Source organism: Bemisia tabaci, chromosome 6, assembly GCF_918797505.1.
Source record: "Bemisia tabaci chromosome 6, PGI_BMITA_v3".
NCBI lineage: Eukaryota > Metazoa > Arthropoda > Insecta > Hemiptera > Aleyrodidae > Bemisia > Bemisia tabaci.
In genome coordinates this window covers 21,653,569-21,797,747 of record NC_092798.1, presented here as the reverse complement: position 1 = coordinate 21,797,747, position 144,179 = coordinate 21,653,569, and the positions used below count along the sequence as shown (strand labels likewise).

At 39.8% G+C, this 144,179-nt stretch overlaps 1 protein-coding gene and 1 long non-coding RNA gene across 2 annotated transcripts; both read left to right on the top strand.

The window, feature by feature from the left end:
* The first annotated feature begins 14,727 nt into the window (after positions 1-14,727).
* LOC140224790 (uncharacterized) lies at positions 14,728-20,106 on the top strand. Its single transcript, XR_011900035.1, has 2 exons — positions 14,728-15,455; positions 19,698-20,106. It is a non-coding gene; the product is annotated as an uncharacterized lncRNA (long non-coding RNA).
* Positions 20,107-31,604: 11,498 nt separating this feature from the next.
* LOC109043123 (uncharacterized) lies at positions 31,605-143,605 on the top strand. Its single transcript, XM_019060212.2, is given in 3 exon segments — positions 31,605-32,381; positions 32,383-34,086; positions 139,479-143,605. Coding segments are annotated over 2 exon segments (2,016 nt in total). The 5' UTR covers positions 31,605-32,054; the 3' UTR covers positions 34,072-34,086; positions 139,479-143,605.
* Positions 143,606-144,179: the final 574 nt, after the last annotated feature.

Genomic DNA, 144,179 nt, shown 5'->3' with positions numbered 1-144,179 from the left:
TCAACAAAAATCGGGAGTTTTTCCTGCTTTCAAAGATTTTGTAGCCAAAAGTGAGGCTCATTTTAATTCAAAATTCGTTACTCTCTACTCAGATAATGGTGGCGAATATTTCTCCACTGAGATGAAACAGTTTTGTATAGATAAGGGAATAACATATCATCCGACCATTCCACGAACGCCTCAGTTGAATGGGGTGGCTGAAAGAATGGTAAGAAGTATCACAGAACGGGCACGTGCAATGCTTCATGGAGCTAAGTTAGATCTTGCATTTTGGGGTGAAGCTGTCCTAACAGCTACGTATCTGATAAACTTGACTCCTACCAAAGCTTTATCAGCATGCATGACTCCGTATGAAGCATGGCATGGAAAAAAGCCCAAAATAGAATTTTTGAGAGTTTTTGGTTCTACGGTCTATGTCCACAACAAAACCAGGAAACGAAAATTTGATGAAAAATCCTGGAAAGCCATTCTAGTTGGTTATGAACCAAATGGATATAAAGTGTGGGACGTAGAAAACGAAAAATTTGTCAAAGTTAGAGATGTAATTGTTGATGAGACAAATTACCTGGTTTCGAGGCCTGTGCTGAATTTGAATAATATTCTAGAAAATCGAGATAAATATGGTGAAACCTATGGTGATAGGAATAGTGCAAACCATAAACTCGATAATGGTCAAGTATCAGTTTCACAGCAACGAGCTGGAGTAAATGAAAAATCAAACACGTGTGAGAAAACATGTGAGCCTTTTAAACCTGAAAACTCTAACAAGGACAAAATGGATGATAAGGATGTGAATGTTAATTTACCTACAGCAAACTGTGACTCAAAGCCCCATGAACTGAGAAGGAGTGAACGAATTAAGGGATTGCCACATGTTAGTTATGATGAAACCGATGATTTAACTCGGTACATTTTAAGTGCTCAATCACTCGAATGTGACATTCCCTCTTCCATTAAAGAGATCGAGAAAAGCCCCGACAAATTAAAATGGAAAAAAGCTATTCAGGAAGAAATTGATTCTTTATTAATCAATAAAACCTGGAATATTGTGCCAGAGCCCATAGGAAGAAACATTGTTGCATGCAAGTGGGTATTTGCAATTAAAAACAATGAATTTGGGGAAAAAGTAAAGTATAAAGCTAGACTTGTAGCCTGCGGCTATAGTCAGAAATTTGCGGAGGACTACGACCAAACATTTGCGCCAGTTGCTCGAATCGCTAGTCTTAGAATCTTAACAGCTTTTGCAAACCAATTTGACCTGTTAATTCACCAAATGGACGTCAAAACTGCATTCTTAAATGGAGTTCTAAAAGAGGAAATTTACATGAGAATACCAGAAGGGATGGAGAGTAAAGAAAATCACGTTTGCAAACTAAATAAGGCACTATACGGTCTTAAACAAGGAGCACGATGCTGGTTTGAAACTTTTGAAATAAAACTCCTTAAGGTAGATTTCAAAACTTCACCTGCGGACCGTTGCATTTACTTTTTGGATAGGGGTGATATTTCCAAAAATATTTACGTTATTCTTTACGTCGATGACGTGGTAATAATTTGCAAAGATCTTAAAACAATGATGAGTTTCAAACGCTATTTAATGAGTGAATTTAGCATGGTAGATTTAGGCAGCATTCGATTATTCTTGGGAATTAAATTCGAAAGAGGTAATGAAGAGATAACCATGAGTCAATGCGCTTACATTGACGCAGTCCTTAAAAAATTCAACATGAGTGATTGCAATCCTATTAGCAACCCTCTTCCGAGCAAATTAAACTTCGAAGCTCTCAATTCAGACGAAAGGTGCGACGCGCCTTGTCAAAGCCTTATTGGATGTCTCATGTATATAATGCTGAGTACTCGACCCGATTTAAGCACTGCAGTAAATATTTTGAGTCGATTCGCTAGTAAAAATAACAAGGAGCTATGGCAGTGTTTAAAACGAGTCCTGAGATATTTGAAAGGATCTCGTGCTTTGAAACTTACGTATAAACGAAATAATGATCATGAGCATATTCTAAGTGGATTTGTTGATTCTGATTGGGCAGGAGATTCAACGGACAGGAAAAGTACCACTGGGTTTTTCTTCAAACTGTTTGGTGTGTGCACCGTTAGTTGGAATACAAAGAAACAGAAATCTGTTGCTGCCTCGTCTACAGAGGCAGAATACATGGCCCTATTTGAAGGGGTTAGGGAAGCTCTCTGGTTGAAGTCATTACTGCATAGCGTAAATTTGGCAATACAACGACCAATCCCTATCTATGAGGATAATAACGGTTGTATTAGCATTGCTAACAACCCGTCTAGTCATAAAAGATCGAAACACATCGATATTAAATATCACTTTTCCCGAGAGCAAGTTGAAGAAAATACTATTATCCTTCATCATTTGTCCACAGGTGATCAGCCAGCAGACCTGCTCACGAAGCCTCTACCAACTCCGACCTTCTTGAAATTCAGAGCTGAATTTGGGCTCCAATCAGCCAGTACCGAGTGAGAGATTTGATGAGGTTTTCATCTGGGTTTCCCTCATCCTTGCAACAAATGTTGAATCTATTTTCTTTTCTTCCCAGATATTAGATAAAGTTAATTTTTTTTGACGTTTTAAACCCCCCCCCCCCCAAAAAAAAAAAAAAAAAAAAAAAAAAAAAAAAAAAAAAAAAGTCAAATTTACATTTCAAATTTACACTTCATTTTTTCAATGTCAAAATTTAATCCCCAAGTTAAATTTTGAGGGGGCGTGTTGGCGAAAAGCGTCAGCTGTTTTGTAAAGTTTTGATTCCTCCAGTTTTTCATTTCTCAGTTTCAGTTCGGTATGATACCTTGCCCATAAAGGTGATCTAAAAGCGTCCTCCGAGTGTTATTTCTTTCCATACCACCTTTAGCTTTTACCTTTAGCCTTTAAATTAGTTTGACCCGAAGGTGAATTTGTCTTACCACAGCGCTAATTTTACAGCTAGTGCTGTTTTCCAATTCTGGTTCGCGCTCTAGTAAAGTGAAGTCAGCGTATGAAGCGAATTGATTGGTGCTTCAGTACAATAAATTAGTTCTGAAGCCTAATTTTGATTCTACTTGGCGAGAACTTACCAAATTAGTTCTCAACGCTAACTACTTTTTTTTCAGTGTAGTTGTTAGAAAGTGTACAAGGAGTAAAGAGGTGTTTAGTAAGCTTTCAAAGCTAGCTTACATCTCCTTTAATGGTGATTTAATTCCATTCATCGCGTGCGTCTCGAAGACAGTTTGTCCTCTCCATATGGAGGTATTCATGTTAAAAAGAACTATGTGCATAGGAATGGCGTGTGACATAGTTCCTTTCAGCATAAATACGTCCATATGTTCTGAATGAAGGTTAAGTTAGGGAAGAGAAATGGGCCGGAAAGCAAGCGGGAAGACACTCAGCCACCCCGAAAATAGGATGCTGATGGATGTCTGGATGGAAAGGACGAGAGGGCGAAACGTTTATGGGGGCCGTCTTATGGCGGCGTGGTTCGACGATGCGACGGTCATAAATGTATTCTCAGGGTAGCGATAATGTTATTTTGTCGCTCCTCTATCTCTCGCCCCAACCTGTTGCATGCTCCGGCTGTCCTGGATGTGTGGCGCAGATCAAAGTCAAAAGACTAGGGAGTAAAAACTCTCCGACGACAAAGTTTATGTACAGGAATAATTCCAGAGTGACGAAAGGACGTCTTCATTGTCCTTTTATGAGGAGATCTTCTTTTTACGGGTGCCATTTGAGTTTTACAACGTGACTTAAATCAATCACATCGCACTGTTGTACCTACGTCAAGTGTCAACAAGCAAAGTGATCGGAGAATACTTGAATCGTATTTAGCAAAAAGGAACCAGCACTATTTCAGCATTGTAAAGACGTTGCCTCTTCATAGCTATCCAAAAATCTCCCAGAATAGTAAATAGTTTTTGCTTCCCATCACAAAGTTGTTAATTTTGAAGGAAAATAATTCATTGTTTAAAGTTGAATACTGTGCATATAGTAAGTATTTTTAAAAAGAAAAACAAGCGGGAAAATTCTAATACTGTCGTATTAGAAAAGCGCTCAGGTGTTAGTCAATGTATATAGTGAAGAAAGGAAGTATAAACTCCGTCGACTTGGGTGGGTAATGGAAATAAAACATCATGCTGATAGCAAACAAAGGTTACCAAGGAAACCGTAAACGCGGTTTTTCGTTTCCCGAAAATGATAGTCACCGTTGAGCTCATCAGGCGCGTTTTTTTTTAGGCCTCATTTGAGTTCAACGATCAATTTCGATAAGAATTACTCTACTGCTAAGAAATTTTCTTACAGACAAACGATCGAAACTACCTGCGCATTACGTTAAAAGCGTAAAATACGGTTTTCACAGCTTTATTTATTTTAAAACTGGACCCCCCCCCCCCCCAAAAAAAAAGCCTACACATCGATGAGCTGGTGCGCCATTTAAACGAATTAGCACTAGTATACTAGTACTCTAGAGGCAAGTCGAAATCAAAAAGCGCTGCCTATCGGCTGAGCGCTTAAAAAGTTGCACGATTTTGAATACACTACGATCTCGCTGGTTCCTTTTTGCTAAATGCGACCCAGTTTATTTTGCGTCACTTAACCTTGTGTTTTTTATTCAATATTCCCTAAGTACCCAGTGAAAAGATTACGCGGTGATGTATCGCGTATATTAGGATAGCAAAAATCTTAGATAATCCCGCTTTTAAAAAGTCTAAAGACTCGAAGAAACTTCAAACGCGCCGAAATGGCGGGAATATGATTGGACGTGATGCTTCCTTCTGTCGGCGTCAAACCACCGGAGCGTTTTAAATTCGCGGAAAAGTTGGGCTTTTTGAACTGCATTTCTCGGTTTCAGTGGGCCTTTTCCGCGTTTTTAATGTGCGCATCGTGGTCTATGCGTCATTTACCTTTGGAGAATTATATTCGCGAGTCCAAATTCGTCGATGGTTTAGTGACCGATTCAGTGGTTTGGCGTGAATTGCGATATATCGATTGTCATGCCATTTAAACCTATGGTAAATAATCGATTAATAAGGTAATCGCTGCCAACACCCTGTTTATCGATACTTTTCCATAAGTGTAAATGACCGATCAATCAGTATATCGCAAAGCACGCCACGCTACTGGACCCATTACTTTGAAAGCGTGTCATTTGCAAACCTTTGATGGTTCAGATCAGCATCATGCATTCAGGACCTATTTTTTAATGATTTTCAAATCCTCCTTGATCGAGTTTGGTATGATAATTTTTGGCGGACTGGAGCATAAGTGATTTCAGCATTTTTTGAATAACGTTTCGAACTCGAGAAAATATATAAATTAATCAGTCACGTTTTAATTAGCTGTTTTAAGATCCACCCCAAGGGGGCTCTCAAGCTTTCTTAATCTATCATGCATTATTTTCAATTCCGTTCATAATAGAAGTGTTTTCTTTTTTTGTTTCAGGTGAGTTCATCAAGATAAACTTGAGTTTCTAGCGTAGTTTTCTCAAAATTCTCAAGGTAAAGATAGACCAATTTTTATTTTGTAGCTTCTTAAAATTGATTATTTTATGGCTTGCTGACCAAATTTTCTGAATATATTCACCAGAATAGGTTCAGATAGCAATACTTGAAAATTCATCACACATTGAAATTATCCGTTATCAAGAACTGGCCAGCTCCAAATTTGCCGGAGGCGGGCTTTAGGAGAGAAGTTGTTTCTCCTGATAAGGGGGAAGGTTAACAAAAGACCGTAAGGAGCTCTACGAAATTTCTTAAAAAAATGTACGCACATAGGTTGCTTCACCTGATAAAGGAGAGAGGTTAAACAAGACCGCAAGGAGCTCTATTAACTGTCTTAAAAAATGTTGACTGGGACCTTTAAATTTTTTTTGAAACTCTAGTTCCTGCGTGAATAGTTGGGCTAAGAATCAGGTATTGTTATTGCCTTCCAGGCCGTTAGGATGGTCCGCTTCAGAAAAAATCCAGGATTGTAATCAAATTACATAAAAAAAAAAACAATGCGATCAAATGATAAGTTTTAATCACTTTCACTGTGACCATTGGATGAAAACTCATTCGTTTGAAAAAAGCAAACAAGTGAGCTCTCACATATTCAGTATTTCACAATCTAGTTACGGCTAGATCTTTAATTTCGGTTCAACATATGAATTTTAATTCTACTTTTCGCTTTACCTCGCCTGAAAATTTGGACATTACCAAATTTTTACCGATGAATTATTTACTGAGAAAGCTTGTGAATTTATTCAACTAATTTGTGACCTATTTGCAATTCAATCCTTTGGCCCGAACAATTTCAAAAGATCACATTTGTGACATTTTATAGAAATGAATTTTTCAAAAATCTAAATTCGGCAACATTGGAATGCTCGCATGAGATTTTTTCTTATTGTTAGTACGGTAGTGTAATAGTATTAGTACGGTTGTAAGTCCCAGCGCTGAATAAGCTCGTCTCGGTCAATTCATGAGATACCACTATTCGAGCTCTTAATCGTTTTGCCTATTCTCTGAGATGAAGGCGTTTCTGTGCACGAACGTTTCACGAGACCTCCTGACAGTCACGCAGCCGTTGTCTTGCTCGATTTTTCGGACGATTAAAACATGAAATAAGTGTGTTAGATTACTTGTAGTTGACTGATTCAAGAACAATAGTTTTTCCTGTCCCAATATTTTATGCAAAATTTACTGACAATTGTTTTCAATAATTCTAACGGTATAACGGTCAATGAACGAGTCATTTAGGACATACGTTTGGGCTGTCGCACGGAGGAGAGTATTAGGAGGCAATATCGTAAGCTCGTGCACTATTTATTTTATCACAATTTTGCGTCAAGTTTTGCAAATTATCAAAGCCTAGATATACTCAGGGTCTAAAGAAAACAAAGAAAAGAATGATGTTAAGGGAGAAAATTTCTCTGAGGCAAGCTTAATCTCCCTCTCATTTTTAACTAATTTCGTGTAACAGAACTTTTCTCAAACCCAGCGTTTTTTGATACTTTCCGCACGAAGGGTTATTTAACTTCATAATTGACCTATATTAATATTAGATTTTCATTGGCTCATCCCTACGGGTTGAACGCCTGCAGTAGCTGTGAACTTTTAAGTAATGATCATTTAAGGGAGGAAAGTGATCGAAGGTTGAGCTTGATGTTTGTAAAATTAGCACGTTGGTTACCTATGTAGCTCACCAAAAAATTTTAAGTCTTCAGATTTCAAGAGAGCTATTTTTTTAACTCATTTGTAAGGAAAGGCCTTACTTCATGCCGTTTACAGCTTTCATAGCGGACTTGATACTGAATGCGGTTCGGAATACAGATTCGATGGATATCTAAGGAAGTAAGGGAAAGAGAAACAAAAAAGGAGATTAAATTTACCAAAAACCAATTGATCAACCCCGATGTTTAACCGAAAGCCCTAGAGCAACACCCAAAGTTGTCAAATATGACGCACGAATACCCATTTTACCACTCGAAGCAGAGTTTTGGATGATTCAAACATTTCATAGGTATACATAACATGTAAATTACTCTCAGCCTTGAAAAAAGGATGTTAAGAAGTTTGCTCCTGAGCTTTGAATTTTATCTCCCAGTAAACGTTGACGGAAAAGTCTCCGCAGTCTGACAATATAACAAATGAATCTTGGCGATTCGATTCAGTTGTTGCACGTTGTTTACATTTTAAACATCAGGGTGGGGGGAGAACACTGCTCGATTGAGGAGTCTGCCAAAGCCTATTTAGTGCGCAATTTGACCTAGCCGGTAGAGTATTACTTCTCTTTTGACCGGGCTATTCAAATTCCGGTAACCAACGTTATATTAAAACGTTTACATTTTAGTCAGGAGTTGATTTTAGTAATTTTCTATGTATAAATCATGTTCTACGTGCAATTGGACCGCGTTTAACAGAAAGGAACCAAGCCACATCGGGATCGAACCGAGAAAAAAGAGGTTTGAAGTTTGGCTCCTGCATAAGACTCAGTGTAAAAGATAAACTTCAAGTTCAATTTCTACAAAATTTGCTCCAACGAAAACTTTGAATTTTTGGCGATGGATAGTAGAGCAGTGGTTGAGTTCAAAACCACTCTTAACTCAATTTTTTCCAAAATGTGGGTTGGTTCCTTTCTGCTTAACTCAGTCCAATTCTGGTTGAGAAACACGTACAGGGTGTCTACCGGTCCCCAACAGTCCCTGATTATCCTCAATTTTGGAAGGATGTCCCCGATATCCCGAAAGTCCCCAATTTTCTTGTTCAGGTCCCCAAAAAATGACCAAAATCGTCCTAAACACTGGTATTTCCAAATTTTCGGCGGCGCGGTTGAACCAGGATTTAGTTCCATCCCTCGTAGAAAATTTGATAAAACTATTAATGTTGTGACCGGTACGTCTGAGTTGAAAAAAAAATTAGTGAAATTTTCATGATAGGCACCTGAGTAAATCATCGAAATAAGTAGAGAGCTACACGGAACGCGTGAAATAGAAAGTTTGGGACTGAATTTTCGAGTTGGGTACTAAACTTACATTCATAATCTACATTCTCACTTAAAATTAACCATTCATCCGTCATAACTATTCACCAATGATGATAATTTCACGAGTCAAATAGTTTCCTCCGTAGAATTCTAAAGATTTAGCATTTGGCGAGAGTAATTTATAGTAATTACCTACACTTTATCAATGAGCACTCTCAAGGAAACGATCATCTTTCTCGGACAAGATAGGTGCTCTCAGCGGAACGCGATTCCATGTGGAGAGTTCCTCACGGTAGGGACACTGAAAGAGGTATTCTCGAACTTTGCAGGGGCATGTTCAGCCGATATGTCCATGCGGTTCATGCGCGTTTACACCTCACCCAACTTACGGAGGTGACAACCCGCAACGCAAGTGAAAACGGTGGATTAGGGCCGCAGGAAGCTGAAAAGGTGTATTGCTGAAACACCTGGCTTTCTGCTGTATGCACGAGTGTAGTTGAAGCCTTGGGACGCGCAGCGGTCAGTGCAGTATCTTCGGCTAAACAGAGTGGAGGTTTTCATTTTTTAGACGAAGAAGGACTTATCCATTCGATCAGAGCAAACAGAATAAGGGGGTCATCTCCTGTAAAATGAAGTCAAAGAGATAATTAAATTAAGTTTTAATTTTTTTCAAGGAATAAAAACAATGTAAGCAGTATAGTATTTTCTAACAAACTGAATCATGGACGTAGGGAAGGAGGTCGGGGGGGGGGGGGGGGTCGCCTCCCCTTCCCCCGAAAGCAGGTGGTCCCCCAGAAAAGTGGTGTTTCGAATGTAGTCACTCAATATCAGTAGAATCCCTGAGAAGGGCAAATAAGCCCTGGCCGCAAAATTTTTCCAGCTGCTTTTATGAACCGAATCTACGTTTGTCAATTTACTGTTAGGGAAAAATTATCAAAATGAAATTGTTTTCACTAAATTGAATCAAATTTTCAAGAGCGCGGCATTTAATACGTTGAAATAATTAAATAATTCTTAAAAAATACCAGCTGGATAGTCATTTGAACAACCCAAAAACACAGTTCATATCGATAAACCTGGGAACTGAGTTCTACTGATATTCAAACTTGAATAAAATAGTATCACAGCTGCAATGTGTTATTTTTAGAGCAGCTATTGCTACCGGAGCGGTGGTCAATGCGGTATGGACGCATGAAACACTGTGATTGGTCACTTTGGCGGTAGCTAATTCCCATCTTGAACCCATGCTCATCCTTTATTGGCTGCAGTTGAATGAGAGTCGGCGGGGGAGAAAGTTGTAACAATGTTTTTTCAGAGTATTTACATTTAGAGTAGACATTACTGAAACTCACGCACTGTGATAGGTGTGATATGGTGCATTTTATACATGTACTAGCCGCTGTGGCTCGCTTCGCTCGCCTCGCGTCTAGCCTGGGGCTCCGCCCCCTGGACCCCCAGTCACTCGCTTCGCGAGTGACTTACGGCTCGCAAGCGAGCCGTATTCCGTGCCGTAAATGCAAAAAGATGATAAAGTTATGTAATCCAATAAGAACTCTTCTGAATACATGAATACGAGAGGCATTCCTTCCTAAATTAGTTTACCTGTTTTCAGTTCCGTAATGATCTTCCTTGTAAATTTTCAAAAGAAAAACGAAATTACGCGAAATTGCCAAGAAGCATTATGGATAGTTTTCCTGTAAGGGATTTTTCTTCGGGGGGGGGGGGGGGGGCATTAACTGTGAGTTAAATAAGGCGAAGTCCCTCCGGAATATGACAATGTAAGCCCTGCGCACTTGGTATTGGCCAGGAGGAGTAGCTCACTGGCGTCCTCCAGGACTCCAGCCAACACCACGCCAAAGCCACAGACTTAAACAATCATACGTCGGGTGGCGCCAGTAGTAGAAAAGTTTAGGACTTAAGAAAAGAGACAATTTCGAATATTACATTAAAAAAAAGCATCTCATGCATTTGGCCATCATGTAAATGAATGTATTTTCAAATGAATTTCGCGCAAATGTATGAACGAACGGGGTACAAAACGTATTACCTTATAAAAGAAGGATTTTCGGTTACTCGGCACTGACCCGCAAAATACATGTAAATTTGGAGTTACTCCTCCTAGTCGTTAGCTACTCAATCAAGGAACATTCTGCGTAAAAAATTCGAGTGAATTGTTTGAATGTGCAAATTATTAGACTCATTAATTAGTATACGCACTAAAAAGAGACAAACTTCATGCACAGGACGCAACAATCTCGCACATTTGCACCCAGAAAATATTAGTAGAAATTGTGTAGAACGTTTCTGGCGAAAACAGGTGTACAGTAGCCTCGCACTGGGTTGGACACTAAAAAACCGAGGATATTCCGTAAAAAAAAGAAAGGAAAGAAAGTATGAATAGAAATTGCTAAATATCCATTCATCGACTGGCGCGGCCGCAAAAGAACGTATCTCGCGAATACAGAGGCAAAATAGTATCACTGAGTATCGGACACTCACAAATCGGAACTGTTCCGTGAAAAAAGAAAGAAAAATTGAGCAGATATTGTTAAGTACCCATTGATCAACTAACATAACCGTAAAAGAACGTATCCGACGAAAGCAGATGAGCGATGGGCAACCTCTCAAAAAGTCGCGAGATTTCGAAATCTAATCAGTGTTGCTCTCGAGATGCAGGATGCAGCTAAGTTGGCAGCGTACACGAATAGACTGATTTTCGGAGCAACTCAGAGGAAGCAATTCAGTCCTGAAAACATTTTGTTTCCTGTTTTTTCCCACGGTTTTCCTTTGCTCTTCGATAAGATGGCTGATGTAGGGGTAACGGGAGGGACGAACATAATTCTGCAGTGGTAAGGAAGAACGCCGTATGAGTCTTCAGACGTTGCCAAATTTCCCCTGGAAAACCACTAAATTTCAGGAAAATTTTTGAAAATTTTGGATACTTTTGTTTTTAATTTGATCTAAAACGTCTGAAAATTTCATGGGGAAAATATTCATAATTTTCCTCAAAAATAAACATTTTATCGAAGAAAATTTGGCAACTCCCGAATGTTCATATGTCGTTCTTCCTTAGCAGGGCAGAATTGCAAACACTGCGCTTTAAAAAAGAGACCATTTTCGGTTTTCTTCAAAGTATTCGGACATAACTCCAATAAAAATACAATGAGAGGATTAGCGCGAGGTTTGGATGTCGCTCCCTGGTCGGAAAATCATGTTTTGACTCGTCTGCCGACAAAATCTCGTCAAAGCGTTCAAGAACAGCTGGGCCTGGACAGAGTCAGGAGACCAGGCGGCAGCAATAGATCTCAATTCGTCATCCTTTTTTCCCTTCCTGCTCGGCCTAGTGGAGCTCCAAAAAAATTGATGAAATTTCTCTCATCGGGTTCGATTTCAACTTTCTCAGTAAATTTACGCTCTGCTAAAAAAGTATATTACAATGAACTAAATTTCGTCGTGATATGTTGATAAGTAACGGAAATATCGTTCAGCAAGTTATAAATGCAGCAGTTGTGGTATCGATCTTAGTGTACCGTAGAATCATGTATTTTCATTAGTTTGACCACCATTCTGCTCAAAATTTCACCGCGAATCGAAAAATATACACTGTAAAAACAATTTCCGAATGATAGAAAAAATTGCATTTTTACTGTCTTTAAATTTTGAGGGTCAGATTTTGTTTGGCATATGAGACAATAGGGCTGCGATCCCGTAGCGAGCAGTCTCGGGCTCGAGGGTTGTTAGACAAAAGGACGGGAAAACCCATGTCATCGCGCCGCTTCGACAGTTTTATGGAACCACGTAGCTGGGGCGGCTTCCTTTTATTCAGACAGAGCAGTGCTGAGACAGAGTCCGAGTTTGACCTTCGGCGTTGGGTGAAGGCTGTGTAGTAGTAATATGGAGAGGGGTCTATTTGCATCTCTCAGCGGTTTACACAGATATGGCTGAAAAATTGGAAATTCTCATAGTTTTGCGAGCATCTAGGAGCTAGAAGCTTTCAATCGACCCAAAAATCGTAAAAATCGCCCCGGTAGATCTCTCAAAATAGGCGTTACAACAGGAACATAACCAATTCCCGGGAACTTAAGGCCGGAGGGGGGTGGATTTGGCTTTAAGAGCGTCTCAGGAAGAAGAGTCTGAAAAATTTGGAAGTCTGACAATTTTGCGAGCATCTAGAAGCTAGGAGCTTGCGGTCGACCCAAAAATCGTAAAAATCGCCCCGGTAGATCTCTCAAATTAGGCGTTACAACGGAAACATACCGCAACTCTCGGAAACTTAAGGTCGGAGGGGGGTGGATTTGGCTTTAAAAGCGTCTCAAGCGAAAGAGGCTGAAAAATTTGGAAGTCTGAAAATTTTGCGGACATCGGGACGTCAAGGGCTTTAACCAGAGTCAAGCATCGTCGAAATCGGTCCGGTAGAACTCCAGAAATAAGCGTTACAGTGAAACCCCCAACGATTTTATTTATATAGATTTTGACAAGGCACGTGCCCTTCGCATCAAAACTCAGATATCGATAGTGAAATTCTAAAATCTCGTATCTCGATTTGCGACGTTGCAAATTTCCTTCCACAATTTATTTTTATATGAACGAGTTTTTTTAAATAATTTTGATAAAAATTGCACTGAATTTGTATTTACACAACCTATAAAATTCAGTCAAATTTTCATTCAAATCCCTCCAATGGTTGGGCCGTAAAAAAATAAAATATGGAAATTTTGGAACGCCGCAATAGAATACGTGTTTTTATAATTCCACCATTGTTATGAAGTTTTTGCCTAATTACACTCATTTGCAAGTTCGACTTCCACTTTCCAATTTTCACTCGTTATTTTTGATCTGCCCCCTTTTCCCCTTCGTATTTTCATTTCAGTTTTTGATCCGTGTCTAACAAAGATCGGGACTGTCGAGTTTTCGAAGACTAACCTTGCACTTGCTAACAAACAAGTTAATTACTATATAACTTTTATAACATTTCAGTCCTTAATCCAATTTTTTTTGCGTCTCATGATAACGAGGCGGAAGGGGTTATCGCGTAAACTGGTTTCGGTAATTTCCACCCAGATATCTGAAATAAGCGTTTCACCTTCCATATGAACAATTTTTTAAGACCGCCACACCGCACAATGGGTTTCTGGCTGAACTAGCACAAATCATAAAGGTTCTAAGTCAAATTTATGAAATTAATGTATGAGGGGTTTTTCATTGAACCTCTCATGAGAGACCTGCACTAAAATTTTAAGTCCATTTTTTTTGGATGCTCCATTCTAGTTCAGTCTAGATTTTTTGTCGTAATGTGACTCTGCATGTTAGAAAAAAAAACTGGTGATATTAGTGCTTTTAAGTTATCGTGATTCTGGAACTACTGCGCATTTTGTTTTGTTTTTTCTCACAATTTTGATCCCAGATAAAACTGAACTTAAAACTTCGTTTTTGTTTTAACCCTAGTCAGCCTGAGCCTCTGAACCAACGAGAAAGCCTGAGCGGGGTCAATTTGACCCCAGCTGAAAATCAATTAGTTAGCTATGTTTTTTTCATGTTTTTAGTTAATATCAGTGCACTAACCTTACAGGCCTTAACCATAAAGCATATCTAAGTTTTAAAAAACACGGCGCAGGGTATGCAACCATTTTATCATACACATGTTGCCATGTTGTTCTCAGCATGAGAAAAAAAAATCATAGGGCTACTAAATACTGAAAACGAAAAAAATCTGAAAAATTTTGCTTGTTTTATAAGTTTCTGAAAAAAATTAAAAAGAGAAAAATGAATACACCTTCAAAGTAAGCTTTTGTGATGCTAAATGGTAAAATATATGTTATAAGGATATCTGACCCCGCTCAGGCTTTCTAGGGGTACTCGTGAATTTTTTGATCTCTCATGCACATTTTTTTTTTCCCCCTTCAAAATCGTGTTCCTAGATGTTTTTGTAGAGCTATTTGTGAAGGACAAAAAATTTCGTGCATACCACGAGAAATGGCAAAGAGTTGAAACTCCCGTGGGGTCAATCTGACCCCACTCAGGCAGACTAGGGTTAATGATGTGAGCATTTCTTGTTTCAGCTCATAGCATTCGTTCGATAAATTGACCATATTTTTGATGACGTCACAGCACGTTTTGGTTTCAGGTACATTCACATGCCTTTAGGAAACCCTTTAGATTTCAGTGCCGGTCCACTGTGCGTCGATACATACGCCGAAAAAGTTCCATAAAGAAAATGATAAGAATAAACGCGAAGGGAGTGTCAACTCCCTGATGACCTGTGGGAAGACCGAGCTTTGTGGCGATTAGGCGTCGTAAAGCGCTAAAAAGCGCTATAAAAGCGACTCATATACATATATATAAACGCGAAGATTATTTTCTTACTTCCCAGTTTCAGTGGAACAGTTTCAGTGATCAAACTCTTCAACACCTAAGATATCAGCAGTAAAACGGTGAAATGAAGGCAAAAACGGTTATAATGTTGTGTTTAATAGCGCTAACTTTAATCTTGGGAGTTTCGTGTAACTGTGGTACTAATGAGGTGCAATTCAATCAAGATGGCAGGATTAACAATCGTGCTAAATGCAACTCAGCATGTTGGAAAAAACCCTGGTCACCCGGGATAAGATGCATTAGAGGGACGAGAGGTACCATATCTTACGCAACCGGCACGTGTGTATGTTGCTGCGAAGGTTATTGGCCACAGTTGAGAGACCCAAACAACGTATAAATGAAGTTTTTGACTGTTTTCAAAACCTTTTTACTCACTCGAAAGAATCTAGTGTTGTAGCAGATAGTATAGTGTAAAAAGAAGGTATCGTGCGTATGTTTCTGATTGATTTCGAATATAGTTGACGTTCTTTCTAATAATTTGAGCTTACGGAGAGTTAGAGCACCTTCAATCCCAACCATTCACACATAGATAATTTAAGGTCATAACCACAAGTACAAAATAACCAATATAAGGACAAGAAAATCCATAGCCAGTCGGAAGCTTCTAAAACAGTAGGTAAGTTTACGTTTGTATTTTTTCAGGGCGCCTCCAAAATTTACTCCTAATAATAAGTTAAGATAGAAATATTTAGTAAAAAGATTTTTATTTAACAAACTATTTGCAAAAAATATATGAAAAAAACACAAGACGCGGAATGCGATGTTTGACCAATAGCTCTTTTGTTTTGTAACTCATTATTTGTGATTAACAATGAATAGGTATTTGTGAAAATCATGAATTGCACTTCGAAGCATAGTGAGCTTGACAGATAATAAGTTCAGCGAGAAAGATTGGTTGAAACACGAATTTCGTAAGATCCAAACAAATAATTTGTAAAGTGAAATTTGCCTGAAGATTAAGTGAACTTTCTTTGATTAAAAATATTTCAATATTAAGAGAATTTTGTTTTTTAACATTCATATTGGGATTTTTCCCATCTCCAAATTCAATGTGTAGAAAATTTATTTCAAAAGTAAAGTATACCTGAGTGACAGTAAAACATTTAAAAAACACAGCATGAATATTTGGATATTGTTGAAAAAAGGTTTATTTTATTTTACTTTATTTTTAAACTATTTTTTACTTTTAATGTCGACTGCGTTCAAAGCTTTAATGTTTCGCTCATTTTTTTCAAAATTTTTGCTAACAATATTCGACAATTTTTTTTTCTTTTATTGTTCTTTCAGCATTCATTTTATCGAGCCTGCACAACGAGTTATACCCTAGAGTGGCGGTTCTGTCTCATGTCCCGCGAAACGCGACCGGCGTCATGGGCGCGCAAGGCACGCTGGGTACGGAGGGCCAAATTGGGAGGCTAACGATAATTCAGATAGGGAACTTGCATGTTAAATTTTGGCCTCCCGGCTGCCGAGGTTAGCCTCCCAGGCCGTTCCCTCGTTCCTCCAATACGTTACACACGTAGACCCAGTTCGCATTGCGCGCCCAGATCGGCTCGCTGAAGGAAGATGGACCGCCGCCACTCTAGGGGATATCTCGTTGAGCCTGCATGACATTTGAATCACAGATATTCTTTTTTCATGCCGAGAATAGAAAAGGCCAAATCTGGGCGCCGCACTGTGGATCGAAGGATAGGGCGGCGCGGACATAGGGTTATCGTGTGACTGTCAACCGCCATATGATACACAAATATATGTTTTCTACGGTAATTTTTCACGAGAAAGCTGAATATCATATTGAAAAGGCGTTAAAGTCAGCGGTTTGTAGGAAAAATTGATTTTTTTTTCCTCTTTGAAACCCTTCAAAAAATAGTAAATGCTCTAATAATTATTGCGATTAATTATTCTTTTATTTGTTTCTGCTGAGCTACAAATATTTTGTTTTCTTCTTTTATTTTGCTGTAAACTCAATGTGAATATTTTTAAACAAGCAATGCCCCCCCCCCCCCTTCCCCCGCTTCCAAAATTTACTAGCTGGATACGATGCGCGGTTAAGTGAGCTGTTCAGGTACAAAGCAAAACTTAATTAAAATAAAAAAGAGAGTTTATGACTCACAATGAAAACTGAGGGGGCAGAAATATTCCACTTATACAGGGTGCTCCAAGCACTGTTCCTTGACGAGCAGATCCAGAGCTTCCGGTAAAAGGAGTTTTGACTTTTTCTTCACCGTAATTTGGGGTCGGAGGCTCGAAATAATAGGATCTGAGGAGACCAACAAAAAATGCATGATGCCTTCATTTGCAGTTTCGAGCAGCTTGCAGCTTTGAGACGTACTATCATCTTGATTCAGTTATCAGTATCGCTGATTGATCGCTTATCGTAGCGAAGTAGGAACAAACGCAAATCTGAGGATATGGTGACCGCTCAAATCGTCGCTCCTCTGACGTAAAGGCGTATCTCAATTTCAACGTGAACCCCGTTTTAGACATAAGTTCATCTTTCTGGGGCTCATGCGGAAATAGAGATAGGTACGCCTTCACGTTAGAAGAGCGACGAATTGTAAAAAACTCAAACCAACAATCAAGTCGAACGATTTTTCATGAAAACCAGGGGCATCATTTCTGCAGAATTGTAGGAGGTTGAGAGTAACATTTGTTTAAAAGAATAAAAATTACTGAAAGGGAGGGGAGAGTAAAATTTTATAAAGTCAAAAATCCCTAAAATTGATGCATATATTGACCAAAATAGAAATCAAATTGCGCTACGATCAATTGACTTAGTGTTCCCTCCTTTTTTTCGATATAGAAAGAACAAGATTGTGGTGCAAGATGATATTATTGGCGTTGGAAGGGAGAGGGGGGGAGGGCATGACTAATTTATTCCGAAAGCCAATTCGAAACGGTGGTAAGTTATACCAACCCAATGGGAGCCTTCCAGCCTTCCTAGATGCAAAAAACTAGGACTTTTCATTTAAAATTCAAATATTGGTTTTTTCGAGGAGCGAGTTGTCATCACATTTATAGGCCTAACTTCTAAAAAGGCAAAAAAAGGCAAAACTTCTCAATTGATATTGGTTCCTAGGGATATAAGGAACATTCCTCTAGGTCGGTTTTCTTTGAAATGTTCTGAAACAATGTCGAAATCATTCACTGAATTTGGAAAACCGGGTTTTTTAGGGTACCATGTCTGTGCACTGATATTAGTATTAAAAATAAGGATGAAAAATATGGCAACGGGTGTTTCTCTCTCCCCATTGCATCAATAATAGAGGACAACCCCCAAAATTTGATACAAAAATGCAGGATAATTAAAATATAGGAGTAACGTCTAGGCTAAAAATGTACCCGAAATTCACCTCAATATGGACACGGTGTATCACACGTCCGTTACATCGCTTTAAATTTTTTTTCAGATGTAATATTGGTATTTTATGTTCGGCTAAAGAGTCTACTTTAAGAAAATGCCAAGAAACATTATGTCCCTTCACTTTCATTTTTGGGCCTATGTCCGACCTTTACCATTGGCTCGATCCACTGTGCGCCGCTATAGTGATTATTATTCTTTAAGTTCAGTGATAATGAGTTATAACAGTCCGATTCAGTTATCATATTACGGTGCGGAGTTCACTAAGGTCAAGTTCAATTTTATTTGGACAAGTCTGCCAAACTACAATACCTAAGACAGTCTTGAATTACAATTGAAAAATGAGACTCGTATTAAGGTGATTCGATGGACGCCATATTTTGTGTCAGAACGGCATGCGATATATCGCATCAATTGGTTCCATATTTTCAGCTTCTCGTCATTTTTCTCCAATTTTGAGATCTCAATTCTGTTGTCAGGAGACTAAAGCACTCACTTACCAATTTTAACAAAGAAATTCAACGTAATAAAGGCGTGGCTTTTTCAGAGAGAGAACATCGCATTCGATACTGATATCGAAACTGCACTCGAATGCGATATTTTCTCTCTAAAAAAAACCACGCCTTTATTACGTTGAATTTCTTTGTTAAAATTGGTAAGTGAGTGCTTTAGTCTCCTGACAACAGAATTGAGATCTCAAAATTGGAGAAAAATGACGAGTAGCTGAAAATATGGAACCAATTGATGCGATATATCGCATGCCGTTCTGACACAAAATATGGCGTCCATCGAATCACCTTAAGTCAATTCATCCGTCCAATTGATTTGTGGCCGCAAACATAATTCCTGACCAATCAGGAGTCGTGATGTACGAAGATCGGTCATTCATATCTCCGAAGAAAAATAAGAGAAACTGCAAACCATCGAATTTTGACTATAGTATCTAATTTAAACTAAAAAAGAAAAAAATTACGGTGACCCGACCTTCTCAGAAAATGTTGGTTCCTTTCTCATGAATGCCGTCCATTTGAGAACACAAAGTTTCACAAATTAGTCCGATAGAAGGCCGGTCTTGTCACCTCCAGTTGAGAAAAATTTTGAATGCTTTTTTTGAGAAAATTTAAGGGTTTAAGAAAAAAATTAAAAGTTGAGCAGAGATAAAAATGAAATACAGTCCTTTTGGAACGTTTTTGAAAAATTAAACTTTGTCAGGAAGAGCAAATAAAATTTATCTCAATCGGAGGTTGAATCTCAACGGGAGGTGACAAGACCGGCCCAGAAGCTAATATGATTAGTTAACGAATTGATTTGGCTTTACGCGATGTTTGGCAAATAGAAAAAAAATGTGACCCGCCACTCACCGGTATTAGTTCTTGATTTTTGAAACGTACATTTTTCTGGAGAGCGCGAAATCAGGCAAAACATTCAAAATTATTGTAGTTTTTTTCTCCTTTTCTTTTTTTTAGGACTCGCTAATTTATTTCCTTTCAATTTCAGATGTGAAAAAGTGCATCGAAAGAAAATCCCAGCCTTGCAAAAACAAAGTATCGGAACTACCACTTACTGGCTTACGCATGCACTTCTTGATAAAACTTTCTTTTCCTGCTTTCATTCTTTTGTGGAAATAATAATGCCGATGAGCTCAAATCTTCCACCTATAATTTGCCTTTCCTAAGGTTTCATTTTTTTTTCAAATTCTATATTAAGAGGCTAATTCAATATTTCGATTGTTATCCTCAAAAGCTGTCAGTGCTTGACTAGAAAGTGTCTTAATTTTATACCTACTGTTATCAGAATCATTCGATAGGAATAATTTATCCGCATCTTCTAATCTGATTACTTGACTAACTTTCCTTTATCCTTTATACTTTCTTTTATACTTTCTGAAATAAAATGTTTAATCCTTCTCTGATTTATTTAACTTTGAGAATCCTTGCTTTTCAATTGCAGTAATGTTTCAAAATTACTATAGTCATATTTTCGTCTTACAATGAGCGTATGATTTTGTGCTAGGTGGTCTGACTAATGGTCTGACTTTCTCCGTCGATTCGCGATAGATAATTGCAAGTTTTTGGGCTTGAATGAAAGAAGAGAGTCTAATCTACACACTGAAATCCTTGGATTTTGAAATTAAGTGTTCTAATTGTTAAAATTTACCGTCAACTGAGAGGATCGTCGGCGGACTGCGGAGATTTCTTGTGGGGAAACAGTACTTTCTCAACCACAACGCCATGCATTTTGACGATCAAAGGCTCAAAATATTCACAATACTCTAATCTACAGACTGAAATTTTCCGATTTTGAAATATAGGCTCAGATTTTTCAAAATTCAGCTTTCACCGCAGAAATTTGACGAAAACGGACATCGACGGTGGCGTCCCCTGGGCGGAGAAATTTTTAAACAAAAAAACTGAAGATCCACCTTAAGGGGGGCTGAACAGCATCAGCGATAATGCGCTAAGCATGGGATAATATTTCAGAAGTGTAATATTTGTACAATCAACTATAAGCTAAACCTCATATGAAATTATGCACTCGCGTTTTCAACGCTCTCTGTTGGCACAGCAGTGAACCACAAGTCGCGCCTCCCCTCCACTCCCGCACATTTCATCGAAGGCCTCGCGCGTCACCTGTCGCCACTCTGTCTGGTGCTATCTCGAATCCTTTGTACCGCGCCGCAATCGCTGAGGAATTTAAGGAAGCGCCAGGGACTAGAGAATTTGATTTCGTTTCCGAGGACTGATGTCTCTTATCTGCTTCCTACACTCCTGACCCAGTGACCACCCACGTCGATGTAGATAGGTTATCTGAATTTTCTCCACTCATACTAAATATCAATAGAAAATGTCAAAAATATATTTTGATTGAATAATTTCGTATTAGGCCTAACCTAATATGTAGAAAAACGCATAATGTAGCATGAGAAGTTCTTCCATTAGTTCAGATGAATTTTTGATACTTTTTAGGAGAAATGAGTTATCAATAGATTCCCACTGATTTTCAACGAGGAGTCCGAATCTGAGCTCGGATATTGGCTGTCAAGCGTTATGGTGTACCCGGGATATGAAATACGCAATGAGGACCGGTCATAATAAGTTGCTTCTGCCTCGTGCGAAAATCTCCATTGGTCTTTACTGTCATTTAGATTTACTGTAGGTAGGTAGGTAGGTACTACAGTTTTAAGCATACAATGTATTTTACGGAAAACCATTTCATTAAGACAATTGTAAACTCACAAAGGTGCTAATACAAAAGGGAAAACACAAAAGGAGGGAAAAAAGTGGGCAGTTCGCGGGTTTTTTAATTCCTTCCTTCATTTCAAATAAATCTGTGACTCTTTTCAGGAGAAATTAATTTTCAATTTTAATTTTTTCTCTATTTTCAAGCAGGCGCTATGACTAGTATTTCCGTAAAATTAGAATTTTACCATGCAAATTCTGGAAGAATCTCTGGCATGTGTTCCTTATGTATTTTTTAGTGCTGAATCTGAATGTTAATCTGAACTCTACTACCTTCGCTTTTTGCGGCTGAAGGCCGCCAGTAGGTATGAAATGTATCTTTTAGCACACACGTAAAATGAGCACAAAGTGCATTGTGCTCGTATTACGTGTGTGCTGAAAGATACATTTCATACCTACTGCCACCATATTTGAATAACGTTACAAAATCCCGTTTTAGGACGAAAAGTCGTTAATAACTGGACTGTATTTTGCAATTTGGAACTATAAATTCTGACCCGGTTTAAAAACAACATATGTGCCATTAGTTTTGCAATGCACATAAGTGATTTTTCAGATGAGCCAGAATTTATAGTTCCGAATTGCAAAATGCAGTCCAACTTGTCTCCTGTGCGTCGGACGGCAGAAAGTGTTTTACCAACATACGAAAAGGCGTTCAATTTTGCGTTAGAAACATGTGCCTGTGTTTTGATATAACGCGTGCACAAGAACTTATATCAGCGTCATCGAACGTAACGTACACTTCTTTATGTAAATCGTCATGGAGTATAAGAAAAAAACAAAGGAACAACGAAAAAAGAAAAGAGGCGCGATCAAGTATTCTTGCTGTGGACCTTCAGTTCAGAAGTAGGTCCTAAAATAAAAATGATATTTTTTCTGTGGCCGACATATTTAACATAAAAATAATATGCAACATCGTATACTCTCGAAAATCATTCTTTTTGCTGCAATAATTGTTCAAAAATGAACAGAGCTCCGCCGGATGAGTTTTTTCTTCTAGGTCGCAAAAAGAGTTTTTTACTTTCTTGTGCATGTTCCTCGGAAATTAAAAATTCTCTCTTCATTGACGGTTTTTTAAAAATATCTCCTTGAAATTATGGCTCTAATTGGAACTAGAGTTACAAAGTATTCATTTAACCTTTTTATATGCTAGAAAATTAGATCCGTAAAATAGCAAAAACATTTGCCAAACTTTCCACCACTAAAAAAGAACACTGGAAAAAAACACATTGGATCTAGAGACCAGACTCTTAGAAACATCGACAGGAAAAAATACCCTTGATTCAATCGGATTTTTGCTTAAATCAAGAACCAAGCCTCTTAATTTGAGCGGATTTCCTTTCGATTTAAGCAAAAATCTGATTGAATCAAGAGTATTTTTTCTTGTCAATGTTTTCAAGAGTCTGGACTCTAGATCCCATGTGTTTTTTTTTTTCCAGTGAACTTTCATGCGAACAGATTTCCATATCTCTGGTCTCAGTTGTAGCCAACAGTCATATTCACATGCCTGCAAAATTTCACGTTTGCACCTCTGGAAGTTTCTGAGAAAAATTCACCAGAAGTTGAACGGATTTGACATTATATTCAAATGAAACTTTCCTCTTGCTCAAAAGCTCCGACAAAGCTCTAATCATTGATCTGAACGAAACCGACGGACGCGTGGTCTTGGCGTCCTAATAGCTTTCGTGCGGTTTAGTAACTGAAGCAACACCCTGCCTCGCCGGGCCAGCAACCGGCTTGAAAAGTCACTCTAGTCGAAATTAATTACCGCTCAAGCTAGATTTGGTTCTAATTTTGTTCCAGCTTTGCTGCTCGCTCTGCCATATTTGTTCGTCATTTATATTCATGGAACAACTCAGAAACGTAACTTGAAGGGCTAGCGTTAAGGGGAGGGGGTGAGGGGGGGCTGTGATAATTTTGATTTGCTCTTCCTCCCATCGTAGAAAAAAAAATCTTACCTATGATTATTTGGAGTTGTTTCAAGAAATAATCATCGTTCTATTTTCTTCCACTTTTCTAAAAATTCATAATGTTGTTTCTTTAAAATTTTTATAACTAATGCAGTATGATGCAGTATTTATTAATTTGTCAGGGATTAATTTAATTGTTTAGCCCTTTATCCCTTCTCCTTCTACCTGCTTTTTGAAAAGCGGAGAGGGGCGGAAAAGTCGTCACTCCCAACCCCTGGACCCGCTACTACTTAGCTCCGTTTAGTCTATTAAAAAAGCAGCAAGTTATACGCGCACAAACTTGTACGGAGGAGTTTTACCATTGCGAAGAGATTTAGATATTACACACATAGACACACATATCCCCAAACATGTGAAGTGTTTCTACGATACCTAAGATTCTCTGGAATTTTTTTTTACTTTTTCGGTCGCCATGTTTTCTAATATATTTTGTTTACATTTTCCCTCCTCCGCTATAAATTACTTGACGTCAACCGAAACTCCAGTAAACAAAAAATGTTCAAATCATTAAACATTATTGTTATTAGCTCCACTTGTACCTTAAAAACAATGGCATTCATTCACATTTTTTTTTTAGGAATTTTGAAAATTAATAACAACTGCTTGCTGGAATAATACTGATCATAAAAACACCTCCCCACCCCCAGCCTAAGCCCACTTATTGGACGAAATGACCTTCCATACTGAATTTTGACTTGACCACATCCCAGCTACAACTCGAGATGAGGTCCAGCTTCAAAAAATTCAAAACATTATACTTCATGTAATATACTGTGGTTGAACCCAAAATTTTGGATCTAGCCACACCCAGTCGAAACTTATTTTTTCCGCGAAAGCTAGTGTGTGAAGTTCCTCGGTTGCTGAAATTTTGGGAACTGCAGCAAGCACAACCGAACACGAGTGACATGCTCCCCCGTTCTGACGTCCTAATACTCCTCGGAGTTTCGAAAACTTCACATTTCGTTGATCCGACATGACGTGACAGCGTCATTAGCCCCGCAATCGGGCACCTCTTGCACTTCAATCCGGTCTCAGCGCCGGCTATGCATCCCTGATACTCTCCTCCGCATCTTGGGGTATCGATACCGAAGGAGTTAGCGCTTCTCGGCTCTTCAAGTCGAAGCGTAGTGAATCTCTCTCATCTCTCATCTCTGCGGCGGCGTTCAATTGCTGTATTTATGCTAAAAGGAACTATGTGCATGGGGTTTGCGTGTGACATAGTTCCTTTTAGCATAAACGTGTCCGATTGATCGGCGACCGATCGGACCTACTGCTCTTCTCTGGCTTCCTGGCATTTCTGTTGCGATTTGAAATTTATATCCGCACATTGTTGATCACCGTTGATCACCAGAAATTCCGATGTATGGTTTACCGACGCGCGTTCCTGCTCTCCTGATCCATCTCGGAGGCCATGAAATCTATAATATCCGTGTAAGAGGAGGACGCAACCTGCAGCTCAACTGATTGACCGCCGCGGTTCAGACCTATGCCACGCCGTCCGAACCTGATACAGCATTCGCGTTTAAAACATTAAAATCGCGCTTCTTCTTGAAGGCGCTCACGCTGTTTGCACGTGCGTTTCGAATCCCACGAATGGGAGCGGAAGGATACCGTGTCTCAACCTCTGCTCAGTCCCATCTCTGCTTGCTACGGTTTTAAGTCTATCTACTCACGGAGTAAACAAACAGGGGCATCGAGAAAATTTAAAATGATTGCTGGTTCACCTTAAATTGGCAAAAAAGGTATTTACAAGCCTGATTGTGGTAAACAGCACATTTCCGCTGTCTATTTCCATGGAATCCCTTCTGTTGAGGCTAAAAAGATCCGAACGTAGATACAGATCGTTTTCGATAGTGGTTCGATGTATCGTTTGGTTCCAAACAATAGGACATGACCTCAAACAAAACTTTCAGGATTTCAGTCGGAAAAGTTGAAAATGAGAAAATTCCTAACTATTTCACCTTGCGATGCCATTTAGCAATCATAAGAATAAAAAATCTATCAGAAAAACCCCGCTTCCTCAGATTACTCGATTGACTTTTGAGGCTATGTTTACATGTTGAACCAATCGATATCGATACAATCTCACCTATTTGATGTATAGAAAACGATCTATTAACCGTTCGATGCGACTAATCGAATGGAATGTCTCGCGTTTCGATACTTTCAGCTTATTTTGGGGTTTCCAAAATGAAGTAATAATTGAAATGTGTTTTTTAGCGGAATGGGTCCGTTCATCGCCAAAAATTTTGAATGAAACCTGTAATTTTGCGATTTTTTTGCCTTACAAAAGTGCAGAAGAGTTCGACATACATAAAAAAGTGACACTGCCAGAGACAACATTCAGTTGAAAAAAACATTTGCCGCCACAATTTATGACTTACCTAGAGGCACTAATGTATCGACCAATATGAATACCAAACAGAAATGCCTCTCCACTACAAAGAGCTTAACAAGGTCTCAGTATTCCTATTTTAGAAAAAGATAATGAGTAAAAACGCAAATACGCCATGCGAGAAACACACACAATAATAGAAAACTCACTGAGACGAGATCATACATTCTAAATATTAAATGCAATCTAGACTGCAGGATTGATAATCAATTTTGATGATTTCACGATCGGGAACAGTAGTATCGATTAGTTTTTAGCGGTTTTAAAGACAATAACAATTCAATTGAGGATGAAATACTGTTGTTGAAAATCGTTTTAAGTTGTGACTCTGCATTGATTCATGCAATACTAAGTATACGAGAAATTATCGTTACAAAGACTGTAAGATTGTAAATTGTCCTAGGAAATTTTTTCTTTGTCGGTTACGCGTAACTGACATCCCATTTTATGTTCTAAAAGTCTTAGTGATGATGATTTCTTATGATTTTTTGCATAAACCTTATGCAGGTGCACAAGTAAGACTAAAAGCGAGGGCAATTATGTTTTTTTTTTTTTTCTATTAATTTGTTTCATTGCCTTGAAAAGGCAACTGGTGACACTAATTCTTCCTGTTATCGTAAAATCATCCACTGATAAAAGTAGATTTCAAATGAAATGATATAGCTAAAACTTTGAAATAAAACTGATATTACCTACGTCAGGAATAAACCAGGAGCTTTTGCTGCTCGGAGAAGGAGATTTGAATAAATGAAAGATGGTGCAGTAGGTGCAAATAATTGATATTAACGGTGCCATTTTGATTGCATGGACGTCAGCAGCAACAGCACACTAATCCGCTGAAACCTTAAATAAACTGGTCCTTGTGACCACTCCATCGTATTTAATAATTGACAATAAATTTAGAAATATTAAGCATTAACTGCATGGAGCCAAACCAATGTCAAACAAACAGTCGGCTAAAATACAAAGTATATATAAAGTACAATACAGAAAAAAACCCTCATTTTGAAAGAGTCGCACTAGCAATGAGTTGAATGAATGAACCGTGCTAAATTTATCTACTATGTTGTGTAATTTTCCAACAGTTTTGCAAACACAGGTGTAGTCACTTGCCGCATTCGTCATTTCAACTTCCTCAAAAATCCAGTATGATTTATAAATGCTGCACTGAATTCACTCATTTTCGTTTCACGGAAAAAAGGAAAATCCAAAAATTTGCCAAATTCCAATATTTGAGTAACTCTGAGTCATTGCATATTTTGCTAGACCCTGAATCCTTGATTCACGTAAGTATTCACCTGTCAATTTAGCAATTACATCACCTGCCCCAACAGACGATAAAGATAAATTTAACCGAAACGGGCGATGTACCAACTACTGCACGTGCTTATTTTCAACTGCGTTTATTTTTTCCTCTTCTCTCACTGCTTTGGTAGACTCATTCATTTTGGTAGGTCCTTTTTACCAGCTTTAATGGTGTAACATTTCAAAAAATAAAAAGTTTTCCTGTTTATGATCTCTTGCTGTGGGTGATACAAATATAACTCATATCAACTTCACCGGTTTCATTCAAACATCAGAACTGTGGAATCGTTTTAGAATATGGGGGTTGTAGTGGTCGTAAATTTTTCGCGGAAAAGTCCTGGAATCTCGATAAATTATAAGTTCATCGCTGCGTTTGACGATTCAGCCGTCTTCCGTAAGTGAAACGACATGTGTATTGCCTTGACTTTGAGTTTGTATGCAACATACACTAAAGTGCTCAGTGATATCGATCGATACTCCATTTAAACCAATGAAAAAGAATTGACCACAGGCGCAACATGGGTTGCTTCTATAATTAATGTTTTTCCATAACTTACGACGGGCGTTTAGTTGCAAAATATGCGACGGGCGACGCCACTGACGCGAAAAATTATACAAATCTCTTCACCTGTGCTTGTGGTCCTGGTTATTTTTTGCCTATAAACTGGTCCAGAAAATGGTCTAAAATGTCTAATCAAACCGGAGCTTTGCCAATTTTAAGCGTGTTGTCGGAAAAATACAGTTTTGACAAAAAACCCATTCAAGGTTTAAATCTGTCATTTTTCGGAGCTAAAATTCATCGGGGTTAATCGATGGTTTTCATCAAAGAATTATCAGGATCAACTACAGTACTCACTATTCTGAGCTGGAATGATTTTGCTTGGGTTTCTGAATGATACAACTATTCGGCCTCTGAAGTCACGCTAGGAGGTATCTTTTCTCAATGAAGGCGTTTTTAATGCGTCGTCACTCATCATCAAATAATCATCCCAATACAGTCGCGTTTACGCGCGACTATCTAAGTTGCTGTATTGTTGATTGGTTTATTGGATGATACAACTATTCAACCTCTGAAGTCACGCTAGGAGGTATCTTTTCTCAATGAAGGCGTTTCTTATGCGTCGTGACTCTTATCAAAATCTGGAGCAGTCGCGTTTACACACTATATAAGCTGCAACTTTGTCACTGGATTTTTGAATGATACAACTATTCGACCTCTGAAGTCACGCTAGGAGGTATCTTTTCTCAATGAAGTCGTTTCTTCAAGAGCGCCAACAATTGCGCCATCTTTTCGAAGAGAGACTTAAGACGCCATGCCACGCCACCAGCAAGAGGCATCGTATCCTTCATTTATAATTTAGCGCCAGATGATGATATTCTATCTAAATAAGCTCCTGTTGCCCCCATTTTAATGCCTTCTCATATTCGTCCCCATTTTTCTGCTCTTCTCCCCCCTCCCCCCCTTCCGGTTTTCTTTCTCTTTTTTCCTCCTCCATCTTTTTTCTTCTTTCCTTTTTCTCTTTCTTCCATTTCCTTTTCTCTTTCTCTCATGTCCTTTTCTCTTGGTCCTCTCTCTCCTCTTTCTTACTAATTTTGGTGCATTTGGCAGTACAGCGCCTACATCCGTCTCTCCATTGCTCCCTTCTCGCGATGGAAATTCTGAACTAAACCGCTCGCAATTCATTCTAAAGATACTGGCCATTTTTTTACGAAATCTAGAGCGCGAATTGAGAAAAACGATTTTCTAAAATGATAGAAAAGAAATATTGATGCGATTATGAAGCTACAGAGACACGTATCTTGATTTTGGTATCCTTTTTCTTCCGTGGTTCTTTCCATCAGACATTTTTCGTGCGACATTGTCGAAGAATTTCCTTGAAACGGATAATGAGAATCACACATAATTTCATGTAATAATTTTAATTATAAATCCTCGAAAAATTGAAAGTGACAGGCAGTCTGCAACTTCCCCCACAAAGAATTCATAATTTTCGTGCATTTGTTGATCAAGCTTAAGCTTGAACAATACCGGATCGTAAATTTTGAAAAATGACGAGTATGGTTGTACGAAACTTTCAGTGTGCGCACACTAATTCACGAGGGGCGAAGCCTACATGTGTCGCGTTGGTGCATAATAGAGCCCCAACACGCCTACTATTTGCATGCTGCACTAACAAGATTGATTTCTGTTGTGTCACGTTGGCGTGTGACAACCAGACAACCGGCCTCGAGTATTCTTTAAGTGGCAAAATCTCCTCTGGTGGTTACTTCCTTCGGTAATTCCGTGTGCTCCGCCCGCGTTTGATGCGTCGGCGGTTTAGCAACCGTTTCTTATTCTTCTTCTCTTTCTTTAAGTAGCCAATCCGATTACATCAAATCCTAGTCACGCATGACAAACAAAGATAGGAAATTGCTTCATGCAGCTGGGTAGAGCTTCTATCGGCAAACATAATAACACAATGAGCAGAATTCAACATAGTGATTGTTATCTTTTACGGGGCATTTTACTTCGAAAAGTGTATTTGGCCATGACGTTAAGATGAGAAAAATCACAAATGTAGGAAGTTACGCGATATTTCTAAAAAGAAAAATTGAGCTTTTATTCATTTTTGGTAAAACCTGACTCAGGGAAATAGTTTTAGTTCTAGTACTACACTCTCCATCGACATATTTGAGTTTTAAGTTCATTTGATTCGTAGCTTCCATTTGTACTTTTACAACTTCATGCGCGTATTTTTGCAAAATCAAGACAAACGACAAACTCAATAATTAACCTTTTCATCTGTTCAATTAACATGCCATGCATTATGCATTAAGCTACTTATAAAATATTGAAGAGCTAAAACCACCCCTTAAAATACTCGTCGACGTTATTTATTGTTGTTAAAACTTTTCCTAAGACGAGCAGCTTTTGAATGAGGACATTCAATTAGCTCGTGAAGATGTCTTTGAGTTTTCAAGTTAGACTTTATGTCATATGTGATTACATAGGGATTCTCTGCTGAAATGTTTTTGTCTGAGAGCTCGGGCAGGAAATTCAGCAGTTCTTCTAACATGTTTAGTTTTAATTTTTTAAGAATTATTATTGAATTTCCGCCCCAAGTCTCTCAAGTTCTCTTCAAGTTCATTCCTGCATTTTAAAGCACACCCCTCTGTCTCTTGCAACGCAGATATAAGTGCTGGTGAGTCTATTTCCATAGATAACATTCTTCCAAATTATGGAATGATTTTTCTCAGTCCTCCTCAAAATTTTGATTTGCAAGCAGTATCGGCAGCGACTGATGTGGGGCGGAATGCCGCCGCGTCCAGTAAGAACAACATAACTCCAGTAGACGCTCAGGGCGAATCTGCTGTTTTTGCTTAGCATATCAGAACGACCACACAGTGGCGTGGCGTGATATGCGATGTATCGATTGTTATGCCATTTAAACCTACGGTGAAGAATCGATTATTAAGGTGTTCGCTGCGAACACCCTGTTTATCGATCCTTTTCCATAGGTTTGAATGGCATAACGATCGATACATCGCAAAGCACGCCACGCCACTGCGACCACACTGATAAACCCTAGTAGATAAGGGGTAGTCTGCCGTGCTAAGGAAGAACGCCGTATGAACATTCGAGAGTTGCCAAATTTCGTTCGATAAAATGTTTATTTTTTAGGAAAGTCGTGAATATTTCGTTTTCATATTTTCAGGATCTTTAGGTAGAATTGCGAACTAAACTACCTGAAAAATTGAGAGAAAAATATTCATAAATTTATCAGAAAATTCGTGTTTTATCAAAATAAATTTTGCAACGCCTGAAGGTTCATACGGCGTTTTTCCTTAGCACGTTAGTAGTGGTCATCACGAATGCCGAACTTTGCGTAATTCGATCGGAGCATCAGTGTTTGAAAGGTTTCCTTTGTCGGAATGCGAAGGTCAAGACGGGGACGCTGGGTGCAATTAAAAGGGATAGGGAGTGACCTGGAGCCCGGAGCCGGCGAGCGACTGGTCGACTGGATGCAGCACGCAGGGAGCAGGGTGTAGGCAGCACGGCAACAGCATGCATAGAGGGGGATTTTTAAATTGCAACCTGCACAGGTCAGCCGAGGAATAGGAGAACACAGGTGGATTACAGAGTGAAAACGACAGGAATTCGAGTTGTTATAAGGTGTGATACGGCCAGAAGAAGTGGAACTGGGGAGGGAGAAAGGGGGCGGGGGGCGGAGAGGGTGGAGGCGGCGCACAGTGGATCGAGTCAATTGGAGAGGTCGGACATGAAATTTTTGACTAAAACTGCAAATTTTGATGTTTATTTCGTCACATTTTAAATTTCAAGGGGTGTTTCTAAGAGAAAATTTCACGAGAAAACCAATGGAACCACTTTTAGAACCTCAAAATTTTGGATAAACGGAGTTATAAGCGTTTGAAGTTTCCAATTTGTCCGACCTTTCCTATTGACTCGATCCACAGTGCGGAGCGGGCGCGGGCACGGCGCGGCGGGAGAGATGGTTAGCCGGAGACAGTCGGCATAGAGGGGAGAGTTGGTCGGAGCGCTGGCTCTCTGAGGAAGGTCTCAATGCCGCGGCCAGTTCTTGGAGTGGTTTTCACCTGCTAGGACTACGCAAGTTCGCGGTCCGCGTTATCCTCACCTGTGCCTGTTTCCTGTTCTTCCCCGAATTCCCCGAACATCGTCATGGATTTCGCTCAACCAGCGTGAACCCGTCGCTCGTCCACGTCTCTGGCTCAGCTGTATTCGTACTCCGTTCGATTCCCGATCGTTTCGAAGTGTTTGGTGTGACTTGAAGTGAACGTGGCACTGCGGATTAAGTGTGTTTAGTTTGTGTTCGCGTGCGTGTTTCGGAATTCTAGTGTTGTGCGTACTTCTTACCTCACTTTCCTCCGCGCTGGAATATGATTTCAATTTGTTTCAAGTGAGAACGTGAGATATAAAGCCGTAGCTATGAAACTCTACAGAATGCAAGGTCACCGCGGGCAGCCGGACTCCACTCCTATCTGTCGGTGTCGAGTCCTGTATCTAGGATCGGCGGTCCCCCACGAGACGAAGGACGGTCTCCAGGGGATACAAGGGCCCCTGAAAGAGCTGTACCCTGAACAAGGGGCCATCGGCGCCCGGGGCATAGATTCGTGGCTCAGTGTCTGGAGCAACGGATTGCTCTTGGAGAATGTCGACGAAAATCACCGCAAGGTGACTAGATTCTTCCAAATCGAAACGCTGCACTACTGTGCGGCGGTTAGGTATGTTTTGGTGCCAGAGAAAGAACTCCGTTTCTTCATCGTCCCAACCCAGATTCTTACCTTTAGATTCGCCTTTCGCGAGATCCCCTAACCTCAATCATCCTCCGCTGTTCGCGGCGATCCTGAGGAGAACAACCGGTATCAAAGTTTTAGAGTGCCACACATTCATCTGCAAAAGAGAGATGGCAGCCAATGCCCTCGTGAGATGCTGTTTCCACGCGTATGCGGATTCCTCTTACATCCGGCAAATCGACGGCAATACCAATAGTGTTTACGGAACCCTCCAGCGTCAGGCAGCGTCCAACGGTAACGGAAATGGAGTCGCTGATAAGGTCGACGGCTGGCAAAGAATGGCATCGCCGCCGAACAACACAGGCAGCACCTTGACCCTAAACAGCACCCTGCAGAACGCAGGCAACACGAACGGGACGATGGACTTAAGTCATGAGGAGAACTCAGCCGACGAGATTTCGATTTACAACGGGGATGAGAACCACAAAGTCTGGGCCGGCAGCACGCGGGACGGCTCGGCCGACCGGGAGGGGATCTACGGGGAGTACGGCGGGAGCACGATGCGGTCTTCAAGGTCAAGTCGACCCCGGCAAATTGAAAATGCCCCGGTGCCACCGCCTCCGCCGATAAAAGAGGACAAGAACAAGAAGACGAAGGATCGGTCGCGAAGGAAGAAGATGACGGGCGGCAGCCGGGAGGAGATGCACCTCATGAACGGGTCCCTGGCCCGGCCGGGCACCTCGCACGGGCACGGGCCCGGGGTTAACGGAATGCGATCGTCGAGCTCCGTCGGTGGCACTCTGATGCGGCACCCGCTGCCCCCCAACATTTACTCGAACGGCACCATGCTGCGGCCGGCCTCGTCGCAATTAAACGGGTTTCACCCGGCGACTCCTCAACCAATTATGTTCGTGCCAACGTCGACTTTACCACACTCCAAGAAGATCATGGCCAATACGTTCTCGCACCGGCCGACCAAGAACGGCCCGGTCATGATGCAACGCCCCCATCTGCCCCCCAACTTCATCCCCATGCCCCCGCACCCCATCTACGTCCCGGCCGCGCCCGGGCCCGGACGGAAAATGTCCAAACACCACCCGGCCCCCCCGCCGCTCACGATGGAGGAGCCCATCTACATGCCGTCGACCAGACCCATGAGCCCTGTCGCCTCCTACCAGCCCGGACACTTCCCGCTGGAGGCCTACCTCATGCAGCACTACGCCACCATGGACGTCAAAGCCAACAAGAAGAAGTCGAAAGAGTCCAAGAACAAGAAGGGAGTCCCTCTTGTGCCTCTGCCCGTGCCAATGAATGGGATGCCTCACCCTCCTCACCCCCCTCCGCCACCGATGAGGGCCGACGAGGAGGAAGACATGGACGAGGAGTCCCCCTACGATACCGGCATTTACCGACGCAAAGGGCATCTCAACGAGAGGGCCTTCTCGTATAGTATCCGACAGGAGCACCGATCCAGGTCTTACGGGTCCTTGGCTAACCTCAAGTTCGCGGCCACGCCGATCGTACCAGACGGAGCCATCAGCGTCGACTCGACGGACGCCAATGTAAATAAAACGGATATCAAAAAGGAACGGGAGATCATGCAGATGATGCATGATTTGGAGCTGTCCGGTGACGAGCTGGAGAGATCCGAAGTGCCGGCTAGTATGTATCAACCAAATAGACAAAGAGCTGGAAAAATCCGAAGATAAACTTCTATAAATCAGGTTAGTTCCTCTTCGATCTACGTTGAACTTTCAAAGTTGCTCTAGTTCGTAGCGTCGCGTCGTTGCATTTCTGCACGCATGTTCAGGCGGAAGGAAGCAGTAGGATGGGCGGGGATCGGAATAACTCAGGAGTGCAGATTTTTCTGAGCCTCCGAAATTTTCTGCAATATGCTGGGTTTTCGAAAAAAGGTCAACACAACTCGTGGATTGATGTTAAGTACAGTTTTGGATTATTTTTGGATGGGTGTAAAAGTCGTTTTATTCCCCAAGAGTTGAAAATCTGTAGACCTTTGGGGATGAAAGCAGAAAAAAATAACAACAACAAACTAGCCTACACACTTTGGGCAAGACAGCGTGACCGCACGGCGGTGCCGATGCCCAAATTGCACCCCCGAAATAACCTGCACCTTGCCTTTTTTCACTTTAAATACGTACTGCGTTAAAAGTTTCCGCACATTATGATGTGTGACGCTCTAACTAAAAGCTCCTTTTTAAGCATGACGTTACAGAAAAAGTTGAAACGTGTATTGCGCTGTTGCCTCGAGGTATTTTTACAGCGTTAGCTACAATATAATTACTCAACAAGATCCCATGAGTAAAGCGTTGATTGTCGGTTCCATGTGCCATAGAACTATTTTTGATGATCACAGATGGGACGAGAGCAACATAAAACACAAGATCCGTCCAAAAACAAAATTTCAATAGTGGTATCGTAATTTCACCATTAAAAATAATAAATAGCTACAGTAAGTAAAAGATTGAGCACTTTTGCTTTAATACAAGTTTCACTTCACACATTTGCCAAAAATCGGATCTAACATGCCAGGAGGAGCACCTCGGCCAATCATTCCCAATACGATACTTTTCGTGGAACGTAAATGAAAGTTGAGAGGACCCAAACGCGTAATTTACCAGTTTGATTCGACTTACTGAAAGAATATTTCGCGTTCGGATACTTTTAGTTTTATTTTAGGGTTTAAAACTTTGATTTTTCGGGGAAAAACATCTGAAATTGCCCCGCTGACTATTAAGACCGCATCTCAATTTCCACGTAAGCCCTGATCAACATGTAAATCCACGCTCTCCAAGACTCATGCAGAAATCTATATACGCCCTCTCGCTAGAGGAGCGACGAATCGTGTCTTCATGCGTGATGTATCCGTGTTTCTTGCCAAAAATTCAAAGTTAACTATGTTATTTATCAACATTTTTTAGTGATTCAAGGTTTGTTTACGTGTACATCCGATGTAGGTAGATTCCTCTTAAAAGAATCGAGATGGTAATTCATCTGTAAAAGATCGACACTATCCTGATGTAATCTGCCGCGCTTAGGAAAAACGCCTTCTAAACATTCGAGAGTTGCCAAATTTCCTTCGATAAAATGTTTATTTTTGAGGAAAGTTATGAATTTTTTTCCTTGAAATTTTCAGGAGCTTTAAGTGAAATTGCGAACGACATTACTTGAAAAATTGGAAGAAAAAATATTCATACGTTTACCAGGAGATTTGTGTTTCATGAATGAAAATTTGGCAACGCCTCTAAGTTCATACGGCGTTTTTCCTTAGCATGCACTGGAAAAAAACACATAGGATCTGGAGTCCAGACTCTTGAAAACATTGACAAAGAAGAAATACTCCTGATTCAATTGGATTTTTCTTGAATCAAAACGAAATCCGCTTAAATTAAGAGGCTTGGTTCTTGATTTAAGCTAGATTCTGATTGAATCGAGAGCACTCTTTCTTGTCAATGTTTTTAAGAGTCTGGACTCTAGATCCAATGTGTTTTTTTTTTTTTTTTTTTTTTTTTTTTTTTCCAGTGAGGTCTTTTTATTAATGCAAATTTCATTGAAAACAGTACGAATTCTCCGAGCGAATTCTGGCTAATGGCGGAGCTGCCATTTTATGGGATGTTTCTCGAGGAACCGGCTCAATTATCGTCAGTCATACAGACGACCACTAATTGCCGGGGAAATTGATGGCTGACTGCGCTATCGGTTTCACTTCCTTCTCCTCGTCACCTTTTGTATGTTGAGTTGTGACGTAACTTTCCCCCAAACGACTCATTTCCACGAAGCACTCGGAAGCGGCGGGTTCAACTGTCCGTGCTCCTGTTCCACCCGATGGAATCCAGACCAGACCCGCAACCGGTCGCCGGGATTTTCGTTCGCGAAATTTCCCCCGTTTAATCGGTGCCCCATCCCGTCGCGCACAGGCGGCGGCATAACCTGTAAAGGTGAAAGTGCAATTCGAATTAGCGTAAAATCGAAGGAGCCACCGAGTGTCAACACTGCCGCGCTAAGGAAAAACGCCGTATGAACATTCGAGAGTTGCCAAATTTCCTTCGATAAAATGTGTATTTTTAAGGAGATTTATGAATATTTTTCCTGGAAATCTCCAGGAACTTTAGGCGAGATTGCGAACAAAATGATCTGAAAAACTGGAAGAAAAATAATCATAAGTATTCTCGAAAATGTGTATTTAATCAAAGGAAATTTGGCAACGCCTGAAGGTTCATACGGCGTTTTTCCTTAGCACGGTAGAACACCAATGCCAATGCGGGGTATGGCACTCTACCTTAGAGAGGAAGACGGGTTCCCGGACATCGAATTTTGGCAATTTTGTTCAATAATGGAGAATTTTCTGAAAATTTTAACATTTTCCTTCGAGTTTAAGCAGAATTTAATAAGTAACTACATATTAGTAATTTAAAATATCAAATACAAATGATATTTAGATTCTGCTGCTGCGTTGTTAATTCGTCAATTTGGCAAGGATGTAGAAATTAAATACTAGAAACACGGCACGTGGTCGTTGTTTATGCAGATGAATTTTTGGAAAGTGGCCGTAATGTGGCCTCAAACTGATTAGTGAAAAAATGCTGATTGCAGCTTAGTATACATCTATTTTTCCGAGAACTTTCAGCGATCTTCGACGGAAAGATTTGATATTCGCGTTTTGAAAATATTGATCACGGTTCTCAGCCTTATTTCGACCCGTGTGACTTTGTACTTTGATTATACCGTGTTAGTTCAGGGCATAAATGCCTGGATGAATGATCGAGGTGTAATGTGGAAACTAAAGCTCTGAGTTGATATATCCTTCCGGATTAATTCACTCACACCTTTTGAAAGGGTGCGATTAAAATCATCCGGGCTTTATTCTTGAACTCGTGAGCTGTATCCCTGAATCTAAGAGTCTTATTCATGTCTTCCGTTTTTACCAATAAGAGAAAGGAGAGCCAGAGATTCCTTTCTCGCTCATTTAGAGCCTCGATTACCATATTAATTAGCCTGCATTTTGCAGTAGGGGATCCTTTTTATTTCTGGTTCATCAATAGAAGCACGTATCCGCATTGGGAAACCAATGGCTTATATGTTCTTTTTCCCCTTAAAATGAGTAAGAAGTAGTAGTTCCTCACTGCACAATGTAGTCCGAGTTCAAACGGAAAGTTTAAACTTATCGACTTGAATGCAAACTGTAAACGCTAGTTTCGCATCAAATCTTGGTCTTGGATTTGTTGATGATATTCACGTTTTCAATTTATTTTTCATCTTCTTTTTCCTCTTCTTTCTCTTCTTCTTTCTCTTCTTCTTCTTCCTCTTCTTCTTCTTCTTCCTTCAACTAGCGTGTAAACCCTGGTCTTTTCAGCCATTGCCGTATCAGGCACTTGATAAAGGAATGAAAATGATGAAACTGATTAAAAGTTGTATTTATCGTAACGTCCAGTCGTCAAAAGGTTAAAGCCAAAACATACTTATCTATCCTTTGGAGATGATATGAGATTTTCACGTATTCGATGTAAAATTTCAAAAGGGAAACATTTTGAGCGGCGGCTCCATTTATTGTTGACACCGTCTACTGCCGTGCTAAGGAAGAACGCCGTATGAACATTCGAGAGCCAAATTTCCTTCGGTAAAATGTTTATTTTTAAGAAAAGATAAGAATGTTTTTCCTTGAAATTTTCAGGAACTTTAGGTTAAATTGCAAACAAAATTATCTGAAAAATTTGAAGAAAAATAGTCACAAAATTTCCCGAAAATTCGTGATTTACCAACGGAAATTCGGCAACGCCCAAAGGTTCATACGGCGTTTTTCCTTAGCACGGCAGTCTAGTGGTCCATTCCGCCTAAACCTCAACGATACCACAACAACGTGAGCGGGAGATGAGACTCAAATGCGGACTCGCCCTTGTGTGGGCCGGCCGTGAAGCGCGGGTTGCATCACCAGATTGCGGCAACAACGCCATCGTCGTGCAGCGACGGCTACCTCTATCTTTCTAGCAAGAACCACGCAACTCCAATGTAAAACCGTATCTAGTTATGCCGTTTTTACCGAGCACGAGGGTCTCGGCTCAGGATTCACCCAGGTGGGATGGCATGATGAGCCATAACAAACATTACCTGACTCAGCAAACGATGAATCGCGCTCAAAACGCCGCGCCGGGCTCCGTGAAAGAGCGCATTCGTATGTGAAAACTTCACGGTTAACGGTGCCCCCCCCCCCCCTCCTACCCGCGGTTCCCCCGGTGGAGCCCCCATTATTACCCATACCGCCGTTTTGTGGTGGACGGTGGATCACCGTTGCACCCAAATTGTCTGAGCATGTGCGGAGTAGCAGGATATCTTAACGTCACGACAATGATGACACCGTAATTTTTGCTTATAGGTTGAGCCTCTCGGAGGTCAGTTTTGTCCATGAAAATGGGATTAGCTGCCTTATAATCTTTGGAAATGGATAAATGAATGTGGTACGAACGTCATTCTTGGGACATCCCATGTGCAGTAGTATATTTTTATAACGTTTCTCAAAATAACGTTTTTCTTTTAATTCCCCCTCGGAAAAGTTTATACGAGCCACGACAGTATCTATGTTTGATAGCTCCAATGTAAACAAATAAAATAACATAGCCTCAAGTCCGAATACTTTGTCGAGCAGGGCCGTATTCGCGCTCAGGGGCCCAAGGTGCTGGCGGATAAAAGGGCCCACACATTGCGGGTTGTATACTTCGTAAATTGAAGGCGGTCCACGTTTTCAAGAGAACAACGGGACTCACAATCAGATGCCCTTACTGTAGAGCTCTAAACCCTAATATTTGAGGGCCCCGAAATGAGGGTTTCAAGATCTCTCCAATTTTTTAAAATCTTAAAGACTTCAGGCGCCCCTAAATGATTTGTCTGGACCAATTACAGAAAGAAAAATTGAAAATAATAATAGGAAAAACCCGTTCCAGGGGGTTCAAGACTCGGGAAGCTACAGCGACCCGGCATACTAGCTGATCCGGCCCTGATTTCGAGTATTGCTGGCAACAATTCACGACAAACTGGGCATTAATCTTAATGTCTATGAAAACATAATATAAGCATTTTAACACTTTTTACATCGGATAAAATTTGAGCCAGATTTTGTTGCGGTTTGGTCTGTTGCGAGGACAGCGAGCGACAGGTCAAAAAGGCAATTCCTTTGACTTCATTTTCAAGCTTCCAAAAAAAATTACAACTACTCTCAGCTCAAATTATTTAATTTTTCGTCGTTTTTCAATAGGTGGAATGAAAAACTCCAAAGTCTTACAATCAGACTAAAGTATGAAAAAAACTAATGAGTAAAAATCAGAGCCAAAAAGATGGTTATTTGGCACGGTTGGATTTTTCCTCGGTTTCCAATTTTGCCCCGCGACACCATCCGAGCGTTCCATACTTTTTAACAGCTTTCATAATTTACTTTGATGAAAAACCGGTTTCGAGTGTATTCTTGCCGTGAATCTTATCCCCTTTTTTAGTGAGCCGGCTGTACTCGATATCCGACAGCGGACTCACCAGGGCATCCACCGCAGACGTCGCCATAAAAGGCCCCCGCTCTCAAACGGTTTAACCTAGTTTAACCCTGCTAAATTGAGTCTTTTGATCGTTGGGAGAACTTGGTGCGAAAAGGAAAAAAAATGGTATACTATAGGTTGAAATTCTCCGTCTTTTGCATGTGTTCTGAGACAAAAACGAACCGAATTGGTCATTTGCTCTCGTTTTTGTCCCTTATCCGGCTTTTCCAAAATATGAGCAACACTGGATAAAGAAACACATTGGATCTAAAGTTCAGACTCTTGAAAACATTAACAAGAAAAAATACTCTTGATTCAATCGGATTTTTGCTTGAATCAAAACGAAATCCGCTTAGAGGCTTGGTTTTTTATTTAAGCTAGATTCTGATTGAATCAAGAGTACTTTTTCTTGTCGATGTTTTTAAGAGTCTGGACTCAAGAATGTGTTTTTTTCCAGTGAGTCAGCAAATAATGAATAAAATCAATGAAAATGTAAAACCAATAACAGAGCCATTTTTAATTCAGGAGTAGTGAAGGTACAAAAGTCAGGAGACTTGTAAACTCATAAACCAAAAAAACATGGCAACAAACTCCAAGAGGCGGAGAAAACCGTTTAATAGATGTTTATAATGAATCAAACGGCTGTTTAGGCGGTTAAAGAAGCACCAAAGAAAGCTTTGGGTCGAGTTTATTCTTCGTGGGCTGTTTTACGACAGAAAAAAATTTGATCCAAGCAAGAGGAAATCAGTTCCTACGTTGCAGTATAGCACTGAAAAATGAAAAATCAACGAGAGATCTTCGGCTGCATAACGTTTGCGCACACTTTTCTTACCGATAACGTTTGCGCACGCTTTTCACGAATATCATTTGCGCACACTTTTTACCGATAACGTTTGCGCACACTGCACTATTTGGCAACGCTTCAATGATGCGTCAGTAGTATCGCTTCGTGATAAGACAATTCAACGAACGGATAATTTATAAACGGACGAGGGGAAATTTTCGTTTAAATAAATTCCAATAAGCAATCAATAAGTAAATGAATAAATAAGTTAATAAGAAGAAAATAGAAAATGAAGAAAGTTAAGAAAATAAGGTATATGGTTACTCACAGATTTTTCGCTGTTACTTCAGCTAAAAATCACCGGAATCATCTTCAGTGCAAGGACGGGTTTTAGGGCTGTTTTTAGGGCAGGTTGCATTTGAAGAGCAAGTTTCATCAGCACCATTTGCAGAAATGGATTCATCAGGCTCGTCTGCATTGAAAGAGTCATTTACAGCCTCCGGGTTATTTTCTTCGTCTGAATCATTTTTGTCGGTTGTTCTGACCACGGCGAACGACCGATGACTGGGTCACTAATTGCCAGACAATGCATTGCAAGAAAAATTTCTTATCATGAAGCGATACTATGACCGCCCGGATCAAAACAAACTCCGGTTTTCGGGTGACACGCGTGGCATCATTGCAACGTTGCCAAATAGTGCAGTGTGCGCAAACGTTATCGGTAAAAAGTGTGCGCAAATGATATTCGTGAAAAGCGTGCGCAAACGTTATCGGTAAGAAAAGTGTGCGCAAACGTTATGCACCGAGATCTTCTTCGAACGATAACTTTAATTTCGGCCATCATGTTCATCTACATCCTTATTCTGTAACAGTGATTAATTCGCGTACGCGCGGGTGGGCTTCAAGTGATAAATATCTTACATAAATGATCCATGATAATTCAGATTGTGCACAAACGTGTTTGGGTGGGACTTGATTTCTTTCGTTGCGGAGAACGTTTTCCGATGAATATGCCTTCGCGCAATTTTCCCCCGAGAATCTGATACTTCGCGGAACGCCGAAACATTCATCGTGGTGGTCAGAAACCCGGAACTTCTACAGAATTTTGTCGATTTCCTAGCATCACTCTCAGATGCTGGAATCATATCGCATATCCGAAGACGAGTGCTGACGAAGTAATGAGCCAGACGACGACGCAGTGTAAATGTACGCCGATACAAATCGATGCACCTATAGATAGAATTTTCTTGAAGCGACATTTTTTCAATAACCAATGCAGTGCGTATATCATCTCTTTCCTACATGAAGTAGAGGTAGTCAGAAAGATAGTTAGGTACAGATACTCGCTTTCGTTATACGTCATTCTGTATAAATATTCTTATTGAGCTTTTCGCGAGGGAAAAATACAGGGGAAAAAATCCCATTCCTCCAAAAAAAAGATAAAAAATTTTCCTTCCAGCCATGTCATACCTACACATGAAATATTATGCCTGTTCTAAATTATGTCAAGATCTAATATTTAAAAAAAAAATTGTATAAAAATAAAATATGAGTTGCAGAAAAATTTTAATGAACATTGATTTCAACTAGTAAGTCCGACTGATCCCAACAAAAAACTAATAATCAGTATAACTCCTTGCATTAATTCAATACAGTTAAATCAAAATAAATAAAATCTAAATAAATAAAAATCATAAATAAATAAAAATCATAAATACATATTGTATTTCACAGGAAGAATTTTATGCATACCTCATTTTTTTAACTATGTGTGCACGTTTTTCTTGGTATAATACTTTTTGAAGGGATAAGGGGACGGGGTAAAAATAAAAATAGAAAATGTCCAACTGCAAAGAAAACCTAATGTTTCTACTACCGTAGATGCCATCAAAATTCTCCGCAATGGAGATGTTTGCATGTGTGAGGAATTTGCGATTTGACTATTGATTCTCATGTAAAAGTTCGCAACAAACACGACGGTGCCACTGGTTGTCCCTGAAATCAACTCCCAAGCTCAAAAAAAAGCTCTCAAGTTGAGGCCAAAACGGAGGGGATATCCCACGCTATCCTGAGAGTCATCAACCTCTACATTAAGACAAACTCTCTATGCAAAGATAGGGAGCAAATACATTGACAGGGCTGCCATTTTATTTAGGGACTCCAAAACTGAAAACACGGCATCCCTGCTAATGTATTTGCTCCCTATTTTTGCATGGAGAGTTTGCCTTGATGTAGAGGTGGACCCTCAGAATAGCGTGGGATATCCCCTCCATTTTGGCCTCAACTTGAGAGCTTTTTTGAGCTCGGGAGATGATTTCAGAGAAAAACAGTGGCACCATCGTGTTTCTCGCGAACTTTTACATAAGATTCAATAGTCAAATCGCAAATTCCTTGCACATGCAACATCTCCATTACCGGATAATCCTCTCTCCGTTTGATATTTTTAAGTGAACATTCGATCCCATTGAAACGGCTTATTACTAATTAATTTTTTTCTCATGTGATCTGGATGTAATATATACGCGTATAAGGGTTAACCCGAAGATGCACCCAAGTTGTCGTCGGAGCAATGTGTTGTGAGTCTCATTCCTTGCACAAGACAATTTTCCTAGCTGAAAGTGTATACTTGAGGCTGTAGTCAAGCCGAGCGCCCTCCCCGATGTACGTTAATGAAATAGTCTATAAGTACAGGTTTTTCATTCTTTTTAAGATGAGAGTCCCGGGCATTCTTGAATAATTGATCCTCGCTCCACCCGTGCGACTCATCCGCCCCTCTAACCGGAGCTCAGTGGGGCGATTCGGTAGGAGAAATCGGACAAAAAGAAACTATTTTTCGAGGTTCTTCTGTACTGCTGTGCTGAGGAAGAATGCCGTATGAACATTCGAGAGTTGCCAAATTTCCTCCGATAAAATTTTTATTGATGAGAAAAATTATTAGTATTTTTCCTTGAAATTTTCGAACTTTTTAGATCAAATTACAAAAAAAAAAATTACCTGAGAAATTGGACGAAATATATTTACAAATTTTCTTGAAAATCAGTGATTTGTCAAAGAAAATTTAGCATCGCCTGAAGGCTTATTCGGAGTTCTTACTTAACACGGCAGTGTACTATACAGGGTGTTTCAAAAGAAAGTATCCGCCTTGAGTATTTTTAACAAATTCGAATATCGGAAAACGCCGAGACACGTATTCAGTATTTTTGAAACGGCCCTTAAATGCAAATAGGTGGAGAAGATGTCTTTTTCAAAGATATTGAATGCTTGTTCCGGCGTTTTTCAATATTCGAATTCGCTTAACATTTTAGGGAATTCCTTCTGTGGCCCAGAGCAAATTCCTAGAGATTTTTCGGAGAATCTGTATAATCGTTTCCCTGTAGGAAAATAAATTGTCTGATGAAATTTAACAATGGTTGATGTGACTCGGTTCCTTTTCGTAGACGCGGGAAATTTGAAAATACTCGTCACAAATTAAGCAACGCGAAAGAGTGGATTTCAGCCTTTTTAGATAAGCCCATTGTGATTTTTGTATATAAATGCACCTAACCCTAGTCAAATCATGTGGCTGTATCTCTGCGGCGTGACAGACCCATGTGAATGGAGAAATAAACCTTAAAAAATGTCCGAGGTCTCCCAAAGGCTGGCTCCACTGTGAGCCGGAGCCAGCTCAACACGCTTTTTTGAAGCGGAGCACTCGGCCTCCAGCTCAACACCTGACCTTGTTTTTACCGCGGCTGGGCAGGGAGCGTTGAACCGGTGCCTCCCGGACATGACGTCATAGAGCGACATACGTGGACAATTTGAATACAGGCGGGGGTTCGGTGGGGGGACCCATTGGGTATTCGAGGTGGTTTTTCTTCCATCCAGCCACGGCGCACTCTCTTCGTCGAGCTGCAGCGGACAGTCCGCTCTGTTGCCGCACTCGGGACCACGAAAACGACGGGGGCTCCCAAATAGAGTACACTGGAAAAAAACCACATTGGATCTAGAGTCCAGACTCTTGAAAACATTGACAAGAAAAAGGACTCTTGATTCAATCAGATTTAAGCTTAGATCAAAAGGAAAGCCGCTCAAATTAAGAGGCTTGGTTCTTGATTTAAGCTTAAATCTGATTGAATCCAGAGTCCTTTTTCTTGTCAATGTTTTCAAGAGTCTGGGCTCTAGATCCAATGTGGTTTTTTTTCCAGTGTACCTTCATAGGGAGAGTATGGACAACTCGAAAATTTGGAGGTTAGGTTTGATCAGGTCATGCAGCTCTCGGGGCCCAAAAGAGCTGCCAGCCCATAGACTCGTATTATCCAATAGTACTATTTTTCATAATTCTCACTACCCGTCGTTTCATAACTGATCAAAAATTATAAAAGCACGTATAAAACTTTGATACCGCATAAATTTTCTCAGTTTCTAAGTCTTAATCCTTAAAGACGCTTGTTAACAATGCGCTGTTGGCCGTATTGATTAATTTTTCAAATGCCTAGGTTGGCAGCGGCACTTTTCTAGTGATTTTTGTTTTACACGTTGTCGCCCTTTTTGGCCCCAAGAGCAACATAAATCGAGTTGTTCATACTCTCCCTATAAAGGTACTCTACTACATACTAGGGGCTTCCAAGAGGCTCATCGGTGGAATTGTTAACTGTTGGCTTTCAAAGATCGTCGGCCCGAAGATCTTCGGAGGTAACCGATGCGTTGGGGACGTATCAAAGATCAGATTTTGAAATTTTCAATGAATTTCGCGCAGACCTGTCTGAGAAATTAAAGTATTAGCACCGGTTTGAAGGCCTCAGTTTTAGGTGGGCTGGACGCTTAAGAAAATGAATGCTTTCACCCTGCATGGAAGGGAACAGTGTGCATAAAAAAGACTTTTCAAAATAAGACAATTTTTGATCACGCCTCCGTGAAAAGAGACCTCAGCTTAAAAGAAGAAAATTTGTATCTATCAGTAATTTTTGTCTAGGTGGTTAAAATAATCAGATTCTGGGATTTTGATGGAATAATATACTCGCTCAGCATAACGTTGCGGTTTATTTCATTTTTATGCCAATAGAGGGCGTAAATATGTATTGACCCAGTAATTCGTGCTCCGAATGTAGCGGATTAGGTTCTCTGTTTCATGTAACTACAATGTTTGAAGGACACTTCTCCGAGCGCTGATGCAAATATCTCAATGTCAACTTTTTGTGGACTCATTGTCGGTTTTCTTTCCCGTGGATGGTCACGATTCCATGTGCATTTGATGGCTTTTTATGGGTGGGTGTCAACTTCATCCTCTCTTATTCGCGTTATGCTCAAACTTCAGCTTCTTGCCGCATTTATCCTGTTCTTTGAATCATTAGACTAAAAATTGCCGGTTTGCGTGTGCTGTTCCCTTCCTCAGCATGACAGATGATGTTAGCATGTAAAAGCGAACATTCACAAATAAATGTTTATATTCCGATCAGAATGTTATGCCCCCCCCCCCCCTTCCCTTAAAAAGGGCCTCTTCATCTCTTTCTCCAGGTAGCCCGAAAATGTCATTAAATTGTTGCTAAAACAAATGCTCAAAATGGGACAAGCCGTGAAAGTTTTGTAATTATTAAACATTTTAAGACGAACGGAGACTACATTCAATCAATTTTTCCACTCGGACGCTGGTTGGTCCATTCGCTGCTTACTGCGGGGATTATTGAAATTGATAGACAAAGCTATATGGACAAAGGAGAGAAAGAGAAGATCCTTTTGGTTGAAACGAGTGGTTTTTATAGACCAGGGGGAAAATGATGGGTTGACTATAGGGTATCTCGTGGGTCTCCGATTGTTAGTCAATGGAGATATTGCATGTGTGAGGAATTTGCGATTTGACTGTTGATTCTTATGTAAAAGTTCGCGAGAAACACGATGGTGCCACTGGTTTTCTCTGAAATCAACTCCCAAGCTCAAAAAAAGCTCTCAAGTTGAGGCCAAAATTGAGGGGATATCCCACGCTATCCAAGAGTCCACCCCTACGTCAAGACAAACTCTCCATGCAAAGATAGGGAGAAAATACAGTGACAGGGCTGCCACTTCATTAGGGGACTCCAAAACTGAAAACACGGCAACCCTGCTAATGTATTTGCTCCCTACATTTGCATGGAGAGTTTGTCTTGATGTAGACGTGGACTCTCAGGATAGGGTGGGATATGCCCTCCATTTTGGCCTCAACTTAAGAGCTTTTTTTGAGCTTGGGAGTTAATTTCAGAGAAAACCAGTGGCACCATCGTGTTTCTCGCGAACTTTTACATGAGAACCAACAGTCAAATTGCAAATTCCTCACACATGCAACATCTCCATTACTTACCTGTTTCGCCCATTGCAACCACCTGATCACACCATTAAGATCCTTCCATTTTCCCTCTGTCTTGTATACAGCTTTGTCTACCAAATTCAATAATCAGTACCGCAACGGCCACGTCCGGGAAGATCATGAGGAAGTGGTTCCCTCTACTGGCAGACATCCAATTTTTACTGTTTGTAAAATTTGTTTGTACGTGTCGTATTGCCGTTGTTTGGTAAAAAACGATGGAACACTTCTTCTTTCTACGGTGTGATAACTGTCTGTCCGCATTCAATTTTGTAAAATACGAATACAAAGTTGCTAAATACAGAAAAAAAAGGTTCCAATAATCAGCCCGCTTCTGTTACTGGTAATACGGCAGTTTAGACCATCGTGTCGCTGCAAATTGCCCGTCTGCCGCATAAATTTGGCTTCGATGAGGGCACGGTGGGCTCATCGCGCCGGTCGCACAGTGGATCGAGTCAATCAGAGAGGTCGGACATGAAATGTTTGACTAAAACTGCAAATTTTGATGTTTATTCCGCCATATTTTAAACTATAAGGGGTGTTTCGAGAAGAGAATTTCACGATGAAACCAACAAAACCACTTCCGGGACCTTAAAGTTGTGTAAAAACGGAGTTATAAGCGTTTAAAGTTTCCAAATTTCGTCCGACCTCTCCTGTTGACTCGATCCACTGTGCGGCAGGGGCATGGGCTCAACTAACATCGGCCACCAGCCACCACTCCTTCATCTACTAGACTCGTCCTCACGTCCAGGTGCGTCTTCACAACAGCGCCACGTTGCGTAGCGTCGTCGTCCTCGCGCTGTGCCGCCACGTCGGCCATGAGAAAGCTGCTTTCCTGCAGAGGTGGCTTGAAACCTCGACGTAGGAATAGGATGCGTGGTATGGGGTCTCATGGAAACATGCTCATTCATTGACACGAAACGGAATTCTTTAGTGTCGCCTCGTGAAAATCAATGGAAGCTGCTGTGCTGATGCTTCTGTCTATGCCAATCGAAATAGCAGTGACGTCAGAGTGACACTCGATTTTTTTCGAGAATAAGCTCTCTCTTTTTAACCCTTACACTCGAGGTTTTTTTTTTTCTTTTTTTTTTTTTTTTTTTTTTTTTTTAAACCAATATTGAGCATTGAGATTGGTTCGTACAGTTTTTACCCCATGTAGTTTATTTGAACGTACCCAACAAACTATACAGGAGGTTATTCATATTTAGCACATACTGCCCTGCTATAAAAAAGCTCAGACCAATAAAAATTAGATTTTCAGAGAAAATTGACTTTAACGATGGCCTAAGTGCGTACGTCTCAAGAACTAATCTCATAAAAATTTTCATTTTTAATTCACTGTTTGTTTTATTTCTGTCATCATTTGTCCATATTTTTTCCATTTTGTAGAATGAGCTTTTAAAGGAAGACGAAGTAGGTACATACCCATTTTCCTCCGATATACTGTGCTGTAACTTACCAAAACAGCAAAAACCTGATAATTGAAGAAAACAGGTGATATAGTTTTTCCCCCATGATATATCAAACATTGTTCAGAGCATCACTTGATCCGATAAATGTAGAAGCAATTCTATATGTGCAAGTAGCTAGAATTGTCGGCGTAGCTTAATTCTATAAATTGAACAGCTTTATGAACAAATTTTTATCAAAAGTCATAGAGTACTTTCAATCCATAGGGAGAGAGACATCTGGTGTAGAATGATCAAGTTGAGAGAAGAAGAAAATCCAGAACATCACTGAGAATTCACTCGCAAACACCGATTTAGCGCACCACCCAAATCATTAGTTCAATGGCACGAAAACGAGTATCAAATCGGATGGTATTCCATAAAATAAGTATCCCTGGCCAAATACATTGCATTCTAGCTGTATCGCCCGAGGTTTTTTCTCCCTTTTCCTATTTACTTAATTTTTTACCGGTCCATTACCGAATAATAACAGTTATCCGGCCGGTAGCAATAACAGTTTACGGCCCGGGAGAATGCAGCGGACCATGATTTCATAATCCTGAATATCAATTGTTCGGTCGTTAACCATGCAGTAAGTCTGACTTCATCCTCTATGATCCGTATCGAGGAGTCTTCGCCCCGCGCCTGATGTTTGCTGATCGTTGGTCGTTCGTCGCCCACCGGTCTTCCTCTTACTCCTGCGCAGCGACTAAGAAAATAATGCCCACTTCTACGTTTACAGTGGAACTCTCTGACGATTGCGTCACAGGCCTCGAGTTGATTCAAATCAATGCCTCTCCTCGGATCAGGACTTCCTTTTTGAGTTTCTTACATTCACAAAAATATTAAAAAGGAAGTCAGCGAAACTGTATGAAATAGACAAAAAAGGAGAGTTAGAAAATGATGCATTTAAGACCCTGTAGTGATAGTTAGGTTGTGGGTTTACATAATTAGTGGTGATCCTTAAAAGTTCGACCCACTGTTTCTCTTCCCGTTTGGATCCATTAAGTATTAATATCTATTCTAAACGGGGTAGCTGAACGCACTGGGGATCGATTAGTTTACCTACATACATTTAAATCGAGAAAAAGTAGTTTCGCCAACTTGCAAGTAAAGCACCACTGGTCTATATCTAAATGTATGCAAACTATTGTTAATGACAAGAGTTTGAGACTATTAAAAAAGCTAAAATTGTATGAATTCGTCCTTCAAACTTTATGTGAGCGATTAATGCAAATTTTTAAGGCGTTCAGTGGTAAGAAATGGTAAGAGAACTAAAAAATGTGAGGAAGTTAGGGAATGCATGAAGTGCATGAAGGATACTCCTGGCTAATCCCATTACAATTATCGAACTGAGATTTAATTAAAAATACCAAAAAAGTGACAGTTTGCACAAGCCTGACGTGTTAGGGTTAGAAAGGTTAACTAAATAAAAATATCCCGACAAGGCATAAATAAGAACTGTCTTCCTTATTCAGTCCTGTCGAAAAGAGGAGCACGCTCAGAGCTTGCTTATTACAATTTTTGAATGAGTTACTTTTGTGAGTAAGAAGATGTTCCTGCGGTCAGTTTTCCTTAAATTAATAAAGTTTTATACACGATATTGTATCTGATCGGATTTGGATGAAGCTTGATTAACTAGTGTTGCCACCCCATTATATTTATTTGCGATTATTGAAGTTGCTATATCGAGAATCACGCGAAAATCTAAATATTATGATGCGATTTTATGATACAGCGCGGCAACTGTGTGGATACAAGAGTGCGGATGATGAAGTATACTTTAATCTCGGGAGGAGGCAGGTATTTTAGGGAATTAACTCCGAATTAGCCCCCGGGATAATTTTCTACTTCTGCTTTTGGAAATCGGGCGGATTAAAATCAAATGAGCAGACCATTTATTATTATTTGCCAACAGCTTCAGGGCATAATGAATTGACTCCAGTTTTAATTAAGTCACAAACGCTCGACTGGAGAGCCGTTGCTGCTGCTGCTGCTGCTGCCAGGGTCTGAAAGTAGGGTGGGGGCATCCTTTTTCAGGAAGGATCAATATCTCTGCATCCTCATGAAAATGAAAGTTACTGATTTCTAAAAATATTGGTTACCTGCATGCAAAATTTTCTTAGGGCGAGCTTCAAATTTCTCTGTGAAAGATGTATTCCCATTTAGCCTCCTCCAATAATTCCGAGTAAAACTCTGCGAATAAATACCTATTTCTTGACTTGTTGGGATTCTTTTCCTTTCAATTTGTCTCATATCGCTTTTCCTTCGCAGAAAATATTGCAATAATTCCTAGACTTCTAACTACATATAATCTGCAGGAAATCTAGATGTTAGTGCTGGACTTTTGACGGTGGTTATTACACAACTGGTTAAAGTAACTGTTTGTAGGTTTAACACCGACAGAAATATACTGCCGTACTAGGCAAGAACGCCGTAAATCCATCAAGATTTTTCCTCGTTTTTTGGAACTTAACACTTTATAACATAAAAACTGTTTTATCCACGCGCCTCAAATTTTCAAGTTAAGTTCTTGATAGTATTTACGAAAGAATTCTGTAAAAACATTGTCCCAAGGTACACAAGTTTTTCTGCCATGATACGTTGTTTCCAAAACATGTTAAATGGCGTTTACGGCGTTTTTGCGTTGCATGGCGGTATAGCACTGTCTACAAGATTTCCTAGAGATCATGCATACACTGTTAAAAATTATTCTGGCCTGAGTGGCCTGAGTGAAATATTGTGGAGCTATCCTGCCTGGAGCATCGAGTGACAAAATTTTGCGGTGAGTTAGATAGCTCGCTCTGGCATGGGAAGCTCCTTGTAGCATGCTACAAGGAGCTTCCCATGCCAGAGCGAGCTATCTAACTCACCGCAAAATTTTGTCACTCGATGCTCCAGGCAGGATAGCTCCAGGAAAGACAGCTATATGCTCGGGACAGATACTTTCCACTCAGATTTTTGATACTTAAGAAGAAACAGAGCTATAATTTTCTGCGCATCATCAACGCGCATTGACCGTTACAATCTCATTCTGGAATTCACGACTGCGACGGCGTCAGTCTCCAGCCAGTGGCTTTTGCGTGAACAGTGATTAGTTGCGACTCGTGAAGGTGTACAGCAAATTAAATTTTGTTTGAAGGCTTTCCAGGATAATACCCCATGGATCCCATACCAAAGTGTTCGCTGAGTTCCTAACACGACGGAAAATAAAAATTCGTCCTAGTAGAATAGCCTACCTCCAGGAATTTTGAAAACGCCGGTAAGGGCAGCAGTTTTATGAAACTAGGTTTAAGAGGAAAAATACATATTTCGTACCATTATACTGCAAAATTGTATCTCTTTCTCTTTTATCGCTTCATTCCTTATCGCTTGTTGATTTGCATGTGCATGGTAGTTTATTTAGATTATTCCCTATTTAAAACCATCATGTTGCTCCCATTAATGTATTATTTGCTTTTAGTTGTACTTCCTTGTCAAGTATCTGTAGTTTCCTTGGTGAAGGTTCGTTATGCGTCTGGAGATGGCACTGTATGCCGAAAAACCTCAGGTGTATTGAATAAAATTTTGCAGTATAATTCTACGAAATTGTCATTTATTCTTTTTAGCTCGTATGATACTTTTGGGCATCAAAGCCTGATTATACGGGTATGGCGTGGCGTCCAGTAAAGTTAGAATTCTGTTATCGTGTATATTTGTTTTTTAAGCTTACACTGAATTTATGTTCACAAAATACTTAATATCTACAAAACTTTTCTTTGTCTAAAAGCGTTTTCGAAATTACTGGAGACAGCTGTTCAGCTATGACAAATATTGATTTTCCGTAGCGTGTTTGCAACTCAAAAAACACTTTGGCTCCGAATTTGTGGGATATTGGCCCGAAAGTTCCTCAAACATGATTTGATTTGCAGTACAACTTCACATCTTTTCAAAAAAAAAAAGAACATACATTGCAGTTACAGGTGGAAGGGAAAGGCAGAAGAGGGAGGGAGGAGAGGGAGGGAGGAGAGGGAGGGGAGGAGAGGGAGGGGAGGAGAGGGAGGGGAGGAGAGGGGGGAACGGATCGGGGTATGAGACGGATGCCAGGGGTAAGGGGAGGGCAGTCGCCAGCGACGCAGCCCGTCCTTATGCCTGAGTTACTTTAGCTCAGCATTTCCGTACGTACGTCGGAGATTTTCAACTCCGTGGAAATTGGCCCTGAGCGATGAGTGACTTCCGAGCGACTTCCTTATATAGGTCGTGCTCTGAGCTAATTTTTTTTAACAGTGTATACCTATAATAAAATATAGAAGTCCCTAACATTCTTTTTTCATTCCTGGAGTATGAAGTAAGGGCCGATCGCTACCTATCGAGCAAGATGCTTACCAGCAAAAATCACCAAAATTCTGAGAATTTCTTGACCCTCGAAGTCCTCCAAAGCTCCGATCTGCAATAATTTCGACAACGATTCGAGAGGTTATAGTTCGTGACTCCTATGAGTTGATGAGGGCCAACGTAGTTCAACTTGGCTGAGTGGTCAGTTTCTCGTGATCTGTTTGCTTTTATCGGCGAAGAAGCGGTACGGTACGGTCCTTCTAAGCTGCGGTTCTCACACCGAGACATTCACTCCGGTTCATCTGAGGTAGTGACTGTGGCCCTTGAACGTATCAACACATGAGAGAGCTCGGTCGTTACAACACTGACATGACTAGTCTCAAACTGCTACACCACGCTTTCCACCCCATCAACATTGCCAAACTTAGCAAAAATTTGAGGCCTTTTTCTCTCTCTCTCTAGGTTCCCTTAGAGTACCTTTATAGACAGAGTATGGCCATTTCTGTGCCGGTTTTTCATTGGTCGCGTGATAATAGGCTGACACGAGGTTCTTACGGCCGTAAATAAACAAATAAACAAATAAGATAGTTATCAGCAAGCAAGTTTGAGGTTATGCACATCTTACATCCTCCTGTGATAAAGGCGAAAGGCGATTTAACAGTGTTTTCATGTGTTATTCGTATAGATATGCTAGTTTAAATGGTTACTGCCGTATAATTGAAATTTTTGTCAAATTTATAGCTTCTTAGCAATGTTACGGTGAGTCGCCATCTTGTTTGTTTATTTACGGCCGTAAGAGCATCATGAAGCCTAAAAACTCGTTGACCAATCAAAAAGCGGCACAGTTTTCCTGTAGTAAAAAGATACGAATGGCCATACTCTGTCTATAAAGGTACTCTAGGTTCCCTCCAGGCATTACACTTTTTGGGGTAAAAAGTTGTTTGTAAACATACCCATGATTTTGAATCTATGTAGTAGTACCCTGAACCGCAAGCCTCATTTTCAGTTTTTTGGTTGTTAATATATCATATAATATGTTCTATAAAAAGAAATGAGCAGACTTTTTTAGAAGCTCGAATGACTTCCTTCCATCTGGCAACTCTCAAGTATTGCTCTTGCGAGCTTGAAATTTTCTCAAGAATGTTTCACATGGCATTGCTTTCACTCTTACTCCCAGAGGAATCTGGCGTGTTAACGGATAACCTCTCTGTCTGCGTTTACTAGTGTTTTGCATCAAAGTGAAGTGAGAAAGACGAGATACGCGAACGAAAAATGTTTACTCCTCAGTCGAACTATTCAACTTTAAGTTGGGATTTAGCAGAGAAATAATAAATCAACTTGCAAAAATTGAGGGATCAAAATTTTCAATTTATACGTTTCCAACAAGTAAGAATCGTAGATTATTATTATTATTTTTTTTTTTTTTTGGGGGGGGGGGGGAGGGATATTGAAACCCGTCAGTTCTTGCAGAATGACTCAGTGACTTTAACGCCACGCAAACAAAACAAACAAACAAAACAATCGCGTTAGGTATAGTTAATTGCCTGAGGACTCTAACTATTTCAGGGGTTATGGAAACCTATATCAGTTATTAATGTAGTATATCTCAGTAACTTTAACGCTCGGTGAAAAAAAAAACAAAGCAATCGCGTAAGGTATAATTCATTTTCTAAGATCGATATTTTGGGGGTTACTGAAACTCATCATTTATTACCGTAGTTTTAACTCATTGTCAGTGATTTTAACGCTTGGTGAAGAAAATAAAACAAACGCAGAATGACCTGATTTATTTTACAAATAAGACGATCAACGTTGTTCGATTTCTCACCACCAACAGGCATTTCTGTATAAAACTACATTTTCTATTTATTGACATACCTACTAAAGAAAACATGAAACTAAGTTGTAAAACTCGAGAAACTCTTCATTCTCATTTCCGAATGTCACGGATCGGTCGGTTATGAATTACGCATTCACACGTATGCGAGAGCGATTTGTTCGGAGGAACGCGATGACCGGAAATGCAAATCAGAGCCGCGGAGTAAAATGAGTTTGGCCGAAGGTCAATGATGTTCGTCTCTCTCCTGTTTCCGGTGGGGACCCCGCGTGAGCTGCCACTACCGGAAGCTAGGCTGTCGCTTCGGGATTGATCCGCTGCGATGACGCCCGCGCACGCGCTCTGTGGGTTACGCGAATTAATGAAATTGATGGCCAATGGAGATGTTGCATGTGTGAGGAATTTGCGATTTGACTGTTGCACTGGGAAAAAAATCTCGGTGTATTTACTAAGAAAAGGGTAAAGTTACCAAGAATTCAGGGTTCTATTTGATCCCAGTTTTTTCTTGGTAAAATTACCATCTATGGAATTGGTAATTTTACCCAGAAATCTCGGTAAAATTATTGAACTTTTTCGGTAATTTTACTGGACCTTGGTAAAAATGTCAATATTTTTTATCGACTGTGGTAGAATTACCGAGATAAAATGGCAAAGTTACCGGGAATTGATTACCAATAAAAGTGGGATTCTTACCTGAAAAAAAAAGTAAAAATACCTGTTTTTAGGTCAGCTTACCAGTCTATCTTGGTAAAATTACCAATAATGGTAAAAAAAACTGAGATGGTGAAGGTACCAACGGACCTTGGTAAAAACGCCGAGAATTTTTTTTCAGTGTGATTCTTATGTAAAAGTTTACGATCAACACGATGGTGTCATTGGTTTTCTCTGAAATCAACTTCCCAAGCTCATAAAAAGCTCTCAAGTTGAGGTCAAAATGGAGGAGATATCCCACGCTATCCTAAGAGTCCACCTCTACATCAAAACAAACTCTCCATGCAAAGATACGGTGTGAATACATTAGCAGGGTTGTTTTTGTAGTCCCCAAATAAAGTGGCAGCCCTGTCAATGTATTTGCTCCCTATCCTTGCATGGAGAGTTCGTCTTGATGTAGGAGTGGACTCTCAGGACAGCATGGGATATCCCTTCCATTTTGGCCTCAACTTGAGAGCTTTTTTTGAGCTTTGGAGTTGATTTCAGAAAAAACAAGTGGCACTATCGTGTTTCTCGCGAACTTTTACAACGAACAACGGTCAAATCGCAAATTCCTTACGCATGCAACATCTCCATTCGACGATTCAAAGCACAAAGTGTCCGTCCAGAAAGGAAGCTCTCGACAAACAACGCATGGAGTTCATTAAATTCCTTCAGGAGTAGTTTTCTGTATAGTTTTTTTCTTATTCTTGACCGGTTGATTCGGTCAAGAGGCATTTTCTTCTTCCAGGTTATTCTGAATAATTTTTTACTTTTACTTTACTTTTTTTTTATTATTTTTCACATATGTAGTAAAATATGCCATTTAAGTGCATTCAATCACAAAATGCTAAATTTATTATTTTGCGACAAACCTAACCAAAGAATGACATCATCGATCCGTCAGACCTCTTACACCCCTCGATTGTATGTCCTTTCAAAGTCTCCACAAATCGCAGGGATACTGATTACATCCTAGGCACAATAGCACACTTCACTTGAATGACTATTTACCGTTATTGCACTGTAACATGATATTATTTAGGACCATCCATATTTCAGAGGGAATAGTTCATCACAAGTTAAGGTTCATTGGGTACAAATAAATTTACACAATTTTAGAGTAACGACAGAAGATCAGCCGTCTTCAGTTTAACATCGGAAGTAAATCCAAGAATCAAAACGGCAGATCATCTGTCACACTAAAAAAGTGTTTAAACTTTTTCGGCGTTGACTCCACTTGCTTTATGTTTTTTCAGGGGCCGAATTTAGTCGGCCCTGCTTCCACTGTTCTTCTACACCTAAGTCCGGCTTAGCCCTCCGATTGACCCGTGCCGTGGTGCGGTTTGGACTCATCGAGGCATGTTACACCTCCACGTGAAAGAGCCGAAAAGATTCGTCCCTTGTACTTTTTATTTATTAAAGTTCCCCTCATCGTCTTGTTGTCCATTTTCAAATCGCACATCAAGTCACAGTTAATTGTGATGATGTATCAAACCGTCCATTTTCTCCCGTTTTTTTTTTTTCTCCTACAGAAGACACATACGCATTACCTACTTAGTATGAGGTTTACCGAGGTATTAGCGCAATATATAACTGAAGATATAGGTGAATGGGCTAGACCGCCGGTGCGCAATGTGCATCTGTCATGCGTGGAATAATCAGCATGTGTTAAATTCCCTCTTACTATCCGCGCTAGCGCTCATCCGTCAGCAACACATTACGGCGCCGGTCGCCGGTCGGTCTACCGTCTCAGCTATGCAAATTTCAGAAACATCTTGAACTCTCGACGCGACGCATAAAAAATGCAGGATGCCGATCTGTCTTGAATGCAAAATTTTCTGGGTCACAGCGCGGAGAAAGTTCTCTTGGATCTTAAGCTGGAAGCTGCGAGGTCCACTTCTGATCGCTCACACTCGAGCCTTCGGTCGCGGAAAGAAGAAAAAAAACATACTCAAATTAATCATAATGAGTCTCAAATGAGAAATCTTAATCTCCCCATATTTTGGCACATAGTTCATGTTGCGCTCATTCTCTTGGACTGATCTTATCCCTTATAATAAGTGATAATTTTACGAATGGCAAAGACAAAAAATAAAGAGGTGTCAATCTCCAATCTCTACTAATTGCACTCTGTTTTTGGTAATACTTGTTGGATTGGAACGATTTGAAATTCAAGGATTACCGTAAAAAAGGATCCGCTTTGGTAGAAAGTAATTGATAACTTTCTTTGGTGAAGTTTTGAGCCCACGCATGCCTCGATTGCCTCACAATTCGTAGCGGTCCAGGTTGAAAGGATCTTTCTCAAAGTAAATGCACAGCGATTGTATTCTAAAACCGAGAAAATGCGCTTAGCTATGTAATTTGAGAGAAGTGCACGGGGAAACAGGCAAACAAAACCTCATTCTGACATTTTTAATAATTTTCATACAACGTGCAACGCCTGTCATTTTTCTTTGTTCCCAAGAGTTTCTTGAGGCCTTGACTAATTAAGCCAATCAGAAATAGATCCCACAGTACAGCCATTCTCATCATACATAGGCACTCTATCTGTCCCGCGTGCACGGAGAAAAAAATTCGGTTCATATTTAATGAACACCAAAGTTTTTCGGTTCAGATGACCAAAGCTTTTAGTCATAGGAATGGTATCTTGGTGAGTTTAATCAAAGTTCGGTTTCTGTAATCGAAACTTTGGATACCCGAACCAGAGAACTTCGGTGTTCAATTTAAACTGAATCGTGTAGGGTCGGTCGCTTCCTTCGTTATACAAGCTGTCTTATCCGCCGAATCATCATGCTGTGATCGTTTTGTTTTCTTTGCCTGGCGTTAAAGTCTCTGAGTTATTCTGTAACAACTGCTAGGTTTCAGTATCCCCCAAAAAATATCTGCAGGCCCTAGAAAAATATATTTTACGCGGCTGCTTTGTTTACTTTGCCTTGCGTTAAAAGTCAATGAGTTACTCTGAAATAATTGCTTGGTTTCAGTATGATCCAAAAATATCAGCGGCTAGACAATTAAACTTTACGCGACTGTTGTTTACTTTGGCTTGCGTTAATGTCCCAGAGTTATTCTGAAATAACTGTCGGGTTTCAATATCCTCCAAAAATATTAGCAGGCCTTAGACAATTATACTTTACTCGATTGTTTTGTTTTCTTTGCCTGGCGTTAAAGTCATTGAGTTATAGAGTAATAACTACCGGGTTTCAGTATCCGCAAAAAATATCTGCAGACCATAGATAATGGAGATGTTGCATGTGTGAGGGATTTGACTGTTGATTCTTATGTAAAAGTTCGCGAGAAACACGATGGTGCCACTGGTTTTCTCTGAAATCATCTCCCAAGCTCAAAAAGAGGCCAAAATGGAGGGGACTTCCCGCCCTACCCTGATAGTCCACCTCTACATCAAAACAAACTCTCCATGCAAAGACAGGGAGCAAATACATGAGCAGTGATGCCGTGTTTTCGGTTTTGGAGTCCCCAAATGAAGTGGCAGCCCTATGTCAATGTATTTGCTCATGCTCCCTATCTTTGCATGGAGAGTTGGCTTGATGTAGAGGTGGACTCTCAGGGTAGGGCGGGATATCCCCGCCATTTTGGCCTCACTTTGAGAGATTTCTTTGAGCTTGGGAGATGATTTCAGAGAAAACCAGTGGCACCATCGTGTTTCTCGTAAACTTTTACATGAGAAAGAACAGTCAAATCGCAAATTCCTCATACATGCAACATCTCCATTATACTTTACTCGATTGGTTTGTGTAGCGTTAAAGTCACTGAGTTATTCTGCAACAACTGCTCGGTCTGAGTATCCCATAAAAATATCTACAGACCTTCAGACGATTAAACTTCACGCGTTTCTTTTGTTTTCTTTAGCCTAGCGTTAAAGTCACCAAGTAATCCTGCATTAACTGACGGGCTCTGTTTTCAGGAAGTGAGGAACGACCTCATTTTCATCGGGGAGAAAATCCGGGCACCCGAGTCCCGAGTGGAAGGAAACTGGCGCGGGTTCACGGCGGGCATCGACACGCGGAGTGGCGGGCCGCGGCCGGCCGCGGAGGACCTGCAATTATGATTTCATTGAAAAGAGTAATTCCGTCACTGCCCTTGAAAACTCCGAGGCTGGCATCGTCTAGTACCTACATTATAATTCCGCTCGTACGAGTAGTGTAATACTTACGGTGCTCGCCTTCGTATTTAGGGCCCATTCCATTGCCTCCGCCTCGCTTCGCCCCCGCGACCGCCCCCCCCCCTCCCCTCGGTTCGCCTCTCTCGGTCCCTCTGTTCGGTTTGATATTAACACACCCTGTTGCCAAGTTTCACGCATCCACTATCAAATACTCAGCAAACAGGAGAATAATAAGTAAAGAAATATGCTTGCGAAGGTGATGGCCTAATAGATAAGTGCATGCTTAATAAAATTATTTGTCATACCTACCTGATAAATGATGATTTTTTTCACGCTATGGCCGTTGAACTTTAAAAAATTCCCATTTACCAATCCTAAGAGATCACTCGTCTTAAAGAAGAAAAAAACAACGGTCGAACCGTAAAGCTAGGGTACTTTGCCGGCCTGACAGTGTACTGTTCAGCCGTGTGTGCTCCTCAAAAAAACGATGCATCTGGTAGATTTTCCACAAGTGTGGCAAACAGTGTGCCAAGAATTAAGTGTTGATTACTACGTATATTTTCATGATATATTTTAGGATAATATACAACTACAGTCTAGTCAGTCTACAGTCTAGTACCTACTGACAGGCCACTTTTTTATAATACCCGTGAAAAGTGAGAGACATTAATACATATGACTTTAGAAACTTTTCTGGTTTATTACCGGTAATACCAGTGATTATAGCGGATTTTGACTAGTATTAAAACCTAGATTTAGCTAGCACAGATCAAGATCAAGATCAAGTACCTAAATCAAGTTTCGTGGAGTCACCATCGCATCGGTTGCACTCAATTCATTGTCACTGTATTTTCCAAGGTTCTTATTATTAAGAAGCCGTGTGGTAACAGCCCTTTTTGTAAAATGTCGTTCAAGATGTAATGATTCCTAATCATGTAAAATGAAAAAAAAACATGCCACAAGATCAAAAACGAAACTTCACCCGGGCAACAGTGTGTTTTCATTGTATCGCGCACCCAGTCTGCGCATGTGCTTTTCCACAACCTTGAGATGGGATGTTGGTCCGGTGGGGCTATCAAGCACCAGCCCACTCATCCATTTATTGACGTGGCGTGGTTCCTTTGCGTGAAAGATTTTTACCGGAGGGAAAACTGCCTGAACTGGTTTCCAGCTTTTCGAAGCGGCGCACAGTGGATCGAGTCAATTACGGATATCGGACATAAAATTTTTGACTAGAGCTGCAACTTTTGATGTTTATTTCGTTACATTTTTAATTTTAAAGAGTACTTCAAGTAGAAAATTTTGCGAGGAAACCAATAGAACCACTTCTAGAACCTCAAAGGTGTGTAATAAACGGAGTTATAAAGCGTTTAAAGTTTCTAAATTTTGTCCGACCTCTCTAATTGGGTCGATCCACTGTGCGGCGTTCAATCTGTCAATATACCCATCCACCTTGCGTCCAGCACGACCACTGTAGCGTTCTTGAAAGTGGCGCATGCATTGTTTTTACTGAACTGGTCAAATAAAATCATTATTTGCATCGGTTAACACTTGATCGAGTTTTTTTGGCAGTTAAGAGCTGCCATAATTTATGCAAAGCACTCAATAGGGTCAAATTTGCGCTTACTTTTGTCTCTGGACTTCAGTTATTTGCTCTCTTGAAAATTGCTTGGAATTTATCAAATTGAGGAAATAGGTGGGGGTATTCATCGAGTGTTAAATGTTATGTAATGTGTTTGAAAAGATGCATATCCTCAATCCATTTTCCTTTGTGTGGAGGTGAGATTAAATTGATAATTAATGTCGCAGAATAGTCTATAATTATAATGTTTTACCATTTAATTACAACCAGTTATGCGATTAAGAATCCGCAGATGAACAGGATCAGTGGCATTACCTAAATTTCATGAGTCGATAACAACTTAAATCGAGCACTATTTTTTACTAGAATTAATTTTTGTAGAGTTTTCGCCAAACATTACTGATTTTTAACGAATGTTTTCTCTTATGTTTCAGGTTGGTGCATTTCGTAAACCATTTGGTGCATGGTATACTCATTACCTGTGTCACATGTAAGTTTCGTTCTGTATATAAGTTTATCCGCACGAATTCAACTAGAAGAAAAAGTCGATAAGAAACGACGCTTTAAATCAAAATAATATCTCGATAATTTTTTTTCTAGTGATTCCAAACTATGGAAACATTCTGAGTAAATAGTTCGCGCATTTTCTTACAAGTGAGAAAAGTGTAGAATATTTAAGAATATTTTGAAAATGTTCTCAGCATAATTCGAGCAAATACAAAGTATACACGAAATAATTCTCAGCGCGATGAAATGTGACGTACTGGTGGAATACTGCAAACATCATGGCTTGAAAGCAAAAGAGCAAGACATTCGATCTGTATTGGGATGATTTTTCAAAATAAATTCCTGCATTCAGCCGTATCTTTTAGCCAGGTTAATTGCACGAAGAAAGCGAGGAAGAAGAAAAAATCTCTCTGGTTCTACTTAAAAGTGCCGAATTCAGACTTGAATCCGAAAGTAATCTCAGTGACATATCTGGAGTCTGATTTTTTCTGCCTCACATCTGTGATTTATTTCTCAGGTGGTCAATTACTCAAGTTTTGTCACCCAGCTCTCTTTCGACATGGTCTCATACGAGAAATCGAGCCAATCGTATTCCCCCGCGGGTAGAAATTGACCATCTTCAAATTGCTCACCTTCCTTTTGAGACGTGGCCGACCTTGAGGCCTACGCTTATTGGCCGCCGGGGCTGGGCCTTGCTCGGACACCCGCAACCGTGCTAAGTCGATTTAGATTCCGTGTAATAAGGGCGGATTTATTCGTGGCGCTGCAATGTAGGTCACGTGACCTTGTCAGATGAGAAGAAAGAGAGACATTGTTTGAATATCGTGTATGAACTTGGCGTCATTGACCCTCGCAGGCGTTTTGTTTGCTGTCGACGGATGTGCCAAAAGTTATCCGTGACGGCGCGCCGCAGCGGCACTGCAGCCGCGACCGTGTTGCCGTCTCCCCGATGGAAGCTTTCAAGGTTATGAAAGCTTGGAACTTCGACGAGTGTATTTATACGTTTATAAATGATTTAACTTGCATTTCATATTTCATTCTAATTGTGATAATCAAAGTGGAAAGTAACATAACATGAACCTAACCTACAGTGGCTTAGCCAGAGGGAAGGATGTCTAAAAAGTCTGGACCCCCATCCATATTTTGAAAATTGTCCCCATAAAACGTTATTATTAACAAGTTTCTGGAATTTTTTACATTTGGACCGTCATGAAAAATGTCTGGGTGCACCGCTTCTAATACCGTATATAGTGTCACCTGATAAGTACTTAACCTTCAGAGTCTCCTCAAGCAGTATTTAACACATATTAGATAATTAAGTAACAAAAAAAGGCCTTAATTTAGCCAGCATCAACGCTAAGAGTCTTGCGGCATTTACGGAGTGTAACATTGAATTAAGGGTATGCACCAGAATTATTTTTGGAAACAGAGAGAAGGAAAAATTAATCTTTAAATAATTTTTCATCGTCTATTTTTGTTAAATTTAAAGTTTATTAAATTGTAGTGAAATTACGAGATATCTGCCGCCGGAGTCCCGCTAAATTAATGTTGATCAATGTAAGGGATTAGGGGAAACTGCTTACTCTGAAATGTATTTTAAACTGTCAAGATAAGTTTTTCCCCATGAAATTAGGACTAAAAAAAAGAAAACAAGATGGAGGAGGAAGCTAGGAGGAGAAGGAAAGGGAGAATGTTGGTGTTTCTCTTCTTTGCTTATTACATTGCATCAAAATTTTGAATAATTTTATTCAGAGGCTGGCAACTGCGATCTCTCCGCCAGTGAGTCGTTCCTTGCAAAGCGACGCGGCGACGGCGAGCCATAATGAACCTAACACCAATTGGACTTCAACAGTCGCCAAATTAGCTGCAGAAATCACAAAATCCATGCGATCAGCGGAACATTTCGGTGATTTATAGACGTAATTTAGCAACTGAGGCCAAGAAACATGTCACCTGTCCGGTTTCTGACTACAGTCCACCAATTATATCCACGTGCCCTTTTTTTGCAAGTGCCAATTCTTCCACTTGCGAATGTTTGATCTGCGTCCTCCGAGAATGTTTGATCAATTTCAAGAGATGGCCTCAAGAAAAAGTACAATCTTTGCATTACATTTTAATAAGAAGAAGAAAACAACTGTGACAATATGCGGTACCTTTAAAAGTTGTCAGTGAAGTCAGTCTCTCTCTCTCTCTCCCCCCTCTCTCTCTCCCCCTCTTCTTCTTCTTTTTTTTAACAACATTTTTTTTCAAGGCAAGTTCATTAGTTTCACATCTTTACTTCAAAACGTGAAATGCTTGTAATTTCGGGTGTAGATTTAAAATCAAAAGCGCCCGCATTAAAAAATTCAAAACAACATCAATTTCTTTTCATTCAATTTGGATACGAAAAATGTACACTCATTGTCAGCTAAGTGAATTCTTATTCAAACTAAACAGAAATATCTCTTTAATAGTATAGTCTCCTCTTATTATATGTATGTGCTTATACCGCTGGAAAAAAAAAACTCGCAACAAACCTCCCGTTTATATCCCTACCATTTATGGGAACTTTATATTTTTATGAACATTTCTGAATGACTACATCCACCCACGCTGTTTTCCAAAAGTGAGGGCCACAATACTCAGCAAGTATTCGAAGCAAATCGCCACAACATTTGCAGCTGTTAAGCATATTGTCCAAACAATCTACCTGCAATAAATGTGATAGCAATCCAATGAATATTTGAGTAATTGAATAACATGTGTAAATGACAATTAAGTCTGTCTTCTATGTGCTATTATATCACTCACTATTCATAGTCAATCAAATTATATGAGGGTTACTCCAGTTTTTTTTTTGTTTTTTACCTAAAATGGCTACTTACTGTATTAAATGAGAAATTATAGTCTTTAATATCGTGGATTTCTACTTTCAAATGGCATAATTTGGAAAGAACAGAAAAAACTCACCTCCATTAAACAGCAAGCATGATCATACATATAAAACAAAATGCGTAAAAACACATTAACAATGTAGCATGCTAAGAGGATTCTATTGTTGTTCTAAAAATAATTTTGATTAACTTTGATATTTAAATTCAATATGTGTACGATTTTTAAACGAAGACTTTGATTTATTTATATCCTAGGAATGATAATTTGCATTTAAACGACCAACCTATAAATCCTCTCACGACAAGCATGAATTGACTAGACAGAACTTTTATGCGGAAAAGATTTTTTCAAGTGCATCGAAATAAACGAGAAAAGCAGCTCTGAACGGATTAGTTTAATAATAGCGAACAAGTTCTGTGTCTGCAAGTACCGAGAAATATATCGTCGCTCCTCTAACGTAAGGTTGTATCTCGATTTTTGCATGAGCTCCGTCTAACATGGATTGATACGTCAAACAGGGCTCATCTGAAAATTGAGATACGCTCTTCTGTTGGAGGTGCGACGCTATTGCAGACATGGAGGAATGAGAATGCTGACTTATGAGACACGGCTTATAATGCCGTTTGCGAGACTGAGGGAAAAGTAGGAATTTAAAAGTGAAACGGCATTTCGTTCCTTACATTCATTTCTCAGAGAGAAGAGATTGAGTTTATTTTAGCAAAGCTTTGTATCCGTATGTCCGGCATCTGAGAGAGGAGCTTTCATCAAACTTTTTTTTCGTTCTCGCCACTCGTGCCATCTCGACAAACGTGCGCAAATATTATATTGAAGAGAGTAAACCGGTAATTATTAATCAGAGGGATTTCTCGTTAAAAGAAAAAAATCTCACACATAATTGGACAAATGAGAGCTTTAAATTAATCCACAATCAGGTGGAAAAAACTTGAGAAGCTGAAGGAATGGCAGCCGAACACCAAAAATGGAAGATGATTGTATACTTTCTTTTTCACACCTTGGAGCCGAACCCTGTTTTTAGCTGTTAGCGATTCAACAGCTCGTAGTAAAGTGTTCATAAATAATAATTATTTTGTTCGCAGTATTGTTCCTCAGCCATCGAAAAGTAAATATCTATTCAGAGAAACTAATGACATTTGTCGTCTCTAAAATTAGCTAGAAATGATGGTTAATTTTTGCATCCTTCAGTCCAGTTACACCGAGAAAAAAACACTTTTATTCTACGGTCACCAAGGTAGTAATGACGTACGGGATTCTACGACAGTAGAACCGTGGATTTTGGTGAAATTATTGATGAGCATAGTAGCATAACCACACTCATTGTAACCTTATTGTGTTCACAGTAATGATACTGTGGGCATGGTAGCATCACCATGTTCATCATTACAATAATCAAAACCCGCGGTTCTACTACTGCGGAATCCCCCGTAACATTACTACCGTAGAATAACCGTGTTTTTTTTCCTCTCTGCGTGAGTCTAAGCTGAGAGGGTTGAAGGAAAGTAGACGTTCAGGGAGCTGGACCCACCCTCTTGGGTAACAATTCTACAAACATTAGGACAGGTCTCAACCACCCCACCACACCCTCAATCCATAGAATCCATGTTCGCTTATTTTAGACCAGCGAAAATGGAGAGAAACGCCTCTACTTGGTCTCTGTCGAAGCGGGAGTCTCTGAATAGTCAAAGATAACAGGTATGTCAGCTCGGCTATCAGATACCGATCAGACGTAAGTACAGAGGCTCGCAAACCGGGCCGGATGCTCAAGAGTCGTCTTTTGTCCTTGCAAGAGCAACTTTTCCTACTCGGCGAGCTTCCCTCTCTTTCCGCCGTCCCTCACGTGCATACCACGTCGGCCACGGCTAAGCTGTGCTTTCTTCGACCGGGGCGGCGACCCGCGCTTTCACGCGGAAAAATGACACGCTGATTGATGGCGACGCGACGCTAAGTTCTGCTTACTTTCCGCGCTGCATTAGCGCACTGAATATTAATTGTCTTCAGTCGGATTAAGCTTCCTAATGAAGCGTGATGAACGGACGCGGGGGGTGAGGGAGGGGGAAGCAGTGGCAAGGAAGATTACACGCGCATATCAATGCATGCAAGACGCGACTTTCTAAAATTACTTTGTTGTGAGTAATGAGGCTATGCAAGATCGCGAATGATCTTCGTTTTTTCGGCGTGAGTTTTAGGAAAATCATCTTCTTTTTCATGTCTGCACTGAACAAAAAGTTGCACGAGCTTTATACACACAACGTCCGTTCCGGGCCCAGAGCTCGAAAGTTCCAGGTACTGGAGCCCATAGAGTACATAGAGTCGTAATGTAAGTGGGAGAGCTGGCGCCATGTTCTGCTCGACGAGTTCCGAGCCCGGTGTGCGGGGTCACTTTTTCGATACATATTCGATCCAAAATGGCGGTGTGGAATATGGCCGGGTCCCCGTGTATCGCAAACAGTCGATTATGTATCGAAAAAGGGACCCGGCGTCGCACAGGAATCTCGGAATTTGGGACCTGGAAAATGATTAAAAGTGGCGCCAGCTCTCCCTCTTGACGGTGTGTTTATACAGGGTGAGCGAAAAGTCCCCGACCCCCCCTCTAACTTTTGAACGCATGCTTGTATCGAAACGAAATTTTAGGGATGCTCCTAGATCAATAAGAGCTACTTTTTGGCACATCCAAAATTTTGAGGGGGCGCCCCTCCCGCAAGGGGCGCACACTAACTCGAAATTTTCAAATGGTAACCCCCCTCTTGTGATACATCGTTGGAAAGGTAATAAAACAAGAAACTTTTTGGCGCAAACCGGAGGTCGCTTCGACTTTTCGTTCTCGAGTTATTCTTGGTCAAAGTTCAAAATAGGCCAGTTTTCAAAAAATCGTAAGTCCGGTTCAGAAAGGTGCAGAAAGGAAAACGAGGCGGCAAAATTCTTGGCATTGCATGTACTTTCAGAAAAAAATCGTCAAAAAACTTATCGTCTGCGCCTAGAGTGATTTTAGCCCCCCCCCCCCTCCTGCGATTAACTGTCTTTCCTGCGGGAGGGGCGGCTAGTTCACTGGAGGCGGAAGTAGGTACCTTTTTGAAGGTAACTCAGCTAACTGACGGAGCCCAGACTATTTGGGGGGGGGCGGCACTCCCCCCCCCCGCCGCCGCCGCACCCCCTCCAACAACAAACACTAACTAACTAACGAAACTATCATTCTACCACGGAAGGGAGGGGGTGCGGCGGCGGGGGGGAGTGCCTCCCCCCCAAATAGTCTGGGCTCCGTCAGTTAGCTGAGTTACCTTCAAAAAGGTACCTACTTCCGCCTCCAGTGAACTGGCCGCCCCTCCCGCAGGAAAGACAGTTAATCGCAGGAGGGGGGGGCTAAAATCACTCTAGGCGCAGACGATAAGTTTTTTGACGATTTTTTTCTGAAAGTTCATGCAATGCCAAGAATTTTGCCGCCTCGTTTGCCTTTCTGCACCTTTCTGAACCGGACTTACGATTTTTTGAAAACTGGCCTATTTTGAACTTTGACCGAGAATAACTCGAGAACGAAAAGTCGTAGCGACCTCCGGTTTGCGCCAAAAAGTTTCTTTTTTTATTACCTTTCCAACGATGTATCACAAGAGGGGGGTTACCATTTGAAAATTTCGAGTTAGTGTGCGCCCCTTGCGGGAGGGGCGCCCCCTCAAAATTTTGGATGTGCCAAAAAGTAGCTCTTATTGATCTAGGAGCATCCCTAAAATTTCGTTTTCGATACAAGCATGCGCTCAAAAGGTAGAGGGGGGGGTCGGGGACTTTTCGCTCACCCTGTATAGCCCGTAAGCACGGCTTCTACGGCCGGAGTTTTTTTCAGTGTGCAAGTTTTTAGAGAATGATTCAAGCAATTAAATCTATAATGATAAGCGTGTGGTTTTATGCACTTACTGAACTTTTGGATGAATACTTTTAAAGATTTAGGCCGGAACTTAAAGGCGTTTCTTAAAAAAACTTCCGATGATAACCTCTCTGAGAGCTAATTTTTTGTGTGCTCCAATTTCTGTATACTACTTGGTGAACTTTCAGTATGAGCATTAAACTTTCAGCTTTACTCACCATGTTAATTGTATAGTCGCCGCATGCATAGCTACGTCTTTCATAGAAAATGGTCAGTTGTGTGTGTTGTAGAATCGTGTTTTGACGAAGTAAAAAATCTAGTCTTTCGTAGAGCATCCATAACTAGGCAGTTTAGTGTCCACTACCATTCCTCCTCCCTCCCTGTCTCGTCAGGGGTCAGAGCAGGGTTAATGATGTCATATTTTTTTTCAGTTTTGAGTATAGAGCGAAAGGATAGAGGAACACATCGATGCCTCCTTAAAGCCTTAAAGTTAATTTCCAAAAACAGAATGTCTGCAATCTTTGGTCATTTGACGTTATTTAAATTGCCGGTTTCAACAGTAAATCAAGTTTCCTTTCTAGGGCGATCGAGAAGTAGTATATTTGTAGATCGACGAATTGAGTTGAGGGTAATATACCGTTACGGGTGTCACGGTCGTACGACTTTGAACAAGTTTATTAATACTTTTTAGAAGTTTAGGAGACAAACCAATAGCACAGGGAGAAAGAGCTTTAGTTGTAGATTCTTAAAGTATACAAGAACTTGTTTTTTCCTCCATTTAGTTCCTGAGAAAAACCCACAAAAAGGGGTGTTACGGGTGTCACAGTTTTTGGAAGTGACTTTTTCCTCACTGCAAGTAAAGTTAAAACCTCTGCGAATTTTGTATTAAGATAAAAATCTGGAAAATATATGTTGAAGCCAAGGATATGTGCTTTAACCCCATATGCTTTGTTTTCCATTTTTTGCTTTCCATTGTCATGAAAATCACAAAAGTTTGTGTTACGGGTGTCACGTTACGGGTGGTCACCGAAGTTCCCTGTATGTTCACATTCAAATTAAAGCACTTTTGAATAAAAAAATTGAAACTTTTTGGTCCTGTTGCATTTATCATCTTTGAATTTAGTTAGGTAAGGTGAAATAAGTTAGTCATAATAGCAAATTTTACTAGAAGATGAGTCTCGATTTATGTAATAACTTATTTTCCCTCTATTGTTTTCAAAAATCATAGTATAACATTTTTAATCAAAGGAATGTGTTTAAGAGATAATGTATTATTGATTTATAATGACAGTTTCATTTTTTGACACTCCTACTTAAGGAGTAAAGCAAAAACAGTGTTACGGGTGTCACAAGAATGCCTGATAGGAGCCATCGGCTTGGAATTTGATTTAAATTTATCCTAACTTTACAGAATTCAAGACCTTCAGGAATTTAATAACACAGAAACCATGGAGAGCATGGTTTTTGTGTTATTATCATTATTGAGGGATTATAGTTTTCATAAGAATAGATTAAAATCTTTAATAGAAAGGAACAAATATCTTATTTATTAGGAAAACAAATGAAAAATAAGTCTTAGAAAAATATTTAGTTTAAGGTATTCTTAAAATTAAGTACACATTTAAGGATATTGTCTCCTGAGTATGTATTGAGCAATTAGGACAAGAGTATTTGAGATCAAAACTACAAAGAGAGAGAATAGGAAACAAATCGCCTAAATTCTAAAGAAAATATCAAATTGAACATGAACTTTGTATCAGGTTCAAAAGTATTCTAGAAAACTGAAATTAATACAGAGCATATTTCTTTGAGATCCTTGAAGTGAAAAGGAATTAAACCAGAAACAAAGTAAAAGAAAAAAATTCACTTACATACTAGTCAGAAAAAATTGAACAAATTTTGCACGACAAGTTGCATTGTACGTGAGCACCGTAGAGCTTTTCTGGAAAAACTCAGTTTGGCTTTCATAATTTGACTTTCTGGTCACTTTGGAATCAATAACTAGAATAATAGCACGTCTTAAATTTTGTCTTTTAAAGAATTTTAAGAAGGAAACAATTAATTTCTTAAACATATGAGAAAAATGTAACCTAAAAAATGTTTTCTAACTAATCAATAATAGTGTAACAAAAAGTAATAAGTCTATGAGAAACAAACAAAACAGTTTTTATCACATTTTTCTTAAAAAATAATAATAGCAAAACAAAAAACAAGTCTCCGCAAAAAATGTTCAAAAAAATTAGTGAGGTTTCTCAAAAACTTGAATACTAGTTTTAAATTCGTAATAGAATCTGTCTCCTCTTTGAACCAGCTTAGGATCTTCTAAAATGCATTTGACAGCATCAAAAGGCACGAAGGAAATTTCATCTGAAATCTTAAAAATCTTGGATTGGTGATCTCTAGCAGTTCTTAAGAATAAGATTTTAACTTCATCTTCTTCCTCGTCTATCTCTTGACAAATTCCAACGTAACGATAAACATTTTGAATTTTTTTTTGTGCTGTGAGGAAATTTCAACGAGAACATAAGTACCTTTCTTTAAATTATTGTAACTAATCTCATGTGCTTCAGTTAATCTATTCTTAAGATTTGCTTCGACATCCCCAGGCAGTCTTTGATGGTCCGGCAACCATTGTACCGGTTGTACAAGAGAAATTTCTTCTTCCGAGTCGGTGTAAACATCGTCTACATTCAGTTTTTCTTGCACTGCTTTATTTCGTACAACCTTGTGCTCTGGGCGGTAGCAATGGACTGATGAGAATACTTTGTGGTCAAAGAATTATTACTACTGGGTTTGAAAAAATGCATTTGCTTAATTTTAGAGATTGCATTTACTCTTCCCCACCTTGCTTCCAGGAATTTCTGATAAACTGCAATTTCCTCTTTTGGAGCATAAAAAGTTGTGGATCCCCTGTAAATGCTCAGTAGCATATTCATGGACAGCTCTTAGCATCTGGTAAAAGCACTTTCCTGGATCTCACAGCAGACCAGAGAAACTCTTTAAGCACAGCGCCAACACCATCCACCGCTCCTTTGCCATGGCTTGTCGCATTGAACTGCCAGGTCAAGTTAAGCTGAAAATCCTCATGAGCATAAACGGCGTTAGATAGTGTAAACCTGTTCTTGAATTGAGATGACTGCCCCGTCGCTAAAATTTTCCACATTTTTAAGAGCTGGCGGACTATTTTTCAGGAACTCAAAAATTAATTTCATGAAGTAACAAGCAGCAAATTTTGTCCTGTTTTTTGCAGTCAGATAAAACGCGAAGCAAAATTTTTTGTTTCTTCATCCAAACAACGCTAGTAAAAATTACCACTTGTCCCTGATTAAAGTATGCTGACTGTGCCTCATCTTGATGTTTAAGGCATACTTTTCTCCGAAATAAATCAACTTGCAATCACTGCTGAATCAGAAGATATATTTTCTTTAACTTTCTCGGAAAGCGTGTGTGACTGCACATTATTGGTGAAATAATGTGTCTTAAAACTGGTGTCAGCTTGTCTTGAAGAATTCGAATAACTTTCTGGGAGCGATTTTTCGTATCTCTTACAAGAGTTAAGCGTTTTATCGTCTCCCTTCATCCACTGGCGGAACTTGACCATGAGTCCCAGCGGAAATCTCTGTTTTGATTAAAACTCCTACAGAGTGGCATAGATTACAATTATTTCTCATGCAGGTTTCATTGTCTTTGTCACAACATACTTTTTTCCATTAAGTGGCTGCCCCTGGATGGAAAGTCTGGAATGTTTCGTGCTAAGCAATCAATAATGTACTGAAAATTTTCATGGTAAATACAAGTACACACATTATGTGGTGTCTTTCTACTTGGTAGAACATGCGTTGGTCTTAGTCTGAAAAATGTTGCTATTCCCAAAGAATTGTTTGGATAGGCCACACGAAAATGTTCGTAGAGCTCTGAAATTGACATTATCAAGTATCGCTTGGCAATCTTGGTACGTTTTCCTGTTGCTAGGGTTTTTGACGGATATGGTGTCTTTTAGGCCTGGGGCCTGCCATGAGTATTTATCGTTAATGTAGAATTGAATCACTTTTTGCTCTGTGTCCTTAGGCAAAGAAGTTTTGGCTTTAACTTCTTTAGTGCTAAGAATCATCTTTCTTGCCTTTGGAGAAAATTCATCAAAAATTAACTTTCTAACAGCCGCAGCTTTTTTGCGGGGACTGTCAGGTAGGGTTTTTTCTGATTCTTCGAACTGCTTTGCCGAGAGTTTGTACACATGAGTATGAGCCTAACATAGGTGGACTTGTAACCTTACATGATTCCGCAGCAGCAGCTTCAATCTTTCCGTCGGCGGTGAAGTCGCATCCTGTCCGTTAGCCTTTCTCCGATCCTCCTTGCGAGCTTTTGTGTCAGCGGCTAGTTTCAATTTTTTCTTCTGCCTTCTTAATTTATCTCTATTTCTTTCTTTCTGTAAATATTCTTGGTATGCAGCCGCATCACCTTTCAGTTTTTGTCTGAACTTAGCTGTTCTGTTTTTAAAAACTGGCATTCTGTTTATCTGGAAAGAAATAAGAAAATCTAGGTAAGAATTTGCCTGTTTATTCCGTTTAAAAACTGAAATATTGATGAATTAGAGGCACTGATACTCCTACGTTATCATCCTGACAACAACAAGTATCTGTGTGTAATCATTGACAGTATTTCTCACAAGAAAACAGGGAAAAGTGGGGCAATATCCTCTGTGTCAATGAGGTCCTCACATTGGTGACACCCGTAACGCGTGACACCCGTAACGTTTTTTTTTTAAATATTCCTAACTGATAAAAATTGGAAAAAAATACCCTGATGTCCAACATGTCACTTAGACATTGAAAAAAAAAAATCAACTGAAAATATTGAAAATTCAAAGAGCTACACTAAAAAAAATGTCCTTCCTGCGTTTACGGGTGTCACCATCAACAAGTTTCCAAACAACATAAAAAAGAGACAGTACTTACTTGTAAGAAGTTCCAACTTTTGCAGGGCTGAGCACTCGTTATCACTTGTTGAATGAATGTAAACATAACCTCAAATTTTTTAAGTGGCGGGAACAGCTGTAAAAAGTGCTGCCAACATGACACTGCTTTCACAGAAAGTTCAGACTGATTGGAAAGGTATACAAAACACGTCAAAATTCAAAGAAAAACGAAAAAAAAAGGCGAATACCCCGTATATTTTCCGAAAAACTAGACACATAGAGGAGTCCAAAAATGTATCATCATTAAATGTTTTCAAGAAAAATATAAAAAAAACATGTTGAGGTTCATTAAGCATATAATTACCCTTGATACTCCTTTTTTTATCGCGACCCCATGCTGCCGTGGTGTCTCGGCAATTTGCATACGAATATAATTATCTGCAAAGGGTGTTGCAAGTGTTGTCTCGTTATTTCAGACGAGTATCTTTGAAACGACTCGAATCGGTCGTTGTGCCAAAGTTCCTGCAGGCGATACGCACTGAGAAAAAGCTATGGTTTATAAACCTATTAGTGGTAAATATGGAACACCTATAATAGTCGTAAATAAACTAATGATTCTCGGTCTGTGAACCATACTAAGGTCTCTGTACCTAATAAGGTACAGAGACCATAACTAAGGTATATGTGCTATTATTATATGTAGAGGTACTACTATTAGTGGTGTTCCATATTTACCTCTAATATGGTTTATAAGCCAAGTTGTTTTTGTCTCAGTGCGCGAAACAACCCGGGGGCAATTGAACTTTTGAGCTTAACAGTTGCAACTTCACTCGGCTATAAATAGAATTGAATTAAATTTTACCGAGTGATGATAAAAGATTTCCCGTTACAATTTGACAACTGTGAACATTCAATTGAATGTTGAATGTTGAGTTGTCAGCGGGCGATATTGAAATGATATCGACTGTATGTCAGCGCTTTGCGTGTCGCGCCCGACTAGCCTGCTAGTCGATGGCGCGCACGACAAAGCGCTGACATCAGTCGATATCATTTCATAATCGCCCCGCGGTGGGGAAATTGACGGTTGTGCGGTCATCGATTCTAATGTGGGTAGTTATTTAAGGTGGCTAAAAAACACCTTTACTCGATATTTGGATAACCTTATTTGCTACGTTTTTGGCACCGACTTGATGGTCGAGATTTTGTTGCAGTTAGCTCGCGCGATTTGGACCAAGGACAGACGCTTTAGCGCCACTTTGAGCAGGTTATTATTGCCACGCAAAATGTATACGAGTATCGCTGCTCCAAAAAATGTTGACCTGCAATCGTTAAAAATAGCTTTTATCATGATAATCGCGCTTTAACTGATGTGATTTCAGCGGAAACTTTCGAAATTTATCCTTAAATTAATTCTTATATCTTTAGGGATACGTCATTTTACCGTCATAATTTTTTTTTTTCAGTTGTGACGACTGAAAAAAATAAAAATTCACGACGACAAGGAAAATTTCCTCGTGTATGTATGTATTTGTCGCTTTTACAGCGCAATACAGGGCACTCTGCAGCACAGCACATAACCACCACTGGAATCTGTGAATGTAGTTTTTTTTCTGGAAAGTGGCATCTCTCCGTCTTCATTAACTTTCTTCATCACATTAAAAATTATTCTCTGTATAATTAATCGTATTTTTGATAATGCAGTCAGTGTTCTCATTGGCTCAATAAGGAACTATTCTAAGTTTGTAAGCTGTTTGCTTGTGTTGAAAAGCTACATTTTTCTCGGTGTAGATATGCACTGATAAAAATATTAGTACTCTTGTGTTACTTTTGGTTAATATAGGATAAGTGAAACACAAACCAACACAAATATTGTGTTGCTTTTGGCACGGTTTGCAGAGACTTTAGTGCAGAAAACGATGGGGAGACCGGGAAAATACATTCCTCCGATTGCGACGTTCGTTTTCACCCCTCGTTTTTTTTTTACAAATTCTTCAAGAGAACTAGACGGCATTTTCTCTTGAAATCAACCGGAGGCTAGGGCTATTTTGTGTTTTACTTCCCGTATTAATCAAAATTCACTGTAGAAAAAACACATTGGATCTAGAGTCCTGCAGACTCTTGAAAACATCGACAAGAAAAAATACTCTTGATTCAATCGGATTTTTGCTTAAATCAAAAACCAAGCCTCTTAATTTGAGCGGATTTCCTTTTGATTTAAGCTTAAATCTGAATGAATCAAGAGTATTGTTTCTCGTCAATGTTTTCAAGAGTCTAGACTCTAGATCAAATGTGTTTTTTTCCAGTGTTTTGTGTGAAATGACTATGTACACTGAAAAAAAATTCTCGGCATTTTTACGAAGGTCCGTTGGTACCTTTACCATCTCACTTTTTTTTTACCAATTATTGGTAATTTTACCAAGGCAGACTGGGAAGCTTACCTAAAAATCGGTATTTTTACTGTTTTTTCCAGGTAAGAATACCACATTTATTGGTAATCAATTCCAGGTAACTTTACCATTTTATCTCGGTAATTCTACCACAGTCGATAAAAAATATTGGCGTTTTTACCAAGGTCCAGTAAAATTACCGAGAACGGTCAATAATTTTACCGAGATTTCTCGGTGAAATTACCAATTCCATAAACGGTAATTTTACCAAGAAAAAACTGGGATCAAATAGAACCCTGAATTCTTGGTAATTTTACCCTTTTTTTAGTAAATACACCGAGATTTTTTTTTTCAGTGTATGTGTGCTTCTTTTAAAACTTTCCATGCAGCAATACCTTTTTCGTCAAATCACATCCGGACAACGGACACCCACCTCAACAAAATTATTTTCACCGTGTAGAACAGACGGCGAACATCATTGAAGCCGCTAAAAACGAAGCCAACAGAGAGTTCGGCGGATAATGCGCCTATTAGTGCCCTGAAATAATCAATTAAAAGCGTAACGATCCGACGATTATGGGGCGTTATGTTGGCAAGTGCTCGCTTTGAATCATGTGTGCCAACTCCTTAAAGCGTGCGTTATGCAATTGCCTGCCCTGCCGCGACCGCGGTCGGTGCGTGTACCTGTGCCCCTTATCACCAGTTTGCATAATTGAATTTGGATCACGGTTGACATCGTCGGATCCCAAGCCGTTTTCCGTCGTGCTTTGCTCTGCTTTTCTGTCCGAGCGCACGATTGGGCCCCCGACGCTGATCGGTGATTAACTCCTTTGGCACAGCTCTTTTTGCTCCATTTTTGGACAGGAAATTCTCCAAAGATGTCTTCATAGATAATATCTGCTCCATGTTGCAAGGTTTGATCGTGAATATGAGTGAACTCGCACTGAACTATAGGATTTTGCCCTAATAAGCAGGCATGCGCCGCTAGGTACACTGCACTTGGACTGCATTATGCAGTAAGGAAGCACATAAGTCTAGCTCAGTGTAGAGAAGAACGTATGTATCATTAGCAACTTAATGCACTGAAAACAAAAGTTTGGTCGTATGGATCGAAATTCGGTGTTCCATATCATCCCAACTAATTCGATTCGTCAGACTGAATTTTCGTTTTGTCAAACTGAATTTTCGGCTTGTCAAATCGAATTTTCGGTTTGTGCAACAAAACTTGTGCGTTCAAGTGAACTGACGAACAAAGTTTACAAACCGAATATTTGGGATGGTACGGAACGCCGAACGTTCGGATCACATGACTGAATTTTTTTTCAGAGTGCACATATCGTAAGTGTTTTTGTAGATGAACCAGGCCGTGTAGTTCCCAATTTCAAAATGTAGTTCAAATGTCAGTCTTGTCTACCATGCTTTTAGTTTCGACTTTGCTAGACAGCGGAATGACTCACGAAGTGCCCTTTAAATACCTCGCGTGTCACAGCGAATGGTCATCGATGACATTATCTGGACGCGCAGCGCTGCCGCAACCAACAGGAGGGGGAGCCGGGGACCGGAGGGGGGAGGGGGGAAGAAAGTGGTCAGCGGTGAGCGCGTAATTGGAACTTGAAATTGGAAATTAAAACCTGAGCAAACGGAACAAATCAATTCTCATTCATATCTTATTCGAGCAGCGACACGACACCGATGCCGCACGGCACGGCAGCGGCAGCCAGCGCATCGCCATGCAGCCATTGCAGCCCGTACTGACGATTTCCGATCGAAAGCGCGCATGCGCTCGAGCAACGTCCCATGTCGCCACGTTCCTGTGATTTCTCCAGATTTCCGCGAAGAAACGTGAAAGGAAAAAACGTTTCTTTTTGGTTGCCTTTGCACTCAAGAGATATAACCAACTGGGTACACTTTTTACGAGTAAGTCGTACAAAACTCTCGTTGAGCACCAAAAAAAAGTCTTAAATATCCCTCCTGACGGCACAGCTTACGTTATGTGTGCATGTAAGGTTTTTCCAAATACCATGTCCAAGGGCAGTTTTGACAGTTGAGATGGTCAAATGTTGCCGAAATCCGCATGCGGCTCTAGAATCTTTGCGACAATGCAAAAGATGCATGTCTGTAGATTGAGATGTCCTTTTTTTTCGCTCCTCTGATGTAATCTCATGTCCGTGTGAGCCCTACTTTAATATAAATCCATGCTCTCTGTGACTCATGCGGAAATTAAGGTAGGCCCTTGCACGAGTGCTTCTTATGCGCAGACTCTAGTTTGCACTCATTTACCTTGAGACCAACCTACATACAGCTAAATATAAGTCCAGACTTCTGGATGAGATCACTTGACACTGTTAGACTTGTCATTGCCAACTTTGAAAGCCCAAAGTTGCAGTCACATCGTCAATGACTTAACGAAATCCATTCATGAAAATTAACATTTTGAATGTTTGATTTAAATCAGCATATTTTACGTTATTTTAATGAAAATGTGAGTGGCCATGGCAATCGTGCCTGTCACTAAGCCCATCGTACACATGTTGCGTGCTTGCGAATGTGCCGTTGTCTCTGAAAATGAAACAAAATATTAATGAAGTTAGACCTTTACGCTGCATCGTGATTTATACAACTAGAAATGCTGACATTTTGATTTACAATAGAAAGCTATCAATATTTGTGTCGAATTAGTCGTTTCCTTCAGGTTAAAGATTTGATTTTTTAGGTGTTTTTAATCTTGATTTTGTTTTTCAAATGATCTTTTTAAGACACTGATTTGATCGTAAAAGGGGAAAAAAATCCCGGTTGATTGTGCGTAAAACTTGCATTACTCTGCATGTATCATTTATGAAAATCAGATAGAGGAAATTATCGAATGCTTAAACGCGTTGGATTATGGTATCCGGTGCATTTTTTAAAATACGATAGTTCATAAATGATGAAAATTCAAATTTGGCGTATTGACTCATCCTGTTACTTTTTAGACACTTTTAATACACCAGGATTCAATCTGCATGAAAAACATTTTGCGACACGCGTAAATGTCTATTAATGGTCATCATGAGTGGCGGTAGCCACCCCCCCCCCCACCGGGCAAGTACCCTATCCTCCAACAAGTGGCAACACAGCACAGCCAGCACAGCCCGTCGAGCAACGACCACCATAGTTACAACGAACTTGGCTTAGTTGGGTTTTAGTTGCGTGTTCCAAAAGCTTTACAAAGCTACGGAGCGACGGATTTCAGAAATTTTGGCGTGTCTAAAGATGCATCTCGGTCCCCGTCTAAACGAACGTTGATTTCCAAGGAGGTTTATGATTTAAAAAAGAGTTAATTACGCATATGTTGCCTAAAATAGCAAAAAGTATCCACTTTGAACCATTTTCACGCTCTGTCAAGCTATGAGAATAAGAGACATCGGAGCCCTATATAATTTTTATATCAAAAGAATTGTCATGTTCTCGTTTAGTCGCGTTTAAGTTTCATTAAGAACCAAGGGCATCCTAATAAAAAATAATTGCTTCTAAACGGCGTTTCGGGTGCAATTGGACGACCCTACCTGGCTGACGTTTAACATTGAATTTCACGCTTACCCCCAATTCTGGAATGAAATTTCTGGTTATTTCGAAGGTAACATCCTAAGTTATGAGGATTCTACGTAAAATGAGGGGGGGGGGGGATAGTGATCGGAATGCTTGATTTATAAATGCGGATGAAGAATTAAAAGTAAAATGTTACGTGATCATGCGGAAAATAAAAAGTCGAGGATCGAACCGGGACATCACTATCATGGAACCAGTACGTGTGCAGTAGGGCTCCGGACTCCGCTGAAACCTTCAGGCCGATAAAGCGGTACTAGAGGCTGCTATCAGTGTTGCCACGCGCCGCACGACCAAATCACACGCCGAAAACGCAACTTTGGGAATTTTTTACGCCCTTCCTATTGCGCATTCGGGAAAACGGCTCAAATTGACCTCTAGAATTGTCCATAGAGTCTGTAAAAAAAAATTCAGCCCAATCGGAGGCGGCAGGTCCGTAAGTTCCCCTTGTAAGCCCATCGTACACATGTTGCGTGCTTGCGAATGTGCCGTTGTCTCTGAAAATGAAACAAAATATTAATGAAGTTAGACCTTTACGCTGCATCGTGATTTATACAACTAGAAATGCGCTGACATTTTGATTTACAATAGAAAGCTATCAATATTTGTGTCGAATTAGTCGTTCCTTCAGGTTAAAGATTTGATTTTTTTAGGTGTTTTTAATCTTGATTTTGTTTTTCAAATGATCTTTTTAAGACACTGATTTGATCGTAAAAGGGGAAAAAAATCCCGGTTGATTGTGCGTAAAACTTGCATTACTCTGCATGTATCATTTATGAAAATCAGATAGAGGAAATTATCGAATGCTTAAACGCGTTGGATTATGGTATCCGGTGCATTTTTTAAAATACGATAGTTCATAAATGATGAAAATTCAAATTTGGCGTATTGACTCATCCTGTTACTTTTTAGACACTTTTAATACACCAGGATTCAATCTGCATGAAAACATTTTGCGACACGCGTAAATAGTCTATTAATGGTCATCTGAATAACCAAAAATAGTATAACTTCATGAGGGTTTTTACTTTATCAAAAATTCTCTATTTTCTCTGTGAGCAAGCATTTACTTACGTAAATTGATTCACTAAGCTTAATTATGTGTCCGGTTAAGTCACTTATGGACGTGGCCAAGTTGCTTCCTGTTACGTGTCTAGGACTTAATATTGACATGTCCTGTTAGTGTCACGTAATTGCCACGACGTGATGCGAAATCCCGATATTAAAATATTTACTTTCTAATCGAGATCTGATATTCGATAAAAGCTTGATGCATTTTGTGAAGCAGGTCGATCAGTCCATGACATGAACATGTACCAAACTCCCTTTACCTCCAACTTACTGCAGCGCGAAAGCTTGGAGTTTCACGTAAACCGGAGTATTTGTTGACAGGATGTATAAAAGCAAACGTTTCTGTCATGTTCATATCGAAAATATATAAAAGGATAAATTATGAAAAATATGCTTAAGAGACAAATATTAAATACCTTGTTCTGCTGGAGTTTTGAATAAATTCCTTATCATGCAAGCAAATGAAGCAAATGTTTGAAAACCATGTAATTTTCACAAGGAATAGGTTCATTAACTCGAGTCGACTAAGTTTTTTCATCGAATTCGGCGTTTCACAAAATATTTCCTCGCTAAACCAGGTTTTCCAAATAGAACATATTTAATATGACTTGCAAGTGTCCACAAGTAAATATTATGACGACAAAGATACAGTATGGGGAACACATTATTGAGCGACTTTTTTCTTATACGTGCGTTAAAGTCTCCACGAGTGTGTAGAAAACGCGGTAATGACAACGCAATCGGTCATCCTCAAGAGAGATTTATCAGGTTTACGAGGCGACAACCCCTAGAAAAAGGCACCTTGCTATCTTTGAGTAATTTATTGAAAGATCATTCTCCATCAAGTCGAGTTGAAAAATCAATCTCGGAGTTTACAACTTATGATACCCTCAGCATCTTGAATAATGAACAGCGGACGTTTTCGTTCATTTTTTTCTAACGGAGGACGTTCAGTTGCATTTCATCGGAAAATTTTCAGCCCCAACATAATATATTCAATATTTACATAGATTCCTCTAAAAAAAGTAAAAAAAAACTAGAGTCTGATCAAACCAGCATGTCCAATATAATTTCAAGGAAAATTATTATTATCTTTCCTCACAATCATATGATTTAAGAAAGGAACTTTGGCAACATTTGAATGTTCCTTCGGTGCTTTTACTTATCACTAGTAAGTTACCACAGCAGTAAAGTGCCTTTATCTCGATCCTGAGTTCTTCGAATCTGAGGTCTCTCGTGCCTTGGAAGATCACACCTATGTTTAGCGCTCAGCAGCTAAACGCTTGTTTCTCATACCTGTCTATTTGCTCGATCCGGGCATGATGTCTCCTAAGTTCCAGTAGTGACAAATTCTCAACTTCACCCATACCCGAACAGGTGCGAGGCAGAGATCGTGGGTTTCCAAAGCGTGAGGGTCTCTCGAAAAAGCAAGAGACGATCCTCCGCACTGAAAAAAAATTCTCGGCGTTTTTACCACGGTCCGTTGGCACCTTTACCATCTCACTTTTTTTAGCAATTCTTGGTAATTTTACCAAGACAGACTGGTAAGCTTACCTAAAAACCGGTATTTTCACTATTTTTTTCAGGTAAAGATACCACTTTTATTGGTAATCAATTCCCGGTAACTTTGCCATTTTATCTCGGTAATTCTACCACAGTCGATAAAAAATAGTGGCGTTTTTATCAAGGTCCAGTAAAATTACCGAGAAAGTTCATTAAATTTACCGAGATCTCTCGGTAAAATTACCAATTCCAGAAATGGTAATTTTACCAAGAAAAAACTGGGATCAAGTAGAACCCTGAATTCTCGGTAATTTTACCCTTTTCTTAGTAAATACACCGAGATTTTTTTTTCAGTGCGTGAGGGTCTGTCGAAAAAGCAAGAGACGATCCTCCGTGTGGGAACGCGGAGTGGAAGGCGGTCGGAGTTGGGTGAGGTTGGTGTCCCGTGTCGGCGGGTACTGCGTGCTGCGGTGCAAGATAACTTGGCTCAAATTAGTGTTGGGGGAACGGAGTGTATTCACGTGATGTCTTCCAAGTTGCCGCCGGAGCTCCAGGAGTCGACATCGGGGCCGGAGTCCGGAGCCGGGGCCTGATGGGTATTTCATTCAGTCGGCGCGGCGTGGCGCGGTGCGGGCCTCGGCCGGCCGCCATGATGGAATTCATGTCAGCAGGTCACGTGGTTTCCTCTCGAAGTTTCCGTCGCACCACGCCGCCTCGACGCTGTCAGATCGGCCGAGTCCGCCTCCAGCTCGGACTTAAATCAAAGCTCTTTTACTTTCACTTCCATATTCGCCCGGTTTTTCTTCGATTTGCGTCATTCGGCGCTTGCCGAAACGGGAGCAGCGTGGCCGAATACCCGTGTTGCAAGACCTGTCTCTCAATCATAACGTGAAGCTCGATGTAGAAGCGAACCTTTCTCGAAGCCCCTAGAGTCCCATTATACTATGAGAGTTAAGACAATACGAATCCATTTCTGATTGGTGCCCGTATTTTAGGCCTCCACAGTGCCACAGACGGGGATGAAAATTAAATTTTTCACCAATAGCAAAGATTATAAACTGGAATGGACCGGGGAACGAGGGACACGGCAAGGAACAAATGGAGTGAGAGAAGGAACGGAGACAGGAATTCGGGAATGAGTTGATCAAAGATTACGAAAAACGTTCAATTTGTGTAATCTTCATTCCCGTTTGTGACGAGCCACAGTGTCTATTAACTCTCTCTATAAAGGGACTCTAGAAGCCCCGCGGTTGTAATTGATGTAAGTAGAATAAAAGGAGATCGGGTCCAATTTCAGGGATTTGGTAGTTCCTTTTGGCCAGTCACACTAATTTATGTTGATGATGCATTGTATTCCTAAGCTTCGTGTTGAGTCCTCCGCAGCGAAAAATGTTTCGGTCGTTTTTACGTGGTCAAAATTAGGGTTCTGACGAGTGGATCTGTAAGCAGAATTCGCTCGGCCTTAATCCGTGAAAATTTGTAAGCCCGAGCATGGATGTCTACCAAACTCCCTGATGTCTTCGGACAATAAATAGTGCCTATAGATGGCTGTAGATTCCAAAAAAGGAATAGAAGCCACTAAACTCTCAATAATAATAATAAAAAAAAAAAAAAAAAAAAAAAAAAGAAAAAAAAAAAAAAAAAAAAAAAAAAAATTAGGGTTCCAAAACAGGAAAACTGAATGATAATCAAGATTTGAGATTGGTGACAGTCAAGATTGTACTTCTACAATCGTTTTAGTAACATGTTCTAGAGGGTCGATATAATTGATCTTAGATCCTGAATTTATCAAAATCGTGTAGATACTGTGAGCTACAGTATTTTGTCGACCGAGCAACGTTCAACAGTTCCATCGCCTATAAATTCAGAAAAGCTACTCTCGATCCGGTAAAAACCTTTTCTAGGCACGGTCTTAATTGTTCACTGATAAGATTGATCAACGATTGGTCATCAGCCATTATAAAGTAATTACGTCTTGATCTTTGAAAAATATTTTCATCATAGGGACTCGACAGTGCAGGGTCTCAAATATACTGCCAAGCCTTATAGTCCTCATATGCATGCAGCTTGAACAGAAAAACCAAGTCCTATCAAAGGTGATACCTTAATGTAGGCTCGTAAGTCAACAAAACCAAGGCAAAGTCATCAATTTCGCAGGGGAATAGATTGTACCTGAACATTTCTATTTGACGAACAACACCTCTAATTAACGGTTATCGACCAAGAAGATCACCTCGTCCTTTTACAATCTCTCATTCACCTCTCAACGATTTCATATTTTTATTTCTTAAATTTATCTATCATGATGTCTGTAAAAATATTAACATAAAAAGAATCATTATCTGTGTTGTTCAACAACGATTTAGACTTACGAAGACTTTAGCGAAGACTAAAACTAGGCCCAATCGCGGCAACGACGATACTCGTCCAGCGTTGCCGCTATTAGACTGAACGAGCTTCTATTTCGCCTCCGGCATCAAAGAAAAGCGGAAGAATTCTATTACTATCGACAACATAGCCAAGACGTTGCCGTTTCTTGGTTGTAATACACGAGATATCCATTGAAAACCCGTGAGAGCCTCTGGTAAACGAGCAACAGCGCTCTCATCGGAGTCTGACGAGTCGGATCGGGTCGGTGATCACCCGAGGCGCCCCGGGTTCTGCTATGGCTCGTTGCCGTTCCCAACTTAAAAATCTCCCTTCCCCGGTTATAATAACCGGAAAAATGATGGGAATTATGGTAAAAAAGGCAACGGCGCTCGGCATAGCTGAGACCGGTGCCGCGGCAGAAGCTGCGCTGATGCACTCAATCCACTTGACTCGGCCGAGGGATAGACGCACTCCCTGGACAGACGCCTCGGCCCCGTGCTAAGGAAGAACGCCGTATGAGCATTCGAGAGTTGCCAAATTTCTCTCAATAAAATGTTTATTATCGAGGGAGGTTATGGAAATTTTTCCTTGAAATTTTCAGGAATTTTAGATCAAAATGAATGGGCCTGTTGCATGCAAGAGATACAGCCGCGCGAATAGACTTTTAAGAGGTTAAATGACACGAAAATTACGATGGTCACATTAAAAAAGTCTGAAATACATTCCTTACTGCGCAATTTGCGTTGTTAGGAACGCGCTTTTTCAAATTTCCCGCGTCTGGGGGTAGTTTTCTAATCACCGGAAACGAGCAAACGGCGGGCTCGGTGATTTCCGGAAGTTGCCGAGTCGTTGTTGTTGTTGTTATTTTTTCCTTCAGTTTGTTTACGAAACCCAACGTGATCTCTTATAGTGGTCCATATACGCTTTATGCGGTAACCAAATCGATCAACTTTTAAATACCCAACGCAATCTTTCTACATTTCATTTCACGATATCACGAGCTCCGATTTTTAGGTACCTATGTTGTCAGTTTTAGTTGACCGGAAATAGCCGCGAATTGCCGTTAATTGTTTCCGTTAGAAAACTGCCCCCAGCGGGGCGATTATTGAAATTTCTTGTTTGTCGGGACGACATAGATGACATAGGTTAAAAGGCGGAGCGTGATTGGTCGGCTATGTCTTAACGCTGCTTTATCGTACCTTTGTCAGGTGGAATGATCGACATACTGTCAGGAACATAAGAGGTATGCCGTTAGCTTGTCGATCATTCCACCTGACAAAGGCACGACAAAGCAGCGATAAGACAAAGCCGACCAATCACGCTCCGCCTTTTAACCTATGTCATCTATGTCGTCCCGACAAACAAGAAATTTCAATAATCGCCCCGCTGACGCGGGAAATTTGAAAAAGCGCGTTCCTAACAACGTAAATTGCGCAGTAAGGAGTGTATTTCAGACTTTTTTAATGTGACCATCGTAATTTCCGTGTCATTTAACCTCTATAAAGTCTATTTGCACGGCTGTATCTCTTCCATGCAACAGGCCCATTCTGTGAAAAATTGGAAGAATAATATTCATAAGTTTACCGGGGAATTCGTGTTTTATCAGAGGAAATTTGGCAACGCCTGAGGGTTCATACGGCGTTTTTCCTTAGCACGGCAGCGTGGCGACCCATCTCCGAACCAAAACACTAAGTTTAGTATGAGGGGTCACCAAGGTGAGAGGCCGAACCATTGATTGCGCGACGCGCGGTGGCCATCCGCTACCTGCGTCTTCCGTCCTGCATACGCTCGGCCTACCATGATGACCGGCAGTCCATCGCTGTCTTGGCTTGGCAATCAGGAATCGAATCTGCAAGCGTGGACAGAGAATTTTGACGACCACACCTTACTGTTCTCTCTGTAGGGTAAGAGGCATTATCGGGGAGGCAATACTCAGATTCGCCCGATGACTGGAGTAGAGTACCCATGTAGGGAGAGTATGGACATGTCGGTAATTTTGAGGTTAGATCTTGGAGCTTTTAGGGCCCAAACAGGCAGCCAACCACGAATTTGAATTATCTAGAGTTATTTAGTATTACAATTGTTACGACCTATCGTTTTCAGAGCACTTATTTGACTTAGTTTCTGCATAAATTCACTCGTTTTTGCGCAAGAGCACTCATTTATAAATATTCTTGGCCATCTTGGTTTGATACTTGAATCTGAAGATTGTCGGTGACATTTCTGTATAGAAGATTGGTAGTAACATTTTTTGTGTCAGAAGGTTGGCAGCCATTTTAGATCCTAAAAACTCTGTATTGTGACACGTCCTTGCTCTAGGCTCTAATGCTATAGGCTAGTGTGTTGAGCGATCAGTTGAATAAGCATGGCTCAGTTTACCAAACTTGCTTCAAAACTGCTCAGTCCGACATATTATTCAGTGGCAAGCGTAACTCATTGGGTGCATATCACTAATCAATGGTTCCTACATCAACGGACAAATAACCTTTATGAAAGATTTACGTCAGGGTGATCAAATGGGTCAAGACGTAACTTCGAATCGGATTTTATAGTGTTCGATCGGTCATGAATTGATTATGACTCAGCACAGGAATTGAACCTGAGGTTGAGCTTTATTGTTCACGTTGGGACCATCGAACATTGTCGGATCGATAGGTCAACTTTTGCAAGAAGGACGCAGCATCATGAATTGATCTATTCATCGGCCACCAATAGGTCAATAAAATGCTCAATAAGTGCCTAGTCAATCATTATTAGACGAAAAATGGTGTTGGTATCCAAGCTCAACTATTGCCTCACTGGATTCCATCGCTTGCGTTGGGAGTGCAGTGCGTAGCCCGCTAAGGCCACCAATCTCACCGGTTTTCTATCACGCATCTTTTTCCTTTTTCTATTCGGAGCAATTTTGATGAAATTCGACAACCCTGGCATAACTTTTGCTCCAGCCAGTCATCGATTATTCGCATCTTCGTAGAGTCGAAGTCTGTAAGGATCCGTTGCATTGTCTGCCTGCTCGGCGCATCGCGCATCTACAACGCTCACCATTCAAGGCTTTCTTCTCCGCGCGGGTTCATTATAGTTTTCCCGGCAGTAGCGCCACACAAAACGAGCCTATCGCTCTTAATTCCTTCCTGGAGATGGGTTTCGAAGAAAGATGGGAGGAGAGGCATATTATCCCGATACCTGTCTTGTCTTTCAAGAGGGATCGTTCAAGACAGGGCAAATGACTCTTCCGTTTCTCCGATAATTGTTACCTTTGTTATTACCATTGGCCTATTATTGGGGTTCATTTTTTACCGCAGAAAACTGCGTTTCCAAATCTTTGCTGCTTTGTCAGAGTTTTTAATTTGAAATTGACTTTGAGAATATGCCGTTGAGAACCGTAAAATGCTCTCAATTCGAGAAAATTCTAACTTGAATTCGTGGGATCTTTCCAAAATGGAAACATGTAATTGTGTATGATCTGCCTACCTGCGATGTATAGGTGTTAAGTGGCCTTAACACCTGACTGACTACATTACTTGGTGATCTTTGGTCGCTCCCTTACCAAGAAGTTCAGCCAAAATAACTCGAAAACAACATGCGATAGAGCAATCTGATTGCATCTTGAGTCGCGAGGATGGGTAATGAAGATATGAAGACATGACATACTGAGGCAAGATTCGGTATATTCAAGTACTTCTCAGATTTTTCCTCTATTAGACCATTAACTTGGTCCAGCTCAGAGAAAATAAAAAACAAGCGGGAAAGTTCTAATACGTGGGTATTAGAGAAGCGCTCAGCGGTGAGCGCAATTTTAATGAGTCCCAGATTTAATTTACTACCTATTAACTGAGTATGTTAAAATTTGCAATAATTAAAACATCTAAAATTGTGCTTCCTCCCCCCCCCCCCCCGAAAAAAATCCAAGATCCATAAGAAAAATAATGATCCATTACTTAAGTACCGAAATATTAATACATAAAAAATCCTCGATTTCTCATAAAAACAGAGAAAACTATTACGGCTCCAAAAAAATAACTTTTCTAGATCATTTGAAGAAAATGTATCAAAGATGAACGTATCACTTAACGAGGCCAAATTAATTGTTTTAATGATGCCCTAATTGGACACGTAAAAAATATTATAGGTAAATAAATGAACGAAATATAAATATTAATAGGTAAATGATGAGACAATAAACGAAATCAATCAACTGCAACTGATTGTGAGTACTGAAGGTAACTTTTCGCGAATCGAAGGCACCATGTGTCCGCTAGGTTGCAGCACACTACGCTAAAACCTTCTAATGACTCATGATCAGACACAACCTTTCCTATGTTTATTGTTTATGCTCTATGATACTCTGTCTTCGTGATAACAGGATTTCATACAATACAATAATCTAATACGTAATTACGTAAATAGAGAAAGAGAATTCTTGCAATACCAGAATTATAACCAGGGTAAACGGAAATTACATTCATTTTTTCCTCCTCATATTATGTTGAGCCTTAGTGAAAAATCTTTCCCACTTTCCTTCCGCAGTTTTCCTTCTGACAGCAAATTGTTAATCATGTTCTCCTGAAATCCTTGCTTTCATTTAGTAGATTCGGAATTTCTCATAAATTTTAGGAATTTAAATGCGTTTACAGAAATTTCTGGCCAACCAAAGGCAGAAGTTGCCCCTACGCCTTAATTTATAAAGGTAACTTACGTTCTGTGTAATTAATCAGGGTTCATGCAAGCTTGAAAAGTGCTTGAAAAGTGCTTGATTTTAAAAAAAAAATTCAAGGCCTTGAAAGTGCTTGATTTTTTGGAAAGTGCTTGAAAACGTGCTTGAATTTCTCAGATCCACTTTTTGGAGGTCAAATGAGAAAGCATTCGACTTTTCAGACGTACGCTGGAAAGTATTAAAACGTGTTGAAATTGAAACGAGAACTACTCTGCTGAGTTGCCTGCTCAGTCTTTCGTCGCTGCTGAAAGTGGCTGAAAAAGATAACTTTGATCTAATAACTGGCGCTATTAGATTTTACAAGAATGTCTTGTCAAAAATTTTAGAAAAATCTCCAATATCACATGCCTTAGTTCGAAATTTGTCCTGTTTGGATCCGAGAAGTATGATTCACCTAGATGCAGATTCTTCTCCTGTTAGTCGGTCAGCTGTTTGCAAGAAGAAAATGAGGTCTGTCTTAAATACATTGTGTGATTGTAAAATAGTCGTAGCTGGTAAAGTTGATATTATTCTTGATGAATTTGATTCATTTTATCAAAACGTTGTCTTAAAGAAAGCTGTCACCTTTGCACACTATGAGCCTTTTAATGAGAAGTCAAGAGTTGATGAGTTTTATATTAACTTTATGGACAAGGATGAATACAAAAATTTATGGAAAGTTGTCAAAATAACTCTACTCTTAAGTCATGGACAAGCATCAGTGGAGAGAGGTTTTAGTGTAAATAAAAACCTAGAAGTAGAAAATTTAAAGGAGCAGTCCTGCATAGCACAGCGTTATGTACATGAGTTTACCGATGAAATGGAGAGCTTATCCAGTATGGTAATAACCAAAGAGTTAAGACAAAGTGTATCAGGTGCTCGCAGTAGATGTGCTACCTATTTAGAGGAAGAAAAGAAAATCAAGGCTCTCACAGCTATTAAAAATGAAAAGTCAGAAAAAACAAAATCTCTACAAGAGAGAAAAAGACGCTTATGTGAAGATGTAAAGACCTTAGAAAAAGGTGCAGACGACCTGGCTGAACAAGCTGAAAAGAAGCAAGATCTCTCATTAATTGTTAAGTCCAATAGTTTCCGCCAAAGTGCCAAAAGAAAAAAAGAAGAGTTAGCAATCGTTGAAGGAGAAATTTCGAAACTCTCCAAACAGTTGTGAAAAAGAACCATAAGTCTCGGTTAAAATCTATAACTTTTTAAACTGCTTGTAAAAACATTTTTCTTCATACCTACATTTATTTAATTTCACATTAACATTTTTTTCTTTTTACTTCTGGTTTTTTTACCTTATTTTTTTTCAATGATGTGGGTCCATTATCTTCTTGAAAGTGTTTTTTTTTCTTCTTTCGTCCGGTTTTTTAGTGTTCATAAAGACTCTTTTTTCAAATGATGTGCCGTTCCATACTCCAGACATACTCCTTACGTGTAGCTTCAAATTAAGAAATCCCACTTTTAAAATTCAAATATTTTTACAATAGTGAAAGACTATCAGAAAACATCTTGCTTCAGCTTTATCAAGAATGAATCTTCAATTTTGAGCTTCTTGTCCAAGTACCCTACTATTCTCATGAATTTAATCCATCGGGTAGCATGCAGATTTTCTATTAACTCTTTCATAAGTTGCACCATCTTCAGCCCATCTTATACCTATCGATATCCATCGGATTTAACCCATCGGATAGCATGCAGATTTTCTATTAACTCTTTCATAAGTTGCACCATCTTCAGCCCATCTTATACCTATCGATATCCATCACTTCTTAATGATTAACGTTGTCTCAATGAATATGAAGGTAAGATATTTATTTATTATTATCATTTATTTTTCTTTTTATTTTTAGACCAACGTTTTGAATAAATTGGAATAAAACATTCAGGTGTAAGCATGGATGGGTAGTTGGTCGAAAACTTATGCGGTGAGCCAGGATTTTACTTTTTTTTGCTTAGAATTTAGAGGTATTTACTTACTGGGTTGTCAGTATTGGTACTGATACTTGGGATGGTCTTTCATTTAAACATCCGTGTATTTTTTAATTAGAGGAAAATACGCATTTTAGTTGGTTGTTGATATCTGTCTCGCTATTAGGAGTTTTTATGTCAAAGGTCCTGTGGAAAAATTTCTTGAATCTCGCGCAAAACTGCTTCCAAAAGGCTCTTGAAAGTGCTTGAAAAGTGCTTGAAAATTCAGAAAAATGTGCTTGAAAAGTGCTTGAATTTTTAGCACTGAGGCTGCATGAACCCTGTTAATAAACCATGCTGGCCCAAATATCTGAAACCCTCTACTGTGATAACATTCGAATCAGTCACTGTTACAGGGACAGTAATATCTTCAATGTAATCTGTAGGGATATTGTAGGTATAGGTATATCGTAACAAGTCAACAGTGAAACTAGCAGACCATGTATCTCGTTTGCGGTGCTTAAAAATCTCCGCTCCCATTTTATTCTTTTGACAGAGAACAAATCATTTTTCCTCCTTGGTTTTCACAGAGTTTTCTTTGCACAGAGAAGAAAAATTGCAGAAGTTTTTATAAATTGATGTTGGTTGGTTTTCCGTGTAAAGAAGAAAGTATGAAAGGAAGTCTACAACGTCGCAAACCGAGATACGGGGTCTGGTAATTCCACCGTCCAACTGTATTTTACAGAAATTACATTGTGAGTATGGAGCTGATCACTAGAATTACTATGCATAGATATGTACCTAGGATAAGGGTGGTTGCAACAGTATTTGTTTTGAATGGTCCATGACACCTGCAGAAAAGATCGGTGGTTCCTGAGTGATGATAAGAGGACTCGTAGGTTTCGTTGAAACGCATGATTCTCATATGTATCTGTAGAGGTATAGAGTTTTGGCCTGCTGAGGAGTTGAGTAAATTAGGAGCCATTGCTCATAAGCTGACAAAGTTAGGAGGAAACACGATGAAACTGTAGACATGGATGAATATATACTAACGTATTGTAATATCTTCGTCCATGCTGTAGAACTTTTGATACTTTGAGAATGTAAACAAAGACTCAACCTCAAAAATCTTTCACAATAATATTGTGTACTCAATTTCCAAAAACTCTATGGTTCATGAATTTTTTAATCAAAGGTAAGTAAAAGTTCTCCAACTGGATGAGAGATGGCCGTAGTGATCATTCGACGAAATTCTCTCTGCCATTTTACCTATTCATGGAATCAAGTAAATGTAGGTCCCCGTTTATTAGACGATGCGACGCATGAAAAAATGCCAGGCGAAAGCAGTATCTTTTGTTATTGTAAGTCATAAAATCAGGTTGTAGGTAAGAAAACTTCCTCACACATGGAGGTGATGTAACTTTCAACCTCATCTCCTACATAGTCTGGTGGAACACTTATTATCGTCTTACGGTAAGTAATGGAGAAACCTTGTTTTATCGTCTCAAAGCGAGTCCTTAAGGAAGGTTATTTACCCTCTTTACTGAAAAGTAGACAACAGGCCAGTTGAAATTTTGCTCTCATTGAGCGTTCAAATGTCTGTGTTAGGTCTGCGGAGATAACACATAAGGTGTCTTGCAATGAATCTGACGGAACCAAATTCACCAGAGAGTGAATGAGTAAATGAGTCATGAAACCTAGAATTTTTAGTACAAATAAGAGGCTAACACATACCTTTGTTATGGAGCAATGTGAGAGGTAGAATGTAGCGGTTTCAGAGTAGAGTGTTATAAGGAAGATTTATGAAACTGTCGGTGCCGCAAAAAATCTTAGACTTTGAAAGTACACAATTTTCTGCTACTTCAGATATCTCAGATTTTTTGACACCTAGTTAAACTCAATAATTAGAAGTTGTGAACTGACAGGGATGTGATGACGACATCGCTTTGAGAATAACAGATATTCTATGATCAAGGATACACTCGAGCGGTCCTTTTCATAATTTGCAGCGATGAGGTGGTGACAATTACGAAGGTACAAATCCCTGCGCTTGAGCTGCGCAAAATGCTCCAGTCGTTTATCTATGCTATTCAGCATAAAAATGCAAACCGTGTTGTAATTGGTGCTTGAGAACAACTGTGGTACACTAGTATAATGAAGCATTTTGCATGTATCGCAAATGGCAGATCTCCTACCTGACATACTTTAATTAACCCAAAAACACTAAAACAGTCTCTGAGGTAGCATGATAATTGGTCAAATAATTTCACAGCATTATACTTCAGAAACTTTCACAAACTTCACGAGGTGGGCAGAACGAGTCTGAAGACAAGACACGACATACTTTGAATAATTCCAAAATATTATGCTTCAAATTTCAGACAATTTCACAATCTTAAATTTCACAACACAATCTTAAACGAGGCGGATGGATTATGGAATTAATTATGGATGGAGGGAGATGGACGAAATATGAAAACACAAAGGAGTAAGCGAGACGCGAGAAGCAAATACGGGAGAGTAGTGTCATCTGATCTGAATCTGAATCGCGGCTATGTACCTACAGAAAATGAACATTGATCTTATTAAGCCAGAAGAGGGCCAAAGACGCCAAAACTCATGAACCAATTAGAGAAGGGCAAAAGGATGGCAATACTCTCCAGTACCTAGGTCAAAGACACATAACCTAGATGTAGGCGAATTCTACTAAGGTCTCCGAATAAGGTTATCACCGGTGGAAAAGTTTTCGGAAAACAGAACGCGAATCTTGAACTTTCAGAAGTAATTATAGGATAACTATAAACCGCATAGCAAAGAGAGTTTTAGGACTGTTATTTATTTCTTACGCTAATTTGCATTTAATCGTATTCACAGAGGCATAATGAGGTAATCAAAAAAAAAAAAGTAAAAATGGCGTTTCGTGCATCGATGAGTTGGTGCGCCATTTGATCGCTTGAGCGCCCTACTATACTAGAGCTCTAGTGGCAAATCGAAATCAAAAAGCGCCGCCTATCGGCTGAGCGCTTAATTATTGAAACGCTCCCCTTATACCTTGTAACATGTTCTCCTATCACAAAATTACCCTTTCTACGGCGCAGCCGGAGAATACAAAAATGCTTGGTTATTTTTTTTCAAAGTGATACCTCTCTCAAACTCGCACTGAGCTCTCTCAAGTTAACACAAAACTATTAATATTCAAGATAAGATAGACCTGGAAACTCTGTGTAAAGAGACTATTGTAACCGTAGAAAATATACCCGGCTCTCCTCATCGCGAACAAAGTACATATTGATAAACTTCTTTGGAAAAAAAACACATTGGATCTAGAGTCCAGACTCTTGAAAACATTGACAAGAAAAAGGACTCTTGATTCAATCGGATTTTTGCTTGAATCAAAAGGAAATCCGCTCAAATTAAGAGGCTTGGTTCTTGATTTAAGCTTAAATCTGATTGAATCAAGAGTATTTTTTCTTGTCGATGTTTTTAAGAGTCTGGACTCTAGATCCAATTTTTTTCCCCAGTGTTTCCCAAAATAACAGGCGCGCTTATTCATCATTCTCCCAGAAAGGGAAGTGATTCGTTTAGTCATGAGGTTCAAAAAAATGTGGACATCTTCATCAAAACGAAGGTGAAGCATAAAACAAGCATTCCGACTGCGGCTTTACACATTATTTTTTATCGCTATCCCGTAGCGATATCACGTCCATTTCTACCTCTGTCGGGGGCCGAAGTCACGTAACTACGGTAAAAACAAACTGTTCAAACGTAAGATGATAACTAGAGCAAGAACTTCACGCGACCTGTTCAAAAAATAGGCTCTGAACCATGACGGCCGCCACTTGGATTGTCATCGTAGCGTCAATAACCCAGGTCGTCAGCGCCAAGTTTAAACAGAGCCCAGTTGAATTCGCAATACTTTCATACCTTGACAAATCACTGCATTTAACTTCGAGGGACCTCTGACAACACGCGCCAAAAGATGTTTTTCACTATAGGTACGTTTTAATTGAACCGCTGTAGTAGCTGGCGAAGATGTATTTTACGTGGAAACAACGAAAAGAAAATAATTACAGTCTCAACTGCTTCGGTCAGCCGCGAATTACCAAGATAAGTTTTTTAGTTCATTCAATTTAAGTCTCAAAAATCAAACAATCAAGCAATCATGATGTTGAGACATTTTAGACAAAACCAGTAAAACAACTGATAATGATCAAAACAAAATCACCTCATAAAGTAGACTATGAAACGCACAAGTAATTGAGGGTCTTGTCGTATGCGAGTATATTATTTTTGGCGGTGAATATATTACAAAAAATTTCATTTTCCTTCGATGCTATGCTTCCATGTTTCAAATAAGGTATTATATTCTTCATTTTATGTTTAAATACAAATTTTGTCCTTGCCTATCGACCCAGAGGTCATCTGGTAGATGGCATCTTGTGATTTCATCTTGAATGCCACCAATCCACGATTTTGCTGGGCGTCCCCTACGTCTTCTCCCAGGAGGAACCCAAGGAAGGATGGCGATTAGGTGTCGCAGAGCGCCCGAGCGCGCTGTAAAGCGACTGGAATGTATGTACAAATTTTGTACTGAAACTGATATCCCCCCCCCCTTTTTTTTTGTTCATTTATTCGGGTTCCCACACTGAGAAAAAACAATGGTTTATAAACCAATTAGAGGTAAATATGGAACACCTATAATAGTCGTAAATAAACTAATGATTCTCGGTCTGTGAACCATACTACGGTCTCTGTACCTAATTAAGGTACAAGTACCATAACTAAGGTATATGTGCTATTATTATATGTAGAGGTACTACTATTAGTGGTGTTCCATATTTACCTCTAATAGGTTTATAAGCCATAGTTTTTTCTCAGTGCAGTTTAGCTTTCGATAAGATTCTATTTTGTGGTATTTCGATCTTTGGAGCACTATTCAATTCTTTAAATTTGTAATTCTTACTTCATTATAATCGCGAGAATACTCAAATCTCGTCATTTAGGATGAACACTGGAAAAAAAACACATTGGATCTAGAGTCCAGACTCTTAAAAACATCGACAAGAAAAAGTACTCTTGATTCAATCAGAATCTAGCTTAAATCAAGAACCAAGCCGGATTTTAGCGGATTAAATTTACGCGGATCTCGTTTTGATTCAAGCAAAAATCCGATTGAATCAAGACTATTTTTTCTTGTCAATGTTTTCAAGAGTCTGGACTCTAGACCCAGTGTGTGTTTTTTTTTCCAGTGAAGGAGCACAATCAGTCATTGATGTACAAAATGACTAAAAATTGTTCCGTATTGATTAAATCATTTTTAGACGACACATTGTAACCAGACGATGAACGATGCACCTTCATTCTTACCTCCTGCCACTAACGCGCTTCCGCCATGATGGTTAGCTGAGTTCATCAGTCGTTAAGCCATGATTTTGAAGTCGAAACTCGAGAATATCAGGAATATTAAGAGAAACTCCAAAAATGGCTCGATTGCTAAATTAAGCTCAGGCCCAGACGTCGAACTGGCGCGCGTTACGAAACCGAACTCTCATAACTGCTAGTTTTGTCTTTACCTACTCATGATTTTAGTTTCCTTTAAAGTAAAAATGCCAGATTGCGACACATTACTGACATTTCAAGTGACGTAGCAGTATACTTGATTTACTTTTGATTCGATCTCTTTTTTATTTTATGGCCCACCGACCCCATCGTTTATCGAGAAAATGCACAAAAAAGACTAACGTTTTAGTGCGTTGCCACAGGTGATATTCGTTCTACACGCGAAAGACATATAATTCTAAAATATGGTGTAACGAATAAATCATAGCTTGAATTTGCAATGAATCGTTCCCACCAGTGGCGTGGCGTGCTTTGCGATCTATCGATATTCCCCCATTTGAAGCTGTGGTAAATAATCGATTATTAAGGTGTTCGCTGCGAACACCCTGTAAATCGATACTTTTACGTATGTTTAAATGGCCGATCAATCGATATATCGCAAAGCACGCCACGCCACTGGTTCCCATGGTATAAATGTCAAACGATATGTAAAACAGTTATGAGGAAGACTAATTATTATCTTAAAATTGTAGAAAATCACGTTGTTTACAGTTTTAATTTTTATGTAATCGTTTACCTACTTTGAAATCAAAACCACTCCGTATTTTAAGATCATATGCAGTGTGATAGACAGTTTGATTTGCATTGAACGAAAAACTCGACCATCGATGAAATTTGATATATTTTAAAACAAATAATCAGCTCAATAGGGCCCGTAATTTTTAAAAATCTGGTCATGCTGAACCACGAGAGATCTTCAAGGCTGCAAAATGCAAGAATCACCACAGTAACCTATACGCAGCAACAGAAAAGTAGACGTAGTAACAAATGGGAGTTGCTTGGCGCATGGAGAAATTATTATTTAAAAATTTGATCATGCTGAACCACACGAGAGATTTTCAAAACGGTGAAATCCAGGATTCCTTTCAGAGACTTTAACGCAGCGACAGAAAAGTAGGCGTACAACAAATGCAAAGCTTGACGCATGGAGACACTATTATTTAAAAATTTCCTCGTGCTGAACCATGGCAAAATGCAGGAGTCACTTCAGAGACTTAAACGCAGCAACAGAAAAGTAGGCGCGCCGACAAACGCAGAGACATAATTATTTAAGGGTAGTAGTCAACAATGATGGAGTGATTTTGCAGAGAAAATTTAAATTTTACGCACCAAGCTCGATCCATTCGGATCGCTTTGTGACTTCCTCTTCCCAGAGGTGAGCTAAAATAAGGTTTGTCAACGAATGGCACCTATGTAGATTATGTAGCCTTAACGTCACCATGTGCTGTGAGGCGGTTTAACTTTTGTCGACTGATAGTAAGTAGTCACCTTCACAGTAAGTTGCCCTCGACCTCTCATGCGTGAAAGGGCGGAGTAATGCGGGCACGAATCTGCACAGTGTTGCCAAAATCCCTGCACTGCAATACCTGCTCATAAATGCAGTTTGACAATGAAGTAACTCATCGTATTTTTCTTCCACCAAACTGTAACATGGAAATTCTAAGCAAATTTATTGTTTGTCCTCTTATACATGTTATTGTTCATTCAAAGTGTAGCTCTCAATCAGGATGCAGAAACAACAGAAATTTTTGTTCTACGCAACGCAATTACTGCGTATTTTTATACGAGCGTGACACTCTTAACCAAACCTCATTTGATTGCCATTTGTCGTTTAACTGTCTCGACTGCATGCAGTCATTAATCTCAGATTCATGTCCCATTTCATTGCCGTGGCTCTGAGATAAAAATGACTTTCTAATGGACTCTTTCTTGTATGCATAGTAATTTTTTTTTTATATTTTACTGAATATTATGTTTGAACAATGCCCTACTGACATTTCAGAAGCCATTGCGGGAAAAGCAGAGCGAGACTAACAATACGTTATGAAAATTAAGAGTGTACGAGGCAAAAACCTTGGAATAATTTCTTTTTCCAACTTTGAACTTAAAATTATCTTTTTCAAAGGTGGAAAATGTACAGAAAAAACCTAATGGTCTATGTGCAGAATTTTTTAACGTAATTACTTAGATTCACATTTTGCAAAATGAAACCATGAGTTTGTTCCCGCTTGATCGTGCCAAATCTTAACGACCCCAAGGAATTTCATGTGTACCTACGCGACCTTTCAAAAAACTCGGTCGCTTCGAAGTAAACACTGCCATGCCAATAAGGAGCACATTATGGAGGGGAAACAGAGGCTTTTACCGTGTGTTGTTCCAATTATAATTCTTATCCTCTCGTCTACACTCGTCTACAAGAACAATTGCAAAGCATATGACAATCTAACAAACATTGAATTATGAATGTGAGAAACGAGAAGATGGACTCAGGATCAGTCCCAAAGACGCCATGTAACTGGCCAAGGACGCGGAAAAAAATGTTAGAGGTTATCCCCTAAAAAAGTGATACTACCCAACTTTGTTGGATGATATGGACATTCCCGTTTAATTTTGGTAGTACCGTAACTCAAGTTGAAGTAGCACGGCAACATTTTGGTTCGTAACCTAATTTATCGGGGCACTACCACAATTAATTGGAAACGTCCGAGCTGGAACTTAATCCGTATCTCTTTTTTTCCATGGTTAAAGTCGAGTTTTGCTGGAAGCAATCGTCATAGTACTGTTGAGTGTTGCTATTGTATCAACAGCAAGGCAGAACAGACGTCTCTTTCCCAAAAAATCTGGTTCCTTCTTTCATAATCCCACCCAAATAATTGTTACGCGCAGCCTTAATTTGCACCTTGAAAATTTCACTGTCATTTTTTCTTCTTTTTTTGCATACCCTCTCATTACCCGATTTCTGGGCGGCCCTTGTAAACACCGAGGCACTCGGGCCTGTTACGAAAGCACCGGTAGCTTTGATGGTGCATCATTAACTCGCGGATGGCGCACCGAGTTGCACTACTGGGCGGCGGGGCCTACGCGCGTTACGGCCCGGCGCACAATAGACCAAGTCAAAAGCGAGATCGGACATGATCTTAAAACTTAATCAATTCATCTTCATCAATCTAAGGTTCAAAAGTTCAAGGGTGATTACATTGGCTTACAAGTTAAACTCGAAAGACACCTCTTAAAATTTAAAATTAGACAAAATAAACCTAAAAATTGCAGTTTTAGTGAAAAAGGAATGATGTCCAACCTTTCTCAAAATTTGGTTCCCCTGTGCGTTGCGGTGTTCCGGAGCGGGACGCACCTCCGCTCCGGCTCGCAGCGTGAAATTACGTAAAATCTGTGAACAGATGTGCTCGCTGCGTTCCGCATCCCTCTGCGTGGCGTGGCGCCGGGGCTCCGTAATATTTGCGCTTATCGCCCGTAATTCACCGCCGCGTTATCGCTCACGATCGAACTGCGTTTGCGTTGCGTCACCCACGTGACTTCAACCTGTTGTCCGACCCGAGCCCAAGACTTACCGCCCCAGATACGTCCCCGCATAAAGCATTAAAGTAACCGGATTTCTGTATTATCAGCCGCTCTCGTTAATTAGAGTACATTTATAGGGATAGTATGAGGGGGAGGGGAGGAGCACATTTGGGAAGATAGGCACATGACGTTACACGGAGAAAAAAACTTCGTGCGTGGGACCCGAAGTTTAGGTCATATGGATCTCTGAAGTTTTAGGATTGAGTATCTGAACACTTTAGGTCCAGCTGCTGAGATTTGGATCACACATCTGAAACTTCAGTTCTTACATCTGAAGTACTTCGGTTTTCATATCCGAAAAACTTCGACTCTCACATCTGAAGTATTTCAGATGTAAGAACTGGAGTTTCAGATGTAAGAACTGGAGTTTCAGATGTGTGAACCGAACCTCGACAGCTAGACGTAAAGTGTTCAGATGCTCAATCCGAAAACTTCAAAGATCCATATGACCTAAACTTCGGGTCCCACGCACGAGGTTTTTTTCTCCGTAGATTACAGAACGCCTGAGTACTTTTGTGAGGGACTTTTATGTGTATGTGTTTAGCCAGAGCATTGCCGTTGGATGCAGCGATGGAGGTTTTCAGGATTTAAAAAAATGGCAGCAACTCTATGTGGAGTAAGTGGGAGTGGGTAAAAGGTTGGGGGGTGACGTGGCTTGACAACTTTTTAGCTTTTCATTTGCTTCACTCTTCTGTAACCTTGTCATAGCCGAGCTTTAAGTCCATTGAAAGATTTTTCAGTGCGATGCATACAGTTGATTTAAAAACTGAGTAAATACGCTTAATTATGCGATTATAGTGAATATCACGGTTACATATAAGCAAATAAAACCTCGCTGTATGCAAATAATTAGCGCTCAAACCAATTCATGACATACAGTGAGTGCCAACTATAAGCATGTGTCTTATTTCTATATTTTTCCAAAAACGGTTCTAATCAATTTTTCGTTTCATTTGTTGCAGGTCAGTACGAAATAAACTTCCCCTCATTCCGTTGCTTTTGTCGATTTAGATTCTGGAAAAGGTATAATTTTCATGGTAAGTTTCTAATAAATCAACCCAATATTACTTTCATGTGTTAAACGCTTTTTGAAAGCTCTATAGATATCAACTTTTCTTAAAACTGTCATAAAAATACAAACAAGAAACTCTCAAAGTTCAAGGTTTGCCATAAAATTTCTGCCTAAAAGTGGAAGGTTAAAAAAATCCGCTCGATTGCAGCGATTTTAGCCTTGATTGGAAAGAAAATCTTTTTGACGGTAAAATCAAGCCATTTTTATATACTTTTATTCTGTCGATGATTGAGTTATCATTCTGGCTTTCGTATTGTGCACGATTTTTCGTTCAGAGGTGGACTTCTGACCTGCAATTTTGTTTTTCAATCCACCTCAAAACACGTGTTCTTCCGATTTTCGCGTCAAAACAAATAAGACTGCATGTGAAAAATATGACTCATTTGAAATGAACCTGTTTACACACCGATACGACCTCTCGATATCCTCCAAGTCTCGCCTCTCTCACGTAATCATCGACTCAGTTCTCTCCCTCAGGAGACACGACCACGAAATAAGTAAAACGATTTTTACTTATCGTTAAGTCCAATCGAAATTAAGTCCGTGGAAAACAATTAATTTTTCGTCCACGGCTCCGACGAGAACGCCATGAGCCGCGCGCCGGCCCGCGGGCAAATAAGACCTGAAAAATGTTATTCTTGAACCTCGGGTCAACGCGTTCTTTGACTCTTTCTCGTTACGTCGGACGGGAGTACTGCCTCGCTATGCAGGAACCGCGCAACCCAACCGGAAATTCCTTTCAGATACGCGGTTTCTTCTCGGACTGGTGGTAATCCACTCGGAAGGTCGTTTACATTCGGCGTTAGCTGGCCAAGACCCGGAGGTGGGGGGGGGGGGGGGGGGGGGGGCTGGACCCACCGCGGTACCGCGTGTGGCGCTCATGATTAGCGTGAAGAATGGGATCGAGATACCTGCCATGCTTCATAAAAAAAACAGCTTACCCACATAGGACCTGAATTGTAGTTGAGTGGTTGTTGTCTAGCACGACAGAGATACCCACCTCCAACTACACCTTCATTCAAAGAAAAGCGCTACGACTGCATCGCAAGGAGAGCCACTTGTAACATGTTACCCTAAGCATCAAGGACTTACGTCTAGATGCAGTTAGGTCTTTTTTGCTCAAAGGCGGCGGCTGGCGGGCCATGCTTTGTGCCGCGTCTGAGCCCCGCTCGTGGCTTCTCTCCAGTGGCGTGTCGTGCGCTTAACGATATATCGATTGTTATGCCATCTAAACCTATGGAAAAGGATCGATTAACAGGGTGTTCGCAGCGAACACCTCAATAATCGATTCTTTATCATAGGTTTAAATGGCATAACAATCGATATATCGCAATTCACGCCACGCCACTGCTTCTCTCGTTTGATGGATGTCAGACTTGGCTCGTCCTGAACTTGTGCGATGACTTCACACGCGCTTAAACGGAGAAAAATGGTGTAATTTAGTTACTTTTCTAATTAATTGACGGCTCAAGGCTGTGTGAGAGGTTCCCACTTCTCAGATCGAAATGACCAGATAAACATAAAGCACTCGAGAAACTCTTGTTTCCTAGAGGCATAACTAGTCTACCGGAGAGTGAGGCCTATAATACGTGGCTAAGAATTTTATACCCCGACAATTGTTCGAGACATTGTTTGTCGATGCCGCCCTTGCACCGTGAAAACCATTTGTTGTCCTTTAAAAACCTTTTTATGAGCCTATTTTAGTTCAGTGGAACATTCGACGAAGTGCAAAACGCGATCTTATCAAATGAGCAACTATTCGCGCGTTGGAGTTGTTTTGTAGTATCCATTAAGAATGAAGGCGTTTTTTTTGACCCTGACCGCAGAAGCTTGTTTTTAGCTCTGACCTCCGAGGCAAAGTACTGTGAAAACTATTCTTATTTCTTGTTCATTTTTGGAACAACACTTGTGCCATTTTACCCAATTTAGATGGATACTTTTATGGATGAGCTAGAAATAATAGTATCCAATTTGTAAAATGTAAACCCATTGATAGCTTTGGAGACTTTAACGCATGGGTAAGAAAAAAAGCTGACTCGCGGGTATGACATTTACACTTACTCACTTCACGTGTTCGGAAACTGCATATCAATGAGCGATGGCCAAATTTCGACAGTACGTATCTTTGTTTGCGACGTTACAGCTTTCTTGCCAAATCTTATATTTTCTTTGAAAAATCGGTCAACGTAACCTTCTTGAAAATCGCCGTGATTATTCCTCTCTAGCTGTTGGCGGAATATTCTGCATAACTTTCAAGCGATAAAGTTGACTTGTTCCTCTTCGAAAAAATAAAATATGAACCGAGATTTTGAAAAACCGCGATGGAGATACGTGGGTTTGCAATTTGGCCATCGACATGTGTCTTTTGTCATGAGTCATCGTTAGACGAATCTAAGTGTTAACTCTTGGTACCTTTCAAACCATGCGGTAGATAGCAGTGCGGTGTCTATATTATATTTCGTCACATATTAGTCCATGGCACCTGGAAAGAAACAAGTCGGTGAATCCTGCGAATTCCATGAGTTATGACCTCCTGAAGACTTCAGTTGGTTGATTATTGAAATTGATAGACAAAACAATAGACAAAAAAAAACTACAGGAAAATGGAGCTATCCAACTGGTTGAAACGGGTGGTTGTTAAAGATGTAGAGGAGAGATGATGGACCCCTATAGGCTCCCTCGTAGGTTGCCGTAAGTTTGCCTATTACTTATCTCCTTTCTCCTTTACGACCACCCGCTTCCACCAATACGATTAAGTCATTTTCTCTTTGTTTCCTTCGTTTATCGCTTTGTCCATCGATTTAAGCGCGATCACAATCCAAAGGTTCAAGCCTCACTCTCGCACAGTGTTTGAAACTCACCTTCGAGTTTAAGGAGCCATTTGGCGCATCAAGCCCGATTTCTAGGCGCCATTTAAGATTTTTTAGGGGCTAAGTTGACTTTTTGCTTGTATATTACGGCGCATTTAGCGCAAAGTTAGACGCAACATGTTTTCGTAACAGAACTAGTAAGTAGTCGTAACTTGGGGAAGACAAAAGCACTGAAGATGAAATCTTGAAGAATAGAAAAAGCCTTCACTTGTAGTGCTGAAAATTTAGAATAATCACCTGATATGAAAATTCAGATTTTAGGGAGCAATTTTTAGGGGCCACGTTGACGCAGAGCCTTCATTTTTTAGGCGCATTTGGCGCGTTGGCGCCTGTGAATTTCGAATACTGCCAAGCAGAACTAACGCTAGAAACAAGGAAAACACGGCAAAGTGACCAATAAATCCCCGCTGATAACCGGTAGCCGATAAAATATGAACCGAACGGCAGGGGCGAGAATCTGTAAAAAGGCAGCCTTAGGTAAGCCAAAGCGGCCTTTGCTTCCTGCACGGCTCGCACGGCGGGGACGGGGACTCGAGGTCATTTTCCCCCGGGTACCGCGCTAGCCCCGGCCAAAGGACCAGGAAACCGATCTAGACGGCTCACCGGGCACTCCAAAGAAAGTAAATAGAAAGTAAAGTTGCGGAAGGCGTCCGCCGGGCCGGGCGGTGTAAGCTCGCTTCAATCAGGCCGGCATCCGCTGACCGGCACGGAGACGGCGATCAGCACGGCCAAATGTGAGAACCCACCGCTGAACCAGAACCTCGCAACTGATCGTGAAAGCCCCATGCACATACGCGCTTTTAGCGCAGGATGACGGGCGGCGAGTAGTGGTCCGGTCGCCGCGAGCCGCGAGCCGCTCGCTGGTTCGCTGCTCGAGTCTGACTCCGCGCCGCACAGTGGTACAAGCCATTAGCAGAACTCGGATGGAATGTATTGGATCTAAACTGCGAATTTCGATGTTTATTTCATCAAAATTTAAATTTTAGGGGGTGCTTTCGGAAGGAAATTTTACGAGAAAACCAATGGAACCATTTTCAAACCTCTCCGTTTTATGTTAAGGAGCTTTTTAAGTGGCCGCATGTTGTCCAAGCTCTCCTATTGGCTCGCACCATGGTGCGTCGCGCCGCCGCCGCGGACATGTGAGAAAGGTCGTTGGCCTCAATCCGCGGCCCGCGCGCCGGTCGCCGTGACATGGAAATATTTCAATTCATCGATGCGGCGCACAATGGAACAGACAATGGGAAAAATCGGACAAATTTTTGAGACTTTAAAAGCTTATAACTCCGTTCTTATACAAAACGTTAAGGTTAAAAATGTCATTCCACTGTTTTTCGTGTAAAATTATCTGTACGCAACACTCCTCAAAATTTAAAATTTGAACGAAATAAACATGGGAATTCGCGGTTTTAGTAAAAAATTCAAGTCCGACCTCTCGAATTGACTTGATCCACTGTGCGGCGGCCCCACCGACCGCACCACTATGCCAACACCGTCCGCCGATTATCCTTTATTTTATTTCCCAAAGCACTTATGTGTGCTTGCGGTTACACCTGTATCAACCGCCCCCTTCCCCCCACCCCCCTGTCACGGGCCACGAGCGGCTCTTTTATGAACGTATTTGTGCCAAAAGGAACTATGTCTCACACAAACCCTATGGACATAGTTCTTTTTAGCGTAAATACGTTCTTATAATATGTGATGCGCATTTTATTCACGAATCCGCGGTCCGTTCATTCTTGGACCTGCCGATCTTCATCGGCTTTTCTCGCGCTGTCCTTGACAATTACCCCACTTAACTGTACTACCCTGTAAGGGAGGAACGTCGTATGTGTCTTGTTGTGTTCGCGGGTTGCCAAATTTCCCTCGATAAACTATCAGGAATTTCGGAGTGAAATTATCCGGAGCCCGTTTTGCTCCTAAAAACTTAGTGTTATGAGTATGAATGAAATCTACCCCGTAAGACCGGAGTCTGACTTGAGGGATGCGGGTTCATACGATCCGTACACGAGGCACGCATTGATAGTATACGTCAAAGTGTTGTCACCAGTCGAAACGCCTTCAATTTCGCGTGATACTTCACCGCTAACATCAAAGTTGAAATATTTGTATCATAAATCACAGTGCAGGATCCTCCGCTTTTCACACATTCATGAAGTGTAATGTCTCGCATTTAATCGGAAAAACCTTTATGGAAACTGTTAGCATTATAATGTTCTCAATTTTTGTAGAAAATTCACATTTTATCAGAGGAAATTTGGCAATGCTTCGACGCTCATTCGCCGATTTGCCTTAGCACAGCGATGTCACACGCTCGACCCGACGTGAGACCGTGTCGAGGTGTTTTTGAACGAAAATGTAAAGTGGGCTTTGGCTCTTGACCTTGAATTCCCTCAGAAGTTTGTTTGCGAAAAGACCAGCCAGAGGCCAATGCTCTCCCAACGTAACTCGTCCTTTACGCTTCCTCAGATGAGGGCTAAAGGTGTGACCATCCAACACAATAGGAAGGTAAAATCACGAGACAAGGTGGTAGCTAGGTTTGCCGCATTATTATAGACTTCCTGCCATTCTCTACTAAGGAAGATGACTTATCTCCTTCTCGCGCAAAATCGCAGGTGACTTTTTTAAACTTTTTGCTTTTTCAAGATTCTCTCTAAACTTTTCAAAGAGAAAATCACGGATTTTTTCGATTATTTTTTATTTTTTTTTAAAGTTTTTTTTAATGAAATAGCGGGGATTCTGAAATCTTGCAATTGAGATGGAAGTTTTCGAAGTTTCGCTTTAGATAATAATCAGCGTTTCATCATTGGCGATTTTGATCAGAAGTCTCCTGTCCCCTTTTAACAACCCCCAGTTTAATGTATCAAATACGTCTATCTATTGCGCAGAGAAGTGTTTCTCGAACATCTTGACACAAAAAATGACCCAAAATTTAAGCCAAACCGGCATTGTGACGGTTTGAATCTCGCAGCTCCAATAACCTAGGTAAAAAAAAAGCTAATTCATCCCTATTCCTTTTTTTAAATCAAAAATAAAAAAATCTATCACAAGAAACCCGTTTCCTTAGATCACTCAATTGACTTTTGAGGCTATATATGTTTACATGTTGAACCAATCGATATCGATACAATCTCACCCGTTTGATGTATCGAATACGATCCATTTCCGAGTAGAAAGTTCAAGCTATCACCTCCATGGGCTAGACACGGGTTGAGAATTCGTTATGGCGTGGTCTGTCATGTCAGATTTGGAATCCAGTCCATTGCCAAATGCGCGTGTAAGTGCGTGTGTATCTGTGTTTTTGCATGCAAGACACGCTCTACGCTTGTATTTTAATGTAGCTACAGAGGGAAAAACGCCGTATGAACCTTCAGGCGTTGCCGAATTTCCTTTGATAAAACACGAAATTCCTGGTAAACATATGAATATTTTTCTTCCAATTTCTCAGATAATTTTGTTTGTAATTTGATGTAAAACGTCTGAAAATTTCAAGGAAAAATATTCATAATTTTCCTCAAAAATAAACATGTTATCGAAGGGAATTTGGCAACTCTCGGATGTTCATACGGCGTTCTTCCTTTGCACGGCAGTATAGGAGGGCACGCTCTATGAGCATTCCAAAGTTTTGAACTTACGTCTACGTTCAGTACTTTCACGTAATATTGGTCGTGTTCGGCACGTTGAACAATTAATAATCCCAATTGAAAAAAATACGCAAAGGCTTCGGATGGTTTTTTCACCATGGTAGTAATAGCGGAGGGATTTTATTTGGGAAACCCTTCAAAGTCTGTAATTTGAAGACTTTTATACATTCGACTAACCATACGATCATAATTTTTAGAGGACCGAAATGGTTTTTTAAATGAAATGATCGCTTTAAAAGTGAGGCTAAACAGTGACTCATTGTGGCTGACGGCACCTAGTTGTAACTGATCCGCAACTTATTGTGGTTGAATCTCAATAAACTAAGGTGCAGCTACGTCTCGGCCGGGACGTTTCGGCTGATCGTCATTATTATTCATTATTATGTTCGATTCTTTTTGCTCTCTAAGAAATATTTTTGTGAATTTCATACAACAAATTTCGCGAGGTATATCCTCCCGAGTGAAACAAAAAAAGAGCCAAAAATTCTTGAAACATCCTAATCTGACTACGTATTTCTTAGTCCCGCCATCGATTCGTAGCTGTAGTGCTGAAAGCAGTGACGACTCGTCATTGACGAGGCGTTAATGATCGATTATCGATATTTTCCCATTTGAAGCTATGGTAAATAATAGGTTATTAAGGTGTTCATTGCAAACACCTTGTTCATCGATCCTTTTCCATAGGTTTAAATGGCATATCAATCGCCACTCCACTAACTGAAAGCTTTTCCGAATACACATACATGTCCGGCAGTATCAAATAGAACCAACTCGTCAAATCTTAACTTTCAATACATACGCCATAAACAGTCATGTACGTAAATTATTTATCTCCTTTTATGTAACCAATCGGTACGAATCCTTCACCAATCATTTCAAAGGAAATTAATTTTACGGATTCGAGAGGAGTAACTTAAAACTTTAAGGATAAAGTCTCATAATGGAAATAATCCTCAGATGGGTATCGGTCATTTTTAGTCACTCCTCTGGCGTGAGGGCATATCTCGATTCTCGTATGAGCCCCAGAAAGCATGAATTTATACGTAAAAGAGGGGTCACGTAGATATTGATCTACGCTTTTACGTCGGAGGGACGTTTTATCCGCGACGAGTCCGTTTATTGTATCCTGATGCGAATGTTCCAGCGTCGAAAGAGGCCGTAAGCGGGAGAAAACACTAAAATTAATCCGACTGCAGCCGAAAGAATCTCACTTTTAACGATACCATTAAACGGTGATTAGAATCGCGGCGGAAAACCACGAGAGCGCATGCGCGAAAGACGAAAAGAACGTTGACCGGGTTCGTCGGGTCGGACGAGCAAACGAAATGAAAATGGGAAACAATCGAGGATGGACGACCGCTCAGTTTCAATTAAGCGTGCATTAATTGATTGAAAACTCTTTCTCTCTCTTTCCCCTCCTCGCGGATGAAATTGAGAGCGGTGCACCGACCGCGATGCGCCGGAAAGGGAGAAACTGTTACGAAATACATGGATGCGTGTTTGCAACACTGCCGTGCTAAGGAAAAACGCCGTATGCGCCTCCAGACGTTGCCATATTTCCCTCGACAAAAAACGAACACTGAAGAAAAAACACATTGGATCTAGAATCCAGACTCTTGAAAACATTGACAAGAAAAAGGACTCTAAATTCAATCAGATTTAAGCTTAAATCAAGAACCAAGCCTCTTAATTTGAGCGGATTTCCTTTTGATGTAAGCAAAAATCTGATTGAATCAAGAGTATTTTTTCTTGTCAATGTTTTCAAGAGTCTGGACTGTAGATACAATGTGATTTTTTTTTCCAGTGAATTTTTTCAGAAAATTGTGGATACTTTCTCTTCAAAATTTTTAGACAATTTTGTTCCTAATTCAATTTAAAATACCTGAAAATTACAAGGAAAAATATACATAATTTATTTCAAAAATACATGTTTTACTCGGGACCATTCAAAAGCTCTCGAATGTTCATACGGCGCTCTTCCTTAGCAAGACAGAACACCGCGTCGCGCCGCCGTGCTAAAGGAAAACACCGTAGGAACTTCGTACATCACCACATTCATTTCGATAAGATATTTTTTTTTGAGGAAAGTTATGAATATTTGTCATCAAAATTTTCGGATACTTCAGGCCCCATTGCCTTTAAATGATCCCACAAATTAGAGAAAACAAATGTTCAAGTTTTCGGGAATATTCGTTTTTTTATCGAAGAAAATTACGTAACGTTTAAAGTCGTATACGTCATTCTAACTGAACAGGACATGGCAGAACACTCATCACCCTCAGCGATCAGCGCTATTTCTCGCAGACTTGTTCCATTGTTCGCTTTTATGGTCACTAATTTCAGTGACCCCTCTTCGTTGCCTGAAAATCCGCGAACACGTATAATTTTCCTCTATCAGATTGTTGCATCAGTTCCTCTCTTTTTCAGTCTGGTCTGCGCGTTTGAGCAGTAAAAACCTGCGGTGAAGAAGAATGCGCACTGCAACACGGTGTGATTCTGTCTACTGCTATAATTCTTTTCAGAAAGGGAATAAAAATAGCCAGCAAAAGTTGCAATTAATGATATCACTTACTGATTGTTACCTAATTTTGATCCATCTGTTATGTTCTCATGGTTACCCTCTTTTGTACTGCCACGACTGGGAAATTTATCAAATTTACTATCATAATAGACCCTTACAAAAAGAGAGAGATATTTTTTTGAAATGACTCGTGTATATGTTTTAACATCATTGTCTCATGATCAAATCAGGGAGCAGTCCAAAGGCATGAAATTCCGATATGTATCAACTAGTAAATCAGCCTGGTTGTCATAATGAGATTGTTTTGTTTTCTTTATCGAGCGTTAAAGTCACCGAGTTATTCCACAATAACTGCTGTGTTTTGTGTCAGTATCCTCCCAAAAAATCTACAGGCCTTAGACAATTATATTTTATATGCGATTGTTTCGTTTTCTTTGCCTGGCGTTAAAGTCTCTGCATGAGTTTCATGGATCCTTCCCCAAACATAATGTGTGATTCGCATGATTCTTTAACATAATTCAACGATACTCAAGAATTAATTTCACATCTTCCGAGGGTGCTTGAATTGAATTCTTGAATGTATGTTGGAAAGAAAAGCAAGACTTAAAATAAACAAAATCCTCCATGATCTTATTCTCGGTATTTGCATATCATTCAAGTTAAATTCAATAGACCTTGGATCGTATTTAATCATAAATAGCCACTGAAATTAGTTCAGTGGACAATTAGATGATACAAGTATGTTATCATTAATTTATTAGAAAGTGGGAATTTTAAATTGATAAATACGGAAAACGCTGATTACTGACAGTCAGATAAAATGGAAATGTTTAAAGTGTCCACTGGAAAAAAACACATCGGATCTATAGTCCAGACTCTTAAAAGCATCGAAAAGAAAAAAATACTCTTGATTCAATCGGATTTTTGCTTAAACCAAGAACCAAGCCTCCTAATTTAAGCGGATTTCCTTTTGATTTAAGCAAAAATCCGATTGATTCAAGAGTATTTTTTCTTGTCGATGTATTTAATAGTCTGGACTCTAGATCCAATGTGTTTTTTTTTTCCAGTGCGCTCTACGGAAATTTTGATAAGGAAACATGTGTTGCGGTGTTATTGTCTTTCCCTTTTCTGAGTTTTCTGACGGGCAGGCTTGTTTCGCCTTATGACGTCCCGTTGAGCCTCTCTGATTAAACGCATTTTAAACTGCTCGAATCCGAACTTAGTCTCGTCGAATGAAGCCGTATCGAATTAACGAAACAAAATATAAATTCGTTTCTGATAGGAAGGCGTCAAATGTTAATTCCCGATTAGGTGGCGTCGGTATCCGGCCCTCACTCGAAATGCATAATCTGGAAATTAAGTCTTCATCCGTCAGTCGTTCCCTTTTCCCGCTCGACGTCGCGGCAGTATCAGTCTCCGGTCCCTCGGCTCGAACCCGACGTAGACGTCGGACTTGACGTCGGCTGCTGCACGATCAGACGTTGGGCTAAGGGGATTACGGTAAAACGATCCGACGGATGGTGTTGAAATGGCGCTCATCATGCGTGATACTCTGATTATATCACTGTTGCGAGTTTAGGCAAGTTTCTTGAAGTAAATTCTCTACTAATACTGCCGTGATAGCGAAGAGAGCCGTAAGTACAAAATTTTCGAAATCGAATTTTCTTCAAAATTCGTCTAAACTCTTTTAGATGAAATTACTGAGACAGCTAAAACAGCAAAATTCATCCTAATTTAATGAAAACAAGACGTATGTAAAAGCCGTAAGTGCACAAAAAATTACTCAGTTTTTTTTCAAGATAGCCGTAGATGCATGAGAGCCAATGAGAACAGTGCTTTCCAGTAAAGTGCCGCCCTCTTCTGCCAATTTCTAACCTGAAAATGTGTTTGTTGTGCGTCCAAAACGCAACCACGAAAGCATGCACTTACGGCTGTCTTGCCTAACAATAACCTAGCATGAAAATGAAAAATACCCTTTTTATGTAATGGAAATCAAATCAGTCGATTTTTAATCATCCATACGATTTCTAGGAGTCTTCCGGACGATTAGTGGCAATTTGACAAAGAACGGAGGCCTCTTTCAATAAAATGTTCCTGTCAGAAGCTTCTGAGCCCGTTTTCTCAAAACTTCATTTTTGCACTTACGGCTCTCTTCGCTATCACGGCAGAATAGTATTCAAATAGTTATTTGAACACTCACAGTCTAATCTCATCTCACTATATTGAAAACAACCAAGGGGATTTTTGTGTGCTTGTCGCCCCCTGCCTTTTAACAGGGGTCGTATTGGCCAATCAGAAAACTTCACCAGAAAATTAATGATGACATCATCAAAGCATCATCAAAAAAGCCGTGCTGAAATCATCAACTGTATATCTCGATGACGTCATCATGGCTTTTTTGCCCAAAAAAAGTAAATTGAGTAAGCACCTTAATCAGCGGTAAAAAAATTATAAAGATAAAAAGGGCAACGAAAGTTTATCAAGTATAGTATGTTTCCCTCTCGAACAGTCAAATAATATCCACGCTGAAGAAATCCTGCATGAACGTACACACGCAGTATTAGAATTCTGTACATAAGTGAAGCACTGCATAAATGTGATTAACTTACACCTGCGTGTATTATATAATCCGTGGAATGGTACAGAGGTTGACAGGCCCATAATGCACTTGTTTGACTTACTTGTGCTAAATGGAACTGTATATGAAAATGAATTAAATTAAAAGGAACGATGATGTGCAGAGAATGTGGGTGGTACAATATAGTTCCTCTTGCTTTTATTCATTTATATTTCCTTTTAGTATAAATACGTTTCAATGTTGCGACTTAGATTTTTAGAGGATATCTTAATATGGGCAAAGTATATTTTGAGAAAAGGCCGGCCGGCGCGTCACTGATTGCTTTTCCCTCAGATTGCTCCACTAAAATTTTGGGGTATAAAACTGCACACGTGGGCTTTTCAGAGATTATTTTGTGCCAGATTTTTAGAACCCAGATTCATGGGTGCTGCGCACTGAAAAAAAATTCTCGGCGTTTTTACCAAGGTCCGTTGGTACCTTTACCATCTCACTTTTTTACCAATTATTGGTAATTTTATCAAAACAGACTGGTAAGCTTACCTAAAAACCGGTATTACTACTGTTTTTTTCAGGTAAGAATACCACTTTTATTGGTAATCAATTCCCGGTAACTTTGCCATTTTATCTCGGTAATTCTACCACAGTCGCTAAAAATATTGGCGTTTTTACCAAGGTCCAGTAAAATTACCAATTCCATAAATGGTAATTTTACCAAGAAAAAACTGGATTAAATAGAAACCTGAATTCTTGGTAATTTTACCCTTTTCTTAGTTAATGCACTGAGATTTTTTTTCAGTGCGGGTGATCAGTATTTAAAGCGGGAGAAAATAAAGGTTCCTCACAAAATCAAGCGCAAGAACCTGATTCGGTGGTCCCAAAACGGTTAACCTCAAAGCATCACCTCCGAGCTTACATGCACTCAATTACAGGTCCGAGGTCCGGGTGAAAATGAGCTGACAGGACGGGGATTATCCCGAGCCCAAAAATTGAATAAGATGATGAAAGAAGCGATCCGACATTTTCGTGCGCGATACCGACTCCCAAAAAAGCCGTCTTAATAACCTGCCATTACAGGTTACCGTACTCCTCACTTTACACCGCGAAAGAATTAGTCTGTTAATTTACCTCTCATTTTGCGCGGGCCTCTCTCGCCTCTCCGCATACGCGAGCATGCGGTTAAGCTCGCAAATAGTTCAACTTCGAGAGTTTCAAATTAGGTATCTCCCAAATGTGATCCGAGGGTGGGACAGCGTTGTCAGTTTTCCCCGAAAAATCCTATTTTAATAATTCCATAATTTTTTAACACTGCCGTGCTGAGGATAAACGTCGTATGAACCTTCAGGCGTTGCCAAATTTCCTTCGATATAATACGAATTTATTGGGGAAGTTGTAAATATTTTTCTTCAAAATTTTCAGACTATTTTGTTCGCAATTTAGTCTAAAATATGTGAAAATTTCAAGGAAAAATATGCATAAAGTTTGTCATAAATACCTATTTTATCTGGGGAAATTTGGCAAATCTCGAATGTTCATACGGACTTCTTCCTCAGCATGGCAGAACAGTTTGAATTATTTCAACAACGCAATCCTATGACCTGTCTAATTGTAAGTAACACGCAATGCTCATTTTAACATTTTTGAGGCCATCAAGTCTTCATTTCAGGATTTTGCAATGAGGAGGAATATTAAAAATTGATTGAAAAGTTAAGGCAGTCAGAATTCTATCCCTTTTACTCGTTTCATTCATATTCAGCATTGAATTGAGTCGAATTCTCAGAAAACCGTATGGATTAACCAATTGTGTGGTGCATTGGCAATGAAAGCAAGGGGAGAGGAATCAGACAATTTGAACCTGAATTAAAGCTACGTATTTACGGATGCATTTTAATGTACTTTATGCATGGAATTTAAATTCGAACATTAAAATCTCCATAGGCGCTCTCTATGAATGCATTTAAATCTATTCGTATGGGCAGTTTCGAGGGGAAATCCTGTACCTTACCCCCAATCTGCAACTTGATGTAGTCGATAGAGGCGAAGCAAGAATGATCGATTATCGATAAGTGCCCATTCAAACCTATGGTTAAGAATCGATTATTAAGATGTTCGTTCCGAAAACCCTGTTTATCGATCCTCTTCCATAGGCTGAAATTCCATATCAATCAATATATCGCAAAGCACGTCACGTTACTGGAAGTCGACTTAAAAAAGAATGACACGGTCGAGCTCTTTCGTGATCTGATGATTTGGTAAAGACCTCTGACGTACGCCTGACGTGACGAATTTTTACCAAGTAGCTAAACTGTTAAACCGTGAGTCTTTTCCTAGATGTACTATTTGAATCAGTGAGTTCGGAAACACACCAACTCGGAAAAAAATTTTTTTTCAGGAAACACCTAAAACTGCGCAGCGGGCGAAGAAGTTAGTTTAAGAAAAACCTTTTTGGTGACAAAGGACAAGTTCTTAGAGACTTTGTAAAGCACCAAGTTAAAATCGATACACCATGTTTGATGACAGAGAATTAAGCGTTTTAAAATTTCCGAGTTGGTGTGTTTTCGTTCTCACCGGCTTTCAGATACTGATTTATCATAGTCTGCCTAGAACAATTTATATTTTTCGAATCAAATAACGCTTGAATATTTATATAACTTGTTGTACAAGGTGTACTGAACCGAAATAAGAAAACCGCAAGATCGGATGGTCAACCGTTTTCCTTGAAATGGCCAAAAATTGGTATTTCCAATGAAATACTTCGATTTTTCCCTTTTCCCGTTGCTGTTTCGAGCACTTCCAATTGCAATTTCGAAATTTCGTTTTACATGCTGATGCTTCCATCCATAAGTGTAACTAAACCGTAAAAAAGTGAAAATCGAATAAAAACCCGAGTTGGTGTGTCGAAGGAGGCAAATCATTTTCTCTCCTCTAGAAGAATGACTAAATTTGCCGGTGACGGCCTTGTACTCGGCCATATTCTTTCGAGGTGGATTAGAATTCACCTTTTCAGCTGCGTGGCATCCGTAAAGGCGGAAAGGAGCAAGAAAACTGCGTGTTTCCCGTCTTATATGCCTTGACATTATGTAAGTTGAATGCAAAATCGATTCCAAGGCGAAATCGGAATTTTTGTGGCATTTATCAGGAAAGAACTCGATAAATGCCCGCGTTCCGAGCACTGACCAGTTCCTCCAATTCGATCTCTCTCGACGCAAACGAAGGGTTTTGACTGAAATCACAGCTACATTCGAATGGTTCGATTTTTGTTTTGGATTTAGAGATTCCTATCGAGATTTTTTAATTTTTCTTACTGTGCTATATTTTTGTCGGCTCGAGTTTGAGGAAAATAGTTTTCAAAAACCCTTCGTTAATTAAGCCTTTCTCTCTCATTGGCGGATTGGCGTAATGAAAACAACGCTATCTTTTTCCATGAATTTCAAGTCTGACCTACCATATTAAGCTCAGTGTCAAAATTACAACTCTCAGATGGTTCCTTCAAACTGACCGAGTCTATTTATTGTACGATGCAAAGTGTAATTTCAGCAGTGATGAGATGCATCACAAGTTTTTTGGCTGTAATTTTTAAGTTTTTAGTGTATTTTCCGAAGAAAATACACTATTGCATTCTCCCATGATGTCGGACCCAGACCTGAGACATTGTGAAGAGCACCGATCACGGGTCGTAGATCACGAAAATATATGCCATTCAAATTCATGTGTATATATATATATGTATGTATGTAGTTAGTTAGTTAATTTTATTTAACGACGATCAGCATCTAGGCTATTTACGTATGTATGGTTGGTTGGTAAATACATTTATTTGGTGCTTTAACATTGAAGCCATTAACACCGTAGATGAGGAGAGATCGTCAAAAAAACATAATTTAAATATTTAAGAAGTAGGAGTCACAAAAAGGGTAGTAGAAAATTAAAATTTAGGACAAGGAAAGAATGCATTAAATTTGGAGATGGACAAGGAAAGAATACATTAAATTTGGAGATTAATTCGTTTAAAAAAGGGAGGGATTTCATGAAAATACTTTGAAAGGATGGTATGGAGGTCAGAAAGTGGAGGGAAAATTTTGGATCTTAATTGTTGATATGTGGGGCAAGTTATTAAAACATGTTTAACTGAGAGAGGGACATTACAAGAGATGCAGGTCGGGGGTTGGACTTTCTTGATGATGTATTGGTGGGTGAAAGACGTGTGCCCAATGCACAGCCGGGTTAATTTTACTTGATCTGCTCGTGGTAGACCAGAAAGTTGAGGGAATACGGACATTGGAGGATTTCTGTGTTGGCAATACACTGTCCACTCTTGTTGCCAATTTTTGACGATTTCTTTTTTGATGTACTTGTTGAGGTCCTCGGCTATGACAGTTAGGGGGAGGAAGGGGCCAGCAGATGAAGCGGCTTCTCTCGCCAGAGTATCGGCTTCCGTGTTTCCAGCAACGCCTACATGTCCCGGGCACCAGCAGAATGCAATTGAGAAATTCAGGGAGAGAAGATGATGTAGGGAATTTTGGATTTGGATAATGAGTGGATTGGAACCAGGGACAGTTTGGAGGGCAGACAGAACACTCAGTGAGTCAGAGCATATAATGGCTTTTTTATCTTCTGTCTCTTGAAGAAAATTTAATGCTTGGTGTATAGCAAAGGCTTCGGCAGTAAAAATTGAGGCAATGGGAGACAGCTTGAAGGATCTAGACTCATTTTGTGTGATAAAAGCACATCCTGTTTGGCTGTTTTCCAGTTTGGATCCATCGGTGTAAATTTGTTTATAGTCTTGATAATTTTCCAATGTCGAGAAAAAGTTACTTCGTAATTCGGCATGGGATGTATCGGACTTTGATAAAGAGCAGGAGTTGAGGTGAATTTCAATATTAGGAGGGGTCCAGGGAGGAAAATTGAGATTTGCAGCTGGAATAACGTCAGAAAAATTGAACTTAGAAAAGAAGGTATCATAGAATGGGATCTCAGCCCTCGCCTCAAAGCAATCTTCATTAGCAGGATTACTTGGATGGCTCACTAGGTTAGTGACATAGCCTGCCAGTAATTGATATCTTCTGTGTTGAAGTGAGGGCTCTTGTGCTTCAACTTCAATACTAACGACAGGACTTGTCCGATTGGCACCAGTAGCTAGTCTGATGCAAGAGTTATGAATACTGTCTAACTTTTTAAGTAAAGAGCGATTTGCGGAGCCATAAAGAATAGAACCATAATCAAGTTTTGATCGTATAAACGATCTGTAAATTTTAAGCAACGTTGGTTTATCAGCTCCCCACGAAGTGTGAGCTAAATATTGCATGTATGTATGTATGTATGTATGTATGTATGTATGTATGTATTTCCGCATTTTGAAGATTTTTCGATTTTTGAGTGGTTATATCTTTCTTACTTTGAAAGATATTTTGACCATTTTTTTTGCGTTTAGTAGAGACTCATTAGAACTACTATTCTGCGAAAGAAAATTGAAATTTGAGGCAATAGATTTTGTTTTTAAAAATAAAATTTAGACCGATGATTTTTTTCCGCGAGTCTTCCTCTTGCCAAAATGCAAGCCTTTTTACCTAATTTGTGTACTAAATCGATGAATTGCTTTGTTAAAATTAACCTTTTTCTTTTTTCCAAAAACGAATCTGTTAATGAAACATCCCTGAGAAGATGAGCTCCAGCCAGCGCCGCGTTTCAAACCTACTTCACTGAAAAAAAATTCTCAGCGTTTTTAACAAGGTCCGTCGGTACCTTTACCATCTCACTTTTTTTACCAATTATTGGTAATTTTACCAAGACAGACCAGCTAGCTTACTTAAAAACCGGTATTTTTACTGTTTTTTCAGGTAAGAATACTACTTTTATTGGTTATCAATTCCCGGTAACTTTGCCGTTTTACCTCGGTAATTCTACCACAGTCGATAAAAAATTTTGGCGTTTTTACCAAGGTCCAGTAAAATTACCAGTTCCATAAATGGTAATTTTACCAAGAAAAAACTGGGATCAAATAGAACCCTGAATTCTTGATAATTTTACCCTTTTCTTAGTAAATACACCGAGATTTTTTTGCTGTGTTCAAATTCCCAGAACTTGGATCACGATCTATACTATGCTAAAGCAACCAACTTTAGCTCGCTGCTCGTCCAAGCTCTGAGCAGCCTTTGATATTATGCCCGTGGCGGAAAACGAGCACTAATCTAGGTTCTGGTTCCACGAGTCGGGAGATTCCCTCTGGATCTGGAGTAGCAGGTTATCGAGCAACGCGAAATAGGTCTCCGCCTGTGGCCAGTAAGATATAGGATCTCAGTTTGACGTGATGAATATTACAACATTCCCATCCCGGCAAGAGGGTGTTTGCTAAACGCGTTTATGATTACTTTTTCCAGGGGCCACGCGCGCAATTTGAGCAATTTGGCGTTTTCGGCCAAAATTCCATTCAGACTGCATGGAAATGATGACGTTTCCCTGCCGCGTGGAAATCACTTGAGCTCTCCGGTGCATAGAAATCAAATCATTTCCATGCAACTTGCATGGAAATGATTTGAGTTCCATGCCAGTTGCATGAAAACCAATTGATTTCCATGCGTCTTCGCATGGAACATTTTTACCAGGGATGGAGCGATCATATTGGTTGAAATGGGTGGTTCCTATAGACAAAGGGAGAAAACGATAGACTAACTGTCGGGTCTCTCGTGGGCTGCCGTTAGTTAGTCTATTGCCTACCTCCTTCGTCCATTGCAGCCACCCGCTTCCACCAATAGGATCCCTCCATATCTCTTTTGTCTCCTTTGTCTATAGCTGTGTCTATCAATTTCAATAATCGGACCGCAGCTACGGACCCTCGCGGTGGCGTCGCGACGCCGAGCCGTGGACGTCGACCGCGCGGAGTGGAGGAAAATTGCACAAGCGATTACGTAAAGTCGTTGTGCATGTGACTCATGATGCATTGCGATGCGCCGGGCGACGGGATGACATGCCCCCCTCCTCACCCCCCGCCGCTCTTCCACCCTCCTCTCCGGCCCCGGGTAGAGGAACACCATGGATGGAGTCGACTCGCCGCGGACTCATCCTCCGTGAAAACTCGGCTTTCATGGACTTGCGCTAGACCACGTGCAAGCGCGCAGTCCGGGCCAATTACATCCCACCGCCGCGATGATGCCGTTCGGGATTGAGATTGAGACTCGGTCGAGACCGCGCCATGGTGTATGCAGAGTCCCTTTATCCTGAGAGTGAAAACAATACGCACTGGAAAAAAAAAAAAACACATTGGATCCAGAGTCCAGACTCTTAAAAACATCGACAAGAAAAAGTTCTCTTGATTCAATCAGAATCCAGCTTAAATCAAAAACCAAGCCTCTTAATTTAACACTGGAAAAAAAACACATTGGATCTAGATTCCAGACTCTTGAAAATTATGACAAGAAGGACTCTTGATTCAATCAGATTTAAGCTTAAGTCAAAAGGAAATTCGCTCAAATTAAGAGGGTTGGTTCTTGATTTAAACTTAAGTCTGATTGAATCAAGAGTATTTTTTCTTGTCGATGTTTTTAAGAGTGTGGACTCTAGATCCAATGTGTTTTTTTTCCCAGTGAAGCGGATTTCGTTTTGATTCAAGCAAAAATCCGATTGATTCGAAGATTGATCGAAGATTATTTTTTCTTGTTAATGTTTTCAAGAGCCTAGACTCTACATCCAAGAGTACGGAAAATGCTGGGCGCGTGTCTCAGTTTGGTGGCAGTATCGATTCATGGAGGGACTGTGATATGTTTGACCTCTTGATTAAAATTTTCACGTTCTTTTTATTTCTTAGTTGAATATCACTCTTAATGCTTATATTTTCTTTCTGTTCACAGGTTCGTAATGGCAATTACTGCTCTCTAATATTTAAAACAAATTTCGAGTAAGTCATTTTGCATTTTACTGCCTTAAATGAACCACCTGCATGGAAAAGACAGAATTTTAGGGGTTACTAGACTTTTGATCACACCTGATCTCTATAGAAATTCTAGTTGCCATTACCAGATTTCTGATAGTAAAGTAATGCAACCGCGGATGCATGATTAACACCGACAAAAATCTAGCACTTACTATACTAGATTTCCTGGAGAGCATGACATATAACTAAGAACCGACTAGGTAATCACTAATTTTTTTTTTATTCGCGTGTATAAGTTTCCCTCCCTTTCTGTATCCCCGTAAGATGTGGATTAAATACCTATATACATGTTTTCTTTGCAAAGCGAATGCTCTGTCGTATAACAGTTTAAAGAGTTAAATGCTCAGAGATGAGAGTAAATTCGCAGACTAGTACGTTAGAGGCGTCGAGATAACAAATAACAATAATAGACAATACTGCTTTTAGCAGACCAAGAGAAATCGAAGGGTGTGTACCTAAAGCTCGATTAAAGCAAATTATATGTGAGCTTTTGGGTCGGAAGACTTTGCATCTCGGGGCAGCACTGTTGCGACGCTTGCGAAGTGTCATTACCTTTACCTGCATTTTCAATTAGACTCACCACGGACGCGTTAGGCACCATTGTTTAGATCATCGGGCAATTAACGGAACTAATGAAAGTTAATTGCAATGAATTAGAAGGCGTCGCTTTACGCTTTCACGCTTAAATAGTCGCTCCTCGCCGTATAATTACCGCTACCTGCCTTTGCAACGGTCCCGGGGGCCCGTTCCATAAAACTGCAAGTAATTCTCGCTGGGGGAGGGAAGGAGTTAATGGCTTTATTTTATAGCGAGCCTGTCAACGTTATCTCCAGTTGAGACTTTTTACATCGACTGGTCGGAAATAAAAAAACAAACGCACGACCGTGTAAATAAAGTCATGTGACGGTGAGAAAATTTTCTAGAGGGCGGCCGCGGCCGATGGCGATTCTTGAAAGTTGGCAACACTGTTTTTCCTCCATTTAAATGTATGCAAAACAATCGATACTTGGCAAGACAGCTTGCCTCACCTGATATCGATATATATATATTTATAATGGATTGAAAGGAAAACAACGTTGCCAACCAGTGGCGTGGCGTGAATTGCGATATATGGATTGTTATGCCATTTAAACCTATGATAAAGAATCGATTATTAAGGTGTTCGCTGCGAACACCCTGTTTATCGATCTTTTTCCATAGGTTTATATGGCATAACAATCCATATATCGCAATTTATGCCACGCCACTGTTGCCAACTTGCAAGAATCGCCACCGGTCGCGGCCTTTCATCGAGCAAAGGGAACTCTAGCAGACGAAGAAGGGCATTCTGGAATAAGGTATAAAATTTAATATAGCAGCGGATAGTGAAACAAGGACGAACTCCTCTTAAGTCGTTATTCCTTTTCTCTTTTCCCTTTAATTCGCCCAATTCTGAAACCACGATAAGGACAGATGGACAAAAACAACTTATCAATCAAAAAGTTACGAGCCAGGGTGCGCTCTTATTCGGAAACTGGATACGATGCAAAAAATACGAAGTAACCAAAAATATGATAAAATATAAATAATAATCATTTACCGAGCCGTGATGCTTTTTTATGATTTTCAGAAAAATAGTGACCGATTCGCTTATGAAAATGAACGTAACTTTTATGGGGGCGGAGCAGGGTGGGCTGGGCCTGCTTCCTTTCCAATTTAGGCTCGTATCATCTGGTCTAAGTTTTACTTTGAAACGGATTAAATGGACTGCATTTTGAAATTTGGAGCTTTAAATTCTGGCTCATCTGAAAAACACTTATGTGCATAGGGAAACTAATGGCACATACGTTGTTTTTAAACCGGGCCGGAATTTATAGTTCCAAATTGCAAAATGCAGTCCAAATATGATCAGAGGTGGTGCAACCGAGCCAAAAAGCGTGCGTTTGGGAGGCTGTGATTGAGATTTGTAGTTTTGTCAGCTCATTGACGAACTCTACGTTGACCGGGATTGTTCATGGTCTGAAGAAGTGTTGGTTCGCCACGTTGTCAAGTTCAAAATATCACGTCAAATGGCGTAAGTAGGTTTCAAGAGATTTGAGCTCCTTTTATTTTAAATTTGGCAATGTTGGCTCGTAATTCACCGTGAAAATAATAACGAGACATCGTACGATATTCTGCTGAACGCTGCTCTTATATTCGTCGCAGACTTACTTTCGATACCGAAGAATATTGAGAGCAAACTTTTCATTGTACCACATTCTGTTCTGCCAAGTTGTCATCTATTCTCTTTTTAGCTCCTCAATATTTATCATTGAGACATTGAAATATTTTCTATGGAAATATACAGAGGCGAGAGGAAAGAAAGTGAATTTATTCCCGAGTCTGATGTATAGCATTAAAGTGAGAACTTCGATTCTTAATCGGATGTAAGCGAGGTAAAGACAGGCGAAGGAGGAAAGAAGGACAGAAAATCATCTGTTAAGCTTTCATCGGGCATTCATGAATTTAACTCTTACAGTCAACTAAATAAATGTCGAAAATTAAGAATCGCACAAAATTTCCACCTATCGGTGATGATCTTCGAGGACAAGGTAGAAAATCAATGAATCCGTCAGAGTATCTGTAGGATCCCAAGATTTTTGTTGCACCTGCACCTGCCCTTTCTTTTTGCGATAAAACATGGTAGCACCATCCATTTAGTAAAAAATGCACTCTAAAGCTCACTTATCGTCAGTTCCAAGATGAACGAACGTATTGAGCTGAATATGATGCAAAATTTCTACTGATACATTGTGTATTTACCGGGCAATTATTTTGGCGATTTGAAAACCACACTAATGATTCATCTGATCATACAATTTAAACTTGAGGTAATCAGACGAGAATTTTGGACGAAGTAAAATAGTAATTCCAAAAGAACAATTAATAGTTTCCGTCAATATCCGAGAATATTGTTAACAGAATATTTCAGAGGAACAAAAAGAGTAGCACGCACTGAAAAAAAAAAATCTCGGTGTATTTACTAAGAAAAGGATAAAATTACCAAGAATTCGGGTTTCTATTTGATCCCAGTTTTTTCTTGGTAAAATTTCTATTTATGGAATTGGTAATTTTACCGAGAAATATCGGTAAAATTATTGAACTTTCTCGGTAATTTTACTGGACCCCGGTAAAAACGCCAATATTTTTTATCGACTGTGGTAGAATTACCGAGATAAAATTGCAAAGTTACCGGGAATTGATTACCAATAAAAGTGGTATTCTTATCTGAAAAAAACAGTAAAAATACCGGTTTTTAGGTTAGCTTACCGGTCTGTCTTGGTAAAATTACCAATAATTGGTAAAAAAAGTGAGATGGTAAAGGTACCAACGGACCTTGGTAAAAATGCCGAGAATTTTTTTTCAGTGTGCATAAACCGAGCTATACCTATACTCGTTTTTGTAGTTTCAGTGTCAACGTGCTCGTGTAACGCGAAAGTTAGGTCAATCGCTCATGTTTTCATCGGCACGGAGACAACGTAGCCGGCGATAACGCACCGTAACGCCCGTATTTACAACTGTTGCGACGCGTTTGTGTTTTTGCGCGTGCGAGCGTTTCTGCGAACCTTGATTGGGTTTTTCGTGCAGGAGCGTCGTCGCGTCGTCGTCCTGAGTATGACTCGAACACAAGTCGTCGCCCCTCTGACGTAAGGACGTATCTCATTTTCCACGTGAGCCCTGTTTTACATGTGAATCTATGCTTTCTGGAGCTCATACGAAAATCGAGATATGCCCTCACGCCGCAAGAGGAGCGACAGTGTGAGTGACCGAGGACGGCGCGGCGCGGTGCGTTTGAAATAACACCAAGTTCAATTCTATTATTCGATATGACCCAAATTTCCTACCTCAAGGACTCTCTTCTCTTCAGACTGACTCTCGGCAGTGGATCGCGTTTGCATTCGATCCTCGAGCGGGTAGTCGACGCATGAGAAGTGAAAATCAATGGTAAAAAAGCGAAACCACGCACGGTGGAATGAGCTACTGGAAGAAGTCGGACACGAAATTGTTGGCTAAAATTTCAAATTTCGATGTTAATTTCGTGACAAATTCAATTTTCTATCAAATCAGTTAGTTGCAATGTTGCGCATACCACGCACGGCGCACTTCACTTCTTGTCCAAAACAGTGCTCTGGAACGAAGTGTAACGTAGCAAATGGGCATCAGGATCAGGGTTGCACGCGTGAAATGTAAAATATGAAAGATTGGAAATTTCCGTGAAACATTTCATACTTTTCAGGGGCCAGAGTATGCAACCCGCACTAAAACACCCAAAAATAGAAAAAAAGTCCCAAGCTATACATTTTGCGAAACATATAAAGGAACCTTTGTTTTTCAATATCTTTCATACATTTCTAAAATTTCACGAAATATTTCACGTGAAATTTCAAGATTTTATTGTATAAGAAAAATTGCAACCCTGATCATAACGTAACGGTACGTAAGCTTCCGCGAACGGAAAAAGAAGAAAATGATTTAAATATATGCATTACGAATGTAGAATAAAACATACATAGTTTGCGAGTAAAACAATAGAATCAACTGTTGACCTCTAGAATGCATTCACCATGGAATAAAAAAAGACCATTTTTGGCATGAAAAAGATTCCAGCAAACTAGTTTCCAACTTTATTACATTCTCCATGGCATTTTTAAAGCAACGTCTTCGGTCATCGATAGCATCGGCCTCAAATGTCACATGGGGAATTGCGCGATGTTTGCGCCCGCAAGTAATTCAATCCTATGTGAGTGAGGAGGTATGAAAACGTTTTTTAAGAGCTCTTAAAGTGCCCTCTCCGTTGCACAAACATGACTCTGCGAGTGCAATTTAAAACCAATAGCGTCTTATTAACTCCGATGCCCGGGTTCTTGCGAGTGCGACCTTTGGTATGTAAATATTATGAGAGGTTACCCAATCGTTCTCAATCCTTCACGCAACGTATACTCATCTCTAATCTCCTTGCGGTATACTACGTAAGCAGAAGACCTTTAACAGTGTCTATAGTTTTTTAATCATTTAGGTCAGTAGTGCTTGGAACAGTTATGATCTAATTGTTGGATCTTCTTATGGGTGTTTTCACGATAACTGGAATAGTTTTGTCGCCGTAACAGACAACACATTTTCCGGTTATATTTTTAGTAGAAATGATAACCACTCTAATTTTTTCTCATTAATATTCAAAGGGATATGTATTTCTTTCTAATGATTTATTGCTCTACTTCTCAATTAATATTGTGTAAATACCGAAAATGTGCTGTCTGTTACGCGGTAAAAATTCAGCGTAACAGACAGCACATTTTCAGCCATTTATATGTTAGAATTGAAAAGTTTAGCGATAAATCTTTGAAAAGCGTTATAATACGTAACCCTGTGTAGATTAATGCAAAAAAAATCGAGTGATTATCATTACTACTAGAACATGACCGAAAAATGTGTTGTCTGTTACGGCGACAAAACTATTCTAGTTATCGTGAAATCACCCTCATGTATCAAAAAGGTAAGATCCAAAAAAATAATGAGACCGTTCAAACATTAAGTCCCAAATTTTTAATTGAGACGGGAATGCCACCTTCTGAACTATGCAGTGGAATATTTTATCCGTAACGATAGTTCGTATGCCCAGGAAAACCGTGTGGGAGAACCCTTACATCCCTCGTCTTCTCATTTAGAATCTCCAATTCTATGGCTCGAAGGGCATCACCGATGTAAAATCAAGCGAAGAAAACTGTAATCTATGTTTGAAAACAGAAACTTTCTGCAGAGAATAATTTAAAACAAAGCTTGGAAGACCCGGAAATGGCAGTAAATTAAGTAGGGCGTAGGTCCTCTCTTTCAGGGAAGTAGCTAGACGAATTCATTCAAGGAATGAAATATGATTTGCGACTTTTGAGGAATCAAATAATGCTGGATAGTATGTGGGATTGACAATTTTAAAAATACGGAGGCTATATGATTAAGAAGAGGCATTCGTGGCTAATCGCTAAAAGGGTGTGGGGGAAATCATTGGTTGATATCCAGTTTGATTTTGGGGAATGAGAGAAAAAAAGGATGAGAACATGAAAAACGATGTCTAAATCACTAAAGCGGGTGAAAGTGAATGGGAATATAAAAAACGTTGCCGTTTCAAAATTACAAATGTAATTTTAAAAAAGTGAATGAAGCCACTTCTCATCCCTTAATTTCATTCTTACTTTTACATTTCTAGAAAGAAAGAAAGAGAAGAGGTAGCAGCAGTATTGGTACTAGTACCTAGCAGTAGTAGTAGTTTCAATAATAATAATAGTAAAAATATTAACAATTTTTTTTTTTTTTTTTTTTTTGGACAAGTGACTTCATTTCTGTCTCTTTTATACCTCAAATGAGAGATAGCAATATATAATCAAGAGCACTAATAAAAAAACAATAACAATTTAAGGAAAAGAAACAATGCCATGAGGATAGAAGAAAGCGTTAATTGAGATTTTTTGAAGGATTTGTACAGGAGAAATAAGCGAACTTACGTCTCACTGTGAATGCAACATACATTATTCTTTTAGAAACTTGACAACCTCGGTCAAATTTCATAGAAAGTGAACGCAAAGGACAAGGGGTGATGACGAGGTCGCGAATAAAGAAAAGGAATGAATGAGGTGTTTTTTTCCAGCCTCCCTTTCAACGTCATCATTGACTTTTTAATGTAGCCCGGCTTCCCCTGGATCCACCTGTGCATTCAAAGAAACCTTACCTGGGTTTTACGGTTTGAGGTCTCAATATTGCCACACTTACATGATATTTCCCGGATTGAGCAATATATTGGCTCAGAATTCAAGCATCACGATACATATTTTCCTCATCAAAATTAACACGTAAAATGCAAGGGGAAGCAAAAAATTTCAGGGGGAGACAGGGCGTTACCCAGTCCTTTTGCTACTGAAAAACTTCAGGCCCACGGCATAGAACGATCGGCCTTGTGCCCATAAATTTTCTGTATGCCTTTATGAGCTTAAATTTGAATTTTCAATTTTATGACGAATCGTTCATTTTCTATGAGCACCTGTAAAGCTTAATTTAAGGTGAATCCAAGTGATCTAGGGACGAGGTATGCCACTACGTTGCGCTGCTACACAGTCCATATGCCCTCGACCAGCAATGTGAATTGAAGCAAGAAACTGATTTGCTGATTCAAACCATTCATATCATTTACTTAGAGGGTAAGAGATAGGTATTGTTATGATACCTCTCTCTCACACATTGAGTCAAAGATCAACGTCCGTTTCCCTAATTTTTTACGTAAGTTTCCAAGACATTTCACAAATTCGACGTCATTCTACACAGTATGAATGTTGCTACAAGTTATGACTCAGTTTCTCGCATAAATTATGGATCGCAATAATTATTTCTTCTCTGAAACACAAAATGTGTAGCAGCGTTGTGTTGTGGCTGATCTCATCCCTTCATAACTTTTTATCTCAATCGTCAGTGTTTTTAAGTCATACTTTAAGGCAGTGGCGCAGTGGCGTAGCGTGCTGTTGCGATACATCGATTAATCTGTCATTTTAAACGTATGGGAAAGGATCGATGAACAACGAAAACCTTAATAATGAGCCCTTTATAACTTTTTATCTTAATCGTCAGTGTTTTCAGGTCATATTTTAAGGCAGTGGCGCAGTGGCGTAGCGTGCTATTGCGATGCATCGATTAATATGCCATTTAAACCTATGGGAAAGGATCGATAAACAACGAAAACCTTGATGATAGATTCTTTACCATCGCTTCAAATGAGGAAATATCGATAATCGATTATTTACGCCCCGCTACTGATTTAAGGGTAAATTTTGTCTGCCTTGCCGCAACAGAGCATTCTCAGACAGTTTACTCTCCTATCTATGGAGGAGGAATAACCGCTTCATCTTTGCTCGTTTCAGACGGCGCTGTGATTTTATTTCCACAATTTTCTCGATAGATTCGGCAATTGAGTTACCTCCCGGGTTTCGACGGTGAGATCATTTTGTCTGAGCTCTGACTCACAGGTGGAGAATCTTCTCGAGACAACCTGTTGTTCGCCTTTATTACCGACCTCCTTCCCGCCATCTCTTTGTGCCTATGAAAATAAATAAATAAAGGAGACCTCTGTGAATAGAGCGCCCTGAATTATATTCCTAATTATTTATGACAAGTCAGAGTGGAGCACAAAATACTCCCCATAGTGTCGACCTTGTGCTACGTGTTCGGCCAGTACATCATTGAGTCTTTTGGAAACTGAAATTTCAAGAAATATTTTTCAAATTACTGGTCCTCTGTGCTTAAAATACGAAACAACAACGCGTTAATAGCTATGCAATTGAGTTAAGCAAAAATAATTCATTTGATGCAAGTTTTACCACCCCGTTGGCAACTTTGCCCAGTCCGGAGATCGGGAAAAGTCACCCCCGTTGCCCGAGACCGCAAACTGGCCGATGTTTTTGCCCATTTCGTGAAAGCACAAACTAGGCAACCCCAGCCAGTCCGCGGACTGGCCAGTCAAATGTATGGACATTACGCCAACGGGCCAGATTGACGAATGTCCACCACTGACGGACTTCTGACGAATCATTCGCAAGATTTGTAACGAAACTCGAGATTATCAAATAATTTACAGGTCATGTAAATAATGCTGCAACTTATTTTTTCCATATTGCTCAAAAGTTTTTAATACTTCACGAGTTTTTTTTTTGTTTTATTTTTTAATGTTGCTTATATTTTCGGTATCTGGGATGTGCGTAATGCATATTCAAAAATTGAAGGCGTTTTCGCTTTACAAAGACATGACTGAGTTTTTTGTAGCGCCTTGATGCAACTATTCGTGTTCCACGGATGTGCGTGCCGCATATTCAAAAATTGAAGGCACTTTCGCTTTTCTCGTGAGATGCACGGGACTTGTCACTTGTAGCACTCGAATAACAGAGTACATATATAGGAAGAGATATTACCAATTCGTGACACGAGGCACGAGGCCTGAGCATCTGATACACTGGGGGAAAAAACACATTGGATCACATTTAAGCTCAAGCGAAAGTGCCTTCAATTTTGAACATGCAACACGCACATCCGCGGAACACGAATAGTTGCATCAAGGCGCCTTAACCAACTCACAATCAATATAGCATTCTTAGGTTGAGATAATCACCGATTTGAATAGGTCATTCTGAAAGGATTTCTGCGCTAGAAATTATAATACGAGAGGAACGACAAAAATCTATTTAATCGACCCGTTCTAAATTTCCGAGCTCCGAAACGATTCAATATGTTTTTTCCCAGTGTAATTGAGTTGGTCACTCTTAAAAAGACCGAAGCTCCCGAAATGAAAACACGAGAAAAACATCAGAAAATCTAGTAATCGACCCGTTTTAAAGCGTAGATTTTATGACAAAGTTATGAATTATTCATCGCTTTGATGTTTCAGAGCTCGGAAATTTAGAACGGGTCAATTTAATCGGTTTTTATCTTTCGTCTCGTATTAGAATTTCTAGCGCAAAAATCTTTCTTTAGAATGACCTATTTAAATCGGTGATTATCTCGACCTAAGAATGCTATATTGATTGTGAGTTGGTTAAGGCGCCTTGATGCAACTATTCGTGTTCCATGGATGTGCGTGTTGCATGTTCAAAATTGAAGGCGCTTTCGCTTGAGCTTAAATTTAACATGAGTTGCGCTCAAAAATAGAGCCAATAATGAGAGAAAAAGTATGTCTCGATTAAATTATCCAAAATTAGCACATTCCAGATATCAGAACTCGTGTCCCTTTCTTTCCTAAACAGTTTTCTTAGTGTTTCATCTGAGTGAAATAAACTTTTCCTTAACCTCAAAATGCTCCTCAGCCTTGCTGATATAACTGGCGGGAGTTGGCGCAGGAAAAAACGGAACAGTTAGTCCGCGGCAACTGGTTCAGTGGAGTGGTGGATCAGATTATCCGTCGTTTAAAATGTAAAACAATCTATTGTCGTGGTTTCTAGCTGTTGATAGCCATCTATATAAAGACCAGCATTGTGTTAGTGAAATCATGCGGTGAGTATTGTGCTCTGCAACCCGTTTCGTAGGCGGCTGCTCACTTCTATTGAGCTCAGATGCGTTCTGATCGAGAGCCAATGAAGTGACTTCCAAAGAGTTTTTCATCCGGTGGTCAAACGTTATACTTAACACCGTCTTTTCTTCTTCTTTTTTCCATGAGGAATTAGGTTGGCGTTAGACAAAGCTCTTTCCCAACACTTCTCTGTGGTAAAAAGCAATTCCGCGTATGCTATTAGCAAACACATCCAGATTCGTTTGGATTTTTAGTGCGAATTTTTCAATCGATTTTCTTTAGAAATATGGACCGGATTTATAGGTTTTGCAAATTCAAAAGGAAAAACACAGAGCAAACAAGTCAAGAAGTCAACTCAGTAGTTTGATTAAAGTTGCTATTCAGATGAAATCTCAATATTATTTAAATAAACTGAATATAAATTTAGTTAGTGAGGCTGGAACATTTTAATATTTTTCGGTTTCTTAACAATGTTTTTGCACGATCATACACTTTCCCTTTATCTTGAAGTTGATAAAAACTCAAATAAGTCATTATTTAATAATGAAATTAAAATACTGTTTTCAAGAAAGAGCAGGAGCAAAAACATCTCGTCAATCTAATGATTTCGGGATTTCAACTTTAACTGTTTTTTTGTTTTTTTTATCCAGCCTTTTTAGGACAATGTTTGAGGGCAATTTTGGGTGGTTTTAGTCGATCGCAGTGCATCATCGACATGTTTTGAGGTTTTGCCTTTATCTCATACTGGAAAAAAAAAAAAAAAAACACATTGGATCTAGAGTCCAGACTCTTGAAAACGTTGACAAGAAAAAAGACTCTTGATTCATGCAGACTTAAGCTTAAATCAAAAGGAAATTCGCTCAAATTTCACTCAGGCTTGGTTCTTGATTTAAACTGAAATCTGATTGAATCAAGAATATTTTTCCTTGTCGATGTTAAGAGTCTGGACTCTAGATCCAATGTGTTTTTTTTTTTTTCCAGTGCATGTAGATTTGCCTGAATTGACGCTCCTATTACAAGCATCGATTTTTTTCCAGTTTAGTCGTCTGTTCCAGGAATCTTTGGCTTCAAATCTGTAATGAACGAGTATTTTTTTCCACTGGTAGTCATATTCAGACGATAACGTCAGACAGTTCTTTCTGTGGCGCCGGTAACCGCCTGTCATCAAATAATGGTTCAGCATTGAGTCATCAGTAGTCAGACAAGGTGCTAGGATTTGTGGTTTTTGCGTCACGAGTGTTTTTGGAGATGACCGCGCGTCTCGCGCCGTCACGTTGTGACGTTGCGTGCCGTTCATCGACTCATAACCTAGAAAATCGAGGCGTCGAGGAATGAATTCGAACACCACGGCACCGCTACGTTGCGTAAACGTTTCGGATTGCATCCTCTGCCTATACCCTCTCCGTATTCAAATCAAATCGTGATGAATAATAGAAACTCCCCGTAGAAAAGAACTCCACTGTCACTATTGCGAGATATTCCGTTGTGTACTATCAAAAATCATCTTACTTTTTCGCTTCGTGTTCGTTAACAATTTCGCCATCTGCATTAGATAATTTTGGAAGTCATATATAATTGGTGTCAATTAAATCGAAATCACTCGCTGTTCATATCAAGGGAGTCAGTTTTTAATGATGACCGATGATGTACACTTCATATTTTGTGCACTTACCACATTTGGTAAGCTCTAGCAGAGGCACGCCATGTTATCTGATTTGATGATATCCGTGAAAATTGAGAACCGGAAAGTGTTAGTATGCAGGAAAATACAATGCGAAACGAATAGCAAGAAAAAACTACTTCCTCGTCTTACTTCATTCTTTTTCTGATAAAATATGGTCCTTCAGTGTTTTCCCCTCACCTTCGCGGATTGCTCCCTCTTGATTCATTTCATAAGAGACTTATACTGCCGTGCTAAGGATAAACGCCGTATAAGCATTCAGGCATTGTCATATCTCCCTCAATAAATAACGAATTTACTGGAAAAATTCTGAATATTTTTCCTCCGATTTTGAGATAATTTTGTTCGGAATTTAATTTAAAATACCTGTAAATTTCAAAGAAAAATATGCCAAACTCTTCAAAAATACATTTTTTATCCGGGAAATTTGACAAATCTCGAATGTATTTACGGCGTTCTTCCTTAGCATGACAGTATACATCTTGGTCTGGCATACCCGGAAATCGAGATACGCCCTTACGTGAATGGAGCGACGAAATATCAGAGAGAAAGCCACGTCTCCTGCATTTGAGTCGCTATGCAATTTTAACCACTCAGAAGTCGAAACAATTGTATCATCCAGTTTGGTATTCAGCGCAAAGTCGGAACCTGTATCTCCCTAGTGGAGGTAATTTAGTAAAAGCCTCTAGATCTGAGTCAACTCAACCGATGCACCGTAAGAGATACTGTACGAGAATAAAGAGTCTCACAAAATCTCTCTACGGTTTGAGCGGTTGACACCCACCTCCTGTCTCATTTTAGTCGGTCGTAAAATCTTCCTAATTAGCTGCTGATTTCTCAACTTCTGCAGGAGGCAACGCAGCGCCTAACCGACGGATTCTTCGAAACCTGCCACTTTCATGTGGCACAATCAGCAAATGCCCTCGTTGTATTATTTACGGTGTGAAATCCAAAATCGCAGGGGGGCTGCGGGTAAAATTATTATTTTTCCTCAACAAATGGCAACGTTGACCAATAGGTGAGCGACTAAGCGCCGCGTCGCACGTGGATCGAGTCAGTTGGAGAAGTCGGACATGAAATATTTGATTAAACCTGCAAACTTTGGTGTTAATTTTGTCACATTTTAAATTTCACGGGGTGCCAAGAACATTAATTTACCCGGAAACCAATGAACCCCTCTTGTAGAACTTCAAAATTGTATAAAAACGAAGTTATAAGCTCTTAAAGTTTCCAAATTTTGTCCGAAGTCTCTCATTGACTCGAACCACTGTGCGCCGTCGGCAAGTTTAAAGACACAGGCACACGAGCAATCAAGTCTTTAGCGTGTAATTACGTTTTATTACACTCGTTCGGCCTACCGGGTAAAGCTCCTTATAATAATTTGAATGTTGTCGCTACAACCTGCTCGAAAAATGTTTATGAGTCCGCCCAGATTTTATTGTCGCTCCATTTACAACTTTCTCTTTTCCCCGAAAGTTGAGTGCAGCGAATGCACGGACCTTTCTCGAGCATCTATCAGGGCTCGTTTACTGGAGCTAGATTTGGCAAAATAGGTTCGCCTAATAAGTAGGCATCTTAATGGAACTGTCGAAGATTAACTAGTCATATCAGACATTTGGGCTAATTTCCTGGACAAATATTTAATTGTTGTACTATATGTAGATTGCAATACTGAGATTTCTCTTCATTTTTGAACAATGTTCATACAAATATATAGGTAAAGCTGTCCCGTGAAATAAACAATTATTTCAGGATATTCTGTAAATTTTCAGCTCTGACTCTGAATTAACATTTATAACGAAATAGCTTGATTTTTTCAAGCACCTGCACATTTGACAGGGTAAAATGTTATTGAAAATTCTGAATAGTCAAATAGTAATATCTTATCAAATATCCCCCCCCCCCCACACGCTTAAAACTTCAGACATTTTTTTACTACATTTATTCAAAACATTTGAGGTATTCACATTATTAGCTACTTACCGAAGCATTTGAAAAGATGTCTTAAAAAATTGACAAGAATGTACTCTTGATTCAATCGGAATTTTGTTTGAATCGACAGCCAAGCCTCTTAATTTTAGCAGATTTCCTTTTGATTCGAGCAAAAATCCGATAGGATCAAGGGTAATTTTTCTTGTCAACGTTTTCAAGAGTCTGGACTCTAGATCCAATGTGTTTTTTTCCAGTGTAGAAAATGCAGTAATCGACCCGTTTTAAAGCGTAGATTTTATGACAAAGTTATTAAATTATTTATCTCTTTAATGTTTCAGAGCTCGGAAATTTAGAACGGGTCGATTGAATCGATTTTTAGCGTTCCTCTCTTATTAGAATTTCTAGCGCAAAAATCTTCTTTAGAATGACCTATTCAAATCGGTGATTATCTCGACCCAAGAATGCTATATTGATAGTGAGTTGGTTGAGGCGCCTTGACGCAACTATTCGTGTTCCATAGATGTGCGTGTTGCATGTTGAAAATTGAAGGCACTTTCGCTTGAGCTTAAATTTAACATGAGTTGTTTTTTCTATTAATTTTTCAAAGAGTCTGGACTCTGAAACTAGGAAACTTTTTTTTTCTAGTGAACGATTCTGTGTGGAGCACGTTGACCTCGAACATTTCCGACGATTTCCGATAGGAGGCCCATGAATCACAACCGAGGAAGCGCAGCCGGAGAATATTCTCTCCTTGATATTTAGCGCCGTTGCGCTGCATTTGAAAGTGAGGGAATGAGTAAGTGAATAAGAGATAAATCCGTCCGGGAAGGTGAAAGAAACTGGGAACTCTTGTCGGCATGCCATGCAGCCCTCCTGCTCTCAACGCTCAGCGCCCAGTCGCTTTCCATTGTGTTGGTGTGTTTATTTTATTAACACCTCGGTTCTTGGCATAAATTTACGGTTCTGCCAACCACACCTAAAAAGCTTTTTCTATCGCGGTCTTCCTCCGTGTTCCTTGACGGGCGCAATCGGGACCGTAGCTCATGCTCCAGATGTTGGCAGTTTGACGCTATGACCTGCTTTCGAGCGGGTGTGACAGTTGCCCATCCTGTGTCGTAAGTCATCGCCACGTGACAACTAGCTATCGCAAGAAAATATTCGGATACACGCAATGGAGGATAGACCGTATTCGATAACGGTTCGATGTATCGCTTGGTTCAAAAATAGAACATAACCTCAAACCAAACTGTAAGGATTTAAGTTGGGAAAGCTGAAAATGAGAAATTTCCCGACAATTTCACTTTGAATTGGCATTTGGAACTCAAAAGAATAAAAAATCTGTTACAAAAGACCCGTTCTCTCAGATTTCTGAATTTACTTTTGAGGCTATGTTTATGTTTTGAACCAATCGATATCGATACAATCTCAGCCGTTTGATGTATCGAATATGATCTATTGGCGCGCTAATTTTTTATTGCTTCATCCGAAAGTGCCTGAAGAGCTGATTTTCCAATATTTTTCATAATTTTTCTCCGCTATCAGAAATAGTATAAAAATAGATTTAAAAGTGAGAAAATGCACCGCCTAGTGACGTCATCTGGCGAAATTTTCCATTTAAACACGCACGTATCTTAGCAGATTAGGTTATTTTGTCGTATCTCCTCCGATAATAGTTCGATTTATGAACCAAGCGTATCCTTGTGCTCAGTTCACTCGGTGGCATCCACTTTGACACGTAATTAATCAAATTTCAGACACCTGCAAATTCTCCATTTCCTTAAATATCGAGGGGTTTTTTACGATAGTGGAGAATGTGCACGCAAATCGTTTACTGCTTCATCTTAAAGTGCTCAAAGGACTGATTCCGCAGTATTTTTTATACTTATTTTCTGATATGGGTAATACCACACGAATATATTTGAAATTGAGAAAATGCACCGCCTAGTAACGTCATCTGGCGGCATTTCCCATTTAAACACATGTATTTTAGCATGTTAGATCATTTTGTCATATCCTACTCTTCGGGTGGGTCAGAAAATTGATTTAACCGCTAAAGGACGAACAAGTCTGAGAAATGTTTTTTTACCGCTAGCTGACCTTTACCAGGAAACTTTTTCCACCGCTAACTGGACTTTGCCAGGAATTTTTTCTCCGTATCTCCAATTTGGTATTAAGTTAAGTAAGGCAGCAGATACAATCGCTCTCTGCAAATGTTTTATCGTAAAAAGGATCCATTACAGAAAAAAATTACGGTGAACAATACCCTTGTAAGGAAATAAATTCTATCGTTAGAAAGTACCCTACTGGAGAAGTTATTTAGCGCCAAATCGTCAGAGACTTCTTCTAAATATTAACCTCTATACATGCAGTTTTAAAATGTGATGTCGATGGATTTTAGTTCCTTACACAGCGTGGGCCGCACGTTTTGTAACCTTTACGTCACTGTGATCAGCTGTGACCTATAAAGTCTCGTCACTCCTATATCCCTTTTATTTACTTTGCTCTGCGTTCTGCGGAATTTTCCTCAGAGTAAATGTCAATTCGTGACGATTAAAAAGCTCTTTAACTATATGAAGATAAGTAAATAAATAAATGAAAAAAACATTGGGTTTTAATTCAAGAAATTAAGTTGCTCACGTGTGTCCGAGCAAAACATGAAACTAAGTCGAGACTGACATGAATTTTTGTCTATAATTTAAGCGTCACCTCAGACAGTAACCAGTTTATATTTTCCCAGCACGCATGCGTAGCATTGTTGATCTTCGTGTGTCGGTTACTTTGTTTGTATGAACTTAACCTTTCTCACAGTCATAATCATCCTCGCGACTCCACTTTACTATTGACTGGAACGAGGCGTAGATCTTCCGGCAGTAAAAATGATGAAAAAGTGAGGAAATGGGGAGTAAGTAGCCAGACTATGCCGTGCGCCTCGGACGTAAGAAAATCAGGGCATGTTCTCACGGTGTTCATGAATTAATTTAAAACCATCCGGATAATTAACGCCTCCTATTATCTGCACTTCCAGAGACACCCTCAATCACGCTCTTGTATTTTGGATCAACGCAGTGGTGTAGGTACTTGAAAATCAACACGGGAAAGAAAGTGTTGCGGTTATCCCATAAAATTTTGGTACTACCATAATTTGTTGGCTGACAGGGGCATTTCCAATTAATTGTTGTAGTAGGTACCACATCTCAACTTGGGGGAGTAGGTACCGCAACATTTGGGTTAGTAACCTGATTTTCTGAGATACTACCTACCACAATTAATTAATTGGAGTATTACCAAAATTAATCGGAGTGTTACAAAAATTAATTGGAAATGCCGATATCATCCAACAACCCCTAATTCTTTTTTCCGTGATGTCGTGACAAGCAAAAATAGAATTTGTTTGGATGTTTCTATTCGTGGTTTCGGTAATTTTTCAGAAAATTTGATCCAATGACTTAATTGGGCGATCAGTTTTTTATTGGGAGCAATGAGCCCGGGATTAATCAGTTGCATGTCGATGGTGAGATTGCCAAACCACGTACCTCAGTTTGCGACATTGCAGACTTCCTGTCATATATAATTTTACACGTGGAGAATGATTCAACAATTCACAATTCTTCAAAACTTCCGTAATTTTTCCTCTGTGTGCGAGGTGAATTATGTGAGGACTAAATGGAATGATGTGTATTTATTCTCCTTCAAAAAAATTAAATTTGCGCAAAAAACGCAAGATTCCATAACACCGCAGATAAGATACGTGGTTTGGGAGCTTCATCGTCGTTGTAAAATGGATAAAAACAACTCACAATGACCAGCATAAATTCATTCGGGACAAAATTATTAGATGTTTCGCTACTCATAATGAAAGAGACAAATACTGAGCTTTTGGCCGATTTTCTCCTTCATAATATGCGAACTCAGGCCAAGCTTTGAAAAAAAAAAAAAAAAAAAAAAAAAAAAAAAAAAAAAAAAAACAGTGTGCAAGGGGATGTTTATATTTGAAAAATTACCGTATTATGGTGAAAAAGTAAACTTTTCGGCCACGACAATGACCTTCATCAGTGCAAAGAACATATCCTTTTGAACAACGTTTTTTAAGCATGACCAGAGTTCACATATTATCAAAGAGAAAATCTGCTAAAAGCTCAGTACTTATTTGTTATAGTCATTTCGAACTATGCATATCATTAACTGGCAAATTCAGGCCAGATTAAGAGGGTGGCCATATGGGCCGCGGCCTATGGCGGCATAATTAGGGGGCGGCAAATTTTGCAATTTTTTTAAATGCAGGTACACAAAAAATCGGATTCAGAAAAAAATTACAAACAAGAAAAGGTGACAAAATCTCTAATCTCCTGAGAGTTCATTAATTTCTAATTTTGTCGTATTTCGGTTATACAAAAGACTGCGCACCTTTCATTAATTGAGTCAAGAGAGAAACCAAACACGTAATTTGGCCTGGAGCGGCGCGGCGCAAAGAGATATGACGACGAGGACTTGAGATGAAAAGGAGAAGCCCTCGACGCGGCGGTCGGCATGTAATACTTATTAGCGCCTACGAGACTGCATGAATACTGCACGCATTGCGTCAAACACAGTACGGTCAACAGCGGTCGACGCGGCGTGAAACGCACAGTGCCTACAAGACTACATGAATACTTCAGGTGAAAGGTTCACTGAAAAGTTCCGTGAACTTTTGCTAATAATGTTGACAGGACTTACGCAAAAAATGTGTCCAACACGAGTGAACGGGTCTTATGCACCCTTCTCCCTCCGGCACGTTCACTTGATGGTTTTTATTGATGTTTCAAAATGAATGAGAAGAGGGCGGCAAAATACAGGCGGCCCATGGGCGGCAAGTAGGTAAATCCGGCCATGGGCAAATTTGGTGCGTTTCTATATGGTTTCGATCCATGCTTGGATCTCACGGGGAAAATGGTCCAGAGTGCTAAAGTATGCACCGTTTTCCTGAAAAAATCTCTCATGCGGTGCTCGCGCATCTATGGCCTCGAGGCGGGGAACAATGGGTTCTTCATGATCATGAATGACACCTCGTCGCTTCTTTGACGTAAGGGCGTTACTCCATCTTCCATTGAGCCCTGGATAAAATGGAGTTTCATAGACAACAGGGTTCATCTCAAAACGAAGTTAAACCCTTTCGTCAAAGGAGCAATGACCTTACCGTCACTACGTAGCTACTCATCGTAGTGTATACTCACGCGCGGATTTTTCCGCGTATGTACACTGCCGTGCTAAGGAAAACCCCGTATGAGCCGTCAGATGTTGCCAAGTTTCCTCCGATAAAAACCGAATTTACTGGGAAAATTGCAAATATCATTTTCCAAAATTTTCAGGCAATTTTGCCCGCAATTTAATGTATAATATCTGAAAATTTCCAGGAAAAATATGCATGGATGTTGTCATAAATACGTATTTTACCAAGGGAAATTTGGCAACCCTCAAATGTTTATACGGCGTTTTTCCCGAGCACGGCGGCACACAACCAACCAGAAAGGCAACGTAATTCTAACGGCCCGTTTTTTTGTTTTTTTGGTTGCAGGAACATGACGTTTTTTGATTGACCCGAGGAACAATGGTGCTGGACTGCGAAGAGGACCTGCGAACGCCGGTTCCGCTACAACTTGATTCACCACTCATCGGTACTTGATTCACCACTCATCGGTGCCGGCACAAGTTCATCGTTCCCGATGAATTTGAATGGATTCCGACTCGTTTACGATTTCTCGACGTAGCGTGGCGTCGCTCGTCGCCGTGCGCATGCGTAGTCCCGAGCGCTCACCAATAAACGCTCACTAATCAACGCTCATCAATAACCGGCCTCTCTCCGATGGAGCCTTTTGAATTTTAATTAACTTCCCACTGTTGTTGTCGTTATTGTTACGGTCGGTGTGGTTGTCGTTGTTAGCGTCTTTTTCGGATTTCTTTTCACTCCGAGTATCACTGACTTAAGACAAATAATATTCTCGACAACAAAGCATATTTTGAACAAGAATAACGTATCCTCATCTGTACTGCCATGAATTTATACTGCTCAGGCTAGGAAAGAACGCCGTATGAACTTTCGGACTCTGCCAAATTTTCCTCGAACAAATATATATTTGTCAGGAAATTTATCAATATATTTGGATCGATTCACCCGAGGCAGTTTCACTGCTTTCAGGTTGCCGAATTTTCTCTTGTGTTTGATATTTTCAACCATCGCGTAATCAACATGATGCCTTAAACCACTCTAATAGTTAGAAAAAGAGAGAACCTCGCAATTATACTGGAAGGAACCACAAGAGGATCTCATTACTGTAAGGAAATGGTTTTACACACGATTGTATTGTTATTAAGAAACCCGTTTCCACACCACCTTAGAGGTAGGGTTATCAGCGCGTTTTTTTTTAAAGTGGTATCCCCAGTAGGCCTTTTCCACCAGATGATCGTTTTAGTTTATGTAACAAAAGATGTTTGTATGTAACTATCATACAACTAATCCTTTGGACAATTTTCGAGAATGAAGTCGTTAAACACGTTTTGATATTTGACAATGTTTTCCCAATCCACACGATGTTTGAATTTTTTAATAAATCTTTCACTCATTTTCTGATAACGACAAGCTATTCTCCAATCTAGAAGAGAACTAAATTCCTCCATTTCTTTCTCGGATAGATGAATTTTCGATGAAATCAAATCCCAACATTTATTTAGCACCACTCCATGAGAACGAATAAAATCGATTGAAAGATGACAGTTGTTTAGAAGTAAACGCCTGAAATCGAATCGATGTGAGTGGTTATGAAGTAGATTTTCTGGAGTATTGGGATTATTAGGCATCTCATTGAAGTCAATGTAAGATGAAATCTCCTCTATGAGCTGCCATGACAAGTTATCCGATTTACCTGCTTCAGCGACTTTGGATGTCAATACTGGATCCTGCAAAAGCAAGCTCCAGTATTGACATCCAAAGTCGCTGAAGCAGATAAATCGGATCACTTCTCATGACAGCTCATAGAGGAAATTTCCTCTTACATTGACTTCCATGAGATGTCTAATAATCCCAATACCTCGGAAAATCTACTTCATAACCACTCACATCGATTCGATTTCAGGCGTTTGCTTCTAAACAACTGTCTTTTTCCAATCGATTTTACTCGTTCTCAAGGAGTGGCGCTAAATAAATGTTCGGATTTGATTTCATAGAAAATTCATCTATCCGAGAAAGAAATGGAGGAATTAAGTTCTCTCCTAGATTGGAGAATAACTTGTCGTTATCAGAAAATGAGTGAAAGATTTATTAAAAAATTCAAACATCGTGTGTATTGGAAAAACATTGTCAAATATCAAAACGGCGTTTTTCTTCGGCGGAGCAGTATAGTTTTTACAGAGGAATCGTACTTCTGAATAAGATTTGGTATGCATGAGAGGACTACGCTTTTGAGACTCATCCAAAAACCAAGGAAATAGTAAGGCCTGAGATAGAAAAAGGCTATTGAAGAGCATCTGCCTTTTTGTGATTGAATACCGTTCTCGCACAATGAAGTGAATGAAAGAACTATTTAGGAGAGACCGTCAATTCACACGAAAGGGTGGATCGTCAATCAGGACAAGGTGAGCGTTTATTAAATAATCTACTTTTATTAGGCAATTTTTTAAAGAATTTTAGGCAATCAATGCGCTCAGCAGCTACGCAATACCCAGCGGAAGAATAATTTCAGGAAACGTCACTTTTTTACGTCGTGTTAGTTTTTTTCTTTTTCTTTTAACTAGATTTATAAATGACAAAGAAGCTCAACAAAAATAAACAATCAAATATTGTATCATAAAATAAACGCTGTACATATAAATAAATAAATCATAAAATTTATACATTGTAAATTAGAATTCTGTACTTGTCAAATTTTGTAATTATTATTTTACCGTGTATCAGTATGGGTCTAGTGCCTTCAATTCTTAATAGTGACTAGATAATGTGCGATTAGACTTTGAATTCCACTCATGTACCAAGATTGATGAGCAGAAAGTAATAGTAACATACGAATTAGGAATCGGTCCTCATAATTCGGAAGCATTTAGTTGAATGATACCGAAATATTCAGAGCATTAAGGTACAGTATTTATTAAATTCAGACTGCTGAAGTTGACAGAATTAATTAAGTTGCCATAGTATGCATTTTATCTGTGTACGCTTATAATTATTAGGTGTATAAAACCAATATCTTCGAAACAAACTTTGGATTATGATGAAACTGTGTAGTTTTTGTAGAAAAATATGTACATAATGTATGATTGTTGCGTTGAATGTGGATGGTGAAATTTTGTTGCAATTAAGAGAATTAAGTTCTCTCTCGTTCAAAGTGATTCTGAACTCTGACTTCCATTTGCAATTGATGTTGTTTTAAAAATAGTTTAATGTCGAGTTACAGACTTAATAGACGTTCTGCTCCAAAAATCAACACTATTTCAAATTAGGTATTTTATGTGAGACTCCACATCACACGTTCGTTCTTTTTATCATAGTGTGGTTGAACGAGAATAAAACAACATCTGTTTTTAATTTTCGTTCGCCTCTATTCGTGGATCAATCTTTCCTATACTCTACATAAAAAACTTCGTTTCTTAAACACCAGTAATCCCATATTGTTTTATAGTTCAATGATTCCACACGCTCGATTGAGCCATCAGCTTAAAGTATATCGAAAAAAGTTGTGGGAGAAAAAAAAGCGTCGCAATGTGAGAGACGACTCTTTCATTTCAACTAATATTTGTGCATACTTATCAAAAATGTTCGTTTTTTGGTAAATCTCAATGAAATGTAATATTTCCGTCACCGCGTTCAGTCAAATTGTTCATCAGTTGTTAACAATTTTACAATGTACCTAGCACTCATATGAAATTTTAATCTTGATCAACATCATCGTTGTTCTCACTTACCGATTAATAAACCAGAGCAGCGTTTCTTTAACTACACTCTTAATTGTATTGTTCCAGATCTACACTCCTTTCCATCGGGTGCGTTTAATTCTGTTAACCATTAATTCATGTTTCAAATGTCATTTTTTTCTTTCTTATAAATATTGCTCATTTTCTCCCTCCTGTCTCATACAAGACCAAAAAGTCTGATTATGACACGACTAGAGGAAGCCTGATCCCTGCAAATATTTATACCTACCCTTTCTTGTTTTTCTGTCACTCATACCTTAAGATTACTTTTCATCAACTTAAAACCACTTTTCAAGAGTGGCTTAAAGTACTTCTTAGTGAACTTAGGAATTTCCATTTTGTTTTCTTACGCACACGTCAATTGTTATAAAGAGTTGGCCAGGAAAAAGGAAATGCTGAAGGAACATACCTAAGTGTAGGGTGATTCTGAGTTTAAATTTCAGTGAGTTAGGAAACCTGACTGAAGAGGAGATCAATTTTGCTCCACTAATGAGACTGACTCATCGAAATGCAAACTCAAAATTGGTCCTCCTTCGTACTTTGCAAGCTCAAGTCTTGAGTTAAAATATAAAAATATATTTTTAATGGACTCATATTATTGAGTTATCCCTCTATTATTTGCGCATTTTGTATCACGTTGGCTGTATTTTATTTTTAAAAAAAATTAACTGTTATAAACATGTTTTTATGTTGTGTCATACGTTCATATACTTTAGATGTAATAAAGTATTTTTATTGAAAGATATATCTATTTTTTTTAGTCAAATATACCCACATGAATTCTTTGCAGAGTATATGATATCAATGGGTGTTATTTCCCATTTAGCCCCGTATGCTAGCAGATTAGGTCATTTGGACACATTTTCTCTAATAATTGTTCATTTCAAAAACCAAGGATATTCTCATACTCCGTTTGCGTAGTATAGTTTCTTCTTAAAAATGAAATGCACAAAGTTTCAGACACCTGCAAATTCTCCATAGATTAAAATTTAATCTTCATTCCCGTTTGTGACACTGTAGAGACCTAAAATACGGGAACCAATCAGAAATTGATTCGTATTGTCTTTACTCTCATATAAAGGGATTCGAATCAACGTTCTCATCCTCGTGTGGTTGTTGTAATCACTGTCTTGGATGACGTGCATCCGAATGAGACACGAGAGAAAGCACGAAAAATCGGAGAGAGAATTTGATGAATGGCCTGAGCGTTAACCCTTGACTCGTGATCATTGTTTTAGTAAAGCTCTGCTCTGACCATGACGCAGTGCCGTCATTCATAAATCTTCCAGCGCCCGGTGATGGACTCTTGTTAGTA